The sequence below is a fragment of the Notolabrus celidotus genome, chromosome 11 (genome assembly GCF_009762535.1).
Source record: "Notolabrus celidotus isolate fNotCel1 chromosome 11, fNotCel1.pri, whole genome shotgun sequence".
NCBI lineage: Eukaryota > Metazoa > Chordata > Actinopteri > Labriformes > Labridae > Notolabrus > Notolabrus celidotus.
Window position 1 is genome coordinate 17,967,003 of NC_048282.1, and position 144,179 is coordinate 18,111,181.

A 144,179-nucleotide genomic window follows, 5' to 3' on the forward strand; every position below is an offset into this window, starting at 1 on the left:
TTTTAAATGTAAAAACTACCTCTGCTACTCACCACTGCACTATTATCATATTATTTTAGTCTGTACATATTAGTCATGTCTATTTGTTGTTCTTTTGTATTTATAGCTGATGTTATTGTTATTATTATATTTTTCATTTATTTATTTATTTATTCTTATTCTTATGGCTTGTACAAAGAGAGCACAGTTTACCAAGTCAAATTTCTTGTGTTATCAAGCATACCTGGCCAATAAAGCTGATTCTGATTCTGATACTTATATGCATATACTTACTTATATATATTGTATTGTTGTCCTGTCTTCTGTATATATGATATCTTTATCTTATTTGATCTGTCTTCATTTGATTGATATGTGTTACTGTCTTCTACTACCTGTATATGAACATCTTTCCTCTTGAATAAAAAACTAAAACTTGCCAGGCTTCTATCTACGAGAGCTGTTTGAACTCTCGCGATATTTCGACGTCAAGGGGAGTGTCAAATTCCAAGAGAGAGGAGAGGAGAGGGGAGCCAGAGAGAGGGGCGCAAGGGTGAGTTTGTAAACACTTAATTACCCTTTAAAGTCTTCGTAGATATTTCGAATACACTGAACTGTTACATCAGGTAGCTCGGTGCGTTAGTTTTCAATGTTTCTGGTGGTAAAAACTACACGTCCTTTATTTGGTCAAAACTACAACGCTTCATTCGGACTCACATCTCGCTTTGCACTCAAGTGTCAGTCCGCTAACCAACTAGCTTTTTTACCTCTTTTGTGACTCTGAATGACCCTAAACCCTTTCAAAAACACCGGTTCACTTCGCATACTATGAAACTAACACCAATGTGTGTTCATTGTCCACGCTGGAAATGGTTGTATCGCTGTTATTACTCATTTTGAGAGTGACTTCGGCCTGTTGTTAACGCTAGCCACACCAGCTAACCATTAGTTTTTTTCGTGGATACAAAAAGTTCATTTCTGAATTTTAACCAATGAGATTGTAGTTTCCGCTGTTATTGACAGGGTCGAGAGCTGTGCACCCAGCAGAAGCCTTTGATTGACGTGCTTACAGCCAATAGAGGAAAAGAAAAGGCGGTCTTGTTACGGTAAAAGGCAGGGCTAAGTCTGCCCCAACGTCGCCAGACCGTAATGAAGCCTAAAAAAGACAAACTTTTTCTCCTGTGTTTGGAAGAAGGAACCAACGTGTGCAGAACTTTAACATTTCAATGTGTACTCTTTAGCATTCATCAAGCCCCACGGAGATAATAGTCTGTTTGTCTTTTGGCGGTAGAACACACTGAAATGTTATAACTGGGTCTGCAGGAAATGTCTCCAAAGAAATCCAAAGTAATAATGATATCCATAGTATTGCAATGTGAGCTCTTCAACGCCCCAGGATCCGCATCCCCATGCATGTCAACACCTTCATTAGGAATGTAGGTCATGTTTTTGGCAGAGTTATACCTCATTCCATCACATAGAGTTACACCAGAAAAAACTGCACCCTGTTCTGTCCCACCACATACATATTGACCCACTCTTCTGAGTGATGATATAGTTTCTGAGTTTTTATGCAACATAAATATTATTTGTGGTAACTAAGAAAAACACATTACACACACACAGGGAACAAATGTATTATTCCAGATATATTAGCTGAGCATGTGCCTGTTATGTATGAATTAATGCATTTGACTGAGGTGTGTAAATCATGTCCACTTCATTTTAGATCTGTTTTAAAATATTATCTTAAAGCATATATGACTTAGCAGAATATTGGAACAAGTAGCTTTTGCAGACCTGTGATGACACCCAAAGCTTCACAAATGAGATGATATTTGTCTATTAAATGTTTAAACACCACCAAAACCTTGGAAAAAAATTATTACAAAGCTGTAATCCAAAAGTCAAATGGACACAGTGTTTCTGATTTAATTTTAGAAAAGCACCCAGAGTCCAACCTGCATTGTCCCGCATTGTATCATGGCTTTAGCTTTTAGGCTTAGTTATGCATACACAGATATAGAATTTAATTTGTTCCATTTACCAAATCTTAGGTTTACTTTTGCTTACATAAATACGTCCTGGCTGTCACACAAACCAAGCTTGAGGTTTAAAGGTCTGTCTTTGACGCATATAGCCCAACCAGGACTTTAGTAATAAAGCAGTTATATTATTTGTTAATTAACCATTCGCTCAAAGCATTTATTCCCTTTATTTCATATGCTCTTAACCCACCAGCTCACACTCGCCCCAGCTCTCCCTTTCTTTTTTTTTCACTCTGTGTTTGCGGGGTCTCCCCTACCCTCTGGCAATTCAAGCCTCAGATTCCAGAGTCATGGCTGCAGCACGAGCTATTAATACAGTTTGTTTAGTCAGTTTCCTAGCAGGCTGCATCAAACACTGGATGGCTGTGGCTGATTATAGCCGGGACTCGTTCCCCTACACCTGCTGAGTCTGAGAAATCCAAGTTAACGGTGAGACTTTGGCAGTAGCTCAATGAGACAGGACAGGAATTAGGGCGATTTGAGTGCTTCTATGTCACCTTGGATGAAAGGAGGCAAAAATAGGCGGACTTGATATCCATGCCTGTAATGCATATCAGAGATTAGTATCAGGACGAACGTAAGTACCAGACTGATTTATTGTTGAGGTCTGCAATAACCAAAGTCGTTTACAGTGTACAGTTAAACAGTTAATAATTACATGAATCAGGTTAAGTTAAAGAGATTAGGGTTGCATGAAATTATCGGCATATAATCGGTATCGGCCGATATTGGCTTTAAAATGAACTATCGAATATCGGCCAACAGGCCGATATCCGTCAATATAATTAACCAATAAAATAATGGGCTGCAGCACACATGTTGGGCTCATGTTTTAAGTTCAATTTGAATTTAAGCAGCAGTCTGTAAGGTACATGAGCTGACTAATCTAGGTACATTTACTGTCAAAGAGTAAACCATTTTATTTAATTTGGGTTTAATTGCTGTACAGTTGCACTTTTCACATGTTCCCTGTGAACAGAGGTTAGGTTTACTTACTATGTCAAATGTGAAGCTGGCCAAATTTGCCCTGGTTGTGGGTTTTGTTATGATTGTCTCAGGGAGAGCATCCTCCAAGTTTTAAGTAGGATGTATCTTTTTGTATGAATTTCGTTTGAAAGCAATTGTTGTAAATAGATATGCAGTTTTAAGTATTAAGTATTTTTCTTATTTTGCACAAGAAATGAATATAAAATAACAAATGTGATAAGAGTAACACCATAATACTGTACACATATTCCAATACAGAAGAGAATTGATGATCTCTGCAATTAGGTGTGTGGAAAAAAAATATCGGTATTGTTAATCGGCTAAATGAGTTGTAAAATATCAGATATCGGCAAAAAATCCAGTATCGTGCATCCCTAAATGAGATGCATCAATGCAATTTAATTCAGGATACATGTGAACCTAGCAGAGAATTTTTTGGCCTTTTGCCTTTATTTTATAAGACAGCTGAAGAGAACAGGAATGTAGGGAGTAGAGAGCTGGGGGAGACATGCAGGAAATGGTCGACTGGCCGGGAATCGAACCGGCGACCCCTGCGACGATGACTGTAGCCTCTGTACGTGGGGTGCTTAGACCGCTAGGCCACCAGCGCCCCGAGCTGCACAGTTTTAATGATACTCTTTGACATAAACTCTCTTTAAGCCAAGCAATAGATGCTGCAAAAAAGAGCTTCACACATCTGTTTTAATCAGGTTTACATATTTGTTTGGGACCCTATAAAAACAAATGGTATTTTCCACCCCTGTCATGTGAAAGTCAGGGTGGAAATCACACATGGTGCCAGTCAGCCAAGTTAATGTCTAGCATGTCCTTACTAAGATGTAAACTCTGAAATCTGTTCCCACTCCTCACGCCAGATGTGTCTATTCCCCATGCAGTCCACACCCTCAGTATAACGAGCTAGACCCAGGATCTCATTTGCAGACGCATCTCTGCCCAAATAGACTCAGTGGATTGGGAGCACTTTGTGAGGGTCCTGGCACCAACCTGTTGCCTTTCTCCAGAACATGGGAGGTCTGCTTTATCAGCCTTTTTTTGATTTGCACAGAGAAGGACAGGGATTTTTAACTAACATGCACGATGCAGAACCCCTTTCCTGATGAAAAAACCGAGCTAAGAGACACAACGGTTAGGCCTGTTACGAGCCCAGCGTCACGGGAGAGCGTTGTATTCCACCGCAAGGCTTCAGTAATCATGTGTTGGCTCAGGGGTAGCTGTCTTCAGCAGAGGGAGGAAGGAGGAAAATATACTGAGTTCAACATTGGGAAAACTTTCAAACATTTATTCCTGGCCAACGTAATGAATAATCTGTCCCACTCAATAATGTCATGCTCATACCACGTAGTGCACACAACTAAACAGCACATTAGTCCAGAATGAAACATGTTTAACGTATGTTACCAGAGCTATTACTGCACATATTAGGTGTTATAATGCAGGAGCAGGTTTACTTAATTAAATACTCTACAAACAAGTCCAAACATAGAAGTACAGAGGCATTCATGTCATCATCATAATGTAAAATGTTTAGTGAATAAAATACTAGTTCATATGCTTTGTAGATTTTAAGGGGCTAGTGTTAAATAATTGATGATGGATGCCGGTCCTTCACATGACTGTGCTTTAGCAGAATGTTACTGAGTCAGTGGCTTTTATTATGAAAGGTTTTTTACTTGTATACACAGCAAGATCCTTGATGTGTGTTGCCAGTTGCTGTGCTGTCAGTGGGACAACGTTGTGTAATAACTACCAGACGTCACTTTAGGCCAGTTAAATCATTAATATCCCTTGTTCGCTGCCATCCCTCCAGTTCCATGATTTAAATCCATGGCTGCAATTCTTCTGTCTAAACTTCACGGTTTGCCTCGACACGGAGAGCGGTTCAGCTGTGCAGAGCGGAGCAGGGCGAGGTGATTTGGTGGAGACAGCCAATGTAGCTTTAGTTTGTGTTACTTCAGCAGCAAGAGGACAAACCAAACGTAAATTGGTGCTCATAAGTTTACATAGCCTGGTCGAATCTATGATTTCTTGGGTAGTTTCTGTTGTCATTATGATACAAAAGGAGTAAACACAGTTGTTTGACAATACATGGCTTCACCTAACCACTAACCATGAGTGAATTTTTTTTTTTCTCTTATCATTCATATTCCCTGAAAATGACCCAAAAAAAATCACAAATTCTGCCAGGGTATGTAAACGTATGAGCACAACTGTATAGTAATAATAATACTAATAACTTTATTTATATAGCACCTTTAAAAACAAATGTTTACAAAGTGCTTTGACAAACAAAGCATAGTTCAAATAACAAAGGAAGCAATTTGACAAGACAGGGAGGAGAACATTTTAACAATGCAAAACAAAATGCAACACAAGAGGTTTAAAGGAATACATGTCAATTAAGCAGTATGAAGTGGTGGGACAATAGACCAGTAAATCATTGTTGAGAGGTTTTTCAAGGGTAAATAGATTAAATAAATACATTTAAAAAAAATGTATAAGTAAATAAAAGCATTAAAAGTACAATAATAAATAATAATAAAATTAAAGAGGTTTTCAGAGGTTTTAACATGTGCATGATCAACTTTTTACATCACCCAGGAAAAAACTTTAAGGGATATACAATTTGTAGTCCCTTGTAGAGCTTTGGAAGTGTATCTAGTTCATTCAAATGTTGAAAATGCTGTGTCATGTTTTGCTGAATGTGTGTTTTATCTGTTTAACTGAATGGCTGCAATGAACTGTTATTTTAATTCAAAACTTATCCAAACAATAAGTGTTAGCTTGAACTGCTTACACTGTCATTTATCAGGAAAAACATACGAGAAGTGAGCAGAATGAAACAGGAACTATTTATTTTCAGATCAATTATCATGATGTTTACAGTATTAGAGTGAAATGTGACAGAAAAACAACTTTTACATTTATTATAAAATCATTTATATGAATAATTATCATTTATTGATTATGTTATAATAGCAACAGTGTCATAATGGTTATTCAGGACAGTCCATCATATTGAATTCAATACAATCCTACTAAGAAATATGCCAACTTCAAAAAAATGAACAGAAAGAAATGAACAGAGTGAAGTGTGTTAAAAGTTGATACAGACCAAGACGCAGATAAGCAGTTGAATTAGCAAGGAAGAGATTGAAGGAGGAGGTAAAATGTTGGGAGGTGCTCAAGGGGTGAGAAGAAGGAGTGGTAATGAGAGAAGGAGGGATTGGGAGCGAGGGAAAATGAGACAGAAGGAGAGAGAGATGTCTTTGTGTTAACAGTAGCCGTCGCTCTCTCATGGAAGCGGCTCCTCATTGGCCGGCCAGAAACCCCCCTGTGTGAAGGAAGTATCACCAGGGAAACTTGGTCTTGCTGCCTCTGTGCATGTTTTCCTCCTTGCCAGGGTTATTTTTAAATAGCGTTCGGCTTCCTGCTCAGACTGAAAACTACAAGCCGCAGCATCCCTGTTTTGTTGTTTTCAGGATTTGCCAGATCACAAATCAAGACAAGCTGCAGCAATGTTCTCCTCTTCTCCTTTCCCACAGTTACATTGCAAGCTTTTTGCAAAAATGGGGGATGACCGACCTTTTGTGTGCAATGCTCCCGGCTGTGGACAGGTGAGTCCTCTCTCTCGCTCTCTCTCTCTCTCTCTCCTCGCTCTGGATTTCAGGTGTGTGCATGTGTGTGTGCTGTGGGGTCACTTTGCCCTTTTGAAAGTTTATCCACTGGAGCTACTTTAGTTTGAATGACTTTTCCTTCCAAGAAAATGAAATGAAAGACACTGGATCTTCAATGAACAGCTTGACAAACCTAAAAAAGACTTGTGATCACTTCTCCCCAGACGAAGCGACCTTGCTGTGATTTTTTTACGACCCTCCTAATGATCATCGTAGTACAGATAGCGTCCCTGCTAGCACGCCGTCTCTTGAGACAATGCTGTCTCCTTTAGCGGTGACTCACTGGAAGCTCCAGTGAGTAATCAGAGCACAGTCATTGTTTCAACCTGTCACTGTTGACTTCCAGCGCCTGCAGACACAGGTTTGAGCCGCGGCAGTGACTCAGCGGAGCGCCAATAGTGCTCTCACATGCCAGCAACGTGGTGTGTTGTCAGGGCTTGGCCTCATATTACAGCAAATTAAAAGAAATGTGTTCTAAGACTCATGACTGGTTCAGCACAGGAAATGTCATGTCTGATGTTGTGCTCAATTAGCTGTCTGAAGCCGTGTTGAGCTGGATCCTCAGAGTTCTGGATGATTTCTCCTGAGGTCTGGAGGAAGAAAGTGTTTATGAGGTTAAGTAACTTCTGTGATTCATAAGCCTTTTCTTCACTCTCTGATCAGAGGCCATGTGTTGTACATGGGATTTGTGGTTGAAACAACAAGCATGTCCAGCAGCAACATGCATGTGCAGGATAAATAAATGATGATCACTGTGGTTGCTTTCTTCTTGGAATATTATGGCCACTGAGGGACAGTCGACCTGAATATTTTAACTTTTCTTTCATGTAACACCCTGCATTTTTCATTCCTGGATATATGTTTTATTTAGTCACCAGTTAGAGCAACGGAATCACATAAAAAAATAAAGTGATGTTGATGACATTGTTGACATTGTGGGTCTGCGGCTTTAAATGTTTGTCTCAGGAGGAGACCAGGTGGCTCTGGGAGCGATGAAATGGTCCACTATGTTCACAAGCAAGCGTTAGTTGCTAAGTTTGCCAGTCTGCAGTTTGGTGCTGGGAAGGGGGGGCCTACAGTGTTTATCACAAAAATCAAACTAGGAAAACTGCAGCTGGGCTCCACTTGGTGAAAGCAGCATAACATAAGAAAAAATAAGGTAATGGGAAGATAAAAGCAAAATATCATAAAGCATCAAACTCTCTTTAGAAGTAGGAAACAGTAGATTTCTGACACAGAGCTCTGGTTATCACACACATAATTCTAGAGGTGTGAAAAAATATCAATACAGCAATATATCGCGATACTTTGACCTCCTATATGATATTGATATTTCAACTCTTAATATCGATATTTTTGTTATGATAAAAAATCACATTTTAGCCGAGTTTGGACTAAAATACAACTTCAGTACTTCAAAAACAATAAAGTGGAAAAGTTGTTTTCAATCAAATAGTTTTGACTTAATTTGTACTTTCAATTTTGAGTAATATTGTGTGATATACAAATATACCATCCCTATTTTTTCTTAGTTAACTGTGTAGAATATCACAATATATCACAATATATCACAATATATCACAATATATCACAATATATCACAATATATCACAATATTGTTATATCGTGATACTATCGTTAGGGCTGGGCAATATGGCCTAGGAATAAAATCCCCAATTTTTTTTTTTTACAAAAAACTCAATTTATAAATTTAATAGATTTTGTGTTTTTCTCCTGAAAAAAGAGAACTAGAAATGACTAACAACAAGTTTTGATTACATTTTATCAATAAAATTTGACAAAGGAAAACTGAATTTCCCCTTAAAGGTACAGTGTGCAGTACATAGTGACAGAACAGACTTGGTAGGAATGGGAAGCAATATTCATTTGTACTGATATTTATTTTTATGATGGTAAAAACTTGACAAATGGAGTATCATAATTATCATGCATCACAGGAACTTATTTTCATTAAAGGCCACTGTTGTTTCACGGGAGGGGTGGGCAAGGAAGCGTTTCAGTCTAAAATCTGACTGTTAAGACATTGCTAAATAGTTCTATGTCCACACATTGTACCTTTAAAAAAAAATGTAAACTTTTCTTTAAAAGTGCATTTTGTAGTTTCACTAACATTGAATTGAAACACAATATAATTTTAAGGCCTCTGAAAACAAGTGGAGGAGGTTACGTAGAAAATCTAGATTTTCTTTTTTTTTTAAACCAAAAATGTGATTAATCGATTAAATCCATTTATCGTACAGCCCTAACTATCGTATTGTGACCCAAGTAACGTGATGCGTATCGTATCGTGAGGTTCTTGGCAATACTCACCCCTACATAATTCCCACGTGAGTTTAATAGGAAATTTGATTAGATGTTATTGATAAAATGTAGTCTAAAGTTTAGTTTCAAGTTAGCTTATGTTAAAAAAAAAGCTGAAGGGGTTGATCAGGTATAACTTTTAGCTCTTGACTTTGGTTCTTACCCTGTTTGAGGACTACGTTTCGTTATGTAATTTAAAGATATTGAGGTACAACAATAATCATGCATGTTATAAAATAAGCTTGGATGTTTTCTGCTTTTGTTTGATCCCATTTGAAGATTTGTGTTGTGTACTTTTTGACACAGAACAGTGTTTATGTTCTAAGTCCCTATTGTGTAAAAGCTGTTTAACTGTTGCCCTTTACAAGCAACAGTTGTCTACCGGGAAAGTGTGAATCACGCCCATAATAGAACAAGAATGATTGACTCCTGGCTTTGCTCAGGGTTTTCCTTTTACCAAGTTAACAACAACAACAACGTCCCCCCCCCCCCATTATATAAAGCCCAGTACTTAGTGTGGGGAGGGGTAACCCTAGCTGCCTGTATCTCATACAGGGAGATTAGCTGGAGATAGTTTCCTACACAAGACCCTTCAGCCTTGTTCAGAGGAAAGAGACAAATCCGACATGCAGTTGTATTGGTGATGCTGCCTAGTGGGGCTAAAAATATGCCCCCTGACACTTGACTGTGTTTCCACTTCGTTCTCTCACGTCCGAACTCGCAACTGCAACGCAGTGCCCCCAAAAATAGGCTCCAGTTACTGGTGAATAGGCTTGTGCCCGAGCCAAGATTATTCCTCCTCCTCCTCCTCCTCCGTCTCTGACTGATTCACCACGTTACTTCTCTAAAGAAGAAGTGGCGTGTCTCTGACAGAGATGTTTGTTCTCTCTTTTGAGGTCTGATTTGCCAAAGTGCCAGACCTCCTGTAGCTTCAACTCTGAATTCCTGATCGGGAAATCACCGAACATGAGCTGTGAAAACAACAACAAATGTTTAAGGCATTTTATGATACCTGTATGTATGCCTTTTGTCATGTCAGCTCTTTGCTTCATGTACCTAGACCTCATCGGTTTATCAGCAAATTCTGTCATGACACATTCCTTAAGATTCTGCTGTTAAAGTAACAGCTGTTCTCATTAATACAAAGGTGTTAGTATTTATATTATTATTTGTATTATTGTTTTAACCATTATTATTTGAAGGATTACTTTAACATATATTTATCTTATTTAATTATTTTTTTTATCTATTTATTTCTTGTATTCACCTGATCTTGTTAGCACTACCTTGTTTTTTAACTTTTTTTTCCACTTTTACTTTTTTTTTAAGTACTTTATCTATAATCCTGCTTTTTATCATTTTACCATTGCTGTTGTTTTCTGTCTCTGTTATTCTTTGAAGCACTTTGGGCTGCATGTTTTCATGTATGAAAAGTGCTATGTAAATAATGTTGAGTTGAGTTGAGTTCTTTTTAAAGTTAATTCTGTTTTTTGTTCAGAAATTTGAGTCCACGTTCTGCGGCTACAACAGGCTTTTAAGACAGAATGAATTCTACACCTCAGTCACTGTTTTCTTTAATAGTTAGTCACATAAAACATAACCACCTGCATGACTTGTGCTATGTCTCAAAGAGATTAACTGTCTGTGACTACTGCAATATAATATCTGGGTTATGTTCATGTAAGTCTTTTCTTTAGGTCACTAGGACAGGTAGACAATGACCTGGAGGCTTCTCTGTATAATGTACCCTTCTCTACTCTTTTCTTCTGGTTCACTTGTTGCAGAGGTTTACAAACGAGGACCACTTGGCTGTTCACAAACACAAGCATGAGATGACACTAAAATTTGGACCAGCCAGGACCGACTCTGTCATTATTGCAGGTACTGTTTGAAAGCACAGATGAACTCTTCTACTTCTTATTTCTCAAATATCCTTTCACAGTGTTGAGATGAAGCCTGATAAGCATGCGTCGGCGCCTATGCGGTCCGACGCTGTTTGCACAATCCCAAGACAAGCAGCTCAAAACGCACATTCATGACATAAGATTCTATATTTAATTTTAAGTGTGAACTAAGTGCGAAAGCGTTATTTGAATAGTTATCTGTGTTCATTCCCTTTTGCCAGACCAGACACCTACTCCCACCCGTTTCCTAAAGAACTGCGAGGAGGTTGGTCTGTTCAACGAGCTGGCCAACTCCTTTGCACAAGATGAGGAGGACAGGAGAAAGAGCGCTGTAAGGATGGCTTCGGGTTGATCATTTTGTTTGTCTGCAATCTTTTCATCTGTATTTATTTTTATGAACAGCATGCAGAGACAGTTGTGCAAAAACTCTCCTGTAATGAATCGTTGCTTTTTTCTTTCTTGTGTCAAGTATTAGTCGTCAAAAATGATTGATTTATGTCATTATAATTTAAACTAACCCAAAGAGGACTTAAATTAATTTGCCCAGTGCTTTACTTTGCATTTATAGTAGTGTTTAGTAAACTGATGTCTTGGTTATTTGGTTTGTGTGATAAATATCCTCTGTACCCACTTCCTTTTTTGGCTGTATGGTTGTCTGTGAGAATATTATCTTTCATAAGTAGTGTTAACTCTGTCTTTCTCTATCTCTTTCTTTCTTCTTCAGCTGCCTGCACCAAATGCTGTGGCTTTGGACATGAGCCTGCAGACACCATCTGAGGTGAAGGTGAAAGAGGAGGATCTTGTAGAGGTCGACTCCTCGCCACCAGACAGCCCTGACTCTATCTCCTGCTATTCAGACAGCAGCATAGAGCCTCTGGCTAAAGTAAAGGTAGGACTGAAACTGAAGGTGGGAGATGTAGGAAGAGTGTGGCTCATTATATATGTTGTTATAAATCTTTTAGTATTACATAAACCTCCTCAGGATGTGGATAATGTTGTCTTTCAACCGTGAGATGTGATGCCTGACATGTTGGGGTCATTGTTTCTGTATTTTATCATACAAATGTATAACTCAAAATTGTGTTATAACAGTTTTATATAGCCTAAGCTCACTGCTGTTTGTTCCCAGGACACACCACCCAGGAGTTCAGCCCCCACTCCCACGATCGTGCGTCCAGGGTCCCTCCCACTACACCCCGGCTTTGATGCCCTTCAGCCCACCATGCCATCACCCACCTCTGTCATCACACAGGCACCACCTTCCAATCGAACTCTGGGGTGAGTGTATCCTCTTCACCTCTGAAGAGCTGATTTGCATTTTAATCTTTCACTTAAATAACTTGTGACCTTTCTAAAAAGCACAGTTTCTACACTGTATGATAATATCAGAGTGTGACTATATCAGCTTTATACTCTTTATCTGCTTGTTTATGATTGAAGCGTTCAATCCACAATTCCATGATGTTCTTATTGCTGCTCAATTTAAAATTCATCGTTTCTCAAACCAAAAAGCAGCCTTTGTAAACATGGACGAATGGTGTTTCACTAAAGACATAGTGTTTCTGTTGCTTTGAGGCTTTTTATGCACAGCTAAGACAAGTGAACATGTGCGCATTATTTTGGAAAGCAGATGAATGCATTTATCTTTGGATGGTAGAATCCCTTGCTTATTCCACCCCTCTGTTGTCTACCAATGTAGCTCTCCGACCAGCCACTACCCCATGATGATGCTTCCCTCTGGTCAGGCAGTGCCCGTGCTCCCTGGACCCGGACATATTCCCTCTGTCATTAATGTAATGCACACCCAGACACTTCATATGCTGTCATTCAACTTCCAGGCTAAGCAGTTTTTAATAAACGTGTGGTTGTGATTTTTTTTCATCATCTCCAGCTTGTCCGACCCATGTGCATGGTACCCAACATTCCTGGGATCCCCGGTCCTCCTCTGGGAGGCAGCAGCAGCGGCTCTAACTCCCCCTCTGGCTACAGCATCCACTCAGAGGCCAAGATGGTCAGCACTAGATTAGCTCTCTATTTTTGTCTCTTTATCTCTTCTTTTTGTCTTCATCTTCACCCTCCAGCCTCAATCCGCGCTGGCTTACTTGATGCATCATATGACTTTTTATTGCAGTTACTTGTTTATATAACTCTTACACCACATCGCACTACAGTACTTTTTACATGTATCAAATCTTGTTTGTGCTTTGCCCTTTTGGATTGTAGACACATATCATGGACACTAGAGTTATTAATCGATTTTGGACATTTTGAGGGCAATATTTCGTCAACAACAGCTGCACATTTAGACACAAATGAATGGAAGACAGTAAATGAAATATAATAGTGAGGCCTAAAAAGTAAGTTGGAAGTGATTTCAGACAGGGACAGGTTTCTTGTTACAAAGTTACAGTTGTGCTCATAAGTTTACATACCCTGGCAGAATTTATGGTTTCTTGGGTAGTTTCTGTTGTCTTTATGATATAAAAAAAGTAAACACAGTTGTTTGATAAAGATTTTGCTTCACCCAACCACTAACCATGAGTGAAACTTTTCATTTTTTTTCTCTTATCATTCATATTCTCTTAAAAATGGCCCAAAAAATCTCAAATTCTGCCAAAATATGCAAGCTTATGAGCACAACTGTATAATTGTTGCTCTGTTCTCAAATGTGTCATCCACCATTTACCACATTCATGTATTTTTAGACTATTACTCCAAGCTGCATAATGTACCAAATCTCAAAAAAGAATCATTGGAAAATTGTTCCAGGAATATATAACCCTAGTGGTCTTACATCATCTATACTGCCCAAGGAGCTGAACCAGTATAAAGGGTTGAGATAGAGCAGGATGTCACATGAATGTGGTGTTGCTGGAACAAGCTGGAACTATGAGATACTGTCAGGTCAGCATGGGGGAAGATCGCTGCAGAATAAGAACACCTTTTTTTCCCCTTTTTAGTAATTTAATGCAAATATTTAATACAAGTTCTTGTTTTCTTTTCTTTTGTAGTGTAGATATCCTTTAAGCAGACTGTTAGTAAAGGCTGTTTATTATAATGAATATGTTGGGGGTTTTTTTTTTCCTGTAGCGTCTGAAGGCTGCGTTGTCCCAGCAGAGCCCATCAGGACATAGTATGGGGTTCATGGCCATGGGCGGCAGCCCAATGGCCCCTCAGAGGGCAGAGCAGAGCCAGCTGCTCGTCCAACATCCGGATGCTCCTTCACCTGCACAACCTCAGGTACAAAGTTGTATCCATAACCAAAGATCTGGAAAAATGAAAAAGAACAAAAAGTGACTGAGCTGTACTTTGTGTAATATTATGAACAACACCTGTTTCAGTTACATTAAACTTAGGCTTTACTTCATATAGTGACAATGTGCTCCGACAAAAATACTGCAACTATGACTCAAACTTCCCTTTTCTCTCTTGTCTTTCTTCCGCTGCCCTCCCCTGTCTGTTGGCTTCCTTCTTACCCTCTTCCCCTGTCCCCTCTCTAGGTATCTCCAGCACAGCCTACAGGTGGGCGGCGGCGGCGGACGGTAGACGATGACCCAGATGAGCGAAGGCAGCGCTTCCTCGAGAGGAATCGTGCTGCAGCATCACGCTGCAGACAGAAGCGCAAAGTGTGGGTCAATTCCCTTGAGAAGAAGGCTGAGGAGCTCTGCTCCCTCAACGTCTCACTGTCGGTGAGTGGGCTTGGAGTGGGTGGGCTGAGGTGAAATGTGGTCTGTGGGAGGCCAGTGTTAGTGTGTGTATTGTGTGTATTTGCTCAGTGAAAGGTTTTAACTAGATGTGGAAGTTTGTGAGGGGATTTCTAGATAAGTGGAATCAGTTTCAGGGAGTTTTAGGTAACTTTGCAAAGCATTCATAACCACAGACCTCATTACCGCTTGTTTCACATCTTTTAAAAGATTTAGGATCGTTTCAGGTTATTTTTACACTCAATGACTACTTCTCCAACTCTTTTTTCAAGAAAATGAAAACCAGTCTGCCCATTTATCCCTCAAAGCAACTCTTTGCCAGATAAACATTTGGCAGGTTTCCCTGCATTTGTAGGTGCACTATATGTATTGCTGTTCTATGAAAGCTCTGAATTATTAAAAAGTGCTTTATGTCTTAATGTCTCATCAATCAGAATGAAGTGTCTCTGTTGCGGAATGAGGTGGCCCATTTGAAACAGCTGCTGCTGGCCCACAAGGACTGTCCTGTGACCAACCTACAGAAGAAGACTGCCTACCTGGGTAAACTTTGATTTTGGCCTCTTATCTTAATTTTTATTCACAATTATTTCGCACAAAATTTGGATACTGATTAAATAAAATGTAAAACGGGTGATAATGGTCATAGCTTTTGAAATTACTTGTCAGGAGTGTAATGATAGTAAAAAGTGATATTTTCAAATTTATTTCTAAAAATCTGCATTTGTTTCTCTTTTTTTCTGTTTAGCTGCAGAAGAGATTATGAAAGACAACTCAGAGCCCACAGGGTCCCCTGCCCCGGTGATTCAGCACAGCTCATTGGCGCCCAGCCCCTCTGCAGGGCACAACGGCCTGAGCTCAAGGGCAGCAGCTGAGGCCATGGCTATGTCTGTACTGGCAGGAATGGGCCAGCAGCAGAGGTCTGAGAGCGGACCCTCTCACATTATCATGGCTGCACAATCTCAATCTGCTGCCAGATGATGAGCGATGCCATCGCAGCCCAGAAATTGGCTCACACTCATCACCCAGGGGTAAAAAAGAGCAGCGGATCCACAGCCCCCCCCCCTCCTGACTTCCCAAATCTAGAAGTCAGAATTTCTCATCTCCTCTTCGCTGTGCTCCTCTGCTCTCTTTGACCCTCCTGTAGAGCCATCATGCTGTGGCCTGGAGCCCAGCAACAGCCCTCTGGGAATGGACCGAGACTTTTGAGAGAGCTTCCTGTTCACTTTGCCATAGACTACAGGGGCTGGACTCCACCCTCACATCCTCGTTTCTCCCATCTTTTGCTTTCCTGCTCATCTCTCCTCTCCTTCAGTCAGAACGACTCCTCGCTGGACTGTAGGACTGCATCGCTCTGAGTGTACTGCCTAACCAACTCCCCATGTGGACACCTAAACACACATGTGCATAGTGTCTAATAACACACAGGTGTTGCATAAACACTCATGATCAAACCAGATACCAAACAACACACAGGGCTTCACACTGTTTTCAGCAGGGGATAGTGCCTTGTTGATCCTCAACTTTTTAGCCATGCACACACACCCACACACACATGCCATCACAGCCTTTTTCCCTGTACATCCCTGGCTCCAAAGATGCCATCATGTCTAGACATCAGTGACTCAATTTTCACTTGTACTTGTTGTAAATGGTTTCACCTTGAGGTGATCTCAACCCAGACCCCAAAACCTTACCTCATTCAAACCCCTCTATGATGAAATAGATGAACTGTACGTGCGATTGGCTACGTGTGTATATATTTATGTACATCAGAACATAGCAGTTTGCCTACTCCTGATCTCATACGTTAATAGCTGGATTGTTAGCATGTGACTTTTTCTATTAGGGTGTTATTTTGTTGATACAGTATGTGCAGCTATATTTTTTTTATTAATTGGCACATCCCAAGATCAGTCCACAGAACCAAAAAGCAAGATTGACAGTGTTTTATCTTAAAATTAGTATGTTTGACAAAATCTTTTTTTTTTAACCTGAAGGGAATTAAACCTGTACCCTCCTCCACTTCCTCCTCCTCTCTTTAATCTAAAACAGGCTGTTCATTTGTTTTTCTTATTGGATGCCTTTTTCCATTTTATATGACTATATTTCTGGTGACTGTGTTTCTCTGTGTGGGCTCTCGACTTACTGTAACTGTTATTTTCACACTTCTCAGGATGGTTGCACATCCTTGCTGCTCGTTGGAAGTGCGATGAACCGATCAGTCTCTCTGCTTCTTACCAAACCTAAACAAAAGCCATAATGACATAAAAGAAAACCCTCTCTCTGAATCTCCAAAGACAAACCTGGCACTTGGTGTGAGAAAGGAAGTTCACTTCTTGACTGTTCTTATTTGTGATTCAGACGTCACAGTGACACAATCGTCAGTATAGAATTAATTACTTGCACTTGTTTCTTACACACGGTCTGTCACACAATGTCTCATATGTTTGCCTTAAGATCACATTGTTGCCTCTGATATACCCACTTAGAGACAGGAATAGTTCATATAAAAAAACAATGGAGCCTCAGGGAATGAAAAGTCTGCCACCAATTCATCATTTCATCAAATAAAAACATCTGATAGATACAAGATTTGCTCACTAAAGATTCGTGAATTTTCAACTACAAGTCTCTCCTCAGTGGCATAAACTGAACCAATACTGGTCTGTCATCTGGTGGAGAGACGCAGCAAAGACATGGTCAAGTTTTGACAGAGGATGAATCAAGATCTCTTGTGTCTGTTTCTGATTGTCTCTGGTTCTTTGGAAATCCCAACAAGATATTTTAACAAGATATTTTCACACAAACACCCAAACAAGCCGTTTTCTTTTCTTCTTTTCTGTATGATTTTGTCTTCTTTTGTCTGATACCATCATATATTTGAAAGATGTGATACTTCAAAAACAAATATCTGTCCACTCAAGGGCGTGTTTTATGCACTAAAGTAAACAACTTTATTGTCTCTTTGAATTTCTGTTCATTTTATCGCATTTCTCTTGGTCTTTTCAAAGATATCAGATTCCTTTTGAAAATCTAAATGTCTCTTTTCTGTGCTGTAAACATTAATGGGAATTTGCTCAGCAACTGTTTGACCTTTCACCTTCGACTGTACCTCCTGTGCTACAGTCCCAATGGTGACCCTGGTGTTTTTTTTTTTTATACTATCCTAGCTAGCGCTATATTCGGCTGGCTGTCCCCTTATAGACGAATGTTCATATGAAATGAAAACTCAAACAATATTTAGCTTTCATGTTTTCATGTAATTCATGTCAATGGCACCTTTTCTGTAATTTCTAGTTTCTTTTGTTGTGTGTTATTTTCAGCACTATACAATCTTTGTCATAACGTGTCTAATTGTACTGATTAATATAAAACTAGTTACTTTAACACACAGGTTTCTTTTATGTCTGTTCTCTTAAAAGAAAAAATGTCATTAGTTGCTGACAATAGGCTACATCCCCTGTTTATACACGTGAAGATGAATTTGGTCATATCCATTTACTGTCCTTGCCTAACTTATTTTTTAATTGGGAAACTAACAACCATCCTCACGGTCTTTGGCATATTAATGTTATTTAGATTCGTTGTGAAAAGAGCAATCTAATGAAAAATGCAACAATGTGAATGTTGCACATAGTGTATTAATGATTTTTCACACTCCCATTGTTGGACTGATAATTTCAAAAATTGTCCTTGTACTGTACATATCTGTACTATATGAATATATTTACTTTTCCATGCATGTCCTCCAAGTGGAATACTATGAACACTTACAGTGCTGCAGTTTTAATTAAAGAAACTACATCTTAATGAACATTTCTAAAGCGTTGTCTCTTTATTTTCAACATGTTGTAGAGTTGGAAGAAATGTTTAAGACAATTGCTAACATATTATAAGTAACTGAAGAATTTTAAGTACAGTATCTCATAAAAGTGAGTACACCTCTCACATTTCTGCACATATTTAATTATATCTTTTCATGGGACAACACTGAAGAAATGACACTTTGATACAATGTAAGGTAGTCAGTGTACAGCTTGTATAACAATATAAATTTACTGTCCCCTCAAAGTAACTCAACACACAGCCATTAATGTCTAAACCACCGGCAACAAAAGTGAGTACACCCCAAAGTAAAAATGTCCAAATTGGGCCCAAAGTGTTAAGATTTTGTGTGGCCACCATTATTTTTCAGCACTGCCTTAACCCTCTTGGGCATGGAGTTCACCAGAGCTTCACAGGTTGCCAATGTAACCCTCTTCCACTCCTCCATGATGACATCATCGAGCTGGTGGATGTTAGAGACCTTGCGCTCCTCCACCTTCCATTTGAGGATGTCCCACAGATGCTCAATAGGGGTTAGGGGTTTAGGTCTGGAGACATGCTTGGCCACTCCATCACCTTCACCCTCAGCTTCTTTAGCAAGGCAGTGGCCTTCTTGGAGGTGTGTTTGGGGTCGTTATCATGTTGGAATACTGCCCTGTGGTCCAGTTTTTGAAGGGAAGGGATCATGCTCTGCTTCAGTAGTCAAAGTACATGTTGGCATTTATGGTTCCCTCAATGAACTGTAGCTCCCCATAGTGCCTCACTCATGCAGACCCAGACCATGACACTCCAACCACCATGCTTGACTGTAGGCAAGACTAACTTGTCTTTGTACTCCTCACCTGATTGCTGCCACCCACACATGACACCATCTGAACCAAATAAGTTTTTCTTGGTCTCATCAGACCACAAGACATGGTTCCAGTAATCCATGTCCTTAGTCTGCTTGTCTTTAGTAAACTGTTTTCAGACTTTCTTGTGCATCATCTTTAGAAGAAATGTGAGGGGTGTACTCACTTTTGTGAGATACTGTACATCTCTCAAAGGTGATGCCTAGAATTTCTAGGCATGTGCATTGTGCATTTTTCAGGACATAAATATTTCTGAAATCCGTGCTACAGTCCTGATTTCATGTAACAATTTTGTACTGCACTCAAGTACTTTTTGGACTAGTAAACTGTGACACAGTAGCCTATAATTATGTCATTTTGTATAGTATGCTTTGAAATGTTTTCTCAAGAGACAATGTCCATGTTTCTCATAAGAAAGACATGACCGTAACCTTTTGTAAGCAGCCCTTAATTGCAGAGAGTGTCTGTAAGGGTATATTTATTTTTATTGCAGTAAGAGTCAGGATGCCACATTGGCCTTTTGAAGGGGACCATAAGTGATGTACTAAGAGCAGAGCTCTGAACTCAAACCAGAGCAAATTTAACCACAAGTGTTCCCACATGAACTTGGTAAAACTTGAATTAAACACATCATCTCAAGTAGGACAACCCGATTTGGGGCCTCGGAGCATAAACCCAGATTCCTCCAATCCTGCATGGTGTATGCAGCATGATGCTAAAAACTGATTATTAGTGAAGAGACAAAAGGATCGTTGTATCTCTTGTAAATTCCAATAATAACAATACCCTTGGGTTTAACAATAAAAGCATTTGAAAATATCACCTTCATCACTGTGGGGGTGTGATAGGGATTATTTCATTTCTAACATTTTAATGTAAAGAAGATTGATCAAGAAATGTTATGTTATAATTTTTCATAGAAGTAACACATACCAAATTATCTTATATTTATATGCAGCCCCCTTTAAGCAAACTGTCCAAAAGAAAATCCTCTTTAAGTTTCAGTGTATGTTCATTTATTTGTGTTCACTTGAGAAAGCTCAAATGTATGTAAAGGTAATAGTTAATCAAAAAGATCCTCCAGTTGACCTATCTGTTTAGGGCCTCTCACTGAGCAGTTACCTGCTTTGCCCTATTCCTAATCCAGTTATAAATAGGAAGTCCTGGGAGCTTTCCACTCTTGCTTTAAGGTAGTTAGGTTTTGTGATTTGTGATTGAAAGGTCATTGTAAGTACACTTAAAATGTTGAACATTAAGTTGAACTGTTTTCTGAGTTCACTTGTGTATGGCTGAATAATGACAATGACATTATGCAGCACCAGGGTTGCAAAATTGGGAACAAATGGGAATAAACCAGGAATTTACTAAATTGAAGCTTGGCTCTTAATAGGGAACTTAAATATAGTTGGGGAAAATATATTTTAGCACAATCCTGACTAAAATAACCAGATTTCATGCAAGTACAGTTGAATATCTATGCTAGTCCTCAATCCCATAAAACACTGCTTACTGCAGGGCTATTGAGACCAGCCCCCTACATGCACTGTGCATTCCTCCATCACATGCACAGATGATTTCTAGAATCCTGCAGAGGCTAGGCTTGAGAAGCTTGAGGAAAGATACTTTTTTATTTGCATGTTGAATGGGACTTTTTTGGAGGGAGAGGGGCTCTTTTCATTTAACATTTTGAATGGGACTATGTTGGGATTGCATTTTTGTTAATTTTTGATTGGGTTGGGTTGGGGGGATGAGTAATATTTAACTCATCATTCATGTTTTTGTTCTTCAATGAAATAATTGATTGTTCAATAAAATATTTAACACTTGATAAAGTTCTACTTACAAATAAATCTGTATTATTTTGGATGGATGTCTGCTTATAACAAAACAAATATAAGATAAGATAAGATAATCCTTTATTCGTCCCACAACGGGGAAATTTAAGTGTTGCAGCAGCAAAGTAGACAGTGCAAAACAGTATAAAGTAAGCAAGAGCATATATAGCAATTATTAAAAAGTTATAAGCAATTCAAAATAAAGTAAAAATAAGCATATCTTTTGACGTATACACAACTAAATAACAGTTAACAAAATTTGAACTGTTATCTTATTCTATTTTATATATTCATTCATTCATTTATTTAATTTCTATTTATCTACTCAGTTTTATTGATATTTTTAGCCTTAGTTTTATTTTTCAACTCTTATCCTTACCCTATTTAAATCTATTTATTTTAACTATTTTATTCTTAATTTTGATGCTTTAACTTATTTTAATTACACATATTTTATTTTTGGTGTGCACTGGTCTCTATTTTATCTTATGTTGTTCCTATTTTTAATTTGTATTACTACTATTTTTCTTATTATTATTTTTATTGTCCCCTAATATGTCTTGCCATTGTTTCATTTCTGCTTCTTTCTTGTTTTTCAATCGCTGTAAAGCACTTTGGGTTGCATTTGATTTATATGAAAGGTGCTATATAACACTGAGTAAATGCATTGAACAAATCAATGTCTGGACGAGCCAGAACTTTCTTCAGTTAAACAAAGAAAAAAACTGAAATGATTGTTTTTGGAGCCAAGGAAGAAAGGTTAAAGGTTACTGCTCAGCTCCAATCTGCACAGATGAAATATTCAAATCAAGCCAGAAACCTTGGTGTAGTCTTAGACTGAGACCTTAATTTCAGCAGCCACATTAAGACAATAACAAAGTCAGCCTATTATCACCTTAAGAGTATATCAAGGATTAAAGGACTTATGTCTCTGCAGGATGCAGAAAAACTGGTCCATGCATTTATCTTTAGCAGACTAGACTACTGTAACAGGGTCTTTACAGGACTCCCTAAAAAGTCCATCAGACGGCTGCAGCTCGTACTGAATGCTGCTGCTCGAGTCCTAACAAGGACCAAAAAAGTAGACCACATCACTCCAGTTCTTAGATCTCTACACTGGCTTCCTGTCTGTCAGATAATAGACTTTAAAATCCTACTGATGGTTTATAAAGCATTGAATGGTTTAGGCCCAAAATAAATTGCTGATCTGCTACTACTTTATGAACCACCTTGACCTCTGAGGTCATCAGGTACTGGTCTGCTTTCAGTCCCTAGAGTCAGAACGAAACATGGTGAAGCAGCGTTCAATCATTACGCACCACATATCTGGAACACACTCCCTGAAAGCTGTAGGTCTGCTCAAACTCTCACCTCTTTTAAATCAAAGATTAAGACTTTTTTATTTACCGATGCCTTCCTATCTTAGCTCACTTTAACTCCCTTTAAATTAAAATTTTAATGTAATTTTTAATATATTTCTAAATTTCCTTTTCTTTTCTGTCTTATTATATTTTTCATTTTAATTATGTTCTTTTAGGCTTGTCTGAATGTTTCCAATGCTTTTAATGTTTTAATGTAAAGCACACTGAGTTGCCCTCATGTATGAAATGCACTACACAAATAAAGCTGCCTTGCCTTGCCTTGCCTATAAATAAAGCTTGATTGATTGATTGATTGATTGACTGATTAATTCCCATGGAAAGTGTCCAATTTAGAATATTTCCAAAATTCTCCAGCTTCACTTCCCATGGAAACTTTGCTGAAATTTACCGGACATGTTCCTGTGCAACCCTCTGCAGCACTGACTCTCCTGGTTGCATGAAGTTTGTGTGTGTGTGTTTCTGCCAAAGAGACGCCAGAGGGAGCAGCAGGGTTTTGTGTTTTCCGGGCTGCAGCTGAATTAACGTACAGGCGAGGTAAATGCAGTCACGTGACCTGCTGCTCGTTGCCGCTAGTGAGTTTTTCCCATTATGGCGGAGGGGCCAGCCGTGCGGATGGACCGTCTCTCCCACTCCGAGTCTTGTTTTGTGTCTTGAGGGAGGGCGTTTTATTTTTATTTTATGTTAGTTTTGTACCTCTTCGTCGCCACAGCCTGGTGTCCTTTCAACTAGACTGCACTCAGTGTTTATCAGCGGAGTCATGGCAGACCGCGGCGCGGATTCGTCCGCCCTGCCTAAAGAGGTTCGAGACCAATTGGCGGAGTTGGATCTGGAGCTGTCTGAAGGTAAAGGAGGGGAGGCGGGGGGCTGATGATGGGGGGATGATGATGATGTTGGGGGGGGATGCAAGAGCAGATTTTTTTAAGCTAGCTATGTCTGTCTCAGCTGTCTGGGCTAACCACCATTGTCTGGACTCATACTTTCCCTCATCCTATGCTACTTTACGTTGATGATAAATTGAATGAAGCACGTTTCCGGCACCTAGTTAGCTTCTGTTGAGCTAACATAGGATGTGAGTGTAGGAGCTAGCAGAGCATGACAAGCAGGAGGAAGAAGAAGAGAAAGGATTCATCCATTTCCTCGTGTCTCCCTTCTCTTAAAAGAAGCTTCTTAGTAACACAATGTCCATGTAAAGATGCCTTTCTGTATCAAATACTCATTATAAGCTCATATGTCACAGACATGGCTCTGTGTGTTTGTGTGTGTGTATCTGTCTGACACACTGGGATGACCAGAGGCAAGGTCTGGCTGTTCGTGGCTTGACCCTTTTCTTCTTGTCATCTTTGTTACACTTCCTCTTATGGCAGGAATTTGATCCATCTGTCAGCACATGGCTTCCTGTCAGACGGCATAGAGGCCGTGTTCTTGGCATATGGTTTTTCATGTTTCAGCTGAAAAAAATGTTTTATTGCAGTAAAAGTGTGAGTCACTGCAGCGAGGGTTGAGGGGTAATGACAAGGCCTATAGTCATCCTCTCCTCTGGTGTCATAAGAAAGGTTTAGTCTGTGATGAATGACTGTCATTAATTACCCAACATGATGTATGACCTCAGCTACAGCAACCTTATACACCTGTGTAAACCTGCTATTACTAAGATTGTAGCTTCATGGCCCTGCACTGCTTCTTGTGGGTTAGATCACCCTCTGGGACCTGTGTCAGGTGTACACCTCCTACAGCACGTGTATTCTGCTCTTGTGGATGTACAGTAAATGGGTGATTGATGTTTCTATTTATTTAAATCTATAAATATCCGAACCATTCATTCATCCAAAAGCATAGTGCTAATCAACCCCTCCCCCAGAGCAGCTGTTAGCTCCAGTCCTGCTACACACTGTCCCAATCCTGACAGTCCCACTGCTTCATGGCACCTAGGCTTCATTCTTCCAGCTGAGGTGCCTGAATCCAGTCCTCATGTGCAGTGACTGTGCTCAGTCATGCTCGTAACAGTCTTAAATGGAAACATGGTCCAACAAAGGACCTACAAATCATTATTTGTATCTGACACTTGCATTCTAAAGAAGCAAATTAACCTCCATATTTACAAGCTAATAAATGTGACTTAAAACAAAGGTATCAGTGTGGATACCCTTTACAGCTAATAGCAGCCATTGTTAGGAAGTAAGTAATGAGTTAGAGAATCTGCATGATTTTTACGAGCTGACTTACCTCTAAGGTTAATTGTTATTCAGGTGTGTATCTGCCAGTATTTTGTGTGTGTGAGATGATGACATTTAATCCCATTCTACTTTTGGATTTCGGATGTTGTAGGCCACTTATTAAGAGATTAAGACTCACATTACCAGCTGATCTTTTAACAGGAGATAGATCATTGAAAGAAGTGAGCAAGATGTTGTCTAAGACAGGGGTTCTCAAACTTTTTGGAGCCAGGGACCCCTTACAGGTGAGAATTTTCCAAGGACCCCCTCATAATTGTAACATGGATTAAGCACATGCTTACTATCATTTGCACTCTTAGTTGCCCTTGGAACTATTTGTATTGTAAAATGTATCAATCTAAATACTTCAGACCTGTTCCATAGTGATAAACAGATAACACTTCAATTTGAATCAAGTAAATACCACTTGTATACTTTAAAACAGAGGGTCATTTCCTTCCCTGTGGACTCAACATGACAGAATTGATACTTTTCAAGTAATTGATCTTAAAAGCTTTCAGAAAATTAACAGTAGCAAGACTCGCATATCCCTTCAAGCCACCAAATGGTATCCTTACAATGGTATATATGCTGTTTTGATGACACAGCACAATTTTATAATTTATTAGAAATTTATTCTAATTATTTCACGGACCCCCATGCTATGGTACAAGGACCCCACTTTGAGGACCACCGGTCTAAGATATTTAGAAAGACATAGATAATAAAACTTGCTGTAATGTTGCTAAATTATTTATGCTGCAGCTGTAGTCACTTTCTCAATAGGAACTCTGAGTATTTATGGCAATGTTATAACTCAAAGATGGGACCTTTTAAGACTTTTGCAGGGACTGTGATGAAGTACTTTATAAGTCCAGTGTTTTATCTGCTGGGTTAGCCAGTTTAAAACTGTCTGATTGTTGCTTGCATAAACAATATACCCATTTATTTCTCCAGGAAATATTTTACATCACTATCTAAAAATTGTGACACACATATACCAGGATACAAGATTTTGTCCATTTTTTTCCTTATTGTAGATACCAGCCACTCTTTCTTTTTGTTTGATATTGCAGTGTATTTGAAAGGATCCTATCTATAATCCAAACTAGAATAGATTGGAGCCAGTAGAAACTCTGTCTACTTTATTTTGAATCTTATACAGTAATGCTGTTGTGAGCAGGAAGTGTTCTCTCTTGGTGGTTCATTCAAGTGCAAAAAAAGTGAGAAACATGTGAGGCATGACATTTGGATGCTGAACAAAGCAAATAAACAAACAACCATGTCCACAGGAGCCTGGTGGCCATGTTTTCTCAATGTATGTTTTAACCACATTGGTTGTCTGACAACATGGCTGGTGACTGCTCAGCTTTTCAGATAGCAGCACTAAAGCATTGAATGTACTGGAAAGACAGGGAATAAAAGTTGTCTCAATTAGCCATGAATACTTGATTGTCTCTCAGAGTTGTAGCTTCATGTAAAGTGCATGTAAAGTAAGCTGCCTCTACATGCATGCAGCATGCCATCATCCTATAAGTCATTTCCTTGAGTCTATAACTAGCCCTCCTCTGAACCAAGTGGAAATGCCTGTTCCTGGGTTGCTCGGATAAGAACACAGGGCTGCCAAAAGGCCCCTTAAAAAACAGCCCAGTTCTGCTAGCCCCCCTGTGACCATGGGGACACAATGACAACCATTCAGCTGGTCTGAGCCGCTGTGGCCAGGAGCTCTGCTGCCATTTAGGCCTTTCAGCTGAGCCCAGCCTTTGTGTGCCTGTTGGAATGAGCCTGCCTCCATAGGAAGAAGAGGGAGGGGCTGGCGGCCGGTCATACTTGAGAAGATGACATGTAGTTTGTACGACTAAGGTTGGCAGTTCACCTCTCACCCTGCCATGTCTCAGCTGGGTCTGGGGGAAGAGGTCATGTGTGGTTGTTTCCCGTAGCAATCCTACCTGCTCCACATCTCCCGCCAACTGTCCGGCTTGTTGGACCGAAGTCTAAAGGACTTTTTCTACCGCAGGAACTTTACCCCGGAACTAGGGACTTTACCCCTGAACTATGTACGTTTCGACTGGAGGAACCAGGGTCTAATATTAGTTCAGGGGTAGATAATCTCCCCCCTAAAAAGCCCCTGCTTGGGGGGTAGTACTTTTCAAAGGTCCTGGGACTTTCGGTTGAACGTAAAAGTGTTTGTGGAGTTTACACAGTTGTTGAAACACAGAGGGAGCTCCTGGGAATGCAAACTAGTTTAGTTTTTTATTAAGATTTCAAAATATTATTAATAAAAAAATTTTCTCCATACGTCACTGGCCTGATTTACACAGTCTACCCGGGACTTCAGCTCACGGTCCAAACGCAGATAACAATGGGGGCATAGGAACATTTTAGTTCCGGGGGAAAGTAGTTCTAGGGGCTAAAAGACCCCGGAACTCTTGGTCGAAATTCACCTATTGTCTCCAAATGAAACCTTTTATCATTGTCTCCTTTTTTGCCCTGGGGGAGAACAATTTATCCACAGACCAAGAGGTTAAACAATCACACACAGCTATTTGTGCAGTGTGCGGCTAAAACACAGAAGAAAGCAGTTTCTCTTTGAAACAAGTGGTTGTCTGGTTTTGTCAGAGTGAACAGGCTGCAAAGAGGGGCTCTGAGCTGTGAGCTGGGCTGTGAGGTGAGCTGTCACTAGCTTGTTGGCTGTAGCCCAAGTTTTTTAGGCAAGAATTCCTTAAGTTTTATTTTACAAGATTTTTTTTACTGCGAGCCGAATGATCCACAGCGGTCTGACCACTTCATAACAAAAAGATCACAAGACATTGAATAACATGCCTTTTGAGTGGTTCTCATACGGGTTGGGGCACCCTGAGCTGAGCTGCCATTAAAGCTGCTGTTGGTAGTCACAGAGTAAACATCTGTTCAGAGGGCAGGACTTCGAATGTCAACTCTATTCCTCCCAACCAGATTTCCTTTTAGCCCCCCAACACAGATCGGCGTGTGCAGTCATGATAGTGCCGGACTCATAACCAATTGGAGGACGTAGTAGGGGCCGCACCTTAACCAATCAGGAGGATTGGAGATTAGCTATGATTGGTAGCAAGGGGAATAATAACATTGCTAGATACAAAGGCATTGGAAAATGCAGAGATTTCGCAATAGTCTCAAATTACTCCACTTACCGATGAGTACCGATGGTATTATGACCTTTTTTCCAAACCCAGCAGAAAAAAAAGCAATGTACAGTAGCTTTAACTTCAGCTCACATTGTTTTTGTCTGATGATTAAAATCCTCCATCAGATTAATAAATTAAATCCTAAAGTGATATGGAATCTTTCATACTTGGAAAAGTTTTTATATTTGACCAACAGTTTTTGGAAGACAGATTTTCTTGCATTTTATAGTTATGCATGACACTGGTGTAAGCTGACAAGAGTTTTTCTGGCGCCCACCTGATTTGACTGAAAAACTGAGTGAGGTACAGCTCCAGTATTTCCTCTTCACCTCATTACAACATATTAGTCTTTGTTTGTGTTCATGTGGAGATTCAGCTCTCTATTTGCGTCTATGAGTACAGTAGACAGAAGCTCCAGATTATTGCCTGTAGCTTTCTAGGCCAATCATCCAGCATTCAGACGCAGCAGAAGCTGGCGTCTTTCGATGTTGTTAAGATAGACGGCCCTCAGCAGAGGATGACAGCACTGATAGGGACCCATTCAGTATCAGCTATCTCTCCTCCTGACCTGAGCCATCAGCGACAGTGTGTAGGGCAAAGCCTGGTGGATCCTCATGGAAAGACTTTCCTCCGAACCCCAGAGGAGGTTTGTGAAAACATACCACTTTTCTCACTCCCTTACTTTGAAAAAGGACAGGCAGCCTACTCTTGTTTTTCGAAGTAGTCACCCAAAGTGCTTATTTTGAGTCAGATTACAGACGTGTGATTAGACACTTCCTCAAACTCAAGGTCATTTGGTGCACAGCACTCTGTGTTTGTGAGAAGGTCTTTGCGGACACAAAAAAAGAAGTAAGGGCCTGTCACACAATCACAAAGCCAAAATCTGAACCCAAATTCTAACTCATGTCACAGCTTTTGACCCCTGCGGACCTGATAACGCTTTGTTCAGAGCGCTACCAGATATTGGTGCCTTGGTCCTGCAGAAAGGAGTGGGCAATATGTTCACAATTGGTATTGTTTTTGTTGTTATCACTGCAGTCATCTCTTCTTCTATACAGACAAGTGTTTACATTTATCTGCCTTTTTAGAGGAAATGGTAACATGCAACATATTTCCCAGGCCAAAGCAAACCAAAAGTATCACAATTACACGCTGCTTGATCACTTCCCATGGTGCTATTTACAGAAGAGTTCAGAATGACATGTTATAAAGTTAAATCCAGGTCTAAATAAAGATATATTTTTGTGCCAAGTCTCCTCAACACATTTCAACAAGCTTTTGCAACAAAGTGTACTTCTGTTTGTAGACATGATGGTTTCTGTTTCTGTTTGCACTAAGTAGTGTTGTAGTCAAGACCACATCAACCGAGACCAAGACATGTCCGAGACCAGAGCGCACCGAGACCAAGACAAGACTAAGACATTTAGGGATCGAGACCAAGTCAATACCAAGACCATATGTATCAATGAAAAATCATCATGAGAGTTAACAAAATAAAAGCCTTCTGTTTATTTTATTTAAGTTTGCTTTAAATACAATTGAAAGCAACAAACAAGGTTTGGTTTTGTCTTTGTTGCCTTTCTCTTGACGCTGTGAGAGCCTTTGGCCTCCTGAAGTTTTGTTTTTGTCTTCATAAGTTTAACTTTCGCTTTAGATGAGAGTTAAAACTGTGTTTTCTGTTGCCTGTGATCTCAGGAGAGGTAGGAGGTCATAGGGGTAAATGTGCAGGGTTGTTTTGTCAAGCCTTTCTTTTCTCATTAGTTGTGTGCATTTTTTATTTTAGATAATATTTGTAGTGTTTTTATCTGATGGGTTAGAGTTGTTGACACAGAGTGCATCAGTTGTGGTCTCAACCGGTCTTGATATAAAATACGGAGTTCGCCCAGTCCAAGACCGAGACAAGACTGAGTAAAAATGCTTTGATTCCGAGACGAGACTGAGACCCGAAATAAGTGGTCTTGAGACCAAGACCGGTCTCAAGTACTACAACACTAGCACTAGGTTAGAATCTAAAAAGCATGTTGCCTCAAAGCCAAGGCCTTAGGTCCAAGCAGATGGTGGAGTACTCTTGGCTAAATTCCTTCTTTATGTGTGTGTGAGTAGACAGTATGTTTGCACATGCAAATGCGTGTGCATGTGTCATAATACTGCTACATTGTGAATAGTTAATGATGGCTGCAGTCCCTTTTCTCTCCCAGACCTGCTGTAGGCTGAATTATTCACATGCTCTCATTAAATACCAGGACACCCTCACAGAGTGGTGTGGGAGTGGGTGTTGGTGTGTGTGGTTGGTAAGCGTGACTTCTTTACGTTCCCAAATGGTAGAAGTTGAGGCATGCATGGGAAAAAAACAGGCCAACCTTCTTTGAATGAACGCCAGGAGATATTGACATCCCACTCGTCAGCCCTCCAGACTTGCACATGTCTCACTTAGTTTCCACAGAAGATGCTTTACTTGTTGAACGAGCTCACGTGTAATGTCAGGACGGGCTGAGACAAAATGACAGATATCACCGATATGATCAAGAACAGTTTTGAACTGGTCAATCTACTTTTCTCTCCTTCTCCCTCTCTATCCTCCCTCTAGTCAAAGCGCACATACCAACTTCTATTGCCAATAGCAATAAGACGTTATTGTTTAGTACCACTAAATAGGGGAAAAGGAAGAAAGTACTCCTTACAATCTTATCAATCTTTCCACTTTCCGCTTCTCATATTTGGAATGCATCTGAAGAAATTCAGTAACCATCATACCTTCAATCTTCCCACACAAACATTAACCCTCACAAGACACATTTTTTGTTTATTTATTTTTACACATGTTTATATATATATATATTATTATCTTTTTATTTATCTATTTATTTTATGCATGAACCTCCTGAAATTAACAATTAGGACTTTGCCATCCAGCCTTATCTGTTTCATTATCATTCAGATTCAGATTCAGAATTCAGATTCAGACAACTTTATTGATCCCAAGAAAGGCAATTCATTTATAGCTTACCATAAAACAACCATACAACATTTAACATCTACAACACATCAATCATATATACATGCTACAAGTCACAAGTCAACCCTCTGGTCCCATGTACAAGTCTGTACATGGGACCAGAGGGTCTGTGGAGGACAGAATAAGTTAATGTAATACATAAATAACAGTAAAATACGACAACAATTAAAAGACAATATAATCTCTTGTCATACCAATGTTATTCAAAATGACTAAAAAGACTGCCGTCTGAGTTTAAAAGCCTGATAGCAGACGGGATAAAATACTTTTATCATTATTGATATCATATATTTATTTAGATTCCTATTATTATTATTATTATTATTATTATTATTATTATTATTATTATTATTATTATTATTATTTGGGTTTGCTGGCTTACTTTGTATAGGTTATTTCTGCTGTTTTCTTTTTTTTTTTTTAAACATCAATTGATTTTCTTTGTTTGTTTCTTTTGTTTGTTTTGTTTTGTCTTTGTTTTTGCCTTGGTTTTCCTCTTATTAATAGTATTACTATTATTACCACTTCTCTGTCTGTCTGTTTTTCTTTTTTTTTTTTAAATTGTTGTCCATATTCATGCCTTGTTTACGTGTTACTCTATCTACTATCACTTGATCCCCCTTTCTTGCAAAACACATTTCTTGCACAATAAAAATAATAATAGTAACTGGTCACAATATGTGAGAAGTTTCCTGTTAACATAAATATTCACATTTTCGCTGTTTGAGTACTACTAAGAAAACTAAACTATTGATATTTCTTCATTCATTTAGTGTGGAGCCTATAGTATCATACTAACATGATGTTATCATACAGTCATCAGAAGCAGTTTAATAGTGGTGCAGTATGGACTCATGTGTTACCGTTCTAAGTCTTTTAAGAGATCAAGAAGCAGGGACACAGTTCAAAGGTGTGTGTTAAGCCCCATTAAAGACCTTGTCCGAAGCACCTGTGCTACTAAGCATCCACTCTTCAGAGGAGTCCTTGAGCAGGACACTGTCACTGAAAGGTTTCTGTTACATGTCTGACTGGGGGCTCTGATCTTCACGTGGAAGTTCCCTTTCCTTGAGGAAAAAGTCTTTGAATAAAGGTTAACATCACATTCAATATTCCCTCCCCTTGATATGACAAACAAGCCGCTTGTGTATCTCACAGTTTGAAGAAAACAACAGTTCAGAAAAGCCTGTTTCCTGCTTGTCATAAACCTGTGAGTCACTGTAATTAGGTGTGCCCTCCTCTCCAGGGCACATCCATCTGACACAAAGTGAGGGAACCTGTTTTAACCTCCCTCCTCACTGGGCTGTTTACTGAGTTCACAGGTCCTGATGCCACCTCTGACTCACCGTAGAGAGAGAGTGAATGGAGATTTAGCAGACCCTTTCACAACACACACCTGTATTCACCTTTTAACCTACCTGTGATTACCACAGGGCTAAAGGCAGGGTTGCAGCACTGCTCTGACGGTTCATTGCGCAATCTTCCCACTCAGTGTCGGGCTGATGTGGCCTGCAGTCATTCATTCAGGTGCCATGAGTGTGACACACCAGACAATGTTGACGGATATGTCTTATGTCTCATATGCGGAATAAAGATCTTTATTGCATTGAAACAGAAACAGTAACTCTGACGGTGTTATCAGTGTTGTCAGACTGTTAGAGTGGATGCAGAGCCCCCAATGTATTGCTAGGCTATATCCACTGGCTGACAGGCCATGTGACTGTGCTAATGCTGAAGAATGCTCTTGTGAATATAAATAGACCTGGCTGGCAAGACAAATTTGCTTTCATGCCTGAGGAGGAGAAAACAAGCATCTCTTTGACACAAAAGCCCTGCCATTATTGAAGAGGAGGCCACCCTCTCAAAGTCCCAAGGAGTCACTTCTAATTGTGTGTATTTCTTTCTTGCTGAGGCCAGTGTGCCTGGTTTGTAGACAGCCGCCAGAAGCAAACTCTTCCTCACCCAACCAGCTGGCTGCTTGGATGCTACATATGGGTCACTGTTACGCCCATGGGTTGTTTGCGAAATACCATGACCTGTTGAGAACTGCTCTTTTAGGCCGATCAGCCTGCTGTCTGACCCTTGCAGAAAGTTACTATTGGTATGTTAATTGTTAAAGCTCCATAGTAGTGGTTTAGGTGGTTGTAGAATGTTAGAGGATATTTATTGCTTAAAAAATTATGCTTTAATGCTTTTTACAGTTATCCTTGCACAACTAATGCCAGCTTTCACTGTAAATCAACAAGTATTTCTTCACAGTGAATATTCTGTCAGCTTTATTGGTTGTCAAAGTCATGCTGTCATTTTTCTTTGAGCCAGGTGCAAGCAGGGAGTGTTTACAACCTCACTTGCCGAGTTCAGCTGTTTGAGTGCAAGATTTGAGTGCCAGTGGTTTGGCATGGGAAACAACAAAACACAAGAATCAGAGCCAATACAGATACTGATGGTTAAGCTAAGGGATGCACTGAAATGAAAATTCTTGTCCGAAACCAAAAATGAGGAAACCAAGGCCTAAAACCAAAACGCTGAAATAAATTGTTATGCCAATTATTAGTAGGGAGACCGGGGACAGTTGTAACACTTGCACTTGCTCCAATCGGGAACAAGTTAGGAATCACCTGAATCACTCTGCACATGCTCAGTTGTTGCTCAGGGAACGCTGCAAGAGGTGCTTGGACAGCCTGCGTTGTGTGAAATCCCATGGCGCCTTAGTAGGTGCTTGGACAGATTTGTGGTGTTGCGGTGGTACTTTACTTGACCTTTACATATCCGACAAACAGCGAGCGACTTATTTGTAAAAGCCAAAGTGTTTCCACATGCTGGACCGCAATGGTGGCTTGATAATTTCTCGCTCGCCAGCTTCTCCTCTGCCATCCGCTATGCTATGTTCTGTTGTCTGCTGGCGCATGGCGATGACGTCAAAGACAGGCAGCCTGAATTGAGTAACGTTTAACGTCTTTATCATTAAAAGTGCAAAAAAAACACATCCATATAAAGTCTGCCAAGCTTAAATCCAATGAGTTACGTCCCTACTCTAAAGAGAATGTAAAGAACACAGTGTGTTTACACAGCAGCAGGTCAGTTTCTATATATGATAGTGTGGGCCTGTGTCACAGGAAGGGCTGATGGGAAACCAGGGCTCAGTGGTGCTGCTGTATGTTCATTGAAAGTTTCCATAAGGTCACCTGCTGTCTCTGCTGGCCACTCATTGGATTGTTTTTTGGACTCATGCCTTGCGTTTGAATAGTTCTCCACTTAATTCGTGTGCTGAGCCAAATGGTTATCGAAAATACTCGGTGAGTCCTCAGGAAACCCCCTCAATGGGCTGATGTGTATCTCCCCTCTTGGCCCCTCAGAACGCATTGTGCTGGAGCTTGGCTTGTAGTCATGGACCCCTTTAATTCAATTCTCCAGAGACTGAGGTAAAACAAAGGCCATGAAAACACATCAGATAGGTGGGGCTTGGGCCTCTAAATCATGTGCAGTGAAAAGTGCAGACCTCTTGACTAGTGCAGACCCTCATAATGAATGTTCATTACCCTGAATAAAAGCAGTGGGTTTATGTTTGACACTTGGTAGGATCATAACTTCAGTTCTGGTCGGTCTTGCGTTTCTCATTTCCTGAAGATTAGCTCAAATTGGTTGTTTGCTGATCTGTGTGTTGCTGTGACAGTTGTTATGAGTATTAAGAGATTTATTTTGTCTTGCCTGCCTTGAATTAGACTCTGTTAAGATGTGTTCTGGAGCTGAAGATGGACCACATGCAGCTGTAAGCAATGACAGAATATCAACACAGTATTTCTCACCCTCTTTTTTTTATAAGGAGGATTGAGTTTAAATATAAATCCTTGTCAAAATGTTAATCCAAAGATTTTCCAACTACACTCTCCCTTGAAACTCAGACCTTAATTACACCATATACATTAACTTTGAAGAGAGATCCTGATCTAAGAGAAGATCTGTTTTTGGATGCTGAGCTCTGGCAGTGTTCCTAAATGTTATTTGTTTTTATCAGAATATCACTTTTAATTGCCTCACAGCCAAGTCTCGTACCTTCCCTTCAGTCATTACTAACTCAACTCAACTTTATTTATATAGCACCTTTCATACATACAAAACGTGCAGCCCAAAGGGCTTCACAGAATAACAGCAATGGTAAAATTATAAAAGGCATGATTATAAATAAAATACTTAAAAGTACAATAAAATCAATACAGTAAAATTAATAAAATAAGTAATAGTGGAAAGAAAAGTTAAAAAATAAGGTAGCGTTAACAAAATCGGATGAGAAATAAATAGATAAATAAATAATTAAATAAGATAAATAAATGTTAAAGCAATGATTCAAATCATAATGATTAAAATAATAATACAAATAGTAATAAAATAATAATGCAGTCCAGGGCTAAAAATAAATGAATTAAAAGCTAGATTAAAAAGGTAAGTCTTAAGTTTACTTTTAAAAACACAGAGATCTCACCGTTTTAATGTCCAGAGGCAGAGAGTTCCAAAGCTCAGGGGCGTAAAAACAGCTGCTAAGGACATCACACCCCATCGGCTCACTGATCAAACATTCTTTTATTCATTTTTTTTTTTATTATTTATGACTTAATTCTGAGAGGACAGGACGGTGGATGGAGCAGGACACTGGGAGAAAGAGTGGGGAATGACATGGGAGAGGGCTGCAGGTTGGGAGCGTTCCTGGGTCGCCTGTTTCAGGACTATATTCTCTGGGGCGTGTAACGGGTACCCCAAAACACACATTTAACTTACCAATAAATGAGCAAAGATCCCTCAGGTTGGTACACATAAGAACACCATCCCCACTGTCAAACATGGTGGTGGGAACCTAATGCTTTGGACCAGGGAACCTAATCACAGTAAACAGCACCATGAAAAAAGCACAGATTCTCACTAACAACATCAAGCAGTCTGCAGAGAAACTTGGCATTTGGCACCAGAGGACATTTCAGCACGACAACAACCCAAAACACAGCAAAAGTGGTGAAGAAAAGGTTAGCGGACAAAAACATGAATGTTTTGCAGTGGCCCAGCCAGAGTCCTGACTTGAATCCAATTGAGAATCTGTGGAGGTAGCTAAAGATCAGGGGGATGGCAAGGAGACCCTCCAACCTGAAAGAGTTGGAGCTCACCGCTAAAGATGAATGGGCACAAATACCAGTGGAGAGATGCAAAATGCTGGTCAGCAATTATAGGAAGTGTTTGATTGCTGTAAATAGCCAATAAAGGCTTTTCTATTGATTATTGAGAAGGGTATGAATCATTTTGGACATGCCACGTTTTGTTCAAATATAAATAAAAGCTGAGAAATATTTTTTTCCACAATGATGCCTCTTGTATATTGTCTTATGTGTGTCATTTCCAATCAAGAAAAAAATGTACTGGTTGTATAAAAGTAACTTTAAGTCAAAATCTGCCAGGGGTATGAATAATTTCAGGCTTAACTGTAAATACTAGTGGTGGGCAAATTAAGCTTCATGAATGTTTTCTTGTGTTTGTTGAGCCCTCTAGATGGCGCTCTCTGTTCAACAAAGGGTTGAAAGCACACTGAATTGCCTTTCATTGAGCCTTTATTTTTAAACCAAGAGCGCCATCTAGACGAGTCAAAAAATACAACTAATGGTTCATGAAGCTTCATTTGCGCATCACTACTAAATACCTATCAAAAATATTAAAAACAAGCCTAGTGAAATTTCAAAAACAAAAAAAAAACCAAGCAAATAATTAGTGAGGCCTCCATTTTAATCCTGGTTCTGGTCATGTTCAGATTGCTCTATCCTCCATTTTAATCATAGAATAAGATTTGAATGTAAACAAGCAGTGTAACGGTGTCACAGTGTCACAGTGTCACATGGACGGAACCTGCAGCTTAGAATGTGTCATTGTGACTCAAAGACCAAAGGACAGGTCTTTTCTATATATGAGGGCAACTGACCAGACAACTGGATCATTTCAAACCTTTCCAAGAGAGACAGAGAGAGAAAACTGACAGAGCCATACAACATGCAAGTGAAAACGCACTCAAGAAACCTCAACGGGAACAAGAGGTCCTTTAGAGGAGGAGCTGCGCAGAGCAACATGATAAAGGCCACAAACCTGCACAGGAGGTGTTGTTGGAGTTTGTCCACCTCCGAACTCCAACAAGATGTGCATCAGCTCAATCAGATGCTGATTAGAGAGAAGGACCAAGGCTATAGAGAGAAGATGGAGAGGATGCTCAAGAGTAAAGACTTGGATATCACCAAGAAACAACTGAAGAAAGAGAGACAACTCAAAATGACATTCATCAACAGGTGCAAATATCTGGAGGGACTCCTGGGTGACAACACAGGAGAGAATTCTCTCATGCACTTGGGGAACACCAACAAAATAAAGAAGACCTCCAATGGCTTTGAAGCAATGCAAGAAGACCCCTTGACCAGCAATAAGGTCTTAGCAGATCTCCAGGCAGAGGTGAACAAGAACAAACTACTGCAAGAAGAACTGGACAAGGTCTCAGCAGATCTCCAGGCAGAGGTGAACAAGAACAAACCACTGCAAGAAGAACTGGACAAGGTCAAAGCTGCTCACCATGAGATGGGTGTCAGGTACAAAGATGACATGCTCAGTGCTATGCAGATGATGAAGACCCTCAAATGTGAAATTCAGTTACAAATGGAGGTGCACGCTGACCTGGTGCAAGACCATGCTGACTTAACATCTCTAACATTGGATAATACTCTCTGTCAAGAGATGTTAGAGGAGAACAAGGGGCTTCACGCTGAGATCCAAAGTACCAGGCAGCAGATGGAGACCCTTCAGTGTGAGCTTCAGAAGATCCAGACTCAAGCTGACAACGTGTCTCATGACAACGATGCCCTCGCAGCTTTGACAGTGGAGCACAAAGCAATCTGTGAGGAAATGGCAGAGGTGAAACAGAGCTATGAAAACGACATGATCAGTGCTAGGCAAATGGTGGAAGCCCTTCAGCTTGAGCTTCAAGAACAAAGGCAGGCTCAAGCTGACAAAGTGTCCTCAGAGCAGTCCGTCATCATGACCTTAAAGGCTGAACACCATGCCACATGTCAGAAGATGGCTGACCTGCAGAAGAGTGCCCTCCAAAAAGAGCAGACAATGGTGAAAGAGCTGGAGAGAGTCAACACTCAGCTTGATGCCCAGAAAGACTACGAGGAGCTCAAAGAGCTGAAGACCACGGGCGTGGGGGTTTTCAGAGCAGCAATTCTGGAGGAGAGGAACAAAGTCAGCAAACTCCTAGAGTACCTGGAGAGGTACGAAGCGACACACCAGGAGCTGAATGACAAGTACACATCTGAAGTACTTAGTTTCCGACAGCAGGCTGAGAACCAGAAGCAGAAGTTTGAAACCGAGACAAAATCTTACTCTGACAAGCTGACACAAAGCCAACAGCACATCTCCCACCTGAGGGCCGAACAGGACGCCCTACGCCAGCACTGCCAACAGATGGAGAGCTTCTACCTGAGGAAGATGAATGAGTTGGGCTCTCAGCTCCAACTTAAAACTGAGCCATGACTTTGGGTTTACTCCCAAACATCACAACAATAAAAATATAAAATGCATATAAAGTTATACTCTGTGGTGAAAATTCTTACCTGATGTCCAATATAAATCTGTGTCACAACATTTACAAAAACTACAATAGAGCTGAAGTCGGTAGTAATTATGTATTTATTTGTGGTATGTCCTGGTTTTGTAGGTTTCAGGTGCTTTTGGTATTCAAGTCAGGCAGAGTTATGAACCCACAGATCAAAGCTAAAAATAATTTTGCTTGATTTCCAAAAAAATGTTATAATCTAGAAAACACTTAAATAGCAATTAATTTATCCACCATTGAGACTAGTATTAAACACACGCATCATATTGGATTAGTCTCACATTGCCCAAAATTCATTTTACTGATTAGAACATGAACGCACCACAATGTAACTCAATACAACCTCCGTTAACATCAGCTGTCAGCTCCGCAGCTCTGTTGGCCGGTTCTTGTGTGAGACCATAGACTGTATAAAATATGGACGTAGTATCCATGGCGTCACCCATCTGTTTTTGAAGAGCTGTTTTGAGGTCAATCGTCGGGGGCAGCCGTATTGCTGCTGTTGAGCAATTTAGGCGTAAAGAGGCGGGCTTTGAGTCTCCTAGCCAACAGCTACAGTGTTCCCGCCTGTCAATCAAGTCAGCTGTGCCTCTCATTAGAAGTATCTAATATCAGTATCTTCGAAATTGCCCTGTTTGAAAAAGTTCACCCCCCCTACAGTGTGCGCTGATTGAGAAATGAGCTATACAGACTACACTCGCCATTTTTAGCAGGCTGTAAACATGTTTATTTCTGCTGTAAAGATCTGCTTTTTTGAATTGGTGTGTATGTGGTTTCCGGTACTTCCGGAGCCATCCTCAAGTGGATCCTCGATGAACTGCAGCTTTTAGCTCTTCTGCATTGGACTCATATTTTTAGACCGGAGGTTGCAGCTTGCTGCGAACACACGAGAAACATTTAAAAGGGAAGCATTCGAGGACCTCAGTGATCGGGTTGGAACATAAAATGACAGGAGATCAGTGATGTATGGAGGAGCAAGGCTGTTAAGAGCTTTAAAAACAAGTAAAATAACTTTAAAAATCAATTCAAATCAAATCATTCCCCTACCTGACTGAGTCATAGGGATCAGCTTGTTGCTAACATTACCTCATGACCACTCCCCTGTGTGACCTTGCCCCCTCAGTTCCACATGAAGTGACATGTTTTTGCTGACACAGAGCTTTATGTTTTCGACTCCTCTGACAGGCATTTCTACCACATTTTTCAACAGCCTTACACTTGCCTGCACCATTGCACCTGGTTGAATGTCCCCACAGATTCAGATCCATCATTGTCCATGCGGTAATACATTCTCATGCTGATGACAGCCAGTTTAATGACTGTGATAGTGGGTAGTGGGAAGTCAGGACAGTGAGCTGTCTACAGAGTAGAAATCAGGCTAGGAGGCCTTTGAGGTTTCAATATCAGCTGCAGACTCAACAATTGGGATGTGTGTGTTCCTCAAAGGCAATTCATGGCTTGTTAAGAGCTTATAATATTGATTTATGAGTCAGCTGGCTGGTTAACATTCTTCTCTCTGCATTAATGTCCTCTCTTAACCCATCATCCAGCTATTAAACAGAGTCAGATTGCGTATTTTGCAATATGATAGCAATGATGAACCATAAGAGGTATCACTAAGTCCACATTCAGAAGGAAAATGTTTGACATTATGTTTTTTGTGTTAACTCTCACCACATTTGGGTTCTGACTAGGGATGTTCGCAATTAATCCAGAATCGATTAATTGATAAGAACTTACTCGAACACATTTTTGTGTTTCCATTTTCTATCACGTGGAACAAACATCATGTGGTCTCATATTTGGTTCAGCTATCAGGGAGGGGAGGTGTTTTAAGTTTAAAGCATGTTTCGATGTGAATCAGCTGACTGAAGGTGTTGCGCACAGCGGAGACGCTCAGCTGGAGGCTGCGGCTGAGTGACCGGTCTCCATGAGCGCTTATTTTCTCCGCCACCGGACTGATTATGACCCGGTTGCACTCCCGGCTGACACCTGACCGCGTTCACATGCTTATTTTTCTCACTAAGAACGAGTAGACTGAAACTGGACACTGTGAGTCTGAAATATGTTTCTGTTCAGTTCCCTTGTTGAAGCCTGAGTGTTCGCTTTTATGACTGTGTCCTAGGAGATTATAAGCCTGCTCCACACGTTGATAAACGGTGTGTTTAACATTTTGAACACCTCAATACGATCTGTAGCTGTTTCATACCGTCAGTTATATACTCTGTGTCATGAAGGAAAATTTGATTTAGGGGGAAATAACGCATTTGACATAGAAAACTTTTTACGTTTATTATTATACAATAATTGATTGTTTACATTTCCAAAAACAGATCAAGGAGAATACTTGAAATGTACATCCCTAATTTAAAGAGATTTACCTTATTTGTTTTAATATTTAATACTTTCATTTGGGAATCGTTCACTTTACATTTCTCTATAATTGTTCTGAAATTTGCCAGCAAGGTATTTTTGTGCGCTCATTTTTAGTTTTTTGCAAGGTACTGAAAAAAGTGTGCAGTGTTTTTATTTGAGTTACAACACAACTTAAAAATGAAAAAAAGATGACTTTGTTTATAAAGAAATATAAGAGACAAAATAAAGATTGCAACTGTCCATATCTGAGAATTGAAATAAAATAATAGTTATTTCAATTTTTAGTTCATCCTCTTTTCTCGAAAATCGTGAGTGAATCGTATCGTGGACCAAAAATCGGGATTCGAATCGAAGCTTGGGTTGAGTGTATCCTTACATCCCTATTTACAATCTATGGTTCTGACACTAAGAGGAACAGATAGCTTAGCTGATGTACAAGGGTCAGTGAACCACAGGGCAGGTCTGTCCTCACAGCTAACCCCCTATATCTCTTAACTACAACAATGCTGCAGTGTAAGCTGACACCTCTCACTCACTTTCACTGCTGAACATACTGTGGTTACCTGGCAATGCAAAGCAGTGTCATGAAGGTTACAGGCCAGGATGCTGTTTACATCATGTGGTCTAAATGGACTTTATTTTGTTCGGTCTGAGTCTTCACAGTGTTCTGAATAAAGTCGGAGTCAGACTGACCTGGTAACACCGCCCTCATGGTCAAAATGAAGTAAGTGATAAGAGACTCATAGAGCTCAGTTTACTGTGTGGGATCGACTGTTTCAACAGACTTTTGGCAAACTTGTCATTTCACACAAGAGCACAGGTGTTAATTATTACACTATTGATGGCTTTGTTCTATACAAGTGTTTCAGTAACTGATGACTGTGTGACGGGCCTCCAGCATACATCATTCTATGTGATAATTGTGGTTATGCTGAGTAGTGTATTGTAACTTAGTAAGCTTAAGATGAGTTGGTTTTTAAACTTTACACAGATTGAAGGTCTCTGTTATCCATTGCTTTCAAACTATAAGCTAGGCTAACAGTCTTAGGGCTCCAGCTTCACACATACAGGTTCCAGAGCTGAATCATTGTTCTCATATTTTTCTTGGCAAGAAAAGCACAAAAGTGCAAATAATTAAACTATCCGGATATATGATTTGATTCCAGTGTGTCTAAATCTGGTTGCTGACTATTTTTTTGAGTGATTTTGACATCGGCCATATTTTAGCTGTTGTTTGCCGTGCAGTGTACATGGGGGCACTGGCCTGATCATGACCCGATTGGCTGCTTCCGACTGGTTGGATGATTTTCTGGCACGTCAGAAATTTTGGTTGGCTGAGTGTGCACCCTTGTGCTGTGATAGCAGAACTATGAACTGATTCCCCAACTTTAAGACCTGATTTCAGTCTAAAAGCACCATGGCAACATGTCGGGTGATGGGGATAACTGAAATACATATGAATATACAACAATCCTGTACCTCATTGACCTCCTCCAAAGAAAAATACCCACCCGTAGTCTCAGGTCCTCCTCTTCCATCCAACTCACCCTCTCACCTGCTTGCTTGACCACCATGGGGTCGAGAGCCTTCAGCTGCTCGGCCCCCCGCCTCTGAAACTCTCTTCCCCTGGATGTACAAAATTCCACCTCTCCCACTACCTTCAAATCCCGCCTAAAAACTCACCTTTTCCGCCAAGCATACTCACTCTAATCTGTCTCTTTGGGACTGGAATAACTTCCCCTCCCTTTTCTTTTTTCTAGTATTGTATCTTTATTCTAATGTATGTATTTATTTACTATTGAGTGTTGCTTTTATTATTGCTATGTTTTAAGGTGACCTTGAGTGTCCAGAAAGGTGCCTATAAATAAAATGAGTTATTATTATTAAATTATTATTATTAATCAGCCTTAGCATCATGAATAACCTGTCTAAAGCAATCTAACAGAACAGCTCTAAGTCTGATTCTATTTTTACCAAGATTCTACGTTTTCATTTTTTTGTTGACATATCAGGACAAAGGCTCAGGCGGTAATAAGAACATTATCAACAGCTCATTTTTAAGAAGTCACATCACACTGACCCCCTTGAGCTGGATCATGTAAACTGATGAAACCAGCTGTTAAGGATGTGATTTATCTCCCTTATATCTGAGCTTAAAGTACTAAGAAGGGTCAAGTGTCCCCTATTCATGAACCATTCATCAACCATATGATTGGTTTGATTGCACTGATTGTAGAGAGACTGTTATGCCACTCTAAATGAACAATAATCTATTAGGAAAGCTAGCTAATGTAGCCGAAAATATCTGTATGTTTTGGCCTCAAACACACCACCTGTTAGCTAGCAGCCCATTGTTGCTTTAGTGTACTTAAGGGCAACCTGTAGGGTAAACTATATTAACCTTTGCTGCTTACTAACATGCAGCCTGCTTGTGTTTGTGTGACGTCAGTCGTATGACTCAGAAATGAGACAGTTGTTCTTATCACCTCAAGAAATGATGCGCTCTGAATGTTTCTATAAAACAGCTTTTACTGGCGATATTGTACCATCGCTGATAGTAGTTCCAAGAAGAACTGTTACTGCAAGTTACTGAATGAAACAACAGAAGCATTTACTGTTCAGTCTGGATTTCTCAATGAGCCAAAAGTAGAAAATTTCTGAAGTAGAAACAAGATTTCAAAGCTGCGACTCTATCTCTTAACCCCACTGCACAAACACTGTCTGCTCAAGAATGCTTCCTCTGCCAATATCAAAGGCAGGATTCAACCAGAGTCATTCAGGGAAGCACTCAAACAAGATGTGAAGACTTTATAGTCTTAGAAGTAACTTTAATTTTAATTGTTTGGCAAAAACAACTTTAGGATGCTGACCATCCAGACTGATTCTTCATCGGCTAAGGAAATGGATTGTTCTTCTTCTTCTTCCAGTTCATACTCTTCAGAATCTGAAATTTGATCTGAGTAGCACTTAGGTCACGATTGACCTGAAGTGTTTTCATCTTGTTCAGGATGGTCTGGTCTGATGATACCATTAGGTGCTTGAGTCAGGGAGGGTGATATTAAAATGTGTGCAGCATGTGTAGGTGTGTCAGTTGCTGTGTAGGCTATGCACCTGCTCTGATATGACGAATGAGATGAAAGAAAGTGAGTTGGTGTCATGTACAGGGTACAGCTTTTGTGTAAGCACATTGGGAGCTGCTGGTTCTTTGTCTTTCGGTTTTGGTCTGTATGTTTCCTGTAAGTCCTGTAACTGCACCTAGACCACCCTTTAGGGTTTCACTTGCAGTTTTCAGTACTCCACCTTCAGGCTTTTCTGTACTTCACCTTGTATCACATCCTCTGCACGGCTAACTTATATATGGGTAGTCACAAGAGATACACAGCCTTGAACTCTAAGCTTTGAGACCACATCGATTTTTTTTCACTTGAACTGATCAGTGCTAACGGGCAAATCTCAGTGCAAGTGTTGTCATCCTCATCAGTGAGGAGAAGAAAAGGTCTGCACAGCAACTAATACACTTTGACAGAATGTTTGTGGAAGCCAAAACCCCCCAAATAATAACCCCAAAAATGAAAAGAAATTACACATAAGGGACATTCCTCTAACATCAGTTTATTTTACAGTGTTTGATCAGATCAAAAATAGTTAACTTGTTGACCTTCATGACATTAAGTGGACCAACCTGATCTGTCACTACCAAATAAAGATTTCAAATATAGCTCAAAGAACGGCGTCCTCATAGCATGAGCCAATTGTTACAGATGTGCTGAAGGATCTGGTTGAAGGTGCTGGACAGAAAACATGAACTTATAAATCACAAAAACACTTAGAGTGATATCAAAAAAATCATGTGATGCTTAACTCTGATCATTAAGATCTGATAGTTCAGTTAAGACCTGCAGAATCCTGCCTGGGAGAAGGCCTACATTTCTTTTTCCAATATCCAGAGAAATGACACTCCCTTAAGTCTGATTAATCATACTTTGTCTGCCCCATGCAGCAGGGGCTGACTCAATTTTGTGTAATATTGTGTGATTTACATATACACCATCTCTATTTTTTCTTAGTTTACTGTGTAGAATATCGCAATATATCACAATACTGTGATATCGTGATATATCGTGACGCGTATCGTATCGTCAGGTTCTTGGCAATACTCACCCCTAGGCTAACGCGGACATGAGCATCACATACTTCTGCGTCGATGTGTCCGTGTCGCCGTACCCGCTGAAACGCTTAAGGGCAGTGTGGTCTCTCTGATAGCCGCTCGCCTGCTTCCGGCCCTGCTACGATCTCTGTTTACTTAACCACAGCGATTCAGAGCGTGTTATGATAATCTACAGCTGATACATGTTGCTGTTATCATACAGACATGATTACATGAAGAATAGAGAGGAGGAGATGAAATACATGGCTGATGTGAGGCCGATGAGCAGGGATCCCTGAAGTGCTGTAAATGCAGGAAATACAAGCCGCCGAGCGGACCAACCACATTGTGTCGATTCTACGCGTCGTTACATTTTGGAGGAGGTGCAGGTCAGCTATGTGCGTAGGCCTCTGTGTAGGTACGGGAGCTATGCGGACCCCCGGCGTCGGCTACGCCGGTGATTTGACGCAGAAGTATAAATCAGCCTTTAGCCTTTTCTCAGCTGGCTGGCAGATTTCTTCTTCCATCCAGGGATCACTTCATCTGTGCTGTCTGCCTGAAAACCCCCACATGGGGCAGCCAGGTCCCAGAGGATTTGTAGGCCTGCTTTTGGAGTGGAAAACATTGGACCTGGGGGTGGGAGGCTTTTGTGTGAATGTTTCAATCTCCATCCAGACATGAACTACATACCCTCTGTGTGAGGTGTCTTTGCAGCTGCTGTCACGCTGAGGCTTCTGGATGAAATTCAGTTTTCTGTAAATGATCAAGCTCTTATACCTCAGAAAACCTAATGTCAAAATGTTGCCCATTACTTTTTAGTCTTCCACTGTAGGAATGACATCTTAACCCAACAAGTTAAAAACAAAACAGAAACTTGATTGAGGCTGTCTTTTGTTTAAACAGTGTGTTTACAATTTGACTGCAACTAATGCTGGATGCAAAACTTGCAGCACAAGTGAGGGTTAAATTCACAATCAGATGACCAAGATGTCTCCACAATGTGTAAGCTTAATTCTTTTTTAACATGTGGTAATAATTTAACCATGATGAAAATAGTTCTAATCTGACGTCTTGTCCTGTGTATTGAAGCCCAATTCTACCATTAAAACAAAACAGAGACTTAGCCTTGATGGGAAAAAAATCCCAAATGATAAGTTATTATTTTGAGATATATATTACTATATTGACTTTTTATCTCGCAATTATCACTCTCTGTATTGTAACAAAGACTTTATGTTTGTTTATGACTTTGTTTGTTTTTCATCTAGGCTTAGTCTTCACTTATTTTCTTACACACTGACAGAAACAGCCTTTACATCCAGTGGAGACGAGTACATTGAAAGGCTAATTGTTTCAGCTTTCGTTCAGAGTGTAAAAAGATTTGAAAAGAAAGATCTATCAAACATGACTGTAAGTCTACAGTAGATGGGAATGTGCATTTTGTCTGAGCTTACTGCTGTAATTTCAGAGCATGAACTCTTGAAACAAGCCTCCAGCTTCTACTTCACCCAGCGACCAGGTGCAGTTTAAGGCTTCGGTGACACTCATTCATTTGCGTTTCCTGCTGAGTGCTATTTAGCCATGTTCTCAGCACAGTCTGCCCCTTGTTTTTGTGTTTCTACTCAGAGTCTCTATAAATAAGATCCTGTGGGTGACGTTAGTTCCTCTCACATCCCCTGTGTTTATGTGTGTATTTACATGTAAATGTGTGTACTGTGGCTGCTGCTGAGAGTATTTCTTTCTGTGCTCTGCGTGCCTCCTCGCTGTCTTCTGCTCACTGAGACCCTACGGGAGAATAGCTTTCTTTTATTTGTTGGTGTCTGTTTCTTGTGAGAGTTGTATCAGTGTTGTATGTTAGCATCACATTTACCACGGACAATACGGCGCTGATCAACAAAGACAGCTTTGTGCAGATTGAACCAGTATCACTGGCTGAAGGCCCGACCATGACCTCACAGGGTTAGAGACAGTCCTCCACAGCAGACTAGCCTCAATTTAAATGCTTTTTGTCATTTATCTCCTTAGTACATCCACACAAATGCCCAGACAGGGCTATGTAATCTATTAGGTTATCTGTAATCTGAGATTACAGATTAGGATCAAGCAAAAAATGCAAACGCTACAGGATTCTTACAGCGTGAAAGCTAGGTTTTATACACACCACTACTATCTGTGTAATCCAGGTGGTCGTGCTCACTGAGCAATGTGTGCAGCCATGTTTGTGAGTAGCCTGTGTGACATGTAGGTGCCTGTGCTTATGCAGGGAGAGGAATCGATACTGTGAAGCAAGAGGAAATTGTGGGTTGGAGAAACGGTTATGTCGCTTCCTTCTAGAGCTGGATGTCACTAGGCTAATCTGCCCACAGTAATTACAGCACTCTGCCAGTGTGGGGGCTTAATACATGGGTCTCTGTAAGGTGGTCAGTTAGGGGTCTTCACATAGTATGGATGGATTTTTTCTACAACCTCAAAAGAAGAACACAAACCATACCTAATTAGGTGTCAATACCACATCATGGGCAGAAAGGGGAAAATCTGAGTCATAGCTGTTGGGCAATACTTGTCAATGCATGATGTTAGCGACTATGTAGTAAGCTCGGGAATGTTTGAAGGCCAATCAGCTGATTCTTAAAGCCGTTTAGGACCCTCCACCACACTTACATACATGTTGTACCTCTGTGACGGACTTTAATCTGATGTTCCTGCTGGCATGTTTTTAAGTTAGTGGATGTTAACTACAGTCCAGACTCTCACCTGTCTGCTGGTATCAACCACTCGTTCTTTGTTTGTTTTAGAGGGGAATCATTAGCCCACTTGTGACCTTTAACTGGTATGAAGAACCCCCCCAGAACTGTGCTGACTCCTTGAGTTCTATTGCTTTTCTACAGTTGTTTCTTCTGGAATATTTCCATCATCTTGTCGCTGAATCTCATCCTCACACAGAGCCAAGTTCATCTATAACCCAGGGTGCTTCCTCTTTAAAGAAAACAACACTGAAGGCACTTTCACACTTCATTTTTCAAATTACTTGTGGGGTTTTCCTTTTACAGAATGAGTTCTCACTACAAAGCAGATGGAAAACTTTGGCAGTAGAAAAGTGCTTTACTAAGCCTCTCAGGCAGAGAGGGGCATTTTAGGAAATTAAGAGGAGTTAGTCACGAGCCAACTAATATCAGTAAAGAAGAAAAAAGACAATTGGCACAGGTGTTACTCTGACTGAATGAAAAGCAGGGAACTCAGTGCCTTTGTTGCTGGAGATTTATTGAGATTTCTAAGAGTTGCACTAACTCAAAGTAGCACCTGGAGTTGACAGTCTTAAAGTCTTTCTAATGCTTGTCCTCGTCTCTTTCCGATTGTAATTTCACACGTTGCTGAATGACATACCCCACATCCAGCATGCTCCTCTATCCATGACCTCAGCCCTTCCTCCTCAGTCCTCTTGGACTGTGTGTTTTTCTCATACTTCTGTTCATTACTCATCATTTACTCACCATTTATGTGGGATTAGTGTTCCTCTTTTGGTTGGTTTGAGAAAACCAAAGCCATTGTTAGAAGCATACCAAGAAGCTATACTTTAGTTGTATCAGTAACAGTCAGATGAGTCAGTGTTTCAGCTGCTCAGAAAGCCCACAGAAACGACTTGGAAGACATTAATGTTAGTACACTTTAAGTGCTATCTCATCAGCTCACAGGCAATTCATGTTTTCAAGTCCTTTCAAAGGAGGGTTTCTATCTTGCATGGATGCAAGAGATCTATGTTATAAGCACTTCCCACAAAGATGTCATTGTTAAACTTCAGAACTTTGGTGCCCATTATTGTAGATTTACACCCATCTGACTTTTTCCGCCGCCTCACTGATCAATTGCTTTGGGATTTTGCCCATTGTTGAGTACTGATCTGATATCATTGTTTAATAATAGCCTGCATAGGTCATCGTGTAGAGCCATGATAAAGCTTGCAGTTTAATATTTTGCCATACTTACCCACACCTCTCAAAATATTGGCTTTGCAGATATTGAGCTTGTTTAGCTTAAATCTACCCACCCAGAAAACACCTTGGACTTACACATGCTCTCTTTCCTGATAAGGTGGCTCCCCCCTTCTTCCTTTGGGCAGCAGCTTCCTTTAGCCACATTGTACACTGCTGACACATGGTGGTTTAAGTTCAAGTCAATGTAAACATAATATTCAATTGAGCAGATCTGTTCCATTGTCACAGATGCAGATTCAGCTATTTGGGTTATTATTAGTCCAATAATAGTGGTGGGCTTGCTGCAGTGGTCAGAGCTATCTGTGTTACGCAGTATTTAAACCAATCGGCAACCTCCGGTCTCAAACTATGAAGGGGGGGGGGGGCGACGTTTCAGAAGATATTAAGATTATAAGTTTTTGCCCAAATAAGGACATGACTGACTTGACTCCCGGTCGGGAACACATAGCTGTTGGCAAGGAGGCTCAAACTCCGCCTCTTTACGTCACTTTAAGTTAGGTTGATTTCCGCATTTCCAATATGGCTGCCGCCGCCGATTGGCTTCAAAACAGCGCTCAGGAACAGATGGGTGACATCACAGATACTACGTCCATTATTTATACAGTCTATGATTTAAACCTACACCAATTTTTGACCAATACATTACTTGCCAGCTGCCTAATAGTTGTTTTACAGTTGACCACTTGAGTTGACTTTTATAAACAGAGGTTGTCTGCTGCAGCAGAAAAACCGTGCTACAGTCCAATGAAGAATTAAAGTTAATTTAGAAAGTGATGAGGGTAAGGGTGTGACATTAGTGAAGGATCTAACCTTGAAAGATCAAAGTAAGGGAACTACTGAGAGTCATCAGTGCATCACAGGGCGGCTGTGGCTCAGTGGGTAGAGTTGGTTGTCTTACAATCGGAAGGTTGGCGATCCCAGCTCCGGCAGTCACATGTCAAAGTGTCCTTGAGCAAGACACTGAACCCCAAATTGCTCCCACAGTTGTTCAGTGGTGTATGAATGTGAATGAATGAGATTAGCTAACACTGATGGTCCCTTACATTAGCAGCCTCTACCATCAGTGAGTGAATGGGTATGAATGGGTGAATGCGACGAGTAGTGTGGAAACCGCTTTGAGTGGTCAGTAAGACTGGAAAAGCGCTATATAAGTACAAGTCCATTTAACATTTACCATCAAAGGACTTTGCAGTTAAAGCAGAATGCATAGTGTTAAATTTACGTTTCCTCACATTTGCATCCAGAAGCACAAGACTTCACTCCAGTGGTCATGAAAACTCTACTTATAGATCTCTCGCTGTGAACACCCAAACCAGTACGCTGAATGCATCACTTTGCTCACCATCACCACTTTGAAAAGTTTGGATAATTGTACAATTTTTCAGTGATGCATAGTTCCTCTATGAGCCTAAAATCGGAAATCACAGTGAAATGTACATTTTGCACCACATTTCAGAACTCTTAAAAGCTGTATTTGATGCTAACAGCCCTCACAGTGTTCAGAAAACGATAAACAGACGAACTGCACCGACACAAAAGGCTCTTCTGTTCTGGATCAGATCAGAGAATGCCTCTGCAGATCAAAACTGAAGTGGTCACTAATGCCTGGATGCATGACTTCTCCTGTAAAATCCTTTTATGCTTCAGCTGGCTGTAATCACTGCAGTGGTGCAACTTACTGGGAATGCTGTCAGTGTTTTCCTCCCCTCTGTGACCCTGTGCCGTCAGCTGTTGGAGGATCGGCCTTCTCTCTGGCTTGTCCTGAGGGCAAAGGTCAACAGCAGCTGTTTAAAGGAAGAGTCAGAGGGTCACTGACATCATGTCATCTTTAATGAGCCTTTGAAACACACTCACTTGCCTGTCTGTTTAGACACCCAGCTTAAGACAATGAGAATCTAAACAAGACCGGAAGACAGGAGTATGATTAGGATTCAAAGCCTAGAGGAGCAGACATGCAAACACTTCGCTAACAACAGACTTCACTGAGCAGGTCCAGCATGTGCCTCGACGCCAAAACATGCATTCCTGGTTTGACACACTGACACACATCTCACAGAGAAGGCCTGTAATGCCACTCATCTCCGACTTCAGCCAGCATTCATTCCTCTATGTACTGTAGCACAAGTTAACCTGCACCAGCTGTGTATATACACACACTCTAACATGTAGATACATTCACTTCCTGCACCTCAGGCGACTTTCTGGCCAATGAGCTAGCCACCCTGGCCAGTTGGCCCTCTCTGTTAGCACGGACTTCTCCAATCAGCACATTCCTCTTTCTCTAGACAGACACAGGGAGACGGTTTTGGCAGCGCACGCACAGGGTGGGGTAACGCTCATATCCTGTCCCCTGACCCCAGATTACACACACACATACACATACACACACACACACACACACACACTCACACACACACACACACACACACACACACACACACACACACACACACACACACACACACACACACACACACACACACACACACACACACACAGTCACTGTACTGTTTTTTCTCTCATTCTAGCACTCAAAACACCACATTCTTGCTCTCAAAACATGCAGCTTTCCCTCTGTTTTGAAGCAGCTGTCACAGTCACTCTTTCAAACCGGAGCCCTCAGTGTCTGTGAGCCAGTGTGGTCGTGCCAGTCCACGCCTGTTGTTATGTCCCGCACCAGTACAGACTCTGCTCTGTCTGTGTTAATGACCTTCCTCTCTCCATCTTTCCATCCCTCCCTTCCTCCCTCCGGGCACCACTTGGGCACCACCGATCACAGTCTCTTCAACAACAATGACGCTCCAGTCCAGTCCGCTGCAATCAATTTGTTGTTGATTGTTACACTTGCATGTCTTCTCAGTGACTTTCCTCTATAATTAATATGCTGCCGCCAGCATAGAAGAAGGAGAAACGAAGGAATAGAAACTGTAGATCACATTTGCTGTGTTTTTTGTCACAAGTAGATTGCAGGCAAGGTTGTGCAACCAGGCATGAAGTTGGAGCTGAATACAGCTCACCCTGTTTGAGCTTTTTTTACACAGACAATGACAGAGCACTCAATCACACAATCTCTCTTTAAAACACTCTGATTTCTTTCCTTGTACGCTGTGTGCACTCCCTGCTCCCTACTCCCTTCCCTGTTTCTCATAACTTCACAGTCTTGTGAAACCTCAGGATTTCTTTGCCTGGAAAGTATCAGGAAAAAACTCAAACTCAACCCCAAACTGAAAATCTACATACTCAATCCTGAGGAGAGCTTCCTCTCTGTTGTTTTTTCAGGCAAACATCACACTCATGAAGATACTGACCAGGGTGTGTGAGAAAGCTTTTAGACTCAACACACAATCTCAGCCACACATGGGACTCCCACCCAGTGTTGGCTTATGAAGCCCATCACCCTCCAATCTGCTGTTTAATATTTGCTTCCCCTTCTCTCTCCTCAACTTTCTATCATTTCAGTTAAATACACACACACATGGGTTTTTCTGATGTTGAGGTTGAATTATAAAGGTACATTGGATATTACAAAATAGGGTATAAATACTGCTTATGTCATTGAATGCTCTGTGAAGAGTTATTAGCTGATTATTAAACACTGAAATTAAAACTATTGGCTCTATATGTCCTGCAAATGCAAACAAGACCATCAGAGATAACAGCTGCCAGGGTTCTCACGCACACCAAGTCCTGGCAGCACATCATCCCCACTCTCATTCACGTCCACTGGCTCCCTGTAAAGTACTGCATCTCCTATGAGCTCCTCCTCCTCCTCACCTACAAATCCCTAAATGCCCTTGCCCCCCAATACCTGGTTGACCTTCTCCACCAACACACTCCATCCCGGAACCTAAGGTCTTCGGACCTGGGTCTCCTCTCCATCCCCCGGACTAAGCTGCAGACTTTTGGGGACAGAGCATTCAGTGTGGCAGCCCCTACTCTGTGGAACTCTCTCCCTCCCAACATCCGCAGCGCCCCAACCCTGGACACTTTTAGGAACGCAGTCAAAACGCACTTTTTCCTCAAGGCCCTATTCCCTGTTGAATAGTGTTGTACCCCCCTAACCCCCAGACCCCCTACCTGACCATGTGAAGCGACCTTGGGTTTCTTGAAAGGCGCTATATAAATACCAGTTATTGTTATTATTATTATTATTATTATTATTATTATTATTATTATTATTATTATTGTTATTTGTCATCTCCATTATAAGCCTTTCAGTGTTAACGGGTTACTAGTGATACAATAATGGTCAGAAATTAACACTATATTTTTGTAATTGCATGCTATTTTGTCCCAAACCCTACTTAACCTTAAGCATTTTCCTGCTGCCTCCATGATGGAAAATAATAACACTGCTGCACTTTTGAATGGCACATTTCACATAAAACAAAAATTGACCTGAACAAATCCAAAGTTATATGAACTTTGTGTCAAATGGAATTAAAACAACACCCAGTTACTTTGAGAGTGAGCTACCACCTACCACCGAGTTAAGCGTACAGGTGCAGCTGCTCAGAATGATGTCAGCGAGCAACCACATCACAAAAGACCGCAGAGCACTGTTTTGTTTTTGAGTGTGTGAATTGCAACAGACCTATGGATGAAACCAAAATGAAGAAGTTAACTACAGCGGATGCTAAATGGTGTCTGTCAACACTGTGGAAGGTTTCATTACACTCATTAGCTCTTGTTGTTAATATGGACTTACAATCTGTTCCTCACAGTAGGTTTACAAATGTACCTTTTTCTTTTTCTCTTTAACAGTGATCAGTGTTTCCCCTACAACAGCGCCCCCCACCCCTCCTTGGAAGTTCAGTTAATTTTATTTTCTATATAGCGCCCGATCACAGCAGGAGTAATTCAAGGCTACCTCTCTTATAGATCAGGTCTTAAACTTGTTCTTTTATGTAACAGACTAAATATCCTTATGTTATTTATCTTATTTACATAAGATGATGTCATTTCTGTCTCTACATGGTTGCGCGTCTACAATGCTCATCTGTTCTCTGTATCGCACATGGCAGAGTTCTGCCCTGATGCGCACACACACTAACACACACAAACACACAAACACACACACGCACACAGACGAGTACACTCCGTACAGTGGACTGAGGAGGGGAAAAAAAGTTGCAACCACCACAAGAAAAGCAGAAAAAAATCTCTGCCTTTTTGAAGCGCTCTCAGGGACATCTCTGTGAGTAGCAGCCGGAGTAGATCTCCTGCTCCGGGTCCAAGTACAGAAAAGAGTGCTCCACGCTCTGCCCCTGACCATCAGCAAAAGTCCAGTCACCATCGTATTTCAGGTTTTGACCTAACTTGGCAGATAGATAGATAGATAGATAGATAGATAGATAGATAGATAGATAGATAGATAGATAGATAGATAGATAGAAAGAAACATCCAACACCATGACACACCGCCCCCCCTCCCCCAGGCTGTAAACCAAGGGGAAACACTGGTGATGATATATTACGAGAGCAGAAGAGAAGAACTGACTTCTGCTAAATGAACATGTGATGGTAACAAACAACAATATTGCGTTGCTAGTGGAAAGTGCGGAAGGAGCCCAAGCTTGCAAAATCTGAGTAATCAGTGTTAACCCGTAACACATTTGAAAGCTAGATCCTTTAATTGTTTAAAGGTTAGATGACAGAAAGATGTCAAAATGCGAGAGTAAGCAGTTCCATGTCGAACTTCTTAGGTTCTCTGAGACTTTTCTGAATGACACAAGACATAAAGACACAAGCTAGTTGGAGCATTAGCTTTAAAGGCTTAGCTTTATTGTAGATTCTAAGCTTGTCAGTGTACCAGGCATGACGACAATCACATCCATACAGGATGTGTGCATTTAAAAAATAATAACATATTACATTATAATAACATTAGAATATTGTAACGGGCGTGTATCAGTGCATATGTCGCCTTTTACACATCTCTCTTAAGTGGTCAGTATCAGAATGGAAACAATGACACACACACACACACACACACACACACACACACACACACACACACACACACACACACACACACACACACACACACACACACACACACACACACACACACGCACACACACGCACACACACACACATGGCTGTGATTGACTCTCCCTTCTGCTAGTGACTCTCACTGTGTGTTTATCGCCTCACCCCCACACAACCCTCTCCTCCCTGTTATCTTTGCTTTTTCTCTGTTTTTCTCCTCCTCTCACTAGGGTGTAGGGTGGTCTCCCTGTTGTCACGGGTAACAGTGTGGAGGAGGTGTCAGCGGGTTGAGGCTAAGCAGTCCTTTGGCTTGCTGCACTTGACATAGTATAGAGTGTTATCGCTGGACACAGAGGAAGGGAAATAATAACAACCAAGTGAAAGTTTGCAGTAGCCTGTTGTTTGTGTGTACAAGGGAAAAGTATGCACGTGTGTGTGTGTGTGTGTGTTCCCTCCATAAGGTGTGTCTTGCATGCATGTTTGCTACACAGGCAGACTGTGTGTTTTAGGGTCCCCCCGGCTAAGTGGACTTTGTCTTTTTCTTTTGCTTTATGACAAACTGGTGGCGGTGGGAGTCCTGCCAGTTCAAGGCCGACAGACGAGGGGAAGGGTTGGGGCTGGGTGTACAGTGGGAAAAGAGGAGGTGGAGGAGGAGATAAATGGCTGAGTCCCATGTGAAACTTGCTCACATGGCTTCCTTTTCTTCCCAGCTTTCTATCCCAAACTTTTCCTGATAGCCTCCAGTTGTGCCATTGTTCTCCGCCCGGCCCAGTTATCTGCTCGTCACCATAATCATATTTTGGTTTGTAGCCCTGGAGAGACTCTCGTGCTCACATCATGTGTGTTCACCGGGGGCTAATGTCAGCCTAAACAATGCAGTTATCTCCATGCCTAGTTGTAAATGTCCTGCGCTGTCAACATGTGGAGTCTAGTTGATCTACTTTAAAAAGGATTATCATTATGACTCAACCTTTACGCTTGTGCGAGCTAAAGCAGAAGCTGTCTTTGTGAGTGTTGCTTGTACTTTAGCAGAGTTTTTTTCTGTTGGTGAAGTCAGCTGTGTTTGTGTGGTCATTCTGACTAACATAACGCTGTGGTGTCGCTGTCTTCTCTCCTAGGTGACATCACGCAGAAGGGCTATGAGAAGAAGAAAGCCAAGCTGCTGGCCCCCTACATCCCCCATTTGCCAAGTAAGACCAACACTTGTTCTCTTCATTGCTTTACACCCCTTCACTTATAAACCCTCCTTCTGTCTTTAGTTTGTCACTTTAATCTCCCCTGTCAGCATTTTCTGTGCTCGTCACGCTTCAGTGCGGAAACTTAAAGCAAGAACTTTGTGATAAATGACCTTGGTTTACTGGAAGTTACGTCTTAGCTGCTGCCCCCCTCCCTTTGTTTCGTGAAAGGAATGACATTAAAAAACAACTCTGTGATTGTGGTTTACAAGTATGACATTTTTCAGCTGAAAAAACACAGGCAATTTCACTGAATGTCCACTCCAATGGGAAATCCCTTTGTGTAAGTTGTTAAAGGCAATGTCTGGCTGTCTGTGGCACTCTAGTGGACAAAATCGGAACTACACGTATAATAAAAAAAAGAGAACAGTATTAGAAAAAAGCTTTCAAAAACTGTGACAAAACTGTAGCAAATCCTACAGAATATAAAATAAACACTTTGTGCCTCCATGATTTGAACACAGTGTGAACACTGGTCACCAAAATCAATTTACAGTCACAAAAAAAGGGAGGTAACAGAGCTTCTCAGCACTAGTATGAGCGAGTCACCTCTGTCCTCATTGGTGAGCCACTCAGTTGTTTCACACACAGATGACTTGTATGAGGGTGTGGTGTTTCCTCAGGAAAAATTGCACCATGTTAGCAACAGTATGAAAAATCCCTCTTGATGCGTCACAAATCAAAAAAAGTGAAGCACACAACTTTGTTCCATGCTACTGAAGCTTTACCTTGTTTTGGCTTGCATAAAATTGCTCAAGATCTTCAAGGACAACTGTCATTGCCTGCGTTAAATTCCCATGGCTGGTGCACTGGAAAAAATGCCCCTCCAAAAACAAGAAGATAAAACTTATTTCAAGGTACTTTTACCTTGAACTGCCAGTAGAACAAGTGAAAATTTGCTTGGTAAGATTTCTTAAAATAAGATGTAATATTTAGAAATCCTTTTTTTAATGATTTGAAATGTATTCGTTTTAACAAACATTCAAATAAAGACACACAAATCATGACAATACACTTAAATTAAAAAAATAAAATACAAATAGAATAAAACAAAAGACAAAGCAGAACAGACAAACAACAACAACAAAAAAACCCAGACAAAACAAATTCAGCCAAAAAAACATACATTTGATGGATTATTTACAGCAAATATTTAGAAATCTTAAAATTAGCAGGGAAAACTTATTTTAAGCACTATTTTACCAGTGTTTTAAAGCGTAGTGTCTCAGAATAAGCCAGGAATGATAACAATTAGTATTTTTTCACTCAAAAAAAGATTTTGCACTAATAAATTTCATGTCAACTTCTTCATTTGAGATATATTTACCTTAATTTGAGTTGTATTATAGCTGCTCTTCTCTAGGTTTAAGATCATCTTGTACTTGAAATAAGATCTCAAAGTTTAATTTGAGCATTTTGAGATATAATGTCTTCTCATAGTGAGCTGGATATACTAATAGTCAGTCATGATGTTTTTTAAGGATAAGCCAGCTATGCTCAAAAGTAGGTGTTTCATTGTGTGCATGTAGTTTGAGGATGTATATTTTTTATTTTTTTAACAGAGCCTGAAAACTGTAACCTACCTTTTAAAAAAAAACGTTTTCTTTCTTTCTTCCTTCCTTTTATCAATGGAGCTGTTTTCTGATAGATTCCCCAGTAAAATTAATTTACTTAAATCAAGTAAAGGGTTTGTATTAAATCAAGTTTATCCGTCCTCTACAAATAAGATCTTTGCTTGAAAAATGTCTGAAATGTAAAATAAACCTTGTTTCTTCTAAATTACAACTCAAAACAAGATCATTTCAAGATTGTTTGACTTAACAAGATATTTAAGATGCATTGTCTTAAAACAAGTCCCTCTATCTCACTCAAATGTTACTTGTCAAGTAAATTTACCTTAAATCAAGTGGGATAAGACATTATGACTACAAATAAGACAATTTCACTTGGACAGATTTTGAGTTTTTGCAGTTTGGTGAAGTCTGTTGTGTCGTAGACAGCTTGTCCGGCATGTTTTAACAGGTTTTAGGAAGCTTTGAAGCTCCAGAGGTCACCTCCTGCTCCTGCACCGTCCACTCAGGCCTCCTTATCTATCTGAACCGTCCTCTCCTCAGAGGCTTTACCAAGCTCTACTCGAGGAGAGTACAGTTGACTGGAAATATTCTTTGCTCAGATCTAGCCTAGTTTCATGTACTGGTTAACAGAACAAGTGGCTTCAGCCAAGTACATGTCCTTATTTCATTTTATGCTTAGAGGCTCTGTAGTGAAGCTAAAGTTAGAGAGCGTCTCAGAGTACCATATAATATTTATTTTCATTATGTAAAACAACAGTGTGTAATCTGTTCTTGTGCATCTTTTCATGGGTCAATTTTTGTTTGTTGCTCGTACTATTGCCACGTATGTTTTTATTGACATTTACATGTGCTTCTGTTCTGTAGATGTGGACCTATCTCTGCCAGATGTGCAGCTTTCCCCAGGGCACAGTGCTGACCCCAGCCCAAGTCCCGAGGCCCCAGGCCCCTCCACATCTACAGCCTCCAAACACCACCGCGCACACCGCAGTGGAGGGGCCAGGGACGACAGATACAGATCAGGTACATAACAAACATACAGCGGACATCAAACAATCACCCTAACAAACCATTATGATACATTTCCATCCGGTTCTCTCTGTCTCACTGTTTATTCTTAATGTTGATATAGACATCCACACAGAGGCTGTTCAGGCAGCACTTGCCAAGCACAAAGAGGAGAAGATGGCACTGCCAATGCCAACAAAGAGACGCTCAGCCTTTGTCCAGTCTCCTGTAGATAACTGCACACCCCCAGGTATGCTAGACTACGGTAATCAGCAAGTATCTGTAGATGACTATCTCTCGCCCCAATCTTTAAGAAAAACTATAGATGTGTCCTTTCTGGCAAAAAAAGTATTTGATTAAAAAAAGAACTAAATATTCCTGTTTTTTCTTTCTGTCAGACACATCTTCTGCATCAGAGGATGAGGGCTCACTGCGTCGAAAGGCAGCTCTCAGTGCAGTGTTGGCCCAGACCCTGCAGAGCCCTGATTACTGGATCAACCGTTCCGTCCAAAGTTCCTCCACATCCTCGTCTGCTTCCTCAACCCTCTCCCATGGAGAGCCCAAGACCCAGCCCCAACCCCAACCTGCCCTTTCTGTGTTAGCTGACGTTCTGGCCCACACACGTATAGGTAAACCTTGCTGATCGGTATCTCTATTATTAACTGAAACAAAACAGTAATGCTTGGCTGTTGTTAACATTTGTGGTGCTCACTTTCCATTGTTCTCCAGAAAACAGCGTCCCTCCAGATGTGACGACCTCCACTCCGCAAGAGAGAGGGTCCAGAGTGGATCTGCCTCCAGCGGTCAGGGGCATGAGTCGTGGACAGAGCCGCTCCAGCATGCTTGATACTGCTGATGGTACAGTCACAAGCAAAATTGTTTCCAATTGATGTTGGTGGTATAAATATATTAACAACGGTGTATATTTTCTACCATTCTTGGGAGAATAATCCTGTTTTTTTTTTCTATTCCTGAAATTAGTTATTGTCCTCTGGGTGTTGATCTTTGGATTTGTAGGGTTGACCATTTGCATGCTCTAATCATGGCAGCTGACTGACATTCTCTGTTTTACATTGATCGTGTGTGGTGACGGTTTGAGTGTTCTCAAATCAATCAACGTCACGCCCACGTTCAGCCAGAATCGTCCTCAACATCATTCTCATATCACTGTGTGGTGTACGCTGCTAACCACAGATATTTTGTGTTCTTTCTTTTGGGTCCATTAATCCTGTCCCTGTCTTGCCTTTCATTTAAAAAAGGAAAAAGAAAAGGTAATAAAAATCAAAACCTGGGAAGGGGAGGGATGCTGAAGAGACCAGAATCAGCTTGCTTTCCAACCTGGAGTCTGTCTTTCTGTCTCTCTTGTTTGTCTCGTGTTAGAGCGTCTGATGTAGAGAAACTCCTTTTTATTTTCCTAAAGATTGTCCAATCTGTCAGTTTCTCGTCAAGCTCCCCTTTGAATCTTTTCCTGCTGCTGATTCAGATCCTGAATATGTGCTAGTGCGTAGGGTTCTGCCTGTGTGAGCGCGGATGATCAAGTAGAGATTTGTGTTAGAATAGAAATGCATGTGTGGGTGTGTGCGCGCGTTGTTGTGGTTGTTTGTTTGCATGTGCTTGTGACGGTGATCGTTCTTGATGTTTTTCCAGGCGTGCCTGTCAACAGCAGGGTTTCCACCAAGATCCAGCAGCTGTTAAACACACTCAAACGGCCTAAGAGACCACCGCTCAGCGAATTCTTTGTGGATGACTCAGAAGAAATTGTAGAAGGTGAGAAACATTAATCACATATCCACTCAGGTTCTATTTTCCCTCTCTCTTAATGTGAAACAATCACTGGAGTAACCCTTAAACAATTTAAGACAAGGATTTTACTGTCTTACATAGTCTGTTAAAGAAATGCACAATTTGTTGAAGAAGTTGCTTTATTTAGACATTTTGTGTGCTAATTGTGTGACTTTTGATGTTCGATTTTTCTGATTACTTTCACAGTAACTGAAATGGTTAATATATATGGAAACTATGATTTATTTGTCATTAATTGTAGCTCAACAGAGAGAAAATTTCCAAAATGAATTAATCCACCATTTTGCACTATGAGGAGAACCACTATTTAAATGTAACCCACATTGGTCATGTGTGGTGCTTTGAAATCCTCTCTGCAGACAAGCTTGCTCACTGTCAACATGCTCTCTTTGCCTTACTCATGTCTTTTGACAGTTATGATCATTTTTATGACATACTTCTATACCTGTGTCTCTCTGTCCAGTGCCCCAGCCGGACCCCAACACCCCAAAGCCAGAGGGACGTCAAATCATTCCAGTGAAGGGGGAGCCCCTCGGAGTGGTCAGTAACTGGCCCCCGGCCCTTCAGGCTGCACTGGCCCGATGGGGAGCCACGCAGGCCAAAAGCCCTGCTCTCACTGCTCTGGATATCACTGGCAAACCCCTCTACACTCTCACATATGGTGAGCAGGTCTTAAAATGATGGAAGTGTTAATGCAGACAGAAAAATCTGAGGACATTTTTGATTACCTTTAAAATTCAAGAAAGCCAGAATCAGTACTCTCTTGGTATTGTGCCCCCTGCTTGTAAATGTCAGATATATCTCTTGCATATAAGCTGATTCAACTGAATAGAATACTTGTTGGCCTGGGCAGAATAACACCTACATCTCCTCTATTGTGGAGCTACAGTGGGCTGTGGAGTTCAACTATCTTGGAATATTTATAAAACAGCAAGAAATGGTAAACAAGCAGTGAACAGGACATAACTCATTCTTCCCTCGTCGTCTTCACAGGCAAACTTTGGAGTCGCAGTCTGAAACTGGCCTATACACTTCTGAATAAACTGGGCACCAAATCAGAGCCTGTGCTGCAACCTGGAGATCGGGTAAGAGGCAGTCAGTCTTTAATCCGTCTGTGAGTAAAGGAGTGTAACGTAAAATAGTATGATATGACAAAGTGTATTTTATTCTTCTCCTCAGGTGGCGCTGGTGTACCCAAACAGTGACCCTGGCATGTTCTGGGTAGCTTTCTATGGCTGCCTGTTAGCTGAGGTCATCCCGGTGCCCATTGAAGTCCCACTGTCACGACAGGTAATGATGCCACTGTGGTCATCAGTGATAAATATGTAATCACACACACATATATAACAGCCAAACAAAGATAGTTAATGTCATATATGTGCTTCAAATCTAAATGATGCCTCTGGTTAACAAAAATATGGATTTATTATACGACCAATATATTGACAGTTAGAAATGAGTGGTTTAATTTTAATAGCGTTTTATACTGCCCTCAACTTGTGTGTCAAAAGTCTCTTGACCCTTATCTCTCTTTGTAGGATGCAGGCAGCCAGCAGATTGGCTTCCTCTTGGGCAGCTGTGGGGTCAGTCTGGCGCTGACCAGTGAGGTGTGTCTCAAAGGGCTGCCCAAGACACCAAACGGAGAGATCATCCAGTTCAAAGGTCAGTATGAAGGTCACCAGATGCTGCTTACTTAGCAGAATTCATCTTTAACTCAGTCTCTTTGGGAGTAATTAGATGGCCTCATTAAGGAGAATATACATGATGGTATTCTCTGGCCAATTGAAGGACTCAGTATGTCAGTGACTCCAATTATTCTGCTTGTAAAGTGTGTTCCCCTTTGACCTTGAAACAAGAAGGTGCCTTGTGAAGTCTGATTTAGTGTGATTGAAATTTGTTGTCCCTAAACACACTTTCATTTTGCTTTGTGTCAGCTGAAATAATTGAATGTTTATCTTGTGTTGTTGTGATGATGTTTACCAGGATGGCCAAGAATGAAATGGGTTGTGACGGACACGAAGTATCTGACAAAACCATCCAAAGATTGGCAGCCTCACATACCCACTGCCAACACAGACACCGCCTACATAGAGGTACTTTCTAGAATATGAAATAACACTTAGCAACTTCTCATCTTTGGGTTATTGAACCATCTGATTTAACTGAATACATACACTACCGGTCAAAAGTTTTAGAACACCCCAATTTTTCAAGTTTTTTTATTGAAAATTATGCAGTTCAATGTCTTATTGTGCTCTGAAATGAAAACATCGAACAAATAAACATACTGAATTTCAGAAACAAATCATGGAATCAATTCATAAACCAAAATGTAGTCCAAACTTTTGACTCATGGAAGTAGCCAACTTTGGCCCCTTTTACTGCCCATTTATTAAGCAACAGATTACTTTCTGGAGTACAAGACTGTTCAAATATTGCCCACGAGGGTACGGTACCACAGTGTGTTCCAACCTTTTATTAACAGTCTATGGTTCCAACACTACTTTTACGCAGACAGAGGGACTTGGAAGTAATCAAGGACAGTTGGGACACCTGTAAGAATTGGTAGCACTGGTGCGCTGGTGGCCTAGTGGTCTAGGCACCCCACGTACAGAGGCTACAGCCCTCGTTGCAGGGGTCGCCGGTTCGATTCCCGGCCGGTCAACCATTTCCTGCATGTCTTCCCCCGCTCTCTACTCCCCACATTTCCTGTCTCTCTTCAGCTGTCCTATAAAATAAAGTCAAAAAGGCCAAAAAATATAACTTAAAAAAAAAAAAATTGGTAGCATCAACTTTCAAGGCTTGACTAACCTCAATTGCTGCAAAACAGCAACCCATTTATTGTTCCCTGAAAAAGACCTTTTCTTATAATTCTGAAATGTACATTCTTTTTTCAGTTTTGGGTAATCTGACCCTCTTTTTTACCTCTGGCAGTTCACCACTTACCTTTGTACCATTTAATGCAATTCAATGGACGTGATCTGCTTTGATTTCAATAAAAAAAGTGGAAAAATTGGGGTGTTCTAAAACTTTTGACCGGTAGTGTATAAAAGAACGAAAGGTCTAGCTGTCTTTATTCTGAATGTTTTAAATCTACTTTGTATCATTCCTCCTGTTGTTCTGTTAATGCTTTGTAAAGAGAGGACTGTTGAAGTGCCTAACAGGAACTTTACACATGTATGGTTGCTGACATGCATTTTCTTATTGCGATGTCTGTCCTTGTCTGTATGTTTTTCTTCACTATAGTACAAAGCGAGTAAGGAGGGGACAGTGATGGGAGTTGCTGTGTCCAAGATCTCCATGCTGACTCACTGTCAGGCCCTGTCGCAGGCCTGTAACTACTGTGAAGGTCAGAACTCAGTTCTCTTAATTACTCACTCCACTCTCTGTCTCTCCTGTGCTAACTGTGTGTGTCAGAGTGAGGGTACTTTAGAGTTATAAACCAAGCATAAAAAATGATTTTAAGAATTTTTACAGCTCAGCTCTTCAGCTCTTCACGTTACAGCCTTCCCTGTAATTTATTTCGATCCTCTCCGGCTCAAAGAAGAGAGGCCCCTCAGTGAAGATTAGCTGAGGATCATATAGAGAGGGAATACACACTCTAATGGACCACAAAATTACATTTCCTGTGGTACCCAAATTATGCATATTTTACATATTTAACTGCTCATACTTTACTCATTGTGTTTTCTGTTGTAGGAGAGACGCTGGTAAATGTGTTGGACTGCAAAAAAGACATGGGCATGTGGCACGGAGTCTTAACGGTGAGATCCAGTGTAACAATTCTTACTGTATAAGCTACACAGGTTTAAGTGTTTAGCTTTGGTATGTGGTACATTACTGCACTGACGCTGTGCTATTTTTTTTCCTTTTCACAGAGCGTCATGAACAGAATCCACACCATCACAGTGCCATATGCTGTCATGAAAGCATGTCCCATGTCCTGGGTGCAGAGGGTCCACATTCACAAAGGTTCAGACAACTTTTCTTACCTTTCATATTTGTACATTTTTTTATTTAATTCTTTTTAAAAGTCCATGTGTCTATATAGCAGAAGATGCATTATGTAAAACAGTAATATCTCTCTCTCTGGTACAAAATAGAGCTGCCAGATTGGCTCTGAACTGTTCTTTTCGAACTAATGTGCTTGAGATGCATAAAAGATTATATTGGCTAACTGTGGAGGCTAAATTAAAATCACGTCTCCTGTCATTTATGCAAACCGTTATATGGAACAACACACCACAGTTCTTTTGTAATATACTCAAATATTCTGGTTTTAATCATAGGTATACTGCACGTCATGTAAGCACTGGTCATCTGCTAACACCAAGTCCTAGAACCAACTGTATGATGAGATCTGTTCTTTTTAGAGGTTCCTCTGCCTGGAATCAACTCCCCACTAACATGAGAATGATCAAAAACAAATTTTCTTTTAATAAGTCACTTAAATAAATGCTGATAAATTCCTCATAGACGTTATGTAATCACTGTTTTGAAAGTCTTTGTTTTATTCATTTTTGGTGCAATGTGTTTGTGACAATTTTGTTTTTGTTTCCATTATTTTGAAGTTTAATGCTACTTATTGTTTATTTGCTCAGATACTTAGTTTATTTTTCAATTTCATTCTTGATTTTTATGATTGGCTGCTATTGCATCTTTGTTTTATGGATAATGTGTGATTTTAAATAATTGTTTTTCTTGTTTTTGTTTTGTTGTGTGGACCCCAGGAAGACTAACAACCACAATGTGGAAACTAATGGGGATCCTAGTAAATAAAGAAATAAAGAAAGTAGACATGTTGACATGATATAAGGGGAAACAGTGTAATATATAATATATCTAACACATCCCTCTTACCTTCTGCTAGCACGTGTGGCCTTGGTGAAGTGCAGAGACCTCCACTGGGCCATGATGGCTCACAAAGAACAGAGGGACGTCAACCTGTCCTCCATACGTATGCTTATTGTGGCAGATGGAGCAAACCCATGTGAGTCACTTTTCTGACACAAACACGGTCTCTTCCTGGTAGAGAAGCTTTAATGCACACATATTGTAAAGAATTAATTAAAGCCCTTTCTACCATACTTTCTTCTATCTTTTCATCCAGGGTCTGTGTCGTCCTGTGATGCCTTCCTGAATGTGTTCCAGTCTCATGGTCTGAAGCCTGAGGTGATATGCCCATGTGCCACCTCTCCTGAGGCCCTTACTGTGGCTATACGCAGGTAACTCATCTGAACACTCACATGTTCTGGGAAAAAGACAATCAGATACAGAATGAGTGTTAGTTTTACCTCCAAAAAACTCAGAGCCTTACACAAAGACTCCTCCATTATCCATCTCACTGTTTTATCATCTTGTCTTTTGTCTTGTCCAGGCCTGGTGCTCGAGGAGCTCCACTACCAGCCAGAGCTATCCTGTCCATGGGCGGACTGAGCCACGGGGTGATCAGGGTCAACACAGAGGACAAGAACTCAGCTCTCACTGTTCAGGATGTGGGCCACATCATGCCTGGAGGTAAGCCACCACAGCTGGTTTTAATCAGCACCGTGAAACTAGCTGACTTATCCTGTGCATTTGTAAACTTAAGAAATGTTAATCTTCTGATATTTTGTGTTTTTCAGCTCTGATGTGCATCGTGAAACCAGACGGGTCTCCTCAACTGTGCAAGACAGATGAAATAGGAGAGATTGTGATTAATTCTCGGGCAGGAGGCACCATGTACTACGGCCTGCCTGGCGTCACTAAGAACACATTCGAGGTGTGTCAAGGTTTCATCCAGAAGTTACTTTGCAACTCATTCCACACTTGTTCCTGATAGAAATAACTTCCCCTCCTCTCTGTTAGATTTATGCTCAAATCAGCTCAAGTTGATCCCCTTACTTACACACAGAAGCTAGTTTAGAAAATGGATGGATGGGAACGAAGCACATATTTATATAATCTGACACTAGATGGCACCACTTCCACCCTAACGTAATTTTTCTCTATACATTTCCTTCATTGTCTGAAAATAGGCTTATAGGAGGTTGATATTATATCATCCACTTATTCTCAATGATTGTGTTATAAACTCAAATCCCTGTGTGGCAGACTTTTAACTGCAGAATCCATTTTTTTGCATGCATTTTTAAAGAAGTCAGGAGAAGATTTGCTGTTTCATGTTTCTCTGGGTAAATGCTTTATTTCTCTACTACCCTTCAGGTGATTCCCGTCAACCAAGCTGGAGCACCCATAGGAGAAATTCCCTTCACTCGGACTGGTCTGCTTGGATTTGTAGGACCGGTAAGACCAAGTGCAGTTAGCTTTCTATAATCCACCTGAAGGAAATGTGTCCTTTTAAACTTCTAGCTCAATGCCCTCTCTGCTCCACAGGGCAGCCTGGTGTTTGTTGTCGGAAAGAACGAGGGACTACTGATGGTGAGCGGGCGAAGGCACAATGCAGACGACCTGGTGGCCACTGCGCTGGCTGTGGAGCCTGTCAAAACGGTTTACAGGGGGAGGTGAGACACTGACAGCTACCTGTGACCCTGTGTGTTTGTATCACAGTTATTTGTCTCTGTGCCTGTTCCTTCTAACATTCCTCCCTGCAGCCTCTCACAGTGTGTTTGTCTGAGATATGTGAGTTCTAATTTCTCTTTTGGCTTGTCTTCAGGATTGCTGTTTTCTCAGTGACAGTGTTTTATGATGAGAGGATAGTGATTGTGGCAGAGCAGAGGCCTGATGCCAGTGAGGAGGACAGCTTCCAGTGGATGAGTCGAGTTCTGCAGGTAAATCAGATATTTAGTATCACAGAATGTGTGTATTAAACATAATAATAATGATAATAATAATAATAATAATTATAATACATTTTATTTTGGGCGTCTTTCAAGTCACCCAAGGTCACCGTACAGATAATAAAAACATTCATCATTAAAACATCATAAAAACAAACAAAAAGTAATAAATAAAAAATAAAAATAGTGAAGTGCAGTCCAGTTAGAGTGAATATGCCAGTTTGAACAGGTGAGTTTTGAGTTGGGATTTGAATGATGTGATGGAGTCCGACTGTCTTATGTATGAAGGGAGGGAGTTCCAGAGTCTGGGTGCTTAGCAGCGGAAGGCTCGGGCACCCATGGTACTGAGGCGTGACAGTGGAATGGTTAGTAGTCCAGCAGAGGTTGAGCGGAAGGAGCGGGAGGGAGTGTATTCGTGAAGGAGGTTGCAGAGGTAGTGGGGGCCAGGTTATGGAGAGCTTTGTAGATGAGGAGAAGGTTTTTATAGTGGATGTGGTATTGTACAGGGAGCCAGTGAAGTTAATTTCAGTAAGATTTAATACTGTGTTGATTTTGCAGTTGTTAACCTTAAATGATCTCCCCAGGCCATCGACAGTATCCATCAGGTCGGCCTTTACTGCCTCGCTCTCGTCCAAGCCAACACTCTCCCAAAGACTCCTCTTGGAGGCATCCACATCTGTGAAACCAAGCAGAACTTTCTGGAGGGGAACCTGCACCCCTGTAACATCCTCATGTGCCCACACACCTGTGTTACCAACCTACCCAAACCCCGCCAGAAACAGCCAGGTAGACCACTCAACCTCTCTTCTAATGATGGTGACATAACATCACAGCAAAGACAGGATTATCAGAAACATCATTTGTTAGCATGTGGTGTGTGTGCTATCCTGACTCTGACTTTTTTGATCTCTTCAGTGGATGTTGGTCCTGCTTCTATGCTTGTCGGGAACTTGGTGGCAGGGAAACGGATCGCCCAGGCTACAGGGAGAGAGCTGGGCGTGGTGGAGGACCAGGATCTGATCAGAAAGGTACAGTTAGCCACACATACCCTCAACCTCACTTTGATCACACTGACTTACGGCCAAATTCCACCAGATCCGTCTCCGGTACGTCTCTGATCCGTCACAGCACCGGATCTGATAGGTTTCTATTCTAGTTAATCTGTTGACTCCCACTGGATCGGCTCTGTTGCATTCCGGCTGCGTCCCTGATCCGGCAGGTCTGAGCCCTCCAGATCCGATACGCAAGCCTTCTATTTTTGCCGGATGCCGGAGCACGACGCATCAATGCAGCATGACGCATCAATGCAGCACAGAACAGATGGAGCGGGACAGGAAGTCAGGCACCAAAACTAAAAACATCCGGTTAAATTTTCAGAATAAAACACTTTGTTATTGTTAGATTGTTTTAACTTAACTATGACAACAAAAGGTCATTTAGAGCAAAGGCAGGCCTGGAGTGAAAAGGACAGAGGTTTTCAGAGGCTGATAAAGACAACATGGATGAGGAGAGGAGGAGGAGAATCCTTGATTCAGTGATTACCGCGGGAAAACCTTGGTCACATGGCTCCAGCTGTCCGGCGGTCCTGCTCCCTGGTGCATTGCAACACCCACAACCGATGGATGTTGACGGACAAGAGAGCACGAAGCCGGACTGCAGCGGATCGGAGACAGACCGGACACAGATCTGGTGGAAGTCCTGTGTTAAGACAGAGCCTTAATGATGGATCTGACTATGGATGACTCTTTCTAGGTGAACTCCTTAAAGCTTAACATGTGTTACTATGAATTGGTGCAGTCTTTACATAAGACTAACTGAAACACAGTTACACAAAACATTTACAAATCAGTTTAATACTGCTGCTATTTTTGTCACTGTCACTTCTTTTAAACTGTGTTGTAAAATGATCAATTGATTAAATATTGAAATATTTTGATATCAAAATTAAAATGATGGATAAGGCAAAAGTGCCAAATATGTGATGATGTCAGCTTGTCAAATGTTTTCTAAATAATATTGTTACTAAATATGTATGTGTTTTGGACTGTTGGTTGAACATAACAAGATATTTGATGACGTAACACTTTATCTAGAAAATAACTGGCAATTCATGAATGAACTCTAAGATGACCTTAGATGAAAAAGTGATGCTAATGTCTAAATCTCTGTTGTTGTTCTGCCTTTACTTCGCTTGAGTTGGGCTTTAGCTCTGTATGTGGCCCACCATGATGGTAAGGCTCAAGCCTGGCCGAATCCGTCTTTGCTTCTGCTGCTTCTGTCAGTCGGATGTGCTTCTGCAGCCGTGAGAGCCTGTCACTCAAATGCAACAGCTTTTGCCCGACGCACAGAGATGACCGTCCAGGCTGGGTGCTTGGCCAGCAGGGGTCAGCACACATGAACTAATCTACAGTCATGCATTCAAATCCAGGGATGAGTGTCCCAAAACTGACTCTCAGTGCCAGCACCATGCAAGATGGGAGTTGCCCAACAGCCTGCTAGTTCTGCCAAAACAAAGTCTTAAATTTAAACACTTATATCTACACTCAGTGGATAAAAGATTCTTCTCTATGTTGCTTTGAGGATGTAATAGAGACCTCTTGCACAATTTAGAGTCTCCAAGTAATCATACGCCGTAATGCAGTATGTTAACATCTTGTTTCAATAAAACTAGAGATTAGGAACATTCTAGTGTGCACCTCTGCTCGCTGTGATCACTGTGATACTCCCAGGTGAAGCATGGCTTGATGAGTGGTAAAGGCAGCTGGTGTGCATGATATGACTGTCTGACTAGTTGAAAGTTGCACAAAAGGTGACTGAGCAGTGATTTTTATATGGCCAGTATACATAGCTGTCTATTTTAATGTTTGTTGAAAGATTTATTGTCTCTTCATCTGTTGCCTTATGTTCACTCGTCATCTGCCTTTAAAGGAAATCTTTGCTTTCCTGTCTTGTCTTTTTGTAATCCTGTTCCTTTCCCCAGTGTACTGACACAAGTGATCAAGGGGATAATAGGCAAGGCAAAGCGACTTTATTTGTGTAGTGCATTTCATACACAATGGAAACTCAATGTGCTTAACATTAAAACATCAAAAACATTGGAAACATTCAGACAAGCATAAAAGAACACAATTAAAATGACAAATATAATAAAGCAGAAAGGAAAAGGATAATTAGAAATATATTAAAAGTACATTTAAAATGTGCATTTAAAATGAGTTAAAATAAGCTAAGATAGGAAGGCAGTGGCAAATAAGAGAGTCTTAGTCTTTGATTTAAAAGAGGTGAGGGTTGGAGCGGACCTGCAGCTTTCAGGGAGTGTGTTCCAGATATGTGGTGCATAATGACTAAACGCTGCTTCACCATGTTTCGTTCTGACTCTAGGGACTGAAAGCAGACCAGTACCTGATGACCTCAGAAGTCGAGATGGTTCATAAAGTAGTAGCAGATCAGCAATCTATTTTTGGCCTAACCCATTCAGTGCTTTATAAACCATCAGCAGGATTTTAAAGTCTATTCTCTGACAGACAGGAAGCCAGTGTAGAGATTTAAGAACTGGAGTGATGTGGTCTACTTTCTTGGTCCTTGGTAGGACTCGAGCAACAGCTTTCTGTATGAGCTGCAGCTGTCTGATGGACTTTTTAGGGAGTCCTGTAAAGACACTGTTACAGTAGTCTAGTCTGCTAAAGATAAATGCATGGTAATAATGCATTTAAAGTTGCCAATGTGTTTAATAACAAAAAAATGAAGTGATTGTTCTTATGAAAAAAATTCAGAAAACAGAACATGGCACTATTAAGGAGTGAATAGTCTATCATAGCTTTCATTTTATTTCAACCCCTTGTTTGAACGACTGGTAGCTTGTTAGTTTTGCTAGCGGTTCTGACGTGCCTCCCATCAGGTGCAGATGGTCCCAGCGTGACCCTGCACTTGGCAAAAATCCTCTCTGGACATTTCCACTTGTCTGCTTGTGTGTCTCTGTGTGAGAGGGTAAAAGTGTCACAGATCATCTGTGAGGTCCTTTAAATGGTTTTCTGTTCCAAACAGTGTTTGACGTGAACAAATATATCTGTTGTCATTGAGAGGAGTATTTTTCCTTTTTGGCTGTCTGATGGATGATACATGAAGTGCAACTCTGCTGACCTTTCTCAGGCTGGTTTTGTGTGTTTCTACCTGCTGGCCTTCTTCAAATGAACTATTATTTACCACTCAAGCAGCTCTTTTATTTTTTTAGTTATGCAATGCATGTTTTAAATCAGTCCTCTATTAATGTCCATGTGATGACACTCCCTCTTCAACAGCACCAGTTCCTGTCTGAGGCTCTGCAGTTTAGAGCTCAAACAGACCCAGACCATGTCCTGTATGTGCTGCTCAATGCTAAGGTAGGACATGCACACACACAGTATAATTTAATAAATCTGTTAATAGTAAGAAAGTGTGTAATGAAATGATACTGTCACATTTATAGAACAAATCATGATGATCCGTTCTGTCAGATGCGAGTTCAGCTGTGTTCTCTCTCCTGTAGGGGGTGGCAGTGTGCACAGCCACGTGTTCTCAACTGCACAAGAGAGCAGAGAAAATCACAGCGACCATACTGGAGAGGGGAGGCCTCAACACAGGAGACAATGTGGTGCTGCTTTATCCCCCAGGTAAGCACAGACACCATCATTCATCCCGTATCTCTCATTAGGAGATCCCAACTGGTTCAAAATTCAGCCGCCCGTATCATCACACGCACCGCCTCCATCCACCACATCACACCCACTCTACCACAGCTCCACTGGCTCCCCATCACAGAACTACAAAATACCTCCATACTGCCACACCTGCCCCCACCCTCAGATCCTCCTCCTCCATCCATCTCACTGTCCCCCCTGCTCGCCTTGTGGAACTCTCTCCCCACTTGACCAGCGTAATACTGACTCACTCCCACATTTTAAATCCAAACTCAAAACTCATCTGTTTAAACTGGCTTACTCCATCTGACCTCAACTCCATTGTCCATTTATTTGTCCTCGACCTTAAGTGTCAAGAAAGGCGCCTATAAATAAAATGCATAATCATTATTATTATTATCCCTGATTTCTGACCTCTCTGTTTGTAGTTCATGATTTTTCCATCTGTCTCCTATTCTTGCAGGTATTGACCTGATAGCTGCCTTCTATGGCTGCCTCTATGCAGGGGTCATCCCTGTGACTGTGAGGCCACCTCACCCACAGAACCTGGCTGCTACCCTGCCCACTGTTCGCATGATCATTGATGTGAGTGTGTATCACTGTGTCATTAAAAACAAAACTAATCTATAGTGTTGTAGTCAAGACCACATTAACCAAGACCAAGACATGTCAGAGACCAGAGTTCCCCGACAGGACCAAGACATTAGGGATCAAGACTGAGGCAGGGCAAGACCGAGACAAGACAAAGACCATATATATCAATGAAAAATCATTATGAGAGTTAACAAAATAAAAGACGTATGTTTATTTTATTTATGTTTGCTTTGAATACTATTGACAGCAACAAACAAGGTTTGGTTTTGTCTTTGTTGCCTTTCTTTTGACTTCTTAAGTTTCGTTTTTTTCTCTTATCACAGTCATGACAGGGACAGAGTTCATCAGTGGTGGTCTCGACCGGTCTTGATATAAAACACGGAGTCTGCCCAGTCCGAGACCGAGACAAGACCGAGTGAAAATGCTTTTGATTCTGAGTCGACCTTAAATAAGTAGCCTCGAGACCAGTCTTAAGACGAAGACCAGTCTTAAGTACTACAACACTACTAATCTAGCCTTGGAACATAAATCTGTTGCATAAAGTTTTTCAGTCAGACCTTCCTTATTTGATTGTGCAACAATGTTCAGTTTTTCTAAAGTGCAACAAGTGTACCTTGGCTTAACATATAGTTAAATAGTTTTCTTAGAGAGCTCTTTAAAGTGTCAGTCGTCTAATGCACAAAGAAAACAGTTTTCATACTTTAAAGACAGTTTCTGGATTCTGCTGGTGACCTTTATAACTGCAGCAAATTAAATTGAAGTCTACTGGAGGCGTCAGTGACAAATTACATGAAAAGCAACAACAGAAAAGTTTCCTTTATTTGAATTGCACCTCAAAGGAAGAATTTGTGATATTTTGTGTTCACTAATTAACTTCTTTTGTGTTTTCTGGGTATTGCAGGTGAGCAAAGCAGCCTGCATCCTCACCACTCAACCTCTCATGAGGATCCTCAGGTCCAGGGAGGCTGCTGCCAGCGTCAACGTCAAGACGTGGCCCACCATCATCGATACAGGTTCGGTGCTTGGCATGATATGAAGCAGCTGACCACTCTAGTTTGTTTACTTGATGACCTTCATGACACACTCTCGAGCAAAAAACTTGAAACTGGAGTGTCTTGAAACTTACAAGACTACTCCCTGTTGTCTTTAACGTGCTAAGTAATCAATCAGGGAAGGCACCTGCAATTTTCAATCATCCAATCAAAAACTAACTAAGTTATCAGGTTGGAGTACTGGCCTAATAACAAACAGCACATTCAAGTTGTTTGCTTTGTAAAAAAAAAAAAACTAAAAGCTTCTTGTTTATTCTCACAGATGACCTCCCAAGAAAGCGTCCTCCGCACATTTACAAACCCCCTACAGCTGAGATGCTGGCCTACCTGGACTTCAGTGTGTCCACCACAGGCATGTTGACTGGAGTCAAGGTAAAATACTCTCAAAAACTCACACATGAAAAGAACCGATCAGTTTGATTCAATCAAGTTCTGATCTCTTAAGCTAACTGGGCTTAATTTTTGAAATTCCGATATTGCTTTTTGTTTCTCTGCTTTGATGTTTGACCCAAAACTTTCACTTTCAGAGTCTGACACTACTGTAAAAGGCTGTTTTCACATTAGTCTGTTGACGGGGAAAAGATCCTCCATACACAGCTACTATTTATGTTCAAGATGTGTATGACATATCAATTTGATACGCAATCATGGTCTAATAAGCAACACAAATATGAAGTGAAACCTAGAGAACAGACCTGCGTAAACTGAAATCTTAGTAAGATTGAATATCTCAGATAAGGGTGAAATTTTCTTATTTTTTGCCTGATAAGATAGATTTTCTCACTAAGCAGTTTTTACGTTAGAGTGTTTCACTTGTTTTGAGTCTTTTGGTCCTAAATTATCGCTATTATTTTAGCTTGTTTCTGAGATTTTATGACCTATATTGAGTAATACATGCTTGAAACGAGAATATCAACTGTTACAAAGCTGTTTTCATCAACACTCACAAGTATAAAACTGCTTTTTCAAAGTAATATTTTTTTATTTCAAGCATGAAATAAGAAATTATAACTTTGACACAATTGTATCTCTTCACAAAATTAAAAAGATATGTTAGGCCAAATGTAATCCACTGTTTTATTTTCAATGAAACAACAGAAAATATGTACTACTATATATTAGTACAGTTTGCACAGTATTGTTAAATGACACTTAATATTTAAACATTTCAAACGGTTTCAAACAGAAATAATTACATTCAGTTCTTCCGAATTACAAGGCAGAAAATGATCCTACATAATGAGAAATATATTCTTAACTTTTGTCTTTCCATCAAGGAAAGTAAATTAGTTTCTAGTATAACTTTGCTGGTTTCAAGAAATGTAATGCCTAGTGCACTTATGTCAAGATGATGGTACTAGGGCGCGCAACTTAGCCATTAGGCTAAGTTGCACGCCCATGAAGCGATGGGTTCGAACTCAGCCTGTGGCCTCTTTCCGTTTCTCAATCCCCCACTCTCTCCTACTTTCCTGCACTATCCACCGTCCTCTCCTCTACAAATAAAAGGTGTAAAAGCCCCCAAATCTTTTTAATAAAAATAAAGATAATGGCATTAGCATTAACTTAATTTAAGAATAATTTTCAACATATTGAGAGAAGAAGTCTCATATTTTTTTATTTCTATCAATAAAAATGCACTTGTTATCAGTAAAAATACAATCATTTTAAGGTACTTCTGGGTTCATTGAGGTTAGATATTTTTACTTGTTTTGAAAAGTCTTGACAAGCCAAATTTTCTTGTTCTGTTGGCAGATAATTTTGCTTAGTTTAAGTAATATACTCCCAATTTTTGTATATTTTTTCTTGTTTTTGAAGGCTGGAGGATCACCAAGTCTTAAACTTTATTAGGGTTTATAAAGACGTATAAGGACTAGACATTATTTACAGTGCTTTTATTTGTTTCATAGCCATGTTTGGAAGGAATGTTAAGGTACAGATATAACTGATAGGGCTTTTGAAGTGAATGTCAATTGTTGAATTTTTGGCCAGAGATTTGATGAGCAATCCTGAGGGTGGTAGAAAACGCAGAAATGTCAGTGTAGGCGAGGTGATGACGCACACATAAATTAATGTCACTCAATAGATTTAGCATGTTAAATGTATCCCTGAAGAAGCTTCTATGTTATCACGGTTCACAAAATGTGACAGCCACCTTGCACAGAACATGAATCACGTGGTTTGTTTGCATGTATCCTGAGTTTGTTCATATTGTGAAGTTCTGATAAAAGCACACAGTGTTCATTTTAGAGTTTGTGTCTGTTTCCTGTCAGATGTCTCATGCTGCAATCAGTACTCTGTGCCGCTCCATCAAGCTGCAGTGTGAGCTCTACTCTTCACGCCAAATAGCCATCTGCCTGGACCCATACTGTGGCCTGGGCTTCGTCCTGTGGTGCCTCTCCAGGTAACAAAACCACACTCACACACAGACGGACTAAATATCACATTTTATACAACCCTTCCCCTTTAAAACATGGCATTGTTTCTGTATTAACTGTGCCTTTTTTGCGTGTCTTCACAGTGTTTACTCAGGTCACCAGTCCATCCTTATCCCTCCCTTGGAGCTGGAGTGCTCGCTGCCCCTGTGGCTGAGCACGCTCAGTCAGTACAAGATCAGAGACACCTTCTGCTCCTACTCTGTCATGGAGCTCTGCACCAAAGGCCTGGGCACCCAGACAGAGATACTGAAGGTCAGAATCACACTCATGGGCTCCCAAAATAATCCTGCAGCATGTGTGTGGTTCCCCTTTGAAAAAACTGCTCTGTTGTTTTTGTCTTTACTCCAACAACAACAACACAGTGATACGACTTCTGCTCAGGAATCTTACCCTCTGCAGAGGCTTCTTAAATACATCTGTCTAATTTGATCCTTTAAAATGTTTTCAATTCTAAAACCCACAGGCAACCAGTGAAGGGAGGCTAAATGGGTGTGATGTGTTCCCTTTTCTTGGTGTGTGTGAGGAGTATAGTGTTTTGAACTAACTGGAGTTTTGAGAGGTTGTGTTTGCTTAAGCAGGTGTAGAGTGAGTTACAATAATCTAATCAGGAAGTGATGAATGCATGGATGACAATTATGAGGTTATGGTGTGAAAGGAAGGGCCTGGGGCCTCATGTACAAAGGGTGCGCACGCACAAAAACGTGGCGTACGCTCTTTGTCACGGCAAAGTTCAGATGTATCAAGAGTGAAATGACCGTGGAAATGTGCGGTGCCTCCCGCCAACTTCATGGCTGGCGTACGCACGTTTCTACAGCTGTTGATCCTTGCACACAGATTCATACATCTGGATATTTTTGGTGCGTACAACGTTTTCTGGATTTGAGCATATGCAATGTTTCAGTAGGAAATCCATGCAAGTCTTTGTACATGAGGCCCCTGGTCCAAGAGATTTTTCACAGCTGGTAAAAACAAGACTGAACTGTAGTTTTGATATGTTGGTTGAAGTTAAGGTCTTTATCAAAGGTTGCAGTAGGGGGTGACAGCAGAACCAAGCTGAAGTGAGGAGAGAATCTGTGATGAGTGTGGACCTTGCAGAGGCAAAATTTACACTTGTGACGCTAGAGATGATGAGAAATTTCGGTCTTGATCAATAGGTTGCCCCAAAGGAAAGCACGTAGAGATTTCTGTCTTTTTGTAGTGCTTCTTGCGGTTGAAGTTGATCCTGGTGGTATTTGGACGAAAAAAAGTCATAACGCTGAGTTCCTGTTTGTATCCTGCTCAGTTCACACTGAACTGTTCAAGTGTCAATAACCCTTGGCTGTGTGTACCTCTAGGCTCGGGGTCTGAATCTGTCATGTGTGAGGAGCTGTGTGGTGATAGCAGAGGAGCGTCCTCGCCTCGCTCTCACACAGTCCTTCTCCAAGCTCTTCAAAGATCTCGGCTTGTCGCCTCGTGCGGTCAGCACCGCCTTCGGCTCTAGGGTCAACCTGGCCATCTGCCTACAGGTCAGTTTCACACAGACATGCACTATAACTGTCTCTTTGCATATTGTTACTTGTAAGCCACAGATGTGTTTATTTTAACATTGTTAAGAGATAATAACATTAAAGAAGGTTTAAATGTGTGAAAAAGTTTCAGGTTTTGTTAGTGTTTTCACATTTTCCTCTCTGACAGGGCACTGCTGGTCCAGATCCCTCCACCGTCTACGTTGACATGAAGTCTCTACGACATGACAGGTAAGACTGGAAACAACAGTCACATGATCCCAGTGGTGAAACAAACAACGGTGTGTCACTACAATCAAACAGATGTTTGACATGCTGTCTTTTGCTCATGTCCTTCAGGGTGAGGCTGGTGGAACGAGGAGCACCACAGAGTCTTCCTCTCATGGAGTCAGGCACTGTAAGTATTGATTACAAAGTTATAAAATGCTCAATGTGTGTGGCGCAAACACTGTTCAAAGACACAAAGCAGTAAAAGAATTGTGTGTGTTATTCAGAAGCTAAACTTTCTGATACTTGTGTCCTCAAAGATCCTACCAGGAGTCAGAGTCATCATCGTCAACCCAGAGACCAGAGGACCGCTGGGAGACTCGCATCTTGGGGAGGTGAGTAGGCACAGAGGATCATGTTGATGTTGATATTAAAACATTTAACATCATATGAAAATGTTAAATGGCAAATACATTTGTTAAACAATAAAAACAAATACACTGCAAATCACATCCACCTCATTGTTCTGTTTTTATTCAGATCTGGGTGAACAGCCCACACAGCGCCAGCGGCTACTACACCATCTATGGGGAAGAAAGCCTGCAGGCGGATCATTTCAACACCAAACTCAGCTTTGGAGACCCCCAAACCCTGTGGGCCAGGACAGGCTACCTTGGCTTTATCAAGAGGACAGAGCTACTGGATGCAAGTGGAGGTGAGAGGACAACTGAAAAAGGATGACATCAGAGATTTGTTTTGAACCCCCTCTTTTGTTGAGTCTTTGAAAACGTTTCCAGATAACTACGACTGGACTGATATGTAGATTGCAATATTAACCTTTAATGTCATATATTAAAGTTTCTGAAGAATATTTAAAATAAACAGGCAGCGGTGATGATTTTTGGGACTATTTAAATGAATCATCTGATAAATAAAGGAACATCATATTGATTCAGAATGTATTTAACATCATATATTGGTGAAAAGCAGTACTCCTCAGGAAAATAATAGATACCACGGCACAAAAAGACACAGCTAACCTCTAAAGATGTTTTATCTCCACACGTATTCTCAGTGACCATAAATCATCAATGGCTTCTGTCCTTTCTTCCACAGATCGTCATGATGCCTTGTTTGTTGTGGGCTCGCTCGATGAAACATTGGAGTTAAGGGGATTACGCTACCACCCCATTGACATCGAGACGTCTGTGTCCCGAGCCCACCGCAGCATTGCAGAAAGGTGAGCCTCCCTAATCAGCACTGCTTGTTTTTAGGACTTTCAGATGTGGCAAAATTGCTAATGTTTTATTTTTGTTTAAGCAGAAGAATCAATCAGACTTTGCTTATAAAGTGCTTTTCATACAATGACATTGTAACATAAAGTGCTATACATAAAAACTACCTAAAATAAAATTAATTAAGAAAAAGATCCCACCCTCAGCCCCGACCCTTAACCCACCCCACAATCCTAAGGTTGTTACACAATATGCAACAATAGAAATAAAAACAATAAAAATAAAATAAGTAAATAAAACATAAAAAAGAAGTTTCTGAACGAACTGAGGAAACGCTTTCATGATATCTTATGGAGGAAACACTGGAGGTAAAATAAGATGTTAAAACTCAACACAGGAAATTAAAATCACCAAAATAAAATAATAAAAAACATTTCTAAGACAACAAAACACTAAAATATTAAACCATTAAAAGAAAATAAGATGCTATACTTAAAATAAATAAATAAATAAATAAGTGCATAAATGAATAAAGTAGAATAAAAGTGACTAAAATTTGAAATAGATAATGAATAAATAAATGAATAAAACTGTTCAGAATAAAAATAAAACTCAGTTAAAAGCAAGACTAAAAAGGTAGGTCTTGAGTTTACTTTTAAAAATATGTATGTGTACAGTACAGAGTACAGGTACTGTGTTAAAGAAATACTCTTATGTAAACATAAGTACCAAAGGATAGATCAGAAACAGCTGTTTCTGTCTGAACCAGATTTTTAAGGAGTCCATTAAACTTTAATAAATCTAACTTTTAATACAATTAAAAAAGCAAAAAAGTGGGAAAAAATGAAGCCATTTAAAATTTGCTCTATAGTGCTGGTAAGTCAAATGCACATCTCCTTGCTATGAATCACCTCCAAGCTTTACTAATGTTATTTACTGTTTTAGTTGTGGGGAATTTTTAACCTTATGAGATAAGACAGCTGAAGAGAGACAGAAAATGTGAGAGAAGGAAGCGGGGTATGACCGGTAGCAAAGGGTCGTGCAACAAGGACCGTAGCCTCTGTACATGGGGCGCCCACCAAAAAGGCCAGGCCATGACCCCAATGTTTGCTTATTCACTTTCATTAATGTTACTGCAAGATGTCAGTCACAGACAACACATGTATGAGAATTCTGTTCAAGTTGAAGTTGTTTTCTCATGTGCCGTGTCTGTCATGTCTGATTTGCAGTGATAGGTCGGCCAAAGCACAGATATTTGTTCATGTAGAGAGGTCAAAGTAAGATATTTTGAGGTGTGATGTGACTCCAACTTCTCCCTCCTCAGTGCTGTGTTTACGTGGACCAACCTGCTGGTGGTGGTGGCGGAGCTGAGCGGCTCAGAGCAGGAGGCCTTGGACCTAGTCCCCCTGGTCACCAACGTGGTCCTGGAGGAGCACCACCTCATTGTCGGGGTGGTGGTCATCGTGGATCCAGGGGTGATTCCAATAAACTCCAGAGGAGAGAAGCAGAGGATGCATCTACGGGATTCGTTCCTGGCAGACCAGCTGGACCCCATCTACGTGGCCTACAATATGTGATCGCCCTCGTTCAACCGATGCAGAAAACTGAGCCAGGCTCTGAGGACAGATATGAGGGAGAAGGACACGGGGTGCATTCAGAAGTGACCCACCCGTGATAAACCTCAGACACGCATTAAAAACACCAAACAATGTGGGAAAGAGAGTGCAGTACTCTTACTGTGATGAGACATGCTTCCCTCTCTGATCCTTCTTTGCTTCCACCTGCTCAATCACTGCAGACCTAGATTACTGAAGAGGTTGTAAGAGTACTTTCTCTCCTCTATTTTAGATCCATCTATCATCTGGAGGAAATGTGATCTCCATTCTCTCTGCGCATCACTTCCTTATAGCTCCATGTCATGTTTTTTAAAGACATTTTAATAACAAACTCAAGTCAAAGAAAGAATCCCCTCCTTCCATTCCTTGGTTCTTCATCCATTCATCTTTGCGTGCTTGTTTATACATTTTTATAACCCCCCTCGTATCTTGAAGGCAGGATCGTGCACTGGAACTGCTGAGGGGAGCTGGAAATATCCCCTCTTGCACTTTAAGTCCTCGCACCTCTGAGTCCACTTCCCGTCTCAGCTGCCTCTTGGGGGGGGGACAGCCGCTCATGTTTGCTGCTTTCACCTGAGCAAGTCCACATCAGTATTAAAAAGTGCCACCAGGGAGTGCAGCCCCCAAAGAGGCGAACCTGATATCACCTACCCACCAGGCGCTCTCACCTCCCATCACATACTGTATTCTGCAGCAGACAGGCTGTCGGCAATCAGATGTTACAAGTCCCAAAAATGACCACGCTTGGATTCTATATGTTGGACTCATAGATGATCAGTGTGAGTAGGAGTTGGACCATTAGATAGTTCCTATAATTGTGAAGTACTAATTAATTTTTTAAAGCACAAATCTACCGGAGAAGTGACGAAGCATTTAGGTATGCATGCTAATTTGGTGTGCAGGTAATGTGAACTTGCAGGCAAAAAAAAAAAAAAGGTAGCACATATAAGCTTGACAGCTACTATTTTGCTTTGGTATCCATATCTGACAGAAAAATTCTCAACTCAAAGGGTTCTCTTTCCTTCAGAGCTTGAATCCTAGCACTTGGCCTTCAAAAGCAGTGGAGTTTGCTCACTTCTCTAAAAAAAAAAGCACACTATACAAACATAGATGAGTCTCTTTGATGTAGAGGGGTTACTGCACTCAAAGATTATGGTCACCGTATTGGAAATGCTGACTCTATCTTGCAGCTAAACAAGAAACCGGATCTGGAGTTAAGGCCATAGCTTTTCCCTCTGGCAAACAGCTATGGTATAATGTACCTAAATCAGCCACGCCCCTGAGTATGCCTACATAAGTCATAGCCTTGATTTGATCAAAACTCACCCTCCATTCAGTTTTCAGAAGCTAAGAAACCAGAAAAGATCAACACTGTTTCTTGGACCAGGCTTCAAATATGTTGAATTAAATATAAGTGCATTTCGACCAAGAGCTCCAGGGTCTTTTAGCCCCCAGAACTACTCTCCCCGGAACTAAAAGGTTCCTGTGCCCCCATTGTTGTCTGCGTTTCGACCACTAGATTGTGCAAATCAGGCTAGTGATGTATGGAGAGAAAAAATCATATTAAATAATATTTTAAAGTCTTAATAAAAACTAAACTAGTATGCATTCCCAGGATCTCCCTCTGTGTTTCAACAACTGTGTTAACTCCACAAACATCGTTACGTTCAACCGAAAGTCCCAGGAACTTTGAAAAGTACTACCCCCCAAGCAGGGGCTTTTCAGGGGGGAGATTATCTACCCCTGAACTAAATTTAGACCCTGGTTCCTCCAGTCGAAACGCACGTAGTTCAGGGGTAAAGTCCTTAGTTCATGCAGTGGAAAAATGCCTTATGAGTCTAAGGTGGTTTCCTTGGCTTGGCCAGCCTCAAGTGGACACTTGTGGAATTGCATTTTTTTTGCATTTCCACATTGACTGTATTTTTCAACACTGGAGGTTGCTGCTTGTTTTCAAGTCATACAAGTAGTCTAGATAGGGAATAGTACAAAAATCTACGGTTTTACAACTGAGAAAAATCTACTCTGCTTGCTAAGCCAGTTTGTATATGTTAAAAAACTACGAATCAAAAGGAGTCCTTTCAAACTGAGTTGAGATATTTTTTTATTTTTCGGTGTGGTTTGAGAGGGCGATTAAGATTTTCTTAACTTGAACTGAAGTGAGCTTCCGGCTTTCAGTCTGAAGGGCATCTTTCATGTGTGTTAGCATCACAGTTAATTAGATCAGCGTAGATCATCAGAAGGCAGGTCAGTGCCTTTTTTTTATTGCTCCAACTTCATATTAATGATTATGGACTGTTGAATTTCTTACAAACAAAAATATGAAGATAGATGACAAAACTTTGCCTTACAAACCTGTGGAACTTCAGTGCTTTGAATGCATAATCTCTCATATCCAGCTGAACTATTATTAGTGTAATTAAATAACTATTCCACCGTTGTTCACCGATGGAGTCAGCTGAAACATGCTCATATCATATTTTTTTAGAGGAAGGGGGGTTTGTTTAGTTCTTTTGCAAAGACTTGTGGTCATGCCTTTCTCATTTCATCATAACCATTGAACCCAATTCTTTCTGAATGTCAAAAACATTGAAAAAAAAACATGAGGGATGAATAACAATCAGTTAGCAACCCATGGTTTAAAAATGGAAACTCCTCCTTTAAAAAACTGGAGGTAATAAAAGAGGGTAAGGCTATTGTCTGTAAACTGTATTTTAGAGGTCAGATAGTGTATTACTGGTGTTAATGTGTACATGGATATGAACTTTGTCCATCAAAACTTGACTGATCTTTCATACTTGACAGCATTTTTCTGCATTGTTAATTTATCACATTGCAAAAGAGAAAAAAAAAGGTTTCAGATTATTTTGGCAGGAACAATGTGCACTTTCCCGATATCATTTTCTGTGTGTGCGTCCATAAGAGAGTGTGAGTGTGTGTGTGTGTGTGTGTGTGTGTGTGTGTCTAAGTGATATTTGGCTTTTCTGGTGCAACAAGGTTTGTCTTTTGTAAAAAAAAAAAAAAAAAAAAGATCCCAGATTATTGAAACATTCTTTTTTTATTTGTGTTTTTTGTCGCCTCCACTGTATTTTGAATTCTTTCCATAAAAAAAATTTGAATCAGATTTATTTTTTAGGGATTTGATGATTTTTTCCTGATTCTTTTAACTGCACATTTCCTCTGCAAAAGACTGGTGGGATTTTAAAAGCAGCACGACAATAAACCACTGATGACATGTATGGAGCCAGTATGTTGGGCAAGTTAGAGTTACTCATAAGAAACTAAGCTTCTGAGCTACTGTGTGTGATAACTGCTTTGTTGCTTTGTTTCACTCCGACAAGTTTTAATAAAGTTTTATAATTTCATGTTGGCCTTCAAGCCTTTTCAATAGACATTGGTGCTATTTGATAAAGAACAGTTGACAGACTCTTGTCCTCCAATGTCATATCATAGAAACTTTCTTCCTGGATGCCCTTTTTGTGTGAAAATAATTCATTCTTTCTCCATCATTCATCATTTAAAACATCTCTCTGCTCCATTTCTGAAATTGTTTCCTGGTTTTCATCAGCTCTGATATCTGATGAAAACCCTCGTCATGGACAATGCAACTCGACATATCATCCATCTCCATCGTCATATTTATTTCAGTCTTTTCAGTTGTGGTGTTGTGCTGAAGGACATACATTTCAAACCTCCAAAGTTATTCGAAGCACAAAATGTAAAAGAACATGTGAGGTTATAAAATTAGGATCTTTATCACACAAAAATCAAACTCAAGGGCCCACAATGTATACCTCAACGACTGTCTGTTCACTATGCATTGTCGAGCTGCAGCAAAGACATTCTGAACTAGTCAATGGTGCGATAACTTCTAACAACATGTCTTACTTGACAAAAACACTGTCACACTGTCATTGGATGTGTTTCATGTCAAATAAAAAAATCCTTTGTCAGAAATGATTCAGCTGTACCTTGTTTTTCTTCTAGAAGTCTTTCTGGAGGCTCCAGGAATCAGCTGCTTCAGGACAAAAGCAGCTTCTGTCCACCAGGTGGCAGCCAAACTACATCTAAAACTGGAAATTAGCCCCTACGATGTCACGGCCCACTTCTTTTTTTTTTTTCTTCTTTAGTTATGACCACTTCAATGCACAAATATTCATCTTACACATACTTTGTTTTCTTGACTGTTCTGACTTAAGGGTATTGTACTTACTTATTTGCTGGCATGCAGTGGTTTTGAGTCAAGTATCATCATAATTACAGCAATTGACGATATTTATTTTATATATCTTTTTACACCTCTACATTATAACCAGACATGGCACAAATATTACTTCAGTGTTTTAATTATTATTTTTCTTTTTTTTTCTTTTATTGTGCCATAGAACATTGACATTACAATTACACAATATTCAAGACATAAGTACATAACAAGCATACGACATTCTTCTGAGCTCTTTGAATACAAACTTATATCTACATTTTAGCCTCTATGGATTTGATTTTCTCTTTTTGAGGCAAAACAAGAACTATAAACATCCAGAGAGAAAGTACCAAAAATAAAGTAAATCAAGCAGTATCAGCACTAGGCCTAATAAACTTTCAAATAATACCAATAAAGTATTTAGACACAAAGAATTAAAGTGAGTTACAAGAATAAAAGTAAAATAGATTGAAAATAAAATAGAAATAAAACACATGAATGTTCCTACAATGCACCTAATCGACAAAGTCAGGTCTCAGAGGTTTGTCATATTTCACCCATTCTGCCCAGTGTCATCCGAACACTTCTAGCCTTAAATTCAAAGAGAAAGTTACCTTTTCCATTCTGTAAATCTCTATTGTCACTTTTTAATTATTTTTAATGCGCTTTACCATGATGTGGAAATCTGAATTTGCATTATGGATACAAGTTACACTATGGAAGCGTAAAATTAATTTAGGTTGCAAATTGAATTTCAAAAGCCTGCAGCTGTGATTGGACATCGGCACACTTACGCAGACTTTCTCTTTGTTGGCTAGTACAGGGGTTCTCAAACTTTTTTTGTGTACCCCCTTTCAAAAACAATTTCAGCCAATTCCCCCCTGGTATGGCCGAGAATTTTTTTTCAGGAAATGATATGGGAAAATAACGTGAATAAATGTATGCATGTGGTTTTACAGTGTCATAATAACATTGAAATGAAAGATGACACAAATGCTATGCTTTTGTAGTGCAATATTTTCAGAAATAACTAAAGATTGAGGCAGCTAGAACCTTTGATGGCCCAAGGAGCACACCGATTTATTTCTGTCAAACAAGAAGCATCACAATTTATCACAGTTACAAGAGTTAAAACACATTTCCTTTCTTTTAGTGCATTTCTTTTCCTCTCCTTATGTCTTCCCATTTACAACCAACCCCACCCTGGGGAGGGGAGGCCATCTGGTCCAAGTGGTTTTGCAAATAATATATTTTATGAATGAATATGCTCAATTTGGAAATAGTGCTCTATTTGATATTGCATTGAAATACAAATGAAATGCTCTTGATAAAGTTGTTTTTAATTCAGATTTTTTTTTGTATTTGTTGTGATAAAAATTTTTTATTTGTATTTTTTTTTTACATTTGTTACATACCCCTTGCAGTACTCCCACTTACTCCTAGGAGTACGTCCACCCCCATTTGAGAATCACTGGGTTGTACTTTATGTCTGCCAGTGACTGAATGTTCTAAGTTGCTAGTTTTGAGATAACTCCTATGTGCTGTTGTTCATGAATGTTAAAGGTAGAAAATGTAATTTTTTTTTCCCAGAGGGAAATGAATCAATGAAGAAGAACCTCCTGATCATTTGAAAGCTTGCCTGAAAGATGACAAATGTGTCAGCTGGTGATATTTGTCACAGCATGGAAACCTAAATGCTGTTGGGCTACATCCTAATGAGACAAAGCATCAGTGAGTGATTAATTGACCTTTGTTGAAGCCTCTTTAAAGGGGCTTTATTTAGGAAGCAGCACCAGTTAATCTAAATAATGTAAATTATAAATTTGTCATTTTTGTTTGCTTGTGAAAGTACTGCCTTTTAACATGCGGTACCATGCTGCATTGCGGTTTGTTTCTGGTTTAGGTTTCAGCACACATCACTGTATCTTGTATGAAAAGGTATGCTTGTCTTCCTTACACAACAGAAGAATGGAGCATTGGTATATCTTTCTTTACTAGGCCATACTACAGGAACTGCCGTCTCATTTATGCTCCTTATTGATTCCTAAAGTTGTCAGTTGGTGTCATTTTCTGTCCCATGGACAAATTCTTTTTGTCATTCCCTGGACTCGCTCTGTCTTTGGTAAAAGTGCTTTTAATGTCTTTGCTCCCTCTTCTTGGTTTGAGCTTCTGGGTCACCTGAAACTGGATTCCTTAATTCGATTGGAGAATTTTAAAACTAGGATAAAGGATCATCTGATCAGCTTGTGCACATGTTTTAGAGCTTTACACTGCTAATTTATAAATGTATGTAATAGTTACTTGTTACTATATTTTTTGTCCTGTTCTATTTGTGAAACTTTTTATGCTGCTGTCATGGCCAGGACTCCCTTGTAAAAGAGACTTTGTATCTCAATGGGACTATTCCTGGTAAAATTGGTAAATTGTTCTTCCCTTGAGATCTTATACTTTTCGACAACATGCACTGTGAAACTTTCCACTTTCCACTGATGTTAAGGCGACGTTAGCACTAGCTGCAATTATTGGTCTGAGCACTGTCCTTCAAACATGACTCAGTATAGAGTCAGGTTTGAAGGACAGTGGTGTCACCTTGATAACAGTCTCCTACCTGTCACAAAATTTTTATTCCACATTTTAAATTGCTTGATTCTGATTGGTGCACAGACATGCAAAACACAGCATCATCAATTTCAAACCAGCTGGAAGAACATGCCTATAAAACATCTTATAATCTGTGAAATAACTAATGTGGTTAGTCTTAGTGGAAAGATATTTGTGTCTATGTCTTCATTTTGTAGTATTTTTTTCTCTCTTCTTCTTTAATCAGGTCAAACTGACTGTAAATGTTTTCTTTTGAAGAATGACAAAAGCAGAGGGGGCTTCCCAAACTAAAAATATGTTTGAGCAAACAAATAGGAAGTGTTCTTTCTGTTTCTTTCTTATTTTTTATGTTAATAATTTATGATGTGGCACTGCAACTGGAATCTAGTTGTTACAGCAACCCAGACATAAGTACAACCAAGAAGAAGTTTCAATAAGTAAAATAAAATAAAATAAATTAAAATAAGTAAAAATGAAAATAGATAAATAAAGATAGAATACAATGTTACAAATGGAATTTAGATTAAATAGCAGTAATTAGAGGCAGTATTAAAAATGTTTCAGTGGTGACAGGTTGACATGTGATTATGGTTGGTAAAGACAGATTAAGCAATAAATAAAAATAAATATGGGTATGTAATATGACCTAGAGTTGTAGTAAACAATAATAATGTAATACAACATAATATATATAATATGGCAAAGATGTAATATAACATAATATAACATAACATAATATAATATAATATAATAATAAAGAATAAAGAATGAAGGCAAACAGGCCCAAAAATATAATGTTAAAAGAAGATCTATAATGTCATCTGTTATTAAACTTTGTTTAATATTCCTGTCATAATAATAATAATAATAATGCATTTTATTTAAAGGAGCCTTTCTCAGCACTCAAGGTCACCGTACAGGGTGGAGTTTAAAAGAACAGTTTAAAAAATAGGCAGATAAAATCAACAAGGCATGACACACAGTGTAATTAATAAATACAAATAAAATTAACAGGATCAGATACAGTGCAGTGAAGAGGTGTAATCAGAGTGAATATGACAGTTTAAAAAGATGTGTTTTGAGCTTGAGATGTGATTTGAAAATGGAAAGAGAGTTGATGTTACGGATGTCTAGTGGGAGGGAATCCCAGAAGCGGGGGGCAGACCGGCTGAAGGCTCTGGACTCCATGGAGGTTAAGCAGGCGGTTGGTGTAGTGAGGTGAATGGAAGAAGAAGACCTGAGGGTGATGCTGGGTATCATGTTATTTCAATATTTTTGTATTCATAATTTTATACCTGTTGAATTCATGTTTCTTTCTCCCATAACTTGTGTTTTTGTATCCCCACATCCCTTATATTCCTGCTATTCACACTTACAGTCTGAATGTGTTGACAAGAGACAAACACAGAAATCTCTTGTGAGAAACCACTTGGCTGGTTTCAGAGGCCATTAAACAAGTTTGAACAGGCAGCAGTCTCTGGTGGATTATGATATTAAAACTAAAAATCCAAAATGGCTGTGTCCAGATGGCTGCAAACCTGTGAACATCTGATAATATCAGTGATGTTTACTGCAGACAGACTGCCTATCTGTGTTTCAGAGCAGATCTAAGATCAGTTTAGTGGTCAGTTTTTGTGCAGCAGACACTCATGCTGCCTGACTCGTCTTCAGCCAACCTGTAAACCTGCTGGTTCTGGCAAATAAACCAACCCTGTGAGGAAGCTCACACTCATCTCTAGAGCCCACACTTTTTACACGTCACCTTCATGGAGCTCCAACTCAGTTTACTGCAATCTGTTCATCAGTATGTGAAAAATAGATTTACAAAGACAACAGTATTCTTGTGAAAATGTTGCTGTACATGCCTGTTCTTGTCCATGCTAGATACAAGAGGAGAATAAAAAAAACACTGATATGTCCACTCAACTCTAAAACACACATCTACAAATATACCTGTATTCACATATTAATGAAAGGAGAACGTGTCAAACCAAAACACTTGTAATGAAAGAAGGGCTCTGGAATAACCACAGTTCAGAATGGAAAATCTCACTGCTTCAACTTTGGGTCAAACTAGGTTGAATCCCAGCAGCATTTCTCCATCTCGCTTCAATGGAGTGTAATCTCCAGGAGGCTAAAAAACAAGCTGTACTGTGTATTTTCGCAGGCCAGTTTATAAAGGTATACAGTAAAATACAATACTTCAGTTTTAATGTTGTTGTTTTTTTCGCTATGTAGGCTTTATCTCCTTCTTGGATGACACTCTAAAAGGGGGTGTAGCATAATTGTTTAAATGTGGTGCTCTGATCTTTGTGTCAGTTTTAATATTGAATGTCATCTTATCGTTTTGTCCCCTGTTTTGTTTTCATACTCACAAAAACATCATGCAAAAGTTTCTCAAATCTGATGAGTGGCTTTTTCATATCAATATTTTGCAGCTGGAACAACTTAAGGTTTTACACTTTTAAGTTAATTCCCCTAATTATCAAACTAATCCGGAAGTGAAATCAAGTTCCTCATAATCAGGAAGTTTTGATTGGCAGGTGGGTGTGTTCATGTTCGTGCTCTGTTTGTCGTCACCTGAGCTCATGATACCATACCCAAGTGGCAACCTCCGGTCTAAAAATATGAGTCCAATGCGGAAGTGCTAAAAACTGCAGTTCATTGAGGATCCACTTGAGGCTGGCTCCGGAAGTACCGGAAACCACTTACACACCCATTCAGAAAAGCCGATCTTTACAGCAGAAATAAACATGTTTACAGCCTGGTACAAAATGCAAGTGTAGTCTGGATAGCTCATTTCTCGATGTGCTCTCACTGTACGGGCTAAAAAAAAAATTCTAACGTGGCAATTTTTGAAGATATTGAGATTACGAGTCTTCCAATGAGAGGCGCAGCTGACTTGACTGACAGGCGGGAACATTGTAGCTGTTGGCTAGGAGGCTCAAACTCTGCCTCTTTACGTCACAATCACTCGACAGCAACAATATAGCTGCCGTTGACAGTTGGCCTCAAAACAGCGCTTCAGAAACAGATGGGTGACGTCACGGATACTACATCCCTTATATATACAGTCTTTGTACCATACCTGTCTGCTGTGTAAAACTTGTTCGTATTATTTACTCCATGTGAATATGGGACTAAAGTAACTAAAAACTGTTGGTAGGAAAGTCTAGTTTCATGTGTCGTTTGTTGTTTATCGTTGCTCAAGTTTCTTTGGTGAGTGAACCGTGCAATGATTCTTAATGTTTAGAAAGACCTTTTACCTTAGCCCACCAACTATCACACAAAATGAAATCCATAACGTCGGCCCTTCTTTACGATTGACTTTGGTTCATAAGCTACATTCTGTCAACTCATCGCTTTTCTACAACTCCATCCCCCTACCCTCCAAAAATGATAACTTTTGTCTCCCAAAAAACAACATGGCGAACAACCAAACTGGAGGCTGCTTGTCTGGAGGCTGATGGGTAATCAGCTCATGGTGGCAACGTCTTTTTCAGTCAAATGTTCATTTCAATATGAAGTAGGTAGGCTATGTTTCTGCAGAACCTGAGGCTGCATTTTGCTTAGACCGCAACAGTGTTGTTATGACAATCAGGGTTACGGTTACACCACTTATACAGTCTATGGGTAAGATACATAGACTGTATAAGATATGGATGTAGGATCCGTGATGTCACCTATCTGTTTCTAAAGCGCTGTTTTGAGGCCATTAGTCAACAGCAGCTATATTGCTGCTGTCGAGTGATTGTGACATAAAGAGGAGGGCTTTGAGCCTCCTAGCCAACAGCTGCAGTGTTCCCGCCTGTCAATCAAGTCAGCTGTGCCTCTCATTGGAAGACTCGTAATCTCAATATCTCGAAATTGCCAAGTTAGAAAAAAATTCAGACCAACTATAGTGTGTCCCGATGGAGGAATGAGCCATCCAGACTACACTTGTCTTTTGTACCAGGCTGTAAACATGTTTATTTCTGCTATCAAGATCAGCTTTTTTGAAATAAACACTGAGCCAGCCTCAAGCGGATCCTTGATGGACTGCAGTTTTTAGCACTTCCGTATTGGACTCATATTTTTAGACCGGAGGTTGCCGCTTAGTGGCAACATCTTTTTCAGTCAACCGTTCGTTTCAATATGAAGTAGGTAGGCTATGTTTCTGCAGAACCCAAGTCTGCATTTTTACGGCTGCCATGCTTGGACCGCAACAGTGTTGTTATGACAGTCAGGGTTACAGTTACACCATTTATACAGTCTATGGGTTAGATACTAAGAATGCGTACTTTGGCGACCCAGTGAGCTAGGTGATGCCATCGCAAACCATAAGGGTCTTGGGATTACGGTCCTGGAAATGCAGGTTTAAACCTGCATCCTACAGATCTGAAGACACATTCTACTAAACTTAGACTAAAGTGGACGATTGTCTTTAAGGTGAACTTATATCATTGTGATCAAAAATATATATATATAAAAAAACTTCAGAAACCGAATAGTGTTAGAAAAGCATCGACACTGGCACACATACTTTTATTATTTGATTTTTTTCTTTTTTGAAGTTGAATAGATACTTTGTGGTCTGTTGTGTTTGATATAGGCGAAGTGACATACGCTAGCCAGCAAGCTAAAACAATGTAATATGACTGTAGCAAAGGTAGATATATTAAGTGTGCTAAATTACTTAAGAATGTTAGTAACACTTCAAAATGTAGGCCACTATATAGGGAGTTTTTTAACCACAAACTGCTAATAAGAGATATGTCTTGAGAGCAAATAGGCCTGTGAGCTTCAAAGCCAAACCTCTGTGTTTTCAACTCAGCAAGGGTGAGTTTAGTTTCCAATTAATCAAATTAGTCATTTGAGTTAGAATATTACAACACTACTGTCTAAGATTTGATGTTGTCTAAATGTATCAGAACTTTCAAGTCCATAAGAGGAATTTCTAGAAACTTGCTCTTTAGCAGGCTTTTATAAACAAATATACACCTGCATAGATGCTAAGACAGTCAGTGTTTACTAGTGGCGATGAGAACGATGCTTTTAAAGAACTAAGAATTTAATATAATCGCTTATTGGCTACTCTGTGAACACTTTCAGCCCATTGAATCAAGAATGGTGGTGTCATAGTTTCTTTTGACTAGTGCATGTTTAGCAATATAACATGAGTTTGTGACTTAAAAGAATACAGTACATTTGAAAAAGCACAAATGAGGCAGTGTCTATTCACTCCAGTTGTTTTCATTCACACACACACACGCACACACACACACACACACACACACACACACACACACACACACACACACACACACACACACACACACACACACACACACACAAAACAAAAATCCACAAACATTACATAACAGCTACAGACAAGGGGCAGGTGGCCAGATTCAGAGCTGACCATTTGCATATTAATTTCTGCTTTTAAGGAAAAGGGAGCAGGGCAGAAGTCTGATCGCAGACTAAATTAAATAATTTGAAAGTATATGCTCAGTTTTTTTATTTATTTAGCCTACATGTTTGACACAAATTTTGTGACATAATAAATCTTTTGACCTCACATGTATACATGCTTTAGGCAACATTTCAGGGATGATTCATACATATAGTTTTGGCCTGTGTGTAAGATTTAAACATTTACTTAAACATGTCCTCAATATTTTCTTCCTCAATGTGTATCTATGTCTCTGACTGAATTCTCTGAGCCCGGCAGCCAATAAATTCCTGCACAAACTCACCCTGCTGAACACACAGTGAGCCTGTGCGTTCAGTCAGAAAAAAAAGCTTGCGCATCTTTTCTGTGCACAATCTCATCCAGGCTGATCTCAGAGCCAGGGGAGTATTTATTTTGTGAACCACACAGGGGGGTGTAGAGGCTGCAGGCCTAAATGACCTTTAGGATTTTGCCAAGCGCACTTGCCGACACTCCCTTACATTCTGCTGAGAGTCATCAATTATGCAGGGAAACTGCTCGCGCTGAGGGGGAAGATAGCAGCAACAATATGGCGACAACCGCAGTTTCTCCCCAATCTTTTCCACATCTGCAGTCCTGCTACAGCTTTCCGGATTCATTGTAACGCTAACAAAGTGAGTATTCTTCATTTTAATGGTTTGAGATATCGGTGCGTGTGTTGTTAGGTGCAGGCAGATTTTTTCTCCGTCGGTATCCTTGCGCAAATGTCGCAGAGCTGCACACTGCCCCGCGTCTTTTTTGGGGGAGCGGAATGGAAGAGGGTGGCTACGATTGCTGAGCATCTTTCGGCTGGACAACAACAGAGGAATCAAAGAAATTATCAATCCATTGATGTCGATGGCAAGAATTTATCGGATTAATTCTTAATCAAGCATTGTTCAGATCGTTGTGAGAGAAAATGCCTCGCTTGGAGTAGGCATCAGGGAGGGCGCAGTCTTACTGCTCCAACCCAATAGCGGCAAAACGATACACTATCCTCAATTTTTGGTTGCTATTTTTTATTTTATACACCCTGCGGACTGAAGGATGTTTCACTGAAAACGCCATGAATCTTCGAAAAGGGGGGTGATGCTATGTAGCCTAAGTAGCCAGATCCTCCTTCCACCATCAGTGGCCAAGAAATTTACATCCCTCCAGGTGATTTTTTGGCGTGGCAGCATCATCACTGTCTCCACATCGTCTTATTTGCTACATCTTGTCTTGTATTCAGTGTGTTTGTGTTCATTTCATACCACTGAGCAGCTTCAATCTCTGGGCTATCTCGTGGACATGGAGCCCTTATTGATTTGGCAGTCGACATGGCTTCACGGGTGTGGTGCAGATCATTCAAGGAAACGCGGAAAAACGCACGAATATCACGGGAAAAACGAATGACATGTGGCCTAATTTTTACTAATTGACAAGAATGAACATCTTGCTGTGATTTATTTCGATACATCGACGTCTCTCCTGTGACTCTGACAATTCTAAGGTAGCTTTTGCCATAGCGTGACATTTTCTCCATACAAACCACCCACTGCACCAATGGTGCCTTAGCCAATTTGGTGGTAGCGGGCCACTTATTTGCGCATTATAACCTAATGCTTCTGTCTCACTGTGGTCGTGCCGGACTTGTAAATCCAGTATATGGGGGGTGGGGGGGACGCACATAGTGGCGTCTACAGGCCCTCCTTAATTAACAGCTTTAGTAAACAAGTCGCCATTTCTCACCATGTCTTCAAACTCGAGAAAATGACAGAGGGGATGCCAAAATGTGCCCGAGTTTTCTTCCAGGATATGATTGCATAAATAAGCTTGGATAATGGCACGAGTCTCAGAGACAGGCAGACTAGTGCTGTCACTGGTGACTAGATAACACTGAAGGGAATTGAAGGATACAGTGCAGGCCTAAAGGCGTCGAGAAAATGAGAAGGCCTAGTTTACAGCACAGACAGATTGATTATGATTTTTTTCTTCTGTCATCCCTGCATGTTTTCATTCGTGCATATGTATGTGCTTGTGCATGTGTGTGTTAGTGCGTGCGCGCTCGTGTGGTGCTGAAGCGGACAGCGCCAGCAGAGCAGCAGAAGGCTCAGTGACTGCGAGGTTCCGGGGTCCATTTTAAAACAGACGTCTTGGCTCACAGGCTGCATGTTTTCATGTGTGTGAGTGTGTGTGTTTAGGTAGCGTTTGCTGTGTGATGTCAGCTATGCACGACGAGCTTGTTTAAGTTTGTGTTATGCAAGACAGGGAGAGGTAGCCTAAGTGACAGGTTTCATGATTCAGATATTGCTGATTGAAGACAAAATTCCATTACCCACTCCACCTTAGGCTGAAAACAGGGGTTCATGTTGAAAATGATCCACAACATCAAATAATCCCATTCATACCTTCATGTAGTCACAGTCTCGTTTCAGGTGTGGCTGTGCTTCCACTGAACTCCTCTTTCTTTCAGCACTACCTTACATCAATGTATTGACCCTGAAATGTCCTGAGTAGTTGTCATGTAACCATCATACCCTTTTTACATCTAACAGTGTGGAGAAAAGCCTCCACTGAGTCATGCAGCCATTAGGTCTGCTGGGCTTTCTGTCAGCCTTCCACAGCTGTTCAAAAAATCATAAGGAGTAAGATCCCTAAATGGGTCTGCTGTCATGTCAGGTTTTAATTCAGGACCTGGAATGTGTGTCCAACATTGAGGATAAATACTGGCCTGCATACCTTTTATACTTGTGTTGGCAGAGCACAAAATTAGTCAGAATTGACTGGAGATGTCTCTTAGAAAAGTACAAAATATTATTCTCTGTTAAGTCATTGTAAGACTGTGAAATACATGAAAAGTGAGATAGTTTATAATTAAACAACGTCCAATCGTTATCAACTGTAAATAATAATTGCTGGGTTATTGTTTTGGAATTTCATCTGTGGTTTCAGATATATGGCTCATCAACTCCTGCAAGTATTCAACTATATTGTTTTCTTGTGTACTGTAGATGTATGATAGCTAGACTGACATTCATCTCATGGCCAATATACGTTCTATGATACATTTGATATAAACATATACAATTTACAAATCAATGTTTGGAGCGACTTATAAACTGTGTCCAGCCTTGGTTTGTCAAGCAGTTTGACTCCACTATTAAAAAATGCCTTCAACACTGTCTCCAGTAACTGAAGTAGGACATCACAAAACTAGGATCGGTTGACTATGGATTATCGTGTTACTTATTCTTGGTAAAGTACCTTTAATCATAGCGGTGCAAAACTGGTTCAAAACCATCTGTAGAAGTGGTCTGATTCCCAGCTCAAACCTTTTAAAAGATTAGTTACAAATTCAGAAAATACTGTTCTGTCATAAAAACACTTGCCTTTTCTTCACTCTGACATAATATTAAGCTTTACTTGTCTATTTGTGGTAACAAGCGGCTAAACAAGGGGTTTTAGAACCAGCTAAATTCTCAAAATATATAGCCATATTTCTGTCACCTATGCTGTTTATAGATTTAAAGTTTATACGCTCTGTTCATGTTTAGATGTTTTGTATATACTCTCCTGACGAAGGCGAAGGGAGGGAGAGAGGAAGGTATATCTTTAAACAGGCATTTTCCTTTAATATAAAAACTAAAGCTTTTAGCTTCTGACCATCATCTGCATCTGGATGTACTTAAATCAACAAAAACATCATTGAATTTTCTCCAATTTTTTTTTATGTGATCTGAATTGAAATGTATATAGAAAGTAAAAGTTGTTCTGGGAGGTAGCAGTTTTAAATCTGTGTTTGTGGATAACAAGCGATAAGTGAGATATAACTAACTGTCCTTTAACTGCGAGATAACCATCCTGCTTCTCACTGGCTGCTCCCTAGTTTCTGCTATTGGACTTTTATTTATTTAACATTTGTAGTGTGTTCATCTTCTCATTCATTTTAATTGTTAAAGGAAATAGGAAATACATATCGTGGCAAGAAGCCATATTTGTAGTACTTTATATATTCGATCATTTTTTGGTTGATCCTGATTTCATTTTTCTACCAACATGACTCTTGATTTTATATGCTTGCATGTGTAAACATATACGAGCATCCTGGCACTGTTTATCTGCCCTTATGCTTTAATCACTCCACCTTTTCAGACCAAAAGAGTTCACTACTGTCCCTGAAAAGCTACCTTTAACTGCTTGAACAGTTAGTGTTTATTTCCTAAACATGCCAGAAGAGTGGTCTAGTATTGAATTTTTGTAGATGTTTTATTGACTTTCCCTGTCTGTGTGCCCCCTCTCAGAGAGCTGCTACTGTGGATGGTACAAACTAAGAACCAAGTAGCTGCAGGATGAAAACATGGCTCTACCCCTTCTTGCACCGCCAGGACCTGATAGTTTCAAGAAGTTTTGCCCGGAATCTTTGGAAATCCTTGAGCAACGCATCAATGAGGAGAAAAACAGGAAGCCGCCCAAGCAGGACAGCAGCTACCGCGATGATGATGACGAGAACAAACCCAAGCCCAACAGCGACCTGGAGGCTGGAAAGAGTCTGCCCTTCATCTATGGGGACATCCCTAAGGGACTGGTGGCGGTACCATTGGAGGACCTGGACCCATTCTACGTGAACTCTCAGAAAGTCAGTTTACAAAAACACACTTTTACACAAACACAGGCAGCTGACATTCTTTGGAACTGCCAAAGCCATAACATGTTTCTGATTTGGGCTGAGTATTAAACATGCATACATTTTGATACCATCCAGATTGTGTCCAGATAACATAAAGATCATCTAAATTTGTCCATCAGACAATGCTGGATTCATATCTAAATGACCAGTTCTAGGAAAGCAGATGTTGTTTTGCAGCATTATACTTTAAGGAATTTGGTGTCTTTGGTTCACTCCCCCAAAAAAGCCTAGGTATGAGATATGTGTCATAACTGTATACTTTTATGACTCTGGTGTCACAAAATCTCAATCAATATCCAGCTCATTTTGCAAATGGTATTTGTCCCTTTACCTCAGGTGCCTTAAATCTCAAATTACACCTACATTTTGGGCTTAATATTGCAGCTTTATAGAGATATGCAAGTGAGATATGACATGATTAATTCATATCACAACTCAACTGCTATGCCTGCTATGTTTCGCCTTTTCAATCAATTTAACCAAAATAACCAAGATATGGTTTTTTGGACTAAAATATTTCTTTTATAAAAATAAAAACAAACAGACTGAATGTTGACTTTTTAGACTCACACTTTTTTTAGGACACTAAAAAGACATTTAAAGATCAAAAATATATTAATCAAGAGCAACAGAACCATTATTTTCATGTCATTGTTTCATTTATATGTCTGAACAGTCAGCTGATGAGTCGCCTCATGATGTCAGTGTGAGTCATGCATGATGGCAGATATTACGCAGACAGTGGAGACTACATGTGCTTTGAGATGGTTGGCTTCCAGGTGTGCTTACAGTGACTTTATTCTCATGATTATGTTAGAGGCTGTAATTATGTTTCCCTCTTTGAAAGACCTTTGGGGAGTGTAAGAGTCGAGCTCTTGAGCTGTTGAGTGGACCGTTTTCTTATCTCTGATGTGCTCACGGGGCTTTGGGGAAAAGGTCGGAGTGAGTAACTATTGAAAGAGTGTTGTTCCACATGACAGACTTTCCTAATTGTTTAAGAAACAATCTCTGACAGGAGAGAAAAGCAGTAGCAGCAGCCTGGGAGGACTCTGGTTGTCTTAGTGGGGACACGTGTCTCTCTGGGGTTTCTGCCACGCCTGTCATTCAGTTTGAGGACAGCCAGGTGACCTTGGGAGTGTCTGAATATCACCTGTCAACCAAACTGTGAAAGGAGAATGTTAAAATTTTCGATGACTGTTTGGACTTGTTGAATCAACCTCTGTTCAAAATGATAACATATAAACAGAGGGTGAAATGAGGGCTCAGGAAAGCTAACTTAAGTTTACAGCCATCCTAAAAATCTGAACCATGTGTGCACTGTGATGCTCTGTATTCAGAAACAGTATTTAATAGTGTGAGGGTGTTAGTTAGTTAAAAAAATAAGCCATAATTCATCATAAAATGGCCGTCTTAAGTGTTAATCAAGATGCAGGGTGCACTGAGGTCAGAGTAATGGTGCTGTGTTTTTAAAAATGCTGAACAGCACACCTCAAATCTTCCATCACGTCATTTTTTTGCCTTATTTCAATAATTATGTAACAAAGTTGGCAGTTTTATCCAAAATGGTCTACTCTGATCACATTAATATCAAGTACTGCTGAACATTTGACAGCCCTGTTGTATAACTCAGTACCAGTCCACATCATATAGCAAGTCCTACCTGAAAGAACAGGCCTATAATAAAGTGTTTAGTCATCATCATTAGCTGAACAGATTTGTTCAGATATTTTGAGTTTGTTGATCTCTCCCTCTCCCTCTCCCTCTCCCTCTCCCTCTCTCTCTCTCTCTCTCTCTCTCTCTCTCTCTCTCTCTCTCTCTCTCTCTCTCTCTCTCTCTCTCTCTCTCTTTCTCTCTCTTTCTCTCTCTGGCTGTCTCGGTCTTATACCTCCTTGTCTTTACACCATGCACGCCGTCTGTTATGTAACCACCAGTCCAGTGCACAAGTAGGAGACACGATTCAGACACGTAGAAAACATTTCCAGCAATACGTGGGGCTTTTGATAAACTCACTCAACCACTCACTCCTCTTTTTTGTCACACACATCCATGCCTTACTGCTACAGATGCATACCAGTTCAGGGAGGTCTGTGTGCTTCCTGTGTTTAGCTTTTCGCCCTGCTTTCCTCCACCAGTAGTCCTGTCAGCTCTCAGCTTCAGGCAAATCTAATTATGGCCCTCGATCTAGTCTCGTTCCAGTGCCAAAGGGAGTCGATGCTGCTTTGGATCTGGCAGCTTGAGCAGCCGTGACGTCAGATCAGGTGGTGACCTTGATGAAAGAATGTTGCTCTGTATGTCTTTGTCACAGAGGCAACAGGCTCGTTCTGGATACATTTCTCACAGGGACTTGGGGTGGATGGTGGAGAATAACTGTTAAGGAAAGCTGTTCATCTTCCTCATCACAAATCTTCAGCTGTAGCTCTATCAAGTAGTGTCATAGCAGCAGCAGGCCTGCTTAGTGATGACGCAGCATCCAGCCGGCGGCCAGAGCACGGAAGCGCCACGGTGAGCTGGGCCAGTCCATGTCAAACTCAGTACAAGGCTGGTGAAAGAGATCATTTTCAAGGAGAGGGAGAGGGAATGGGAGGAAGACAGTGAGGACAGGGACGAAATGGACGACAAGTGCAAGGATGCATAAGCACACTAGTTCTCCATCACGGTCCAGGCACGCTCACCAAAATGGTTTTAACAGGGGAAACCCTTGTGGTCCATAAAATATTCAATTTTAACAAGAAACAAAAAAAGAGATGGGTGAGGTGTTCTAATATTTTTATCTGAAGCAAAGTCAGTCCTATCAGAGAAATACACATTTTCCACAATCACACCTGTGTGTGTATCAGAGAATAGCTAATGCCTGTCTGTCTGTCTGCTTTAGCACTGATTAAATATTCATGTGTAAAACAGTGATATCTTAAAAGTCATTGATGGTTTGTGACCCTGATGCAAGGTGCATTTGTGCAAATTATAGATGTGCATATGGCATATTGCATATTCATGAAATCACTTGTATATTCTACACAGCTGAAGCCTTTTATTTGAGATCAAAATCTTTTTTTTAGGATGGAAAATGGAAGTAACAGGGCAAAGGCAGGGTGGGGAAAACATGAGCAGGTTAGCATGTAGCATGACAGCAGAGCCTCTGAGGCGCTCTGGCCGTAGAACCCATAAATCGCAGTCCATTTACCATTTACCACATGGGATGAAAGAAGGGGGGCCTGAATTGCTGCTGCAGCCCCATGGAGGCAGATGCTGCAGCCTTTCCTGATGGCTGAAGCTTCTGTGTGTGGAAGCGGCTCTCTCATTCCTTCTCTGTCTCCTGCCCATCCCCCCCCCCCCCCCCCCCCCCCCCCCCCTTGCCTTCCCGTTTCCCGTCTTTTGCTCAGCTCTCTCTGCCCTGCTTCTCTTCAGCCTGCTGCTGCCACAGTTGCTGCCTGCCTGCCTGCTTCACTCGCTCGTCATCTCCCCTGTTTTCTGCTTGTCCTCTCCTCTGCTCTCCTTGCTGCTCGGCTCTGGATTATGAAATTTTCAGTAGCTTTGCAGCAGTTTAGTCATGCGTTACGAAAAGACTCCCATCGTATATAGCAGTTGTGTATGTGTGTGGTTAACCTCGGTGGCTCATTCCTTAATTTTGTGCATGCATGTTTGTGTGCACATATACTGTATGTGCCTGTGCATTAGACTATGTGTATCGGTGGTGCATATGCACACATCATGTGTGTGATGGTTTAAGTTATCAGAAATGTCACGCTACTGGCAACTGGCATGTTTCCATGTATCCCATCATGGACGACCATAGTGTTCAGTGGGAATGTTTACAGATTATACGTGAGTATCAGAGGCTGCTGATCTGACACATTACAGTAACTAGAGAACAACACTACCTTATCATATTGAACTGAGCTTGTTCGTATTTGTCTATTGATCTCAGTCAAATGAACACCCAAGGGTCATGTGGCAGGAATGTGCCACATCCTCAGGGCAGAAAGGCTCTTGGTTTTAGTTTCATGTTTCTGCCCACAATGTTTACGTTTATTGTTTACACAACATTTCACAAGTGCACTTCCTTTCTGTTGGGGTTGTGCAGACCACATGCAGTCATGTGACACCACAATGAGGTCTCTTACTGTACATTTCACCTCCCAAACTTCCTCCTCTTCCTTCTCCCTTTCGACTCCACCGTGTCCGGCCTTCAGCGGCTCTGCAGGGCTTAATGTAGTGAGGGAAGCCTTGTTAAAAGCACAAGGGCCCATATCACTTCTGCAAATGCATAGAGTCTCATTAAAGTTTCATGCAATTCGCCATATTTTATTTAAACAATTATGAGGTTATCCACAGACGGAGGCTTGCCTGCCCCTTTCCGCTTTGCTTGTTTCCCTCGGTTGAAACCACCAAAGCCATGAAGTGCAGGAAGGCACTGAGTGACTGGGACAAAATACCGATAGTAGCAACCATTTTCATGTTAGTACATTTCACAGGGAAATGCATGTCATACTACTTTATGAACAAATACTCATTATTATAAATTGTCTACATACGTATGAGATAAACGTACAGTGATATGTATGCTGAAAACATGCTTGCAGTATTTGAAATAGGATGACTTCTCAGTTTTTTGTGTCATTAATTTTTTTGTATGATGGATGATCTATACTTCTGTGTTTTGCATTTACTTAGATATGTGTATTCTTATCAGACTGTTCATTGATTAATCCTCTCCTCTGTTCTTTTCTCCACAGACATTTATAGTGCTAAATAGAGGGAAGACAATCTTCCGTTTTAGTGCCAACCCTGCCTTGTACTTCATAAGTCCTTTTAATCTGGTTAGGCGAATAGCTATTAAAATTTTGATACATTCATATCCTTTCAAAAGATGTCTTAACAGCTGAGACAAAAAGGTTTCCTGTTCATGTGTATTATTCATGATGATATGTTCTGTCTTTCTGCTTGCACTGTTATTGATGTTCCCTGTGACTCCTGTTACAGGAGAGACAGATACAAATGGGTGTGCTGTGGTCCCAGTCTGAAGATGGCAGCCAATAGTGAGCTAGATTTTAGAAAATGACTTTTTGACATGAAAGAACAAGGACAAGCAGGAAAGCATTTGATAGCCATTTTATCTTGGGAAGGGCAGGCTAGTACAAGGGATCAGTCATCCTTAACATTAAACCAGGCTGGATCTCCAAAGTAAGCCTATTATGGTTTTTACACATTTTCACATATCTGAACTCATCTTAGTAAGGAGAGCTGCAAAATACCGACCCCTGAGGTAGCAGGAAATTGATTTAGAACACTGTCTGAAACTTATCCTAGCAACATTTCATTAGAACAAATCATAAAAATGACATTAAACCATAGACTGTATAAAATATGGACGTAGTATCCGTGGCGTCACCCATCTGTTCCTAAGCGCTGTTTTGAAGCCAATCGACGGCGGCAGCCATATTGGAAATGCGGAACTCAACCAGGCAGAGTGTGACATAAAGAGGCGGAGTTTGAGCCTCTTAGCCAACAACTATGTGTTCCTGACCAGGAGTCAAGTCAGTCATGTCCTTATTTGGGCAAAAACTCGTAATCTTAATATTTCTGAACCGTCGCCTTAGAAAAAAATTAACCCCCTGTACAGTGTGTGCTGATAGAGAAATTAGCTACGTAGAGCCAAGCCGTTTTTTGAACCAGGCTGTAAACATGTTTATTAATGCTGCAAAGATCGCCTCTTTTGAATTGGTGTGTATGTGGTTTCCGGTGTTTCTGCAGCCAGCCTCAAGCAGATTCTTGATGAACTGCAGCCCGCATGGGCTTCATAGTTTGAGACCGGAGGTTACCGCTTGCATTAAACCTAATAGCTGAGAGATACTAAAACCCATCCAGCAAATATCTGCTGGCCACAGTCTTAACAAATGTGACCTACAAACCCTTATAAAAACTGCTAAAAAGTGCTCTCTAAAAGACGAGGCTATACATTTCAAACGTAGACAATTAGGACAATTGATACATGATCAGTGAAAAAAGTATCAACACTTATTTTCAATAACCAGAGACCTCATCTTTTTTATGTTGTTTTTTAATGCATTGTGTCTCTGGTACCTATAATGCAGTTTGAAGGCCAACAGTTAATTCAGAAGTGTGGATGTGTTGCTAGTAGTGGTAAATGTAGTAATTTTAAATTAATTAACTTAAACTTTATATGCACTACCAGTGCTTCTATCACTAAAGGCTTATCTTTATTTCCACAGGGATAGTCCACATGTATGTTTAAAAAATTACCAGAACACACAAAATCTTAAAGCATCTGTTAAATAATACAAACATGCTCAAAACAATACATTTTAAGAGCAAACAAAGACCTGATGAGGATATTCCCTTTCTCCACCTGCCACTGTAATAAAGTTTAGCCCTGTTTTTACTCTCAATGATATTGATTATTGTACTGCCCTTTTGTTTACCTAATTTCCTTTCATTTTTAGCCACAACCCACAGCTATTACTGACCTCTGTCTGCTTTTACAGCTGATTCTGAGGTTTCCTTTGTTTCCTTCTCAGTGTGGACCTCTCTGCACTAAAGGCTTTGAGGCATATACACCATGCTATTGTTTTAGTCTTGCCATTACGTTCCCACTAAATATATACCATTTAAATATTTCATTGGTAAAATAATGGCCTTGGTGGTAGTGGGCACACATAACCTAACTCTAAGTGCTATAAGTAGTTTTTACAACATTTAGCCCCTAATATGTGGAGGGTTCTTCAGGCTGACTGGACCACAGGAATCACATCACATGCATACCTAAGTAACTGTAGTTGTTTTTATTGCTGTGTTTATTGCTGTATTGATGTTTTTTAATGTTGATGTGTCTGATATATAATCCATATTTTCCTTAACCTGCTCCTCACTCTTTTCAGCATGATTATTATGTGTACTATTTTGACCAACTGTATATTCATGACCTTTAGTGATCCCCCCGAGTGGTCAAAACAAGTAGAGTAAGTATATTTTGAGTATATTCACTCAGTAGCAAAATGCATGCTAACTGCTAGTCCTAGTTTGTGGCTATCTTTTTCTATATGAACACAAAGCAGGTTCACTGAATGTATTAGAGGCAACCACCAGGGATAGGTTACTGCTAACTCTTAAAAGAATATCATGTGACATTAGAGTTGTTGATATTTGTTGAAATCAATAAATTCAACAATTACTATCATTTCATTTCTTCCCTGTGCCATACACTCAGCTTTGTAGTTTCCTGGATGTTTGAAGAGCAGACGAGAGTGCAGATATTCAGATTTGAGTGAGCTTTGATGCCTCCAAATGAACTGATTCTGTCAATGCTTTTTCTTCCAGGTACACGTTCACGGGGATTTATACGTTTGAGTCTCTTGTAAAAATCTGCGCACGAGGATTCTGTATAGACGGGTTTACTTTCCTTAGAGATCCATGGAACTGGCTGGATTTCATGGTCATTTCGATGGCGTAAGTATTGTTTCTGTTATTTCTACTGTCAGTATATGATCAAATGTAAATGTATAGAGAAATATAGCTGTTTAATTGCTAAGGAGGGTGGGAACAGAAAGTGAGGTTTTCTACTGTACAGATTGTTCATCCTTTTCTAATTTGTCTTTCTTTTTTGTCTGGTAAACCATCATCTGTGTTTTCTCCATTGATCTGAGACTCCTCTGGTCTTTCTCTTTGGGAATTGAAGGTTTCCATCTGACACTCTGCAGCTTCCCTGATAACACCCACACCTCAGTCCCATTCATCAGATTTATCTGCCTCTTGTCAGCTAACTCTCCTTTTTATTCACCTTTTGTCCCTCAACATCTGCTGGATCCTGCAACATTCAATTTAAGGCCCACTATGCTGACGTCGACTACACCTCACTTAATACTGATTCTACGTGTCTATAGGATAAAACACATACCCAAAATGATCAGCACCATGCAGAAACATCCTCATTGTCTGTAGAGCTCACATCCCATGGTCCGTCTGTGTGTGACTTTACCTTTTCACCTCATCTCTTTATGTAAATAACAAGTTGTTGTAACTGTGGTTTGATCCTGCAGGTATATAACAGAGTTTGTAAACCTAGGCAATGTCTCAGCTCTGCGCACGTTCAGGGTGTTGAGGGCATTGAAAACTATTTCTGTAATTCCAGGTAAGACAGGATGGGGCGGGGGACGGTTGGGCGGGGTTGGTGTTAGGTGTATGTGCATTCTTTCCTTTTACCTTCCACCCTTCTCCTCAGTGGACAGGCTCTGTGAGTGGCGTCGTTTCCTCCTGGTTCGGTGGTGTTGTGCTCTTGGCGTGTGTGGTTATTGTCATCGTGTTTGTTCTGTGTGTGATCCTTCCCCTATTTCAGATATATAACAGAGTTTGTGGACCTGGGCAATGTATCTGCGCTGAGAACATTCAGAGTTCTCCGAGCATTGAAAACTATCTCTGTCATTCCAGGTGAGACTCAGTTTAAACACTAAGGCTGATCCTCTCACCCTTTCTTTTCTACTCACTATTATGATTAATATTATGATTTAAGCAACTACTAAAGAATTGGAGACAACCATTTTTTGATTTATTTTTCCTCCAAAATTATCAAAAATGGTACTAATACATTTTTGATAGGCTTTGCAGTCTCCTCCAGGGCCCTCAAAAGTGTCTGCACTCTCTTCTGCCCCAGTAGCAATCTCATTAAGAGACTCACTTCCAAGGCAGCTGTGTTGCTCTTTAGAAATAGCTTTAACCCCTTCGTTCCTCACCAGCTTTGAGATTAAGTAAAAACTCTGTTCCCTAGTAAAGAAAATTGATGATAGATTATTCTCATTTTAAAGAAAACTAAAATAATTATATAAAGTATTTATCAGCTTAATAACGTGCATAGGAATTCAAATTTGTCAGAAATGAATCAATTTGTCCCTTTACATAGAAGAACAGGACCAGTGATGTTAAGGCAACATTTTGATTACACTAGTGATTGAATTGGAATTAACAGATTCCATGTTTTTGGGATCAAAAATGAACCTTGTACATGTCAATGTTCATATTAGAAATGGTTTAGCTCTGAGCTAGATCCCAGAGAACACACCTATTAATTATAAATGAAGACTGCCAAGCCTAGTTTGTGAACATATCTCTTATGCTGCATGATGCTTTCAGTCACTTGCTTTTACAATATTAGCCTATCGAGAGCTTGGCTGACAAATGGCATTGAGAGTTTGATTTGCCCTCTTTTTGTTTTTTAGTTTGATTATTGATTTTTTGTTTCGTTTTGTTTTTTACAACCGACTTGAATGATATACTACATAGAAAAAGAAATGGTGTGCTCACATTGTGGAGGTTTTGGACACAGATGGGATGGTTGAATGACCTCTTGACCTTTTTGAGTGACAATGACCCCACATCTCTCTATTGGTTGATAGAGGATGTGGAACAGATGTCGCGCTCACTCAAAAGAACCACTGTGGATGACTTTTGTTAATGGCTCATTCATCTGGAAATAGGAAAAGAGTCCTCAAGGTGCAAATAAAGATTTATAATGAATGGATCTAAATTGTATTTGAGGGAATACTTTGACACCCTTGGACACATGGGGTTAGTTTAGCTTTGTTTAGCATGAAGACTGAAAACAAGGAAATACAGCTGGCTTGGTTCTATCAACATCTCTTATCATCAGTAACCAACATGTTGTACCCATAGGCTGTGTAATGAGGGAAACAGCCACTGTGACATGTTATTGGACTGCCTCTAAAGCCTTTGGTTTGATTTTTTGCTCTTGCCACCCCACGTTCATCGAGACGATGGAACTGAGCGAGTAGTTTTCAAAAGATAAGTTATAACAGTTTTATAGACCATTCTCAAGGCTGAATAATTAGCTTGGTGTCTTTCCTAGATGGTAAGTAGTATAAACTAAAAATCAAGGTATGCTGGATGTGGTCACATAAATCTGCTTATAGCTAACATGAAAGTAAATGCAGATTTCAACATGCTAAAACATTGGAGCACAGACTTCTTACACTAACTGTTAGTATAGTCAATTTCATACCGAGCCATTTCATCTGACAGATATTAGTTTAAAAATGTGTTCAATAGCACCAAGACACAAACATGAATTTGAAGTGTTTTATCTTTTGCCAAGAAAACGGCTAGCTACACTCACCTGTTACTCATAGCAGCCTATCCTTTTTCACACACGCGCGCGCACGTACACACGCACGCACACGTACACACGCACACACCCACACCGTAAATTGTGAAATAAGATAGTGTTAATTTTGGCTTTGGGGTCTTGCATTTTAAGAGATAGATAATTAAAATGTGCTCACTCTTAGCCACAGCCTCAAGTGGCCCTTTAAGGAACCACATATTAAGCCCCTGATGATGCTGCATGGTTATGTTAAGCAAAACTTTGAGCTGCTTTTTTCACTTTTGTGATAGGAGCTTTAAAAAAAACATGTTTCAGAATTGGTAAGCATGATTTGTGCTGATTTTATTCCTCAAGACGGAGTCCACTGTTCTCCCTTGTTTTCAGTCTTTGATCTATGCTGAGCTAAGTGACTGCTAAGTGTGGCTATATACTGAATATGGAAAAATATTATTCTTGAAGTTTTAAAAGCTTTTCAAGGCCTGTAACACTGGCCTTGAAGGTGTAGCTTTATTCTGCAGTTGTAGCCGGTAGATTTTGAAAACTCAAAGTTTTTGGTATAATAATAGGAAATAACTTGGAACTTGTTTAAGAAGATGTAGCCACTGTGTACAGCTGGTGAGCCCACTGTACCTGTAGGGATTAACTAGAAAAGGGAGGTATGGGTCATCCTGATGTTAGAGTTCCTTGTGGGCCTGTGTGAACGCTGCCAGAGGATGCCTGTCCAAAAGGTAAACTGATTCTGTCCTTAGTGAAGGTGTGGGTGAGACAGACTTTAGGGTCTCATAGCTTTCCTTATACAAGACAGTTCAAGAAAGTGTCAACACTGGCACTGGCATTGAATTGCTCCTGTTCAGCCTTGGAGTTTAAATGACCTGCATGTGGTTTCCAGCCCCCTTGCCTGTGCCTCTGGTCCTTCTTATGGCCCCTATTTGTGCTGCTGTGCTCTATTCCTTATGGATTTCCTCTCACTTTTCTACAGTCTTCCCCCTCTTTTTCACTTTGCAACTTAAAAAAAATGCAAATTTATTCTCATCAAAAGCCAATCAGACACTCAATTTGATAAGTATTTCAAAGTTTTCTTTCTGGATGTATCTGAAAAGAGTGGGAAAGCTTCTAAGTATTTCCTGTTGTTTTGTATTTAGAGCTTTATTGTTTGTAATCTGTATTTTGTATCCAAAATGTATTACTACTTCTAAATAAAAAAACAACTGTATTTTTAGTTCCATTTATATAAATTCTGCCTTTTGCCAATATTGTCGGCATATATTTTTTACTAATGCATATTTTCATAAAGGTCTATTATTACATTACAAATTGACATTTTGTATGGAAATATGTAACCTTTGATAGTTAAGTTTACTAAAAGTTAACAATACAGTAAAGCTACATTGAGATTTCTACTGAATTTTAGCCAACACTTGATGCTTCCCTGTGATAGTTTTCTGAAAGATATAGCATATATGCTGTAGTAGTCATCAGAAAAGACCTCTAGCAAATGTAGACACTCCACTGAAACTTACCTGGAGCATCAGCATCTCCTGTATCACCTGTGTGGTCTGTGTACGTGTGTGCGTGGCTGCCCCCCAGGCCTGAAGACCATTGTTGGTGCTCTGATCCAGTCTGTGAAGAAACTTTCAGATGTGATGATCCTGACAGTCTTTTGCCTGAGTGTCTTTGCCCTCATCGGTCTCCAGCTCTTCATGGGCAACCTGCGGCAGAAGTGTGTTGTCTGGCCAATCAACGTCACTGAAACCCACTTAGCCAACGGCAGCAAGGGCTTTGACTGGGACGAGTACATCATGAACGACAGTAAGTAGAGGGATGGCTTCACCTAGAGTGAGCTGGCAGCATGCTTGGGGTATGAGTCAGCCCATATGCTGGAACGACAAAACAATGTGCCATTTTGGCTCTGGATAGATAAAATGCATGCTTTGAAATGAACTGCTCTGAATTGAAGTCAGAAATGGATCTGAAGGGATTTACAGACCACTGCAGAATAAACAGATGTAGCTGTGACAGCATGTGAACGAAATGACTCATTACTGCTGTTTGTTTTTTCTTTTTCAGCCAATTTCTACTTCCTCCCTGGCCAGCTGGATGCTCTCCTCTGTGGGAACAGCTCAGACTCAGGGTGAGTTGCTTTCTCTGCCTTCTCTGCTGTTCCTCCTAAGACCTGCTGCAGCTTTACTATCTGTCTGAAGTCAGCCTGCATTATAAGTAAATAGTGCTGAGTCATTATGGGACGGTTGCCCTGTTCCCTCCCTCTCACTCGCTTACTCTCTCTCTCTCTCTCTCTCTCTCCTTCCCTCTTGTACCACCCCTCAGCCGCTGCCCGGAGGGCTTCACATGCATGAAAGCTGGGAGGAATCCAAACTATGGCTACACCAGCTTTGACAGCTTTGGCTGGGCCTTCTTGGCTCTCTTCCGACTCATGACACAGGACTTCTGGGAAAACCTTTACATGCTGGTAATGCTCAAAAGTCAACAGGTTCAGTCTGTTCATACCTGCTCTTGAATACCTCTGCCTATAAAGAGTAAAACTGCGAAGTGTTGTCGAAAGGATCAGTTACCTCATTGATTAGTTGACCAGAATAGAAACCAAAGTATTACTGTGCAAAACTGCTGATGTTTATTGGTTCCAACCCCTGCAGTTTTGCAAATTGGCTACTTATCTCTGACAGATATTGCTGCATATGTATGATCTTTAAGCTGAAGTGTAAATGAGTAAAAGAAACTTAGCAAACTATAGGTTATGTAACATTATAGTTTTTCTCTAATCTCTATTGATACCTTTGTGCTGTCATACACACAGCTCACATGTCCCATGAAAGATGTAACTCTTTGACAAAAGATGGTGGATCATTTTAATTTTTCCTCTACCTACTTTGAATCACAGTACAGTATACTGTCACCAGGTCTGCCAAGTCTGTCGGCCTGTTCCACACAAAGCCTGTAGAGACCTGCTTCTGCATATAGAGGCCAGGTGGAAGGAAAGATGTATTAAATATTAAAGGCTCAGCTTACAGTGTGGCCAATGAGGGAGATGGGACCTGATGGGAGCATTTCCTCTCATACTTCTATTTTTGCTCCTATATGTGATATTCAGCTCTCAACTACAGGCTCTCACAGCAGTGGTGTGCTCAGTGCTGTATCTTTAAATAATGATTAGTCAGCCGTGTTCAGGACTGATAACTGAGCTCAGTCTGTTGTATTGCCATGGAGGTATTTTTCTTCCTATCAACACAAGATTTGGTTATGTGTAGGGATGTAAGATAATTAGTCAAACTCCTAATCAGTTTTTGCTTCTCTTGTTGGAAATATGGTGATGTTCTCTTTCCAGCACTACATGTCAATTACATCCATTGTTCATGTGGTCGGCATTTTCACTTTTATGTCCCAAGAAACCGTCTCTTTTTGTTAACCGGATTTTGGGAAACCAAATCAGATGGTTGGGTACTAATGCATCACTAAATGACTTAAGCAAAACTGATTCAGTGTTTTGGCAGCAGACATTTAAATGTCAGTAAGCTATGTTTGTGTTTTATCTTTGAATCTTCTATCCAGAGGAAGCCACTGACATTTATGCTGAGTTGATTTTTGCACCCAAAAATGTCAGATCAGGGAATTGTGCTTGTTCTCTCCAACAACAGCTGACTGTTTATTTCTGATGAGTCATTGAGAGGGACGAGCATTGAGGTCTTGACTTCGAGGTTGAGGTTACATATAAGATGTCATAATTGGCTTTGATGTTCTCTACATCCATCCCCTCTCACCCCATCTTCACTGAACTGCCTCCTGACAGACACTGAGGGCCGCAGGAAAGACCTACATGATCTTCTTTGTGCTGGTGATCTTTGTGGGTTCGTTCTACTTGGTGAATCTGATCCTGGCTGTGGTGGCCATGGCTTATGAGGAGCAGAATCAGGCAACAATGGAAGAGGCCCTGCAGAAGGAGGAGGAATTTAAGGCCATGTTGGAGCAGCTCAAGAAACAGCAGGAAGATGCTCAGGTCAGCCCCTCTGCAAGATTGAATACAAAAAATGCCCCTGAGCCATTTTATGTCATATTTCTGACTTTATCCTGTATATGGTTTCTGCAGGCTGCAGCTATGGCAACCTCTGCAGGCACAGTTTCAGAAGATGCAGTGGAGGATGACGGAGGAGGGCGACTGTCATGCAGTTCATCCGAAATGTCAAAGCTTAGCTCAAAGAGTGCTAAAGAACGGCGTAATCGTAAGAAGAAGTGGCGGCAGAAAGAGCAGGAGAAGGAGAAAGGGGACAGTGAGAAGTTTGTTAAGTCAGAATCTGACGACGGCAGCAAGAGGAGCCGCTTTCGGTTTCCTGATAATCGCCTGGGTCGAAAGTCTTCCATCATGAACCAGGTGAGGAAAATAAGAACAATGCTTCGGTGGTTTGAGCCTTTCTTCAACATAACTCTGATTTTCTTACTTAAATGTCATGTTCAGATGATTTAAAAATGTGTAAACTTATTGAGTCTCATTTATTATTTGATACAAAAAGAAACCAAACAAAACCTCATGGCCAAAGCTACAGTTGTATTTCCATGAATAGAATAAATATGACAGTAACTGCTAGTGTGGGTGGTTTCAGGTTGAGGTATATTTCCTAATCGATGTGCTGCTTCTGTACACTGTGGTGTTGAACGCCTTTAAATACAGAGGAGCATATAGTGGCCTGACATGTAGAAACACAAGTTTAGATTCTGAATTATTCACAGCGATTGCATGAATGTTTCAGAGGAAGCAATCCTGCAGCTTTGTTAAGGCCTCACTCTCTCACCGCTGGCTCTTATTATATGTTTAACAGCGTAAGATTTGTCTATAGGTGACATTTATTTATAGCAGGATGTGTCTGCTAACATACCTTTGAAGCAAATAGGTAGTTTTGGAGCAATGTTTGCCTTTGTTAGTAAAGATGGTTGAAGATAGAAAGTGGAGAAGAGAGTGAGGGGATGACATGCAGCAGTTGGGCTGAGGCTGAGGAGTTGGACCACCACCCACTGCAATGAGCACTAAAGCTGTTTCACAGGGCATAAGAAATCCCGGCACTGGAAGCCATGATTTGTCAGGCATTAAAAATGTAATACACATGTCTACTGATGCACCTTCAGCCTGTGGTGATCATAAGCCAGAACTGTCACTCTGTGTGTCATAGTCAATGGAGAATCTGGGCTGCAGTTAATTTAAAACACTTGCTGAAAAACCTAAAAAGCTACAGGAAAATTGCATCTCTTTTTCTCTTTGGGTGGTCACGGGACTACAGTACTTTAAAAAATGATAAACAAATATTAAATGTTGGGATGTCTTTGCTTATCAAAATGACTTCAAAGCGCCTGGGTGTGTTCATGTGAAAACGATCTGATACACCAGCCATGTGATACATCACCCTGTAGAAAAGAACCTGAAAACAGGGACAGATTAAGGAAAGGTAACATCTGCCTCCACCGTTACTGAGACAGAGAGAGAGAGGTGATGCGTTTTTCTTTCAGACTATCTGATCTCATCATGCTGAATGGACTCAAGCGTCAGAGTGAAATACATATCTGTTAAAGCTGTTTGCAACAGTACAGAAGATTTTAAGATTTCACATTGTCATACCTTTGCTTTTGCAGATGAAACAGCCTTGGAATTTTGAGTAAAACAATGGCATTATGCAACACTTTAAAACCACATGTAGTGTTTTTTCTGTACATTCAGCGTCTGCACAGGCTGTAGATTCATGTCACAAAGTGTGATTTTCATTTATTCTCTTGTGAGGCTGCAGTGATATACAGATCAATACCTCCAGCAGCCTGGATTGATTTTGTCATGACTCATGGTCATCTTTAGTTGTATTTGTTGCCTATATCTCTGTTCTGTGTGTGTGTGTGTGACCTTGAGTGTGCAGGATATCACTGACCTAATTATGTATTTCTTGTTTATTGAGTCACATGATCGCTCTTGCAGAGTATGCGTCCTCAGGGAAAAGTGTCCTGGTTGCATTAATGTTCCCACTCCCCACAGATGTTGCCTTTCATCACGACCTCCAGAAATGATGACAAACTGCATAAAAATGATGCTGCAATCAGTAGTAACTCAGAAACCCCCTCAGCTACAACAGTCACACGTGTTTTTTTCTACCTCCTCCCCTCCAGTCACTTCTCAGTATACCTGGCTCGCCTTTCCTGTCCCGCCACAACAGCAAAAGCAGCATCTTCAGTTTCAAGGGTCGCGGCAAGGATGTGGGCTCCGAGAATGAATTTGCTGATGATGAACACAGCACGGTGGAGGAGTGCGAAGAGCGTCGGGGCTCCCTGTTCAGCCCGATTCGGCGGAACAGCTACAGCGGCTTTCACGGCAAGAGGAACAGCACAGTGGATTGCAACGGCGTGGTGTCGCTCATCGGCCCTGGGCCCGGTGGACGCCTTCTGCCTGAGGTGAAAATAGATAAGGCAGCTACTGACGACAGTGTAAGGAAGTCAATGAGTAGACCTATCTAGGCATGGCCCCTCTCGTCCGTTCCTTTTCTTTCCTGCTCTCTATCCTCTACTGTGTCATCTTTGCAAGTTCGTATGTATCTCTTGGCTAAGCGCTCGCGCCTCCCCTCCCCAAGCCCCTGCAGTGTATGCTGCCCTCTGATAGTAGGCAAAGGATGGAGACAAAAAAAATTAATTAGAGAATATACCATAGCCAACCTGTATTTGATAGCTTAGCAAAACTGGGTCTGTCAATGACTTCCAGCCAATTTTGTTGTTTGATTTGAACAATGAATGTCAATGTTATGAGTGTTCATATCAAAGTATTTATTCATACATACACCATACTCAAACTGTCATACAGGCACTAATCAAACAAACATAATTATATAGTTCTTCTGCATCCCCATCTGCCCATAAGATTTTTCACATATTTCAAAGCTTGATTAATATTATAAACACAACATCATTGTGGGACATCATCCAGTTTCTTTAACACACTTTATTAATTGAATACCATTTTTTTTGTTAACAAACAGCATTTAATGATGAGTTAACATGCTCCAGTGTGTTGATGTGTTCCTCCTCCAGGCGTCCAGGTCCTCTGCTAGCCTGTGTGGGTAGATCTACAGTAGGAGGCGGAAGAAACAGAGGGGACCAACACTATAGAGCCACAGACATTTTTATCTGCTTCCTTATTACACTGTTAATATCCCAGAGCAAACACACAAGTAACACACCATCCTATCAGGTCGTAACAACGTAACTCAAGGATAAAAGGAGGGCTGCTGTCCTTGTCTGTCTTTACATTTCTCTGTTTTCCAAACTCTCCCTGGTCAACATTAGTGGATTAGATGTGTCTCATTCTAGTTAGCATGGTAGATTAAAACCCCAAATTAGAACAAGCATGACATAGACTAGTAGAAAAATGGCTATGATGTCTGTAATTTCCTCTCCTTCTCTTTGACTTGGAGCATGCTCATGCATGACAACTGGACTGATCTGAACTACCTTCCTCCATATTATCTTTTACAATGCTCTTGACTTGATGGTTGCAATATAAGTTGTATGGTTTCAAAGTAGGAAGATACATTAGCCTTAATTTGCCAGAAACATTAAAATGGCCATATTTGGGAGACATTTTGTAAAACAACCTAATGATTATATTGCAATGGCAGCAAAGCCTCCATTACTGCATGACAGGACTGAAAATGCATTCATGCAAAAGCAGTTCTCCTTGCACAATATCTCACAATCCATTTATTATTTAATCTGGATGAGCTAATTACATTCAAACACAATTAGGTCAAGTAGCCCTAGACCACTGCTCCCACTTTGGCTGAGACCTGCATGCATTTACAGCATACACACATCTTCCTTGAAACCAGCATTGAGATAGAAAAGAATTAAACATGACCTGCCCCTTTCCAAAAAATCGTATCCTCAACTACTTTTTTCCTGCCAATGCTGTTGTGCACTTCCCTCCGCCGGCCACCGGTGGTGATGTGGGATGGTGTTCATGTCCTCTCCATGGGTGCTTGATTCTTCCTCTCCTCCTGACAGCCGACTACTGAGGTTGAGGTGAAGAAGAAGCTGTCGGGCTCCCTGATGGTGTCTGTGGACCAGCTCAATACCTCCTTTGGGCGGAAAGAGCGGGCCAACAGTGTCATGAGCGTCATTACCAACACACTAGTGGAGGGTACTGCAACTTTAACCCAGCTATTTTACCTGCTCTCATTATTCTTTAACTAGGGCTGCTGTCATCGGTTGATTAGTTTGACATGAATTTCCTGCTTATCTGCTTTGCATATCCAACAGTACCAGATACATACAATGCATACAATTTTTTCTATCATTTATTACCATTGCATGCGGTAATCTCAAGCACGCCATTATGTTTGTTTTTGACGTTTGATCCGCGCTATGTCTTCAGAGCTGGAGGAGTCTCAGCGCAAGTGTCCGCCATGCTGGTATAAGTTTTCTAACACATTCCTGATCTGGGAGTGCAGCCCTCAATGGATTAGGATCAAGGAGATAGTTAACCTGATTGTCATGGACCCCTTCGTGGACTTAGCCATCACCATCTGTATCGTCCTCAACACCCTCTTCATGGCGATGGAGCACTACCCGATGACGCCGGACTTTGAGCACATGCTGTCTGTAGGCAACCTGGTGAGTGGTAATCTTTTCTTTTTAAAACATATTTCACCTGTTAAAAATCTCTTCTGCTTCTTTTTGCAGCTCCCAGAGAGGTGTTATTTTTGGGACCATAATTGGCAGCTCTTTCATAGGCGATTCAGAGTTGAAAGGGAAAAAAAAACACTCTCAATCCTCCCCTGCTGCTTCCTTGTTTCCATGCTTTTCTCATTTCTTGCACGCACACACATGTTCCCTGTCTTCTCCTTTATCTCTCTTTCTCTCTTCTCCTTGAGTGGATCTGCAGTTTGTTTCAGTGGGACCAGCTAGTCTCTCTGCTGGTTGGCTGACTGGTGGGAGGCCTGCATTAATATTTCATGGAGCCTGATCGATGAGCTGCTCTAAAATGGTGCCTGAATCATGACTTGGTTAACACAACCTGGCCATTTTTACTATAAGCATCTTGGATATAACTGAGTGAATCTACATTCTCTAGACATGATCATTGATTTACTTCTCAGTGACACATTCAAAAACAACTTCTATTTTAGCCCTCCTGAACCATATGTGTAACAAGGGACACAGTGAATTGTTTAGTTCTAGACTGAATGTTCTCAATTCAAGTAGCTCAGAAAAGTGTTATTTCCATTTCTGCTTCAGAATAATTTTAGAAAAAGGCCAATGGGTGGAACAGGTGGAAATATCTAGGTCACCTTGATGCGAAATGAGTCATCGCTTCACTCACACACACACACACACACACACACACACACACACACACACACACACACACACACACACACACACACACACACACACACACACACACACACACACACACACACAGACAACCCTTATTTGGACTAACATTGTGCATTTATCCATTATGTTTTCTTTATGATGGAGGATAGCCCTGTGTAATTTATTAGAGCTGTTGTGAGACCACAGAAGTGCCATTAAATCCCTTACTGAATACAGAACAGCTGACACACACAAATAAGCTAACGCTGACTAGATGTGCTGCCTATTTAAATGAATTGATTATGCACATTGGTAATTTAAAGCTGTTTAGTTACCACAGAGATCATGTATGTTATGATGGATTTCTCTTGAACAACTTCACTACCGGTCAAAAGTTTGGACACACCTTCCCATGCAATAGTTTTTATTTATTTTAATTATTTTCAACATTGTAGATCAATACTGAAGACATCAAAACTATGAAATAATCTGGTTTTGCCACAATATGGATTACAACAGTAGTCAAATAGGGCTATCCATTGTGTACTAACCCTACCTCTGAACAACACAACTGATGGTCTCAAACACATTAAGAGGGCAAGTCATTCTACAAATGAACTCTTGACAAGGTTCATGTTAATTAGAAACCATTCCAGGGGACCACTTCATGAAGCAGAAATAATAATTCCACATATGTTCTTTCATAGCTTTGATGCCATCAGTATTAATCTACAGTGTTTCAAATAATTAAAATAAACAACAACCATTGTGTTTCCAAACTTTTGACCGGTAGTGTATGTGCTGAAGTCATGAAATAGCTCATAAAAATTTAGGACTCATTTTTTTCATGTATCCTATACGAGATAGATAGGATCAAATCCAATTAATTGAATTAAATATATGCTTTTTTTCTACCTGCCAGGTGTTTACTGGGATCTTTGCTGGAGAGATGCTTTTTAAGCTGGTGGCCATGGATCCATATTACTACTTCCAAGAGGCCTGGAACTGTTTCGACGGCTTCATTGTGACGCTAAGTTTAGTGGAGTTGGCTCTGGCTGATGTTGAAGGCCTGTCCGTCCTGCGGTCATTCCGATTGGTAAATAGTCCGTTTACACCTCCCCCCCTTTAAAAAAAAACAGGCAATAGCATTTGGGGTTAGCATCTCAGCACATTTTGGATGTAATTTTTTTTAAAATGCCGTGTTTTTTTTTACTTTCTCACCATTAGCTCAAATTGTGTGACTAAATCGTATCTCCGTGACTCTTCCTACCCTATCCCATTTCAGCTGAGAGTGTTCAAGCTGGCCAAGTCATGGCCTACCCTTAACATGCTGATCAAGATTATTGGTAACTCTGTTGGAGCCTTGGGGAATCTGACCCTGGTGTTGGCCATCATCGTCTTCATCTTTGCTGTGGTGGGCATGCAGCTTTTTGGCAAGAGCTACAAAGACTGTGTGTGCAAGATCGCCAAGGACTGTGAGCTCCCCCGCTGGCACATGAACGACTTCTTCCATTCCTTCCTGATCGTTTTCCGAGTGCTGTGCGGTGAATGGATTGAGACTATGTGGGACTGCATGGAAGTGGCGGGTCAGGGCATGTGCCTCATCGTCTTCATGATGGTCATGGTCATCGGTAACCTTGTGGTGAGTTTTTATACTGGGAGGGTAATGCCGGGCTATATAAGGTGCACTGTTGGCTATCCACGCCATTGTTAAAGAATAAAAATATTCTCGGATGAAAAGATTAGCACTCAACATCTCATTACTTGTTTTTTATTCTGTCATCATAGGTGTTGAACCTGTTTCTTGCCTTGCTGCTGAGCTCATTTAGTGCTGACAACTTGGCCGCTACAGATGACGATGGTGAGCCGAACAACCTGCAGATATCTGTGATGCGTATCAAGATAGGCATAGCATGGTTTAAAGCAAAGATGCGAATAGTAGTAGCCAGCCTGCTGAGGAAACCACCAGTGGAGGACGAGCAGAAGCCTTTAGATGACATGTATGACAAGAAGCTGAACTGCATCGCTAACCACACTGGGGTGGACATCAACCGAGATCTGGACTATGCAAAGAATGGTAACGGCACCACTAGTGGCATTGGCAGCAGCGTGGGAAAGTATATGATCGACGAGGACCACATGTCATTCATCCACAACCCGAACCTGACTGTCTGCGTGCCCATAGCTGTGGGAGAATCTGACTTTGAGAACCTAAACACAGAAGACTTCAGCAGCGAGTCAGAGAATGAGAACAGCAAAGAGGTCAGTTATTGTTTTATCCACTTCAAATGGTTCTGAATGAGGCAGGAAATGACTAAAGTTAGAGTAGAAGTGGAGGCATTCAAAGCATTAAAACGCTTTTCCCTAGAACTAACAACATTTAAAGGTTTTAATGTTCCACGTGCCGATGTTGTTGTTGTAGTTTACAGTCCTTAGCTACTCTACACTGTGCAACTTCCTCTCTCAGCACAGCAAAACCTTGGGTGTGGCTGTCTACTCTGCACTGTCAAGACACTATTATAACTCCATTACTCAATGGGAGTCCTTTAGAGTAGCTTGGCCAGGCAGGGGATGTGGATGAAATGGATATCTGCTACTGAATGTCATTGGACAAAATCCATTTAGGAGACTTTTAGAACAGATGATCTGCAACATGATATTCCATTTGAGTGTTCATGTGTATGATATATAAGGTTCAGGGTTGCTATCTTGTCCATTTCAAAACGAGATAGAAAAACTGATGTGTTGAAATATCTTTTCCTTTGAAAAATGGAATGCAAAAATGAATGCACTCTGGAAATGACATGAAATTTCTACTTCCTGTCTCCATAAGTTTAGCTTGCTCCATGATTTGTATTACTTAACTACAATATGAAGAAACAAGACAAGAAAGTCTGCCTCTTGTCTGCATCTGTGCTCATGTGCATTCAGGCTTCCATGTTAGTTAGCTTGTGTGCTCACACAGCTGTGTCTCATCTGTGTTTCTACAGCTGGACGACACCAGTTCATCAGAGGGCAGCACCATTGACATCAAGCCAGATGTGGAGGAGGTGGTGGTGGTGGAGACTGTAGAGGAATACATGGAACCAGAGGCGTGCTGGACAGATGGTGAGGCCACTGATCCCACTGCACCCATTACATCCACCCCACAGCTCAGAGACTCCCCTGGGCTGAGTGGAAGTGATACGGCTGTGGGGGGAAGGATAGTTTCATTAAGAGGGATCACTCACACATGGAGGCTCTCTCTATTTATCAGTCTGTCTGTCAGTATGTCTGTATATAATGCCTTACTCTTATGCTCTGATTCATAATATAAGATAGATAGATAGATAGATAGATAGATAGATAGATAGATAGATAGATAGATAGATAGATAGATAGATAGATAGATAGGTAGATAGGTAGATAGGTAGATAGTTAGATAGTTAGATAGATACATGTCCATTACTTCCATCTGCTCTTATCTAACTACATCTTTCCTTATGTTTCCTCAGCTTGTGTGGCAAAGTATAAGTGCTGCGATGTTCCAATCACTTATGGCTGGGGGAAGCCCTGGTGGTTCTTGAGAAAAACTTGCTACCTGATTGTGGAGCACAACTGGTTTGAGACCCTCATCATCTTCATGATCCTTCTCAGTAGTGGTGCCCTGGTAAGGGGGATTAAAATTAACAGTAAATTACAAAAAAAAAGTAAAAACAGAATTAATATAAATTACTAAATGAAGAACTGGACTACTGGATAAAGACACGTTAAATATTAAAGTACTTCCCGGTGATTGGTGCGTACGATGGTAAAACAGACTGATCAGTGGTGCAGTCACTTTGGTTTCATAGTGCAAGTGTTGGTTGGGGGAGGAGCCAGGGACCTGTGATTAATGGACTGTACCATCTATCAAACAGCGATTCTATTTTGGGGGATGGACTGGAGCCTTGTTCCCAAGCATGCCATATGCTGCTAGGATAAAAGGTTGCTGTGGAGTTATTAGAATTTTTTCACAACAACACATTTATTCAAATCTTGTAAATCACTGTGACTGACCATCAATGAACAGGCTGTAGTGCTGTGTACAATTTCATTAGTGGAATCATAAATCATGAGATATATTATTTCCCTTTCAGTCATCGACATGGCTGATGTTTTTTTTCCTGTTTCTCCAAAGGCCTTTGAGGATGTGTACATCGAGCAGAGGAAGACCATCCGGGTCATTTTGGAGTATGCTGACAGGGTTTTCACCTACATCTTCATCCTGGAGATGTTGCTGAAATGGGTTGCTTATGGTTTTGTCAAGTATTTCACCAATGCCTGGTGTTGGTTGGACTTCTTCATTGTGGATGTAAGTCCCGCTCTTGTTTTTTCTTTCTTTTGATCTTAGACTGGAGCATATGAGCTGTTACTTGGTCATCAACCACACCCATCCAACAGCAGCACATCGGTACAAAAACACATGCAGTCTGTTAGACTGCAGAGCCAATGCAAAATTATGCTTCTTTAACCATTTATATGGTCAATGCTAGTTTTTATAATAGATTGTTCGGAGCCCCTCCAATGCAGTCATTTATATTACAGGAGATGATGATTTTGTTGCTCCTGTTGTTTTCAGCTGGGTGTGGTTAGGTTTCAAAGGTCAGGTTATCAATTCAGTTTCTGCTTCATGGTATGCATTGGGGGAGATGGCATGGTGTTTACATTAAGAAGAATATTTTTTTGAGTGTGATCGTGTCATATGGACAGTGTTTTACAGGACTGTGCTGTAGTCTGTCCTTTTTAAGTGAACTCCTGCCAAGTCACTTTTTGCATCTCCATCAGGCAAAAGTCCCAAATTTTACTTTGTTGATCACTCTGAGATGCTTGAATATGTAGAAAAATATCTGCTTGTGAATTCACTTTCCCAGTGAGCCACCAGCTTGCTAACACCCCCCCCCCCCCCCCATTTCCTGCTTCTGCCAACATTCAGGGTATTAAAATTTGACTGTAAACACCCTATTACTATGAAAAACGCACACATTTAATACCCAGTTCCTTGCTGATTACAACCATATTCAAGTTGTGCTCAGAGCAATGAGATGTGTAAATGATGTGTCTCTGTTAAGCTGTCTCTGTCTGTGTCTCTGACCTGTAAGATGTTTGATATGTGCCTTTGTCCTTTCTCTCTGTGTACTTCTCTGCCCCTTTTGTCAGTCAAGATTGAAAGACTGAAATGGGGAAAATTCTGAACCCTGTTCTCAATAGCAATTATAATTATAATATGTATTATTATTGAGTCTATCTGTAAGACAACAAAACCTGTGATCGCAAGGTTTCTTAGATATTTGTGACCAATTTTGAAAAAAGAGAAAACTGGTGGGATCAGTTTTCCTGGCTTTAGGTATTCAAGCATTAACATAGGTGCTGAATAGGATTAAGAATTTCCCTTATTTCTGACTTTCTCCTTGAACTAACCACCTCTCTGCAGTGTCCAACACCTCAGACAATACCTGTGAATGGACTCCTATCAATGGCTAGAGGTTGCCATGTTGACTCACCTTAAACACCTGTATCCCTGATCACATGTAGAAAACACAATGTTATAACATACCATAGACAATGTACACATAGTTGAATTAATATGGATTGCTGCATGCATGTGTTTTTCAAGTTTAAGCATTTTAAATCACAACCCCAATTCAAAAAAAGTTGGGACCCTGTAAAATGTTTTTAAGAACAGAATTTAATGGTTTTTAAATCATTGAATCCCTTTATTAGATAGAAATAGTGAAAAGTCAACAAGTCAAACCTTGAAACTGAATTTGTAAAATAGTTTTATGAAAACTGTTTGCTCATTTTAATTTGATGCCAGCAACATGTTTCAAAAAAGTGAGGACAGGGACAAAAAACATTGAAAAGTCTTGTAATAGTGGAAAACAAATGGAGGAACATCTTCCAACTAATTATGTGAACAGTCATGCAAAAAATTTGTAGCATGACTGGATATAAAATGGACATTCCAGAGATGCAAAGTCTCTCAGAGGTAAGATGGGAGGAGGTTCACCACTCTGTGAGAGACTGCATGGGCAAATAAAAACAATTTCAGAATAATGTTCCTCAGCATAAAACTACAAAGAATTCTGGGATTTCATCATCTACAGTATACAGCATATCATAAAAAGATTTAGAGAAGCTGGAGAAATCTTTGTACAAAAGGAACAGGACCCAAAACTTATACTAGATGGCAGTCATCTTCAGGTCCTCAGGCTGTACTTTATTTAAAACAAACATGACTCTTTAGTGGATATCACTACAATGGCTTGAAATCACTTCCAAAACCATTGTTTGTGAACGCAGATAATTGCCTTGTTTAAAAATATAGGTGAAAACAGTACCATGCAAAGAGGACACCATATATTAATATAATCACTGGCCACTTCTCTGGGCCTGAGCCCATTTCAGATGGACTGCATCTGTGGATGCATAGTGCCAATGGCAAGGCTATCTACAGATCTGGGAGGGTACCTTTTATGCTGAACGATTACAAAGGTTTTGGAGCAACATATTCTGCCATTCAGAAAATGCCTTTTTTAGGAAGAGCTTACATATTTCAGCAAGACAATGCCAAGCCACATTCTGCACGTCCACAACAGCATGGCTCAGTAGTAGAAGTGTCCAGGTGCTCAACTGGTCTGCTTTCAATCCTGACTTGTCACCCGCTGAAAACATTTGGCACATCATGAAACCAAAAATGACCACACTGTGGACCCAAAACTATTGAGCACCTGGAACCCTATATTAGACAAAACTGGGAAAGCATTTCACTTTCAGAACTCCAGCAACAGATCTCCTCGCTTCTCAAATGTTTATAAAGCGTTGTTAAAATCAAGAGTCAACGCAACCAATTGTTAAACATGCCTGTGTCCCAACTTTTTTGAACATGTTGCTGGCATAACTCTTAAAATGAGCATTTGTTTTTCATAAAACAATACAAATTTTCAGTTTCAACATTTGATATGTTGTCTTTGCACTATTTTCAATTAAACTTGTTAAGATGATTTCCAAACAATCAAAATCTGTTCTAATCAACATTTTACAGTGTCTCAACTTTTTTGGAATTGGGGATGTAAAAATGACACATATTAAGTTTCCTAAAGATTCCGAACACAGCTATTTTTAATCCATATATGTAAGGTTCACACATATTAAACACACAGACTCAATATATACACTCTGATTCTGGTAGTTGCCATGGTAGACTCCCTCCCTGTGGGTGTGTTGTCAAGCCCAACACTTGGGACAGTGGAGGACATCACGTTTCCCAAGTTGTTAAAAATGTTACAAAAAAGTAACATCCCTCCTCCCCTCTTTCCCTGTCCCCCTTTCATTCCCTCTTGAAAGTGTAACCTCAGGAATGTGGTGATATTGTGCTGAGATGTAATGATGGTGGGTGACAGGCGGCTGACGGTAAGTTTGGTCTTCACTAGCGCTCCCCCTCCCCCAAAATATGTATGTTGGATGAGTCTAGGTTGTGTTGTGTGCCTCTGCCGTCCTGTGTTGTGGGGTGAAACAACGGACTCAGAGGGGGCACCATCATTAGACCGGCATGTATTTTGTTATTCCACATTTCCCTTGTGTTAGTGTCTTATTCTGTTATCCATTTGATTTTTGTCTTTCTGATATTCATTATAAGAATGTTTTTTGTTGGCTTAATAAGGCACAGAGCAGAAATGTAGTACAAGAGAGCAGGTGTTTTAATTAAGGCAGTACATGTACTGAAGAACTCAAGATATATGTCTTTACTTCTCAAATTATAAGGTTAAATATGTTGTTATGGATAAATATCTTGTATAAGCAGTTAGAAATAATAAGTTACTGTAGGAAGTATATTAGGAAATATTAGTTTAGTATTGCAAATGAGGCTTAAGTGAGAGGTTAATAGGTGTCATACTCCATTCATCTTTCGTTTTCACTCAGATTATTATCATTGTTTTGTTGTTTTTCCCTTTGCTTTTATTTTGCATTATTTCTGTTTGGTCTGTGCTGTCGTCATCATGGGATCACAGCCCCAGATGTCATTGGCCTTGCCTTGCAGAGCTCTGTGAGAAGGACGTTGAAGCGCTGAGGTCACTACCACACAGTTGGCCCAGCAGGGGGGCCAGAGGCCAGACGCCCAAAAGGGGCTCTCCAAGGGGTCAGGCTGAAGGTGACAATTACCCAAAACACTGTAGTGTAGATCCAGGCAAAATCTTTATTTTACTGCCTTCCCCCAAAACAGCTCTGGGTCAGAACATTTGTTTGAATGGGGTTTTGTGCCAAAGAGCAAGTACTGAACCTGCATAAAGACCCTGTCCAGGTGATCCTTACCCTGGTGTTCAAACGTGGTCTGACAATTACGCTTAAGCCCATGCTACATTTTTGATAACATTTCTTTGGTTTTGATGCATTTCACCTTTAAATGCTTAAAGAGCTGGCCTCTTGCTATCTAATGGCTTCAGTCAAAATGAAGATTTTGCCTATTACAAACCTCCCTCCGTGACTTTGGTAAGCTTTGGATGTTGTGTACTTCTTGCGGTGAGTTTGACTGGTTTATGTCAGTGGCTGGTTGGAGGTGCTATCACGTGTTCACTTTTGATATGTTTCCTTATTTGTAAGGAACTGGTTCTCCTCCTTTTCAGTTCCTTCAGCTTCCTGACCAGGGAAATTATGAGTTAAACACATTTTTCTAAAAACTTCCAGAGGTTACGTTTCCTTTGATCAGGTTCTAATTTTGGAAAAAACACATTTTTCAGACTTTCCCTGATTCTGAGCCTGATCTTAATGCAGCTGCCCCCTCTTCATTTGGGAATATTGGCATAGAACCACAGAAACCTTTTATACAAAGCTTCCCTGTGCAGCAGCAGCTTATCTTGAGGTGACTTCATCAAGGCTAAGTTATTCCCATGTAAGCTCTCAAAGGACATTAGTGCAGCTTACCGACCACACCAACCATCATCCATTTCCTCCTTTGTTAATAGTACAATACTGAGCATGTGTTAAATTAACCTAGAGCTATAGGGGATTTACATAAACCAAACCATAATTCAGGCCAATCTGCCCCAATTTAAATTGATTTAGTGAGCATTGAAAATCAGCTCTTATATTCATATCTGTATATTATATAAATCAATTTATAATATTGCTGTAGATGTCTTTACAAAAGATTTTTGAGATAATGACACAGTTGAAGATTATGTGAGAGTTTTGAAGTATTGATAACACAGTGTAAAACATTATTTAGCTGCTGCAGGTGGTTGCTGTCGGACATGAGGATTTGCACCAGTTTCTTTGAGGTTGTGTGATGTTTAAGTCAACCGTTAACTGTATGTAACTCGACTGCACTTTGTTGATTTTTGTCCTTTCAGTGCCATCCAGTGCTAATAACTATACCGAGTCTGCCCTTATCCTCCATCCTCGTTTTATGTGCGTGGTTCATGTGACTGTGGCTCTCCTCTTTGAGTCTAAATGCTGTTTTATTTGATGTCTGAGAAAGAAAATAGCAAAATGACACACATGTACATGTTTACTTGTATTCTTTCTCTTAGGTTCCATTAGTTTGTCTGTCTTAAATTATATGGGATTTTATGCCTCAGCCCAAGAACGACATGGAGAGACAATGTTAGAGGGGCAAGGGTAAGGCTCTCAAGTCTGTTGGGTTTTTATCAGCTTCTACAGGGTAACCTCTCTCCTTCCCTCCCTCCCCAACTCCTCTTCCTCTGCTCTGCCCAGTCCCTTTGCTTGTGTCTTTACTAAATCATGTAGCACTCTTTTCTGCCTAATTTACCCTCTATATGAGTCTTATGTCAATATCTCCTCTCTTTCTCTCTCAACCACAAATTTCTTTGCAGGTACAAAGGACTTTTCACATCTCGTCAACTTCCCCAAAATAACAGACAAACAATCCCTCTGGCTTACTGCTTCTTAAAATACTACGCACATAAATCCTATACTAAACACTGACCTTCTCTCTCTCAGTGTATATGCATGTATAAATGCAATATTATACATGCATATACATGCAAAGATTTATGTGTGTATGTCAAGAAACTCTCCGCCTATGCCAGGGCCGTCTCTCTTCCCTAGTGAATATTCTCACTTCTAACAGTTTGGAACCTCTTTTGTTTCTCTGTTTTTGTGTAGGTGTCTATAGTCAGCCTTGTAGCTAATGCGCTGGGCTACTCCGATCTAGGGCCCATTAAATCACTCAGGACACTAAGGGCCTTGAGACCCCTCAGAGCCTTGTCACGTTTTGAGGGGATGAGGGTAAGATCCAAAGCTAAGCAGCTGATCCTTCCGCATGCCCATTCAACAGTTTAAAGCATGCTAGAACTGATCTTAAAAAACAAACTAAGAGGACAAAAAAACTCCAAGATATTGGGGGATTGTTTTTAAAACCAGGAATGAAAGCCAAGAAGTCACTGTTCATGCGCAATCCTCTACCATGCCTTTGTTAGAGCCAAATAAGTCATGATGCAGCTGGGAGACTGAGAAAAGTAACAGTTAAGTTGTATTGTCAGTAGAAAAACATGCATTTCAATTGAAAATGTAAAAAAAAAAAAAAAGTTATGGACACTAATTGATTTTTTTTCCACATCAAAAACTACCCAAAGCCTAACAGAAATGTTTTTTCACAAAGCTGCCTCATCACATAAGTGACAAACTAGAAATTCTGATTACATCATCATACTATGTTTTTTCTTGATTGGCCAAAGTGAATGCGAAATTGGTCAAAGCTAACCAAACTTACATGCCATCTCATAGAACATTCAAATCAACAATAAGCCTTTCATTTGGCCTGATTCTCAACCACTGCTTTTAATGAAGACCCCCCCCCCCCCCCCCCCCCCTCCCCCCATAAACCCCACACCACATCCTACCCCTCCCTCACGCCATCCCTTAATGCATTCGAGAACAACCAGCAGGAACCAAAAAGCTGCAGGACAACCTCTTCCCAACCAGTCACACAAAAACTGTGCATGCAGTGCAGCTGCCAAACAACCACTAAGAGGTATCTCAGTCAGACGGTTTACAGAGCAGAAAATATTTTCTGTGAAGTTGCCTTTGGTTGCTTCAGCCGCATTTTCCTAAAATACACAGTTCTGATTGGTAGTCTGTGTGACTGGTGCAAGCGATAGGTTTCACCTGGTTGTTGTCACTTGTAGTCCTTCCTGTTTCTTTGTCTATCTTTCTATCTTTCCCTCTTGATCTCATTCTCCTTTACTACTCACTCCTCTTGGTCTGGTTGCCTTGTCTTCTAGTTTGAGCTTCTCCTCTTCACCTCAGACCCCACCCACCTCCTCCTTAGCCCCACATGTGCAGCACGACGCAGCACACACCCCACCCTACCCCTTTGTCCCTCCACTACTCACTCCACCTCGGCCCTGGTTCGGCTGGGCCGGACTGCTGGAGGGTCAACACACTCTCTCCTGCTTGTCCAGGATCTTTCTGCATCAGGGACTGAGACAGAAACCACACACTCACAGTGCTGTGGCTTTGGGAGGAAAATATTTGTTTAGCTTCTGCCAGTGTCAGCACTTTGGGTCATATAATCTAACTGACTGATCCGCTAACAGTCCGCTGTGGTGGCAGGTTATAACTGTAAATATTTCTTGACATTGTCCTTCTTATTTATACCCATGGCCATTTTTGTGCCATCTTTTGGGAAATCAGGCAGAAGCTTAGCAAATATGCTGGCTGCCATTTCACACAAGGCATTACGGCTGTCACGTCATGGCAACACATACTGTAGTGCATACAGCAGGCCGTGGCTTCCTGTTGCCTTCCACTTCCACAGGAAGTGAAACTGGGAGGCAACACTGGGCCCAGTTAGACTCTACCTTTAAGATCTGGGTCTAGTTGGGTTGCGGCCCATAGGTTGACTAGTTCTACCATATAGGGGCTTAAGTACGTCTCAACCCTAGACAGACAATGTATGGCCCCTCTTAAGTACGTCTCAACCCTAGACAGACAATGTATGGCCCCTCTTAAGTACGTCTCAAAAATGATAGACCAGCAGAAGAAGCAGGTCTGTGCAATCATCTATTGGGTGGGCCGATTGTATATTAATTGTGAAGTCTTGTTCATATTAAATATCTAGCATCTAAAATGTGATGCCTTTGCACAGGGGCAGACATCAGTTCGTTTAGGCCCTGGATAATGTCATAAGTCAGGGTTTAATTGTAAACTTAGGGATGGGAAGTAGACCTGTTGGTAATTTTTGGGGTTTAAGATCAAGGCATGTAGACTTTAATACAGTGTATATATATTCCAATGCCCCGATGAATGACTTTATTCACTGGGTTTATGCAGGGAAAGATGTGAAGGTGGCCGAGTAATGTTAAGGGAAACAGAGGAATTTGATCCTGCTGTATTAATCTATTATAAAAGTGTCTATGTTCACCACTAGAGTGGCCATCTTTGTTTAAACGGAAAACAGAAAATATGAGGTCAAAACAATAAATAAATGAATAGAGACGTACATGAATGGAGAGATGCCATAGAATGAAAGAGATTCTGGAGAGTTAGAATGATGAGAACTTTTAGAGTCCCCGCTGGTTGACTGTTGACAGCAGATGCATCGCAGAAGCCTACACCAAATCAACATCGCTGAACAAGTAATGAAGCTTCTATTAGGCACATTGCACTGCTTAACATGCAATGATGATGGGCTGCTCTGACTCTCTTTCTTTTAATGCTGCTTTGTAACCTCGGTCCTACTCACATTTTACCTGAATGACATCATTTCAATTCATCTATCCAGTTTATGTTACACCACAGATTGTCACATTTAAATGAGGAAAGGAGTTTGCCTGTCTAGCTAGTAATAACACTGTTCCTCATGGTGCTGTTAGATATTACTCTGAACCCCAGTCAGTAAGATCAGACCAAAGTGAGCATATGAGCATTGGTCTCCCGGCGCAGCCATATTGTGCTGTAAATATTTGTTAGACACTCATACAGACGCACAAGCACGCAAAGCTTCAACCATTACTTCTATAGCTGCTATCTCTCTATCCACACATCCCTCTATTTGTTTATTTATTGATTTGAACGGTTCTTGAGATTGCACAATGCCATGTAACACGCATGTATTGTAACTGCCGATGCACATTATGCATTTTTGAAAGCCATTTTCCCTCTTTCTGAGAATGCTTTCCACACAGCATGGCCTAATTCTTTCAGATAATGAATTTATGAAAGCGATGTAATTGTATCTCAGATTGAGCAAGAGTCATTCTCTCAGTGAGTTCAATGGCAACACTGCAGTGGAAAGGATGCCGACTCCAGTTTTGTACTTTTCAATTCAATTAAGCCTTTTATAATTTACATCATACGTAAAGTGTGGATGTACTTTCAAAACAAGTCAGCCTGTGCGTCATGTACACGCTGAGAGAATCTTGCTCTACAGCTCCTCCCTGTCTGTTTGTTATGAGGAGGGAATATGGCTCCACAAAACCAGTCTGCTAAAGACATGCATGCTCAGCTGTCTGCCTGAGAGCTGCTGGTCGGCCTGTATAACACTGGTAGTGAGCGGTTCACCATGTGCTGAGCTTATGATGGCTATTTTACATCTACAGGATACCAGGTTGGATTGCTAGACAGGCATAGATTTTTGGGTGGTGGCGGGAGTTATTATACTTTGATAGACTTTTTTTTTTTACTGCACTTATAATGTTTGAATTAGTTATGGAAAAAGATCAGTGAGATTAAGAATATTGACTGTCTACGGTTGGGTAAGGGTGGGCACTTCATAGTGGTATGGCAAACACTTTTCTAAATACATTTTTCACCTATCCTCTCACCTTACAAACATTTAAAAACATGTAAGCATCTATTTTGCCCAAATAGCATAAACTGTGCTTTTCATGTTCTTCTCAAACCCTCCTGTAAGTATTTCACAATATTTACTAATTATCCATAAAGTAAAGATATCAACAGGAAAAATGTACAACCACTGGGAAGCTTAAGTTCGTCTGCATATGCCTGAGATTGTGTTGTGAATGTGTGTGAATGCCTGTACCTGTAACCTTTAAAAAAGTATTTGGACCAATAAACTGTAGAGAGTACAGCTGCTGAAATAACTAAGTAATAATAATGATAATAATAATAATAATTATTATTATTATTATTATTATTATGATACTTTATTTATATAGCACTTTTCAATACAAGTAACAAAGTGCTTTACAGTGGGGCAATAAAAACATGAAGTGCAAAGCAGAATGAAGCGATTAAAAATAAAATGAAATAAAAGCTTAAAAACATACTAACTTATAAAACAGACCCTTAAAATTTAGAGCTAAAATTAAATAAAATTACACAATAAAAGCTTTCCTGTAAAAATGTGTCTTGAGTAATGACATAAAACACGGGACTGATTCTGCAAGTCTGATCTCCTCTGGCAGGCTGTTCCAGAGTGTAGGAGCCCTGACTGAAAACGCCCTGTCCCCTTTGGTTTTCAGTCAGGTCCTTGGAACAGCTAACAGAGCATTGCCAGAGGATCTCAGACTGTGACTAAGTTTGTAGGGGGAAAAACTCAGAGATATATAGAGGGGCAAGTCCATGTATTGCTTTAAAAGTCAATAAATAATCTTAAAATCAATCAGTAGAATCAGTAAATGAAATAACATTGATAGGTTTTTTTCCCATAATGCATATAGAAGCTGTCAGATTACTTTTATTGTACTACTTAATTACTGTTTAAAACACAGAAGTATAGTCTCTAGTAAAAACAATACTGTGTTGCTTGCTGTGTGATTATTTTCTGTAAAATCATCTATACATCAAACTTTTTACATCATAAGGATGTTATTTTCATAATTCTTTATAGCTGTATTCACCTTAATGTGTGTGTTTCTGTGTGAATGAGTTTTTGTGTGTATGTGTGTGCAGGCGCTAGAGCAGCTGTAGCTGCGTGCTTGAAAAGATCAAAGAGCATCTCAGAGTGAAATCAGTGCTGCTCTAATTAGACTGATACAGCTCTCCTTCCCATTAATATACTTCAGAATACACATTACGGTGGTGAGCGGTGCTTAATATTCAGGTGCAATAAATCATAATAGGATTTAACTGCTGCTCTTAACACCACCTGTAACAGGGGGCCGTATAGCTTTTTTAAGTACTAAGTGCAAAGCCATAACAGTATGCAGTGTCTTATTAGGGGTGGGGGGGGGGTGGGGGTGAATGAGCTGTGTCTATTTCCTGGTTCTTACTCTATCATATCCTGTGTCCCCTGGTCTGGTTTAGGTGGTAGTCAACGCCTTGGTGGGTGCCATCCCGTCCATTATGAATGTGTTGCTGGTTTGCCTCATCTTTTGGCTGATTTTCAGTATCATGGGGGTCAACTTGTTTGCGGGCAAGTACTACTACTGTTTCAATGAGACATCAGAGGAGTACTTCTCTGTGGACGTGGTTAACAACAAGACCCAGTGCGAGGCCCTCATGCTGCAAAACTTTACTGAGGTCAGGTGGAAGAACGTCAAGATCAACTTTGACAATGTGGGCGCCGGCTACCTGGCACTACTGCAAGTGGTGAGAGCGTCCGCCTCCTCGTCTCTCTGACTCCTTGTGTTTCTTGATAACTTGCGTGGTTTTCCCATTTTCCTACACACTTTTCATTTTTTTCTATTTCTGTGGTTCACCTGAGGGTCTGTTATTCCTTTTAAACTCCATTTGCTGTCACAGTTCTCTGAAGCTGTCTATTGTTCATATCCATGTGTATATTTGTGGTTTCTCCATTTACTTTTCTTCATACACGTGTTTCTTTCCATGCACAAGCTGTACCACAGGATATGCATCAGTTTCGGTTTGAGTTTGAGTTTGTTTGATTTCAATTTAAAATACTGCCTGTATGTTATTTGTTTTGAACTACCACAAATGTACTGATTCATGTATCTCTTTTTGAAAGGCAACATTCAAAGGCTGGATGGACATTATGTATGCAGCCGTGGATTCCAGAAACGTAATTGAATTACTTCTTCAGTATATATTATGGCGCTCATTTGTCCCTCTGTGTTCCAGAGTATTATGACATGGTCTTAATGGAAATATTTAACATATTGGAAAACATGTTTTTAAAATGTCATACTTGTATGTTTATGTAAGTTTACAGCCAGCAGCATAGCTAAAAGATTGCACTTAAGACTTCAGTCAGGATTTATCACATATCCAAGCCTTGATCAAGAATATACTGAAATTTAGAGGTGACAAGAGAAAGATTTTCACTGTTGTCAGTCTGTGTGCCAAGCTAGGTTAGCCGGCTGCAGACTTTAGCCTCATATTGGCAGATAAAAGAGTGCACTTGATTTTTTAAATCCCATTTTTTGAATGGTTTATTCTGAAATCTGTAATTCTGTCTTTACAAAACACTGAACATCAACATTGTTTCTGCCTTCAAGGTGGAAGACCAGCCTGACTATGAAGTCAACATCTACATGTACATCTACTTTGTTGTCTTCATCATATTTGGCTCCTTCTTCACCCTCAACCTCTTCATTGGTGTGATCATTGACAACTTCAACCAGCAGAAGAAAAAGATAAGACCTCTTATTTACTATATTTTCATTTTAAAATGTCAGGATGTGATTATAACCAAATCTCTGTTTATCCCTTTACTTTGGAGGTCAGGATATCTTCATGACAGAGGAACAAAAAAAGTACTACAATGCCATGAAAAAACTGGGTTCTAAAAAACCGCAAAAGCCCATTCCTAGACCACTGGTACTTTTATTTCCCAGCTGTTACCCCACTTTTTCAAAATGTAATGCCTTTGATTGAACCGTCAGTAAATCTTGTGTCTTCTCCTTTCATAGAACAAGGTCCAGGGCATGGTGTTTGACTTTGTGACGCAGCAGGTCTTTGACATCTCCATCATGACACTCATCTGCCTCAACATGGTCACTATGATGGTGGAAACAGACGACCAGTCAGATGACACAGATAATGTCCTCTACTGGGTCAACTTCATCTTCATCGTAGTCTTCACCACCGAGTTCTTGCTGAAGCTCTTTGCTCTGCGCCACTATTACTTCACCAATGGCTGGAATATATTTGACGTGGTTGTGGTCATCCTTTCTATCGTTGGTGAGTGAGGGAGGTTGAAGACACACAATAACCAGAGTAGATAATCCCTCTTGAGGTCTGTTTATATTCTGATGGTTTCTCTCCTTTTTTTCTTTCTTTTTTGTCTCTCCTCCTTCCTCTCAGGTATGTTCCTGGCTGACCTCATTGAGAAGTACTTTGTGTCACCAACCCTGTTCAGGGTGATCAGGCTTGCTCGAATCGGCCGTATCCTCCGACTGATCAAAGGAGCCAAAGGCATCCGGACTTTACTCTTTGCTCTGATGATGTCACTGCCAGCCTTGTTCAACATTGGTCTACTGCTCTTCCTGGTTATGTTCATCTTCTCCATCTTTGGCATGTCAAACTTTGGCTATGTTAAACATGGAGCAGGAATTGACGACTTGTACAACTTTGAGACCTTTGGGAACAGCATGATCATTTTGTTCATGATCACCACATCAGCTGGATGGGACGGGTTGCTACTGCCGATCCTCAACTACCCCCCAGACTGTGACCCCCTACTGGAGAACCCTGGTACAAATGTGAAAGGCGACTGTGGAAACCCCCCAGTAGGAATCTTCTTTTTCGTCATGTATATCATTATTTCTTTCCTGATTGTTGTCAACATGTACATTGCCATCATTTTGGAGAACTTCAGCGTGGCCACAGAGGAAAGTGCCGATCCACTCAGCGAGGATGACTTCGAGACCTTCTACGAGATCTGGGAGAAGTTCGACCCCACAGCCTCTCAGTTTATCACTTTTGCCAAGCTGTCGGACTTTGCCGACGCACTGGAGCACCCACTTCGTGTGCCAAAGCCCAACACTATAGAACTAATCGCCATGGACATGCCTATGGTGAGTGGCGATCGCATTCACTGCCTGGACATCCTGTTTGCCTTCACAAAGCGAGTGCTGGGTGACAGTGGCGAGTTGGACATGCTGAGGCAACAGATGGAGGAGCGTTTTGTGGCAGCTAACCCCTCCAAGGTGTCATACGAGCCCATCACTACTACTCTCCGTCGCAAACAGGAGGATGTCTCTGCCAGAATTATCCAGAATGCCTACCGCACCCACCTCATCAGGCGAGGCATCATCTTCAAGCGGCACCCTTTTACTAACAATAAGCTGGAGAACGGCGGGACCAACCAAGAGAAGAAGGAGAGCACACCATCCACTGCCTCTCTCCCTTCTTATGACAGCGTGACCAAACCTGACAAGGAAAAGCAGAACGACAACAAGGAGGAGTGGGCCAGGAAAGAGAAGGACAAAAACCAAAAAGATGAGTGGGAATCTAAGTGTTAGGATTCATTGACTCAAAATCCAGTAAAACACAGTGAGCTGAGACTCTGAGCCCACACCCAACAAATGTAGAAAAAGTGATCATTTGCAAGTTACAGAAAACAAACAACAAAAAGATACAAAAAAATGTTTACAGACTCAAATGCTACTGAGGCAACGTGGTTCGTTATGTCGTCAAAGACAGCTGAACCAAACACAATCAGTTTACCACGGAACTTTGCTGCATAGTGACCCAGTTCATAGAAATGAAGAACATATACAAATAAAAAAAAACAGTGTGTGACAGCCAATGACACACATTTCTTTCGGGACCAACTTCCAAGGCACAGAAATCTCTGCTGATGATTGGAGAATTGCAAAATCCCTGCCACCACCGTGTGTGGAACCCCGCAGCAAAGCTCCAATGCTACGGGACCGGATCATACAGATCCAACTAGAACTGTGTTAGCAGTCTAAAGGAGCGTCTGTATCACTGAGTTTACCATCTATATCAAGAAGAAAACCGTAATCAACCAAGTGAGTTTAGCTAGGAAAAACACTAGCGAGGGAGGGGGGGAAACCCAGAACAGTAGACAAAGATTTTTTGTTTGTTTGTGCTGAGTATACTTGCATCTTTACATTATTTGAGCAGCAAAAAAGATAACATTTAGCCCATGTCACTGGTCTTTTCATCTCCTCTTTGTTATACTGACATTAAAAAAGACATTTTCTACATGGGCTTTCACACTGACCGGGTAGGGGTCATTAGTCATTGTTTTGACTTGGGCTGAAGGAGACTTGCTCAGACCGAGTTCCAGATAAATAATAATTATTGTGCTCGTTCAATGCATAGAAATGACTTGCATGAAGGCATGTTTTGATCAGGAATCATGCATGAGTAATCATAGTCCACAAGACACTAATTCTCAGACCACTGCAGTGGCTTGATTATAGTTTGAGGTTGTCCACTGGGGAAAACAACAGGAACTACAACTGGAAAATCCAGATTTTGGATAGTGACATACATATAGAATAGTTGGGGAATGATAGTGGTATGATACTGCCCTTCACTAGTTTTGCTTTTCAGCTGACAGAACTTTTCATTCAGTCCTTCATGTAAATCTCAGTTGAATGAAGGATGTAAGCACTCAGAGGCAAAGTCTCAGTTGGATCAGCCAATAACACAAACTACAAAACAGTTTTTTTTGCTGTTCTGAATGTTAGATGTGCAGAAAGAGTGTGGAGTGTTTGACCAATATGAAGCAGATTATCCTCATGTTGAGGTTGCACAGATTTGGAGGACAGTGTCAGTTGTCCTGAGAAAAAATCTGGGGCTTTCATATCTTTGTTTACTTACATCCGTCATATTGTCATTTTTCTTACTGACCCATGGTCCCTGTTACAACAATGAGAGCAGGTGATAGTTCATGCCAAGGAACTCATATCTGGCACCAGAAAAGGTCTGGTGTGCTTGCGTGTCAAAGGTATCCCCTCTTCTGCTGTAGTCCCTGTAGAAGGGACAGAGGTGTGGTTTTATTTTAATTTTTTTGATATACCTTTTACTTTTTTGCTTTCTTTTGGGGCTAGTGGAAGAACTGAGAACTGCATTTAGGTAGAAACATTAGACAGCACTCTTACTGATCAATGCATTTCAAATTGCTCTTTTTTACTCTGTCAGACCCACATCAGACTTTCCCAGTGAATGATGTCTTAGGTAGTGCTTTTCGGACAATTTGAGTTGCCAGCTTTAGAAAAAAACAGCCTTGAAGTCCTTCTAGATGTCCTTGTGATGCAATCATTCTCAGAAAAGGCTTTGATCAGTGAGAGTGACACTGTTCATCTGACATGGCAAATTTAGCAGAGAATTATCACAAGGATATGCCTCGTCGTGCCTCGCATGTATGGAAGGTGGATGGCCATGAGGGCTGTGGTTTTGGACTGTAGAATCAAATGGATTTGTCTGATGTTTCAGGGAGGTGGATGGGTGATAAATAACACAGCATAAACGTGGACCAATAATAATGTAGAGCCCCTCCCTTCAGGGTTTTAGACTGACTGCCATGAAAACAAGAGAGAAATGGAAGAGCAGAAGGGAAGAGTGGTGCTTTGGTCTGAGTCAGAGTGCTGAAAGTCCCATGTTTGTCAGTGTATCATTGTGCTTTTGTGGGACCTTTTGAACACTGTGTGGTGTTGGACCCAGCCTCGCACCATCTTTTCACATACTTGCAGGCTATCAAATACGATCACCCGCTTCAAAAAAAAAACTAGCCAGAGATCGAGGTAGAAATGTGAACACTTGACCAGATAAAACATCAGCAGGCCTCACATTGATGCAGCTATGTTGTATAATAAGCTTTGTGGGTGTTTTTCATAAAAAAAGAAAAAAAAACTTGAGGCTCCGTCAAGTAGTAGACAAGACACAACTGCCTCTTTATGTGCTCCTGCCATGTTTTTTCTACACAGGAGTGATGGTCCTATTTATAAGCGGATAACTGGACGAAAAAATCTGGCTTCCGTCTTCACACCACTAATGCCATTTGGTGTGTTTAACACTGCCTGTACCAGAAGCCCCTGTCTGTAACAATGACTGAGGTCTGTTTACAATATGAGGTCTCCGAATCAGTTTGGCTGCTGCACACTGAAACCAAATACATTCCCAATGAGAACCACTGGAGGAGTGAGTAATGTCATTCAATTCACCCATGTTCATCTTGGATGTAATGTTTTAGAATGATACATTCACACTTGAAAAAAAAATCAAAAAAGAAGAAAAAAAAATCAAAAAAGAAAACACAAAAACATATATATGTACAGTGCAGGCTATGATGTAAATGGCACAATCGCTGAAAAAGAACAAACTTTTTGAGAGAAACTATAAATATTGTATTATATTCTTTTATTTTATCGGCATGCTTTGTTGTGTTTTTTTGTAAATACGGGATTTTAAAAATGTTACTACTAATAATCAAAAATGAATAATAACAATAATATAGAATGGCTTCCAGCTATGCCCTTTGTCACATTTGTTACCTTTTGGATTTTTTGAGACACTTTTCACTTTGTTGACGGAAATTGAATGAAATATAGATATTATATAATAAAAAGATATATACATGTATACATATATGTCTATATGTATATACATAAAACAGAAGAACACTGTTTGTCACATTTGATTTATGTGCAACACGTTCAGTGGATGTCTAAAAAACTGGTTGTTTCCAGCACCCTTCTATGTTGGGGAATAGCTCATGTGCGATGTTACTGGAGCTGCTTGCCATGGATTGTAGCCTGATCATGATGAAAGGATAATGTTACCAGCACATCTCTCACAAACTGTCATATCTCTCACCTTCACTGAGTATACAGGACACACCCACAGTCACGGACACAAACACACACAAGTGACTCTCCTCACTGCCCAGCTCCTGTATCAGTGATCTCTTCCCTGAGGATGTCAGCTCGTGTGACTGACTCTCCCACCCTGAGATTGCACCCACCCAAGGGTCTTTTTTTTCTCCATCCCCACACATCAGTGCCATTACAGTTCAACATGCATACAATCATGTACTGGCTTCTCATCCTCACGTTAATTTAGTTGACTGGTTTGTTTCTAGTGATCCACTCAATGGCATGTGCCTTTTTTCTGCTTTTTCTGCGATTTTGGATGTTGATGCCACACTGAAAAATAACAAAAAGGAAAAAAAAAAAGAAACAAACAATGTTTCCAAACTGTGGAGGATGGGGGTTAGGGGGTGAGCACAACATTAATCAGGGATGACAAGTCAGAAATACTGCCGGAGGTTCATCCAGACAACCCACATCATCTTAATATTCAACAGTGTGTGATGTTAACAGAAAAACAGCTAACTCAAAAAAATGTCCTGTTCTTAGTGCTATGTGTGTCACCCACTTGGCTTGTGAAAAAGCAGCTTGCCTTCTATATTTCTGTTTGATTTCTTCAATATTTCTGTTTCCATCTGAAATTTATTTTTGTATCAATATTTGATTATAGGACTCATTCTTTTTTAGCATGGTTTATTATGGGCGTATTTTCTTTTTGCTGACAAATTAAAAAGTGCTTTTCAAACTGTTGTTATCATTTGACACCGTGATAAAAGAGGATATACAGTACATTATGATGGTGTGTTGCACAACCACTTGGACTCTTGGTAAGAATATATGAAAGATTGTCTTCATTTGAGCACGAACCTTTTTATTACCAATAAAGCAGCCTTCCAGTTACAACCTGTGTGTTGTTTTTTTCTTGCTAAGAAATGTTGACTTGTTCTTGCTTGAGGTATTTATTGTTTTTTTTTTTAATGGATTTAGAGATTGCAGAGCTGCTAGATTTCTTGCTCTACTTTCCTTCAGGGTTATTCCACATAACTTGTGTCCACTTTAAAGTAGTGGTCACCATTTTGTGCAGATTATTTTACTTTTGTGTTGCTGTATGTGGTTGCAAGTGGATGCCAGTGAATCGCAAAACATCCTGTGAAATGGAGCTGAGTGGCGTTGTGGTAACAGGGTTGTGAAAGGCAGCCTTTCAAATGTAATGGACTTATTGAATTTGTTAAGAGCCCCGTGTTAACATCCCCCTCACAGGCACAATATGGACTATAGCCCCGCTATTATGAAGTCCATCTGCACTGGGATGCTCCTATTTGTAGTCCACCATAAAGTAAATAGCCTAGAGGTAGGATACTACTGTCACCAGTCCTATAACCTGAACTGAGCTACAAAAAAAAGCAGTGTTGGAGGATACTGATATGTTTACGACTCTGCAATTGCTTCGCAGATGGGCAAGGAGGGTAGGAAACTCTTTTTAGGTTTCTGTAGCTGGAATATGTAAATGATGCATGGGGTTGTCCTCAGACAGTGCAGTCACCAAATAAATGGAAAATTTTGTCTTCCTGGCTCCTTTCCCTCCCTTGGGTCACATGGACTCTCAGCTTCTCCCTCCCCCACCTGTCCTTCCTCTCTGGATTTTTTTTAAATTTTCTAATCTGTGTGTCTGTTATATATCATGGAGGCAGTGGGAACCAGCTCCTTATTGCCCCCCCCCCCCCCCCCCCCCCAACTCGTTTCACTGCCATGCTCCAGGATGGTTGTGTGAGAGTGCAGTGAGGTGGACAGGAGAGAGAAAGAGAAGGGAGGAGGGGGAGGAGGTAAGGAAAAGAGATGGGGATGGGAGGTGGTGGTGGAGCACTGCAGTGCAGATAAATTAATGCAGCAGTCGAGGCTGAGTCAGCAGCACACTCCCAGTTTGGCCCGGTGCCTCCATCAGCTCCACGGCTGCCTAGGAGACCGGCTCCCACGCTTAAAAGAAAAAAACCTTCCAAATGAACGACATTTATCCCTATATTTAGTCTGGTTAACGACTCCTTCAAGCGGTAAAGCCCCGCACACGGACGGTGCTGCTTCGTGCTTCGCCGAGGAGCTGTCCGTGGTGCTGGAGGTGGTACAGGAGGAACGAGCATCCTCCGCGCGGCCCTACAGCTCCTTGGGTGGGGTCGTATTGAAAGAAGACATCGCCGGGTTGGCGTGTGGCAGCCATAAGAATGTGTTCAGTGTGCTGAGGAGCTCGACCCAATTCGGAGACAGCCACACCTACACTCCCCCTCTCCTCTTCTGCTCGCTTTCTATCATCCCACCTCCCCTCCTCTAAAACATGTTGTCACATAGCATGTGGTTTCTCTGTGTCGACCTGAACGTGACTAGATATAAACATTAAAGGTATTGTAGTATTTCATTTGACCTGATTATCTGTAAAGGATCGGCTTTTAAAGCGCTGATATTGATACAGAACAGCATTAAACTCTTTATATAAGAGCTACTTAAAATGGTTACACATCACGGTAATACAATGCGTTGATTACGTTGCTCATTTCTGTCCTCTTGTTATCTTCCTTTGTCCCAGTTCGCTGCAGCCCAGCTGCTAAATGTCAGACAGGCAGTAAGCACAAATAGCCAGCAGTAAAAGGGGGTTTTCCTACTATCTGATCCCATTTCAACCCTTGACTGAGATCAGAGGCTTGTGTTTGTGCTCTGCTGGTGCCCCCTCCCTCTCTCCTTTCCTCCCTTCTTCGCCTCCTCCTCCTCCTCTGGCCTCCCTTTCTCCCCAGAGAGTCAAGAATGAGGAGAGAGGAAAAAGCCCAAAGAGGGAGCTCTCCATCATGCCTAATGGCAAGAAGCCAGGAGCCCCCTCCACCACCACCACCACCACCACCACAGCTGCACCCTCACACAACTCGCATTTCTCAATGAGAAACAAGGCAGACACACAACTAACCCCCAGTTCATTCCCAACACACACACGCACGCACGCACGCACGCACGCACACACACACACACACACACACACACACACACACACACACACACACACACACACACACACATTTACACCATCACCACCACCACCAGTTATAGCCTACAGTTTTCCACCACCTACCTTAAATCCACCAGCCCTCTCCCTTTCACAAACTATTAACTCCATTACTGACTGTTTATTCTGCCTGTCTTATTGCATAACCTCATTGTGCAACAATGTAAATTTGTGTGATCAAAGTGCATGCTATATACAGTTAGCCCAGCAAAAGAAAACAAAACAAATGCCTCCACACAATTCTTTTTTATGAATTTTCCAAAGTCAGCCTAACCCTTTTTTCAATCAGCTGAACAACAGCGCCCTCTTCTGGACAGCCTGGTTTATGATTGTATGGGGTGTCCTTTCTCTTTACAAGCAGATCATTAAACAATGCTTCATCCAGGCACCTCCTTTGGATAGCATAGCAGAAACCTGTCATTAGTACCCAACATTAATAGAAAAAACATTGCCTCTTTAAAATACTTTATTCTCAAACCTTTAATCATTTGAAAATACATTTGTGTACATAACATCAAAAGCATACAGCTCAATTCAAAATGCAGTGGGAAAATAGTTTATGGTCATCTCAGATTAATTTCCTTCTCCTCAGTTACTTTTTGTCTCATGGAAAAGTCAAAGAAAAGTACGGGGAAAAAAATCCATCCTTAGTTGGCAGTATGGCTGTAGAGACATTTAAACTTCAAGTGAATGATTCAGTTACAATTTAAAATGACAACTGAGTTAGAAGTCCAACATTGTGATAATTGTCTTTGTTCATTATGAAAAGCCAGAATGTACCTTTTATCTTAGAATACCATGAAGAACTGTCAAATGTTTTTGTTTCAGTTGATTTGTCCTCTTTAATACTGCGAGATGACATGAAGCAAGCGAACAGCACATGTATTCTGGGCTACTTTAAACTTGTGCTGCAATCTGGAAAAGGTCTTCATGACATCTGTAAACAGAACATTAGGGGTTGAAGTCAAAAGCGCTGAAACATGAACGTGTGCAACATTTTAAAAAATGATTTAAAGTTAGAGTGAGATTTTCAGTTTTCTGTACTGGTAAATGTGATAATATCAAATAATCTGAAAACCTAGAAATTGTGAATTGCAGCTCCCTTATTCTCCCCTTCATTTCATTGCAATCTGCTTTCAAACACAGTTTTTCTGTTATTTTCTCTCTGTCTTCTCACAGTCCCATCACACCATCTGAATTGAATCTTTTTGGTATTAATGTTGCTGAGCTCACCCTTCCTGTTTAGTTCTGGCCAGCCACTCCACAAAATCTTTTGCTTTGATCTTATCCAGATAGTGGGTGAAGTCGCTGGTGAATGTCCCGTCTGAATGCCTTTTAAGGTTTCGGTTAATGTTGTGTCCTTTTTCCATCTGAAATAACTGCCACCTGAGAGAGGGATTATTGATGAGTAAAAGCTCTTAAATTTACTGTCAGTTTCAGTGTTGGAGATCTTATAATACAGATATCAAAGATCTATGACAACAGTTTTTTTATTTGTTTTTCTTCAGCAATTATGGCTTCAATAAATTCATAAACACAAACTGACAAATGTCATCAAGCTGTCATTTTATGTTAAATAACTATTTCGGATAATGTCTGCATTTTTCCTCATAATAGCACAAACCAGCCAGCATCCAATCATGTAGAAAGCAACTTCATATGTACCTTACTGGTCTGGTTTTATCCACGACCATCTCTCTACTGCTGGGGCAGAGAAACAGGAACAAAAAACTCCAAAGGTACAGGCTCATCCTTACGTCACCTGGTCAACACAAAAACAAGAATACAACATTTATTACCATGCCACTAAATTAAAAAGTAAATTAAGGGTAGTAGATAAAGGACAGGTTTAGGTTTGAATGAATAAACGTACCTCTCGTAGATTCAGCTTGTGTCCAATGAAGTTCTGTAAATGCTTTTCCAGAGCACATGCGGTGTAATATTGATGAAGCAACAGAGAAGCCCCTCGACACTTACTGGAAGTGGACCAAACGGCAAGGAGTGATTATCCGTGACACTTTATAAAGCGAGCAGGTGTCCGAGCCTGACAAACAGATCCCCTCCCACGACTGACAGCCTTCCTCCTCATTATGGTGGTCCGGATCATAGTATATCTGAACTACAATGGCTTGTGCTCTCCCTACTCAGGTCAAAGGTCAGAGCCTATTTTTTTCTCAGACAGTAGCAGGTGTGAAAAAATGTTGCTCTGATCTCTGACGTCAAGAAAATGACTTCCGAAGTCCCTTGTTCCCTTCTTTCATATTTAC

General features: G+C 40.6%; 5 protein-coding genes across 7 annotated transcripts in view; 4 read left to right on the forward strand and 1 right to left on the reverse strand.

Annotated features, from left to right (window-relative positions):
• Positions 1–454: 454 nt before the first annotated feature.
• On the forward strand, positions 455–18,453 carry atf7a (activating transcription factor 7a). Of its 2 annotated transcripts, XM_034696553.1 has the most exons (12): positions 455–532; positions 6,578–6,649; positions 10,816–10,912; positions 11,157–11,266; positions 11,660–11,824; positions 12,065–12,213; positions 12,635–12,728; positions 12,827–12,946; positions 14,026–14,175; positions 14,436–14,624; positions 15,074–15,179; positions 15,385–17,609. In XM_034696553.1, the coding sequence occupies exons 2-12, from the start codon at positions 6,602–6,604 to the stop codon at positions 15,615–15,617; spliced, it is 1,461 nt and encodes a 486-aa protein (XP_034552444.1). In that variant the 5' UTR covers positions 455–532; positions 6,578–6,601; the 3' UTR covers positions 15,618–17,609. The 2 variants fall into 2 exon arrangements, with proteins under 2 accessions (XP_034552444.1, XP_034552443.1); XM_034696552.1 differs by lacking the exon at positions 455–532 and having other exon boundaries at positions 6,551–6,649; positions 15,385–18,453.
• A 4,608-nt stretch (positions 18,454–23,061) lies between these two features.
• Positions 23,062–84,734, forward strand: dip2ba (disco-interacting protein 2 homolog Ba). 2 transcript variants are annotated; one of them, XM_034695662.1, is made up of 39 exons: positions 23,101–23,374; positions 56,180–56,251; positions 58,735–58,890; positions 59,000–59,125; positions 59,274–59,504; positions 59,605–59,733; positions 60,135–60,146; positions 60,523–60,642; positions 61,142–61,339; positions 61,672–61,763; positions 61,858–61,968; positions 62,217–62,340; positions 62,662–62,771; positions 63,925–64,027; positions 64,378–64,442; positions 64,557–64,650; positions 65,549–65,668; positions 65,789–65,903; positions 66,056–66,195; positions 66,303–66,439; positions 66,883–66,963; positions 67,054–67,181; positions 67,334–67,448; positions 68,042–68,243; positions 68,373–68,485; positions 71,756–71,836; positions 71,983–72,106; positions 72,597–72,718; positions 73,629–73,740; positions 74,042–74,151; positions 76,050–76,180; positions 76,298–76,466; positions 77,549–77,719; positions 77,889–77,950; positions 78,059–78,116; positions 78,247–78,321; positions 78,467–78,641; positions 79,043–79,166; positions 80,486–84,734. In XM_034695662.1, exons 1-39 carry the CDS (start codon positions 23,290–23,292, stop codon positions 80,736–80,738), a joined length of 4,746 nt encoding a protein of 1,581 aa, XP_034551553.1. In that variant the 5' UTR covers positions 23,101–23,289; the 3' UTR covers positions 80,739–84,734. The 2 variants fall into 2 exon arrangements, with proteins under 2 accessions (XP_034551554.1, XP_034551553.1); XM_034695663.1 differs by lacking the exon at positions 60,135–60,146 and having other exon boundaries at positions 23,062–23,374.
• LOC117821416 (interaptin-like) lies at positions 36,852–38,530 on the forward strand. The gene is made up of 2 exons (XM_034695665.1): positions 36,852–37,435; positions 37,499–38,530. The coding sequence occupies exons 1-2, from the start codon at positions 36,947–36,949 to the stop codon at positions 38,471–38,473; spliced, it is 1,464 nt and encodes a 487-aa protein (XP_034551556.1). The 5' UTR covers positions 36,852–36,946; the 3' UTR covers positions 38,474–38,530.
• Positions 84,735–97,326: 12,592 nt separating the features above from the next.
• scn8aa (sodium channel, voltage gated, type VIII, alpha subunit a) lies at positions 97,327–139,772 on the forward strand. The gene is made up of 26 exons (XM_034696655.1): positions 97,327–97,649; positions 102,434–102,552; positions 104,588–104,677; positions 105,036–105,164; positions 105,755–105,846; positions 109,417–109,638; positions 109,897–109,960; positions 110,155–110,296; positions 111,632–111,838; positions 111,929–112,210; positions 113,983–114,264; positions 115,867–116,002; positions 116,237–116,475; positions 118,103–118,276; positions 118,466–118,822; positions 118,969–119,442; positions 120,171–120,288; positions 120,675–120,829; positions 121,340–121,513; positions 127,324–127,446; positions 132,430–132,714; positions 133,091–133,144; positions 133,581–133,718; positions 133,798–133,902; positions 133,995–134,265; positions 134,389–139,772. The coding sequence occupies exons 1-26, from the start codon at positions 97,371–97,373 to the stop codon at positions 135,546–135,548; spliced, it is 5,871 nt and encodes a 1,956-aa protein (XP_034552546.1). The 5' UTR covers positions 97,327–97,370; the 3' UTR covers positions 135,549–139,772.
• A 2,647-nt stretch (positions 139,773–142,419) lies between these two features.
• Positions 142,420–144,179, reverse strand: part of LOC117821120 (glucagon-like) — a 2,586-nt gene continuing 826 nt past the window's right edge. The window contains exons 1-4 of the mRNA XM_034695186.1: positions 143,786–144,179; positions 143,578–143,674; positions 143,146–143,298; positions 142,420–142,849 (exon numbers count right to left, since the gene is read on the reverse strand). The exon at positions 143,786–144,179 is cut by the window's right edge and continues 826 nt beyond it. Of these exons, the coding sequence (XP_034551077.1) occupies positions 142,810–142,849; positions 143,146–143,298; positions 143,578–143,674; positions 143,786–143,843 (348 nt within the window). The 5' untranslated portion in view covers positions 143,844–144,179 and the 3' untranslated portion in view covers positions 142,420–142,809. The remainder of the gene's footprint in view (positions 142,850–143,145; positions 143,299–143,577; positions 143,675–143,785) is intronic.

Bases quoted from the DNA above. Each gene is read 5' to 3' on its own strand.
- atf7a (XM_034696552.1), top strand. From the start codon at position 6,551: ATGTTCTCCTCTTCTCCTTTCCCACAGTTACATTGCAAGCTTTTTGCA. The intron at 6,650-10,815 runs GTGAGTCCTCTC...CACTTGTTGCAG, and splicing joins ATGCTCCCGGCTGTGGACAG to AGGTTTACAAACGAGGACCA. The intron at 11,267-11,659 runs GTAAGGATGGCT...TTTCTTCTTCAG, and splicing joins AGGACAGGAGAAAGAGCGCT to CTGCCTGCACCAAATGCTGT.
- dip2ba (XM_034695662.1), top strand. From the start codon at position 23,290: ATGGCAGACCGCGGCGCGGATTCGTCCGCCCTGCCTAAAGAGGTTCGA. The intron at 66,196-66,302 runs GTAAGCCACCAC...TGTGTTTTTCAG, and splicing joins GGGCCACATCATGCCTGGAG to CTCTGATGTGCATCGTGAAA. The intron at 74,152-76,049 runs GTAAAATACTCT...GTTTCCTGTCAG, and splicing joins GCATGTTGACTGGAGTCAAG to ATGTCTCATGCTGCAATCAG.
- LOC117821416 (XM_034695665.1), top strand. From the start codon at position 36,947: ATGCAAGTGAAAACGCACTCAAGAAACCTCAACGGGAACAAGAGGTCC. The intron at 37,436-37,498 runs GTCTCAGCAGAT...GAACTGGACAAG, and splicing joins TGCAAGAAGAACTGGACAAG to GTCAAAGCTGCTCACCATGA.
- scn8aa (XM_034696655.1), top strand. From the start codon at position 97,371: ATGGCTCTACCCCTTCTTGCACCGCCAGGACCTGATAGTTTCAAGAAG. The intron at 109,961-110,154 runs GTGAGTTGCTTT...ACCACCCCTCAG, and splicing joins GGGAACAGCTCAGACTCAGG to CCGCTGCCCGGAGGGCTTCA. The intron at 116,003-116,236 runs GTACTGCAACTT...CTATGTCTTCAG, and splicing joins TACCAACACACTAGTGGAGG to AGCTGGAGGAGTCTCAGCGC.